The sequence below is a fragment of the Pleurodeles waltl genome, chromosome 6 (assembly GCF_031143425.1).
Source record: "Pleurodeles waltl isolate 20211129_DDA chromosome 6, aPleWal1.hap1.20221129, whole genome shotgun sequence".
NCBI lineage: Eukaryota > Metazoa > Chordata > Amphibia > Caudata > Salamandridae > Pleurodeles > Pleurodeles waltl.
In genome coordinates, this window is record NC_090445.1 from 70,051,244 (window position 1) to 70,195,422 (window position 144,179).

The 144,179-nt window shown below is 44.6% G+C and overlaps 1 protein-coding gene across 1 annotated transcript; it reads right to left on the bottom strand.

Annotated features, from left to right (window-relative positions):
* Positions 1-56,423: 56,423 nt before the first annotated feature.
* On the bottom strand, positions 56,424-113,739 carry LOC138301481 (butyrophilin subfamily 1 member A1-like). Its single transcript, XM_069241992.1, has 9 exons — positions 113,693-113,739; positions 109,751-109,827; positions 92,499-92,846; positions 91,606-91,887; positions 82,459-82,575; positions 79,396-79,416; positions 67,116-67,136; positions 62,525-62,551; positions 56,424-59,188 (listed from the first exon to the last, which is right to left on the bottom strand). Exons 1-9 carry the CDS (start codon positions 113,737-113,739, stop codon positions 58,671-58,673), a joined length of 1,458 nt encoding a protein of 485 aa, XP_069098093.1. The 3' UTR covers positions 56,424-58,670.
* Between the last annotated feature and the right edge of the window lie 30,440 nt (positions 113,740-144,179).

Sequence of the window (144,179 nt, forward strand, 5' to 3'; positions counted from 1 at the left end):
TACTTTAATGGCCGTCCTCAAAGCTCCCTGCCAGCAGCTAAGAAAGAAAAGTACCCAAAGAGAAGTCCCATAAAGCCAATTGCAGTATATTTTTAATAAAAGCCATGGAAAACCACAGCTGTTAAAAAACAATTCTCTGGACATCCACCATAAATATTTGTTGCAGTATTAACATTTATCAGCAAGCCTGGCTTCATTTGTTTTCGCCTCACCCCACACAGAGCTCATATCTAAAATAAAATATAGCTTTTTTTGTGAAGCATATGGAATATCAGCAAAGATGTTTGCAAGAGGCTGTTAAGGGCAGGTTTTAATTTCACCATCAACGTTTTCATAAAGAAATTAAATAAAATAGCAGAACTGGAAATGAAAAAAATACTTCATGATCCCATAAATTTGGGGTCAATTGGTGGCAGCACAAGAAACTGGCAATAACAAATGTGATATTAAAACTGTTCTTAATTTCAGGCTGCAAGTTTCAGAGTATAGGAGCAGTAGGATACCTCTGTTTAATGCTCTTGGAGGAGACAGGGATGCATGCAGTTTAGTCACAAAATTGTTACATGGCTATGTTATGTTATTGCCATATAATATAGATCACAAATCACCCCCCAATCAGCACCTCGCTGCTGTAGCACAGACCTAGGGAGAGAAAAAGAGAAGAGGAGGGAGACTAGAAGAAAAACAGGTCTTAAGAAGTTTCTTTATAAGTCAGGACATACACGAATATGCAGAGGAAGTTCATTCAAGAGATGTGAGCCGAGGTAAGAAAAAGATCGGTCTCCATATCTGGCTGTGCAAAAGCTCCGAGGACAGAGCAGGAGCTGATGCTTAAATCGCTGATTTCTGACAGGGCAATATGGAACAAGTTTCTGCTGGAAATATGAGGGACCTATGTCTGAATAGGTCTTGCATACCGTGCATAAAAGCTTGAAAATTGCACGTTCCCGGATGGGGAGCCAACGTAGAGATCTGAGCGTAGGTTCAGATGGGCTGCGGGAGGTGGGGTGGGAGTTTGCAGACTAAGCAGGTTGCGGTGTTCTGAATCATTTGTTAATTTGACAAAAGTGTTTTGTTTGCTGGCAAAAATAGTGAATTTCCATAATCCAAGCAGCTGACCTCAAGAGCCTGGATAAGGGGTCCTTCTAAATACCAAAGCAAGTACTGCAAGTGGAGCCGACCTGCTCTCTCATAGTCAGTTTGTCATCAATTAAAATGTCAAGGTTTTTAACCATCATTTTAGGCTGAGTTAGAGTGCCTGGTTCAGATGGCCATCAGTTGTGCGCTTTCCCAAACAGTACCATCTCCGTCTTATCACTATTGAGCTGCTGGCGGTTCTGGGACATCCATGATGCAATTCTCCTCATACATATCCTGAATTTTGGTATGGTAGAGTCAGGGTTAGGTCCGATAGAGATGATCAATTGGGTTTCATCTGCATATGAGATCACAACTAGGCTGCAGGATCTTACAACTTGAGCCTATGGGGCAACATCAATGTTGGACAGCGTAGGGCTCAATGACGAGCCCTGCAGTACTCCTTTGTCCAATGGCAATTCTCGAGAATTTTAAAGGGCCAGTGGTTGATGGTTTGCGTCTAATTGCTGAAAAAACTCTTAAACCAGTCCAGGGCTTTGCCCTTGACACCAGTCTCGGAAAGTCTTTGGACCATGATGCAATGAGAGAAGGTGTCAAAGGCAGCAGACAGATCTAGAAGCACCAGTATGGATGGAAAACCAACATCAAGGGAGAGTCAGGTGCTGTCCAGTAGTGCCAGCAATGGGGTTTCAGTGCTGTGCACAGCTATGAAGCCGGATTGCAAGGCATTCAAGATGGAATTTGTTTCCAAATAGCAGGAGAGTTGTGGATTGACTGAACATTCTAACAACTTGCTGAGGTAGGGGAGAAGAGATATACGTCTACAGTTGATGGGCTTCTGAGGGTCCGTGTTGTTTTCTTTCAGAATGGGTATAACTTGTGCTGCTTTCCATACTTGAGGGACAGCAGCCATGCTTAAGGAGATATTAAACAATGGTATGATATCTGGAAGCAAAGTGTCAGCAAGTGTCACAATGATACATGGAGAAGAAAGGTCTAAGGGAAACCCTGACTTAACTTTGTGCATTACCACAAAAGCGAGTGCCTGAGTGATGGGTTTGAGATGCTCAAGTGTACTGGAGGGCTTGTGCATAAGGGAAAGGGCATCAAAGTATGAGTGATTTCTAAGTGATTGGCAAAATTCCTATAGATAGTGTCTATTTTTGCTCTGAAACAATTCGCCAAGATGTTGCACAGCTGTTGGGAGACTGGAATGGGCAGAGTGCACGCAGGGGGCTTCATGAACTCATTTAGTACTCTAAATAGTTCTTTAGATGAGTTGCCAGCGCTGTCTATTCTGTTGGTAAGATGTAATTTCCTACAGACTAGTTTCTCCTGCCTCGGATCTTCTGAAAACCATGGGGAGTGAGGCCTTGGGGAAAAGAGGCAAATGGATTTTAAGGGTGCAAGTATATCAAAGGTGCGAGCAAAAGATTCTTAGAAATTAGAAAGTGCACTGTTAATATCTAAGGAGTTTTTGTCATGAAGGGTTAAAAACATAGGGAAAAATGTGAAATTTGAGATCTCTCTCCAGGGCCTTGTCTGGTTTTGATGGTGATTCTTCCTACTATATTGAGCTTTTTAGAGGGAGAATTGAAAGCAAAACATATAGTGGTCTGATTAGGTTAAGATAGAGGAAGCGTTAAACTGTAGGTCTACCGCATTAGTGAAAACAAGATCTAATGTGTGGCCAGCATTATGTGTAGGGCCAATTATTTTGTGGGATAGCCTAGCATCTCCAAATCTGAAAATAATGGATGAGACCCATTCTGCATTGTAATTAAAATCCCCTATTCAGAGGAATTTGTTAGAGGCAAGCACATGGGGGCAAGATGTTCTATCTGCTTCTGGCTGAAGACTTTTTTGGATCCTGGGGAACGATAGACTAAAGCACCTTTCCAGGAAACACCCGGGGAAATCTCTCAGTTGAAAATACAGAGCTATATCCAGTCCCCTGATGACTGTGACCGAATTGCTGAAGCCTATGGCAATTCCGCCTCCTTTTTTTAGTCTCCCTATCAAATCTTAACAGGTTGTAATTTAAGCGTATGGCAATAGAAATGCAAAGAGCAGACAGGGGATCAAGCCAGTTTTCAGTAAAGGAACATATGTCAGGTTGGTGAGTAGTAATGATGCCCCTCATTTCAGCTGCGTGTTTTGGAAGGGAACAAACATTATAGAACTTTTATCAAGGAAGGTGTGTTGCCAATGTCAGTGGGTTGAGTCCCCTTGGACTTTCCTGGTCCCCTGCAGCTCTGCAACACTTCATCTGTGACTCTTGCCTTAGCCAAGGCTTGTTGGTGGTTTTTCCACACCGCTGACTGACTGCAACTCTTTTTCTGACGTGGGACATCATCTGCACCACTTTTGGAACTCTTCTCCTGCTCCTGTGCTTCATAGCTGACTCCTGTCTTCACTGTCGACCTGGTCCTGGATCTCCTGAAGGGTTGGTAGTGGCTCCTGCCCCAACCGGACACTCCAACTCGAACTGGACTTGGTACCCTTAATTTGCAGGTCCTTTTCTGTCAGGATCTACATTTGGTTTCTTCCAGTCTTGCTTGGGTCTTGCACAGTCCTTTTCCAAAGTTTACCTGTGGATGTGGGGAAAACCAGGTACTCACCTCCTTTCTCCTGGTTGCTGGGAGGCACCCTGGTACTTACCTTTTGGGGTTCTTAGTTTCCCCAGCTCTCCTCTACAGATTCCACTTTCTTGGGTGGGGTACTGACTCTCGCATTCCACTTACTTAGTTTATAGTTTGGTCTCCCCTAGGGTCTCCATTATTTTCTGTTATTTCACTGTTTTCTATTGTTTTCTATGCCAGTTACTGACTTCTGTGTACATAATAGTGTGTTTACTCACCTTTCTATTAGAGTATTGCCTATACAGTATTTTTAGCATTTTTTTTACCATAATAAAGTACCTTTATTTTTGTAACACTGTGTGGTTTTATTCATGTGGTATTGCATACGTTTTGCATGTCTCCTGGATAAGTCTTGGCTGCTCATCCACAGCTACCTCTAGAGAGCACTGGCTTCCTAGACACTGCCTACACTTCTCTAATAGGGGATACCTGGACCTGCTATAAGGTGATAACACCATAGGTGCTCACCACACACCAGACTAGCTTCCTACAGAATGGCATAGAGTAGAGAGGCTTAAAGTGGCACACAGTTGAGCTGTGCATAATGAAATGGTGCAGACTGGAGTGCCATAAACTGGAGTGGCATAGAGTGACGTACAGTGAAGTGGTGTAGAGTTGAATAGCGTTGAGGGGAGTGGGGCAAAGTGGAGTAAGATAGAGTGAAATGGCATAGAGTGGAGGTGGGTAAAGAGAAGTGGCATGCATTGGAGTGCTGTAGAGTGGAATAGCGTAGAGTGAAGTGTGGTTGGGTGGAGTAGAGTTAAGTGGCGTACAGTGGAGTGGCGAAGAGTGCAATGGCATAGAGTGAAGTAGGTTTAAATGGCACAGAGTAGAGTGTAAAGCTTACAGTCAAGTAGCATGCAGTGGAATAGCACAGAGTGGAGAGGCTTAAAGTGGAGTGGTGTACAGTGGAGTGGCACAGTCTAGAGATGGCATAGAGTGCACTGGCATAGACTTGAATAGTGTAGAGTGTAGTGGCATAGTGTGTAGTGGCATATAGTGGAGAAGCATAGAGTAGTGTAGCGTAAACTTGAGTGGCGTATAGTGGAATAGCAAGTGTGTTGCATAGAGTGGAGTGGCATAGAGTTGAATGGCATAGATTGGAGAGACCTACAGTGTAGTGATTGGAGTGGCATAGCTTACAATCGAGTGGTGAAGACTGAAATGGTGTAGAGTGGAGTGGAATAGAGTTGAGTGGCATAGAGTGAAGTGGCATAGATGGAGTGCCATAGAGTGGAATAGTGTAGAATGTAGAATGGAGTGGCGTAGAGTGGAGTGGCACAGAATGGAGTGTTGTAGAGTATAATTGCGTAGAGTGGAGTGGCATAAAGTGGGGTGGCGTGTAGTGGCTTACAGTTAAGTAACGTACAGTCGAGTACCATAGAGTGGAGTATTTTAGACTGGAGTGGCATAGAGTCGAGTGGCGATGATTGAGACAGAGTTGAGTGGCACAGACTGGAGTGGTGTACAGTACAGTGGAGTACAGTGGAGTGGCATAGACTTAAATGGGTTAGAGTGTAGAGGAGTAGAGTGTAGTAGAGTACTGCGGAATAGTATAGAGTGGAGGGTGTAAAGTGGAGTGGCGTACGTGGAATAGCATAGAGTGGATTCATGTAGAGTGGAGTGACATGAAGTGGAGTGGGATAAAGTTGAGTGGCATAGAGTGGAATAGCGTAGATTGGATTGGAGTGGTGTAGAGTGGAGTGATGCAGAGTGGAAAGGCGTTGAGAGGAGTGGTGTAATGTGGAGTGGCTTAGAGTGGAGTGGGGCACAGTCAAGAAGTGTACAGTCCAGTAGGTAAAGGAACATGTGTGGTAAATTGTCCCCCGCCCTGCCCCCATTCACCTGATACCAGACTCTGCAATCCACCCCGCCCCAGCCCTTAAAACTGCCCCATCCTTGTGGTTGTCCCCCTACCCCCGCTCTGAATCCTAAAACCTACCCCACCCTGTCCTAAAAACTAACCTGACCCCCGTTCCTGCCTGAACCCTAAAACCTACCCGCCCTGTCCTAAAAACTACCCTGACCCCCGCTCCACCCTGAACCCTAAAACCTACCCCACCCTGTCCTAAAAACTACCGAACCCCCACCCCCCCCAGAACCCTAAAACCTACCCCGTCCTGTCCTAAAAATGACCCAACCCCTCCCGCCCTGAACCCTAAAACCTACCCTGCCCTGTCCTAAAACCGACCTGCCCCCCACCCCTGCCGGGAACCCTAAAACCTTCTCTGCCCTGTCCTAAAAACTACCACAACCCCCTTTCCCCAGCTGTGAACCCTAAAACCTACACTGCCCTTTCCTAAACACTACCCCCACCCCACCCCAACTCTGAATCCTAAAACCTACCATGCCCTGTCCTAAAAACTAACCTGACCCTGCCCTGTCCTAAAAGTCTCCCAATCTCCCCGTAAACCTGGCTCCAGCCCCACTTTCCTCTCTCTCCTCTGCTGTCTGCTCCTTCCTGTTCCACCTGGACAGCTAAACCGCTCTCTCTGTCTTCACCACTCATATGTGTAGTAAAGGCATGCGTTTTTAAGGCATGGGTGCTAAACCCATATGCATGGTAATGGCAGCGTGGTAAATGCATTACATTGCAATAACTGCATTGTAAGTGATGTTTCCCCACAGTATAAGATGACCTGAGCTATAACTAAATTATAGTGCCTTATATGTCGAAACGGCTGAACGTATTTTCATGAAACCCCAAAAGGGATCGTTTCCACACCATAATCTATATTCTCGCAAAGTTTCATGAAAATAAGTACACCTGTTTTGATGATACATCTGTCTAAAAAGCTTATAGAAAATGTATTGATAGGGAAAAGGGTTGTGGAAGCCCCCTTTTTTCTTTGTAACCACTCAACGAATCACTACAAAACTTTGCTTTGCCTGCCAATGTAGAAAAAAGCAATAGGTCTGCAAAGTTTCATGGAGATTCGTCAAACGGTTGCAAAGGTATTAGCGAGCAAAAATCATGGGAATTCCTATCTCTCGGAATCCTAACTATACCTACAGAGTGGCTACCACCAGTCTGTAATATATTCACTGAAAAAAACAAAGGTTCAAGTAAGGGTATAGTTAGGTTAGAATTTCAGTCACACCGTAGCATTGTAAACATACAAAACCCCTGAAATTCGCCAGTTATAGTTAGCTCTCGTAGCTATAACTCGTACCCTAAGGTAAGTATAACTTGCACCCCTGCCATGCACAGTTTTCTCATCACAAGTGAAATAAACAGAAGTGCATCTCTAGGGCGCAAGCTATAGTTATCATAAGGCACGAGTTGTAATTACCAGATATAACTATAACTGGTGAGGTTTGTACGTTCAAAACATTATCCTGTCACTGAATTTCTCACCTAACTATAACATTACTCTAACCTTTGTTTTTTTCAGGGAATTTCTAGGGTTTTTATAATGTAAAAATAATATATAGATTACCATATGCAAAGCCAACCCCGCTGCACACAGTCTTCTGCCACGTTTGGCAGGGGGTTGGCCATGGGAATTGGCCTTTGGCCAGGTCCTCTGGCCACCCCCCACAGGCAGCTAACCCCACGCTGCATCCACCCATTGGTCATCCATGGCATGGGGTTGGCTGCCAGCCATGCCCTGCATCCTACCCCCTGCAGGCCATCAACCCCCACAAGCACCCATCCCTACTCTGCACATGGGCCTCTGCCATGCTCATCAGGGTTTTGGCCACAGTGCCTGGCCTGCCGCCAGGCACCGCATCTACCCCCCCACAGGCAGCCAACCCCACATGGCCTTCGAACGTGCCGCAAGGGGTTGACCTAAGGGCCTGGTCTGTGGCCAGGCCCTGTGGTCAACCATCCCAGCAGGCACCCAACTTCTCTTAGCCAATAGTGGCCCCGGAGACCCCATCTCCTGGGGGCACATGCCTGGCCTCCCTTCCCTAGCCTTATTAGACCCCAAGGACCCCATGTCATGGGGCCAAAATCGATAATAAAAGTGGAGGGGAGCTGCTCCCTTCCTCATGCCTTATTAGGCCCTGGGATCCCCATTCCCTGGGGCTTATTGCCATTAAAAAGGGGAGGGGGCCCCTCCTCCCCTCGTCCCTGCTATGACCCCAGGAACCCCAACCCCCAGCGCCTGATTTAATTATAGGTGGGTGCCCTGGTGCCCACCCGGGGCATCCACCTAACAGCAAGCTGGGGGCTGTAGGGGGAACCCCAAGACCCCCACAGCCCCAGCCATTCCCCTGCATAATGCGAGAGCCAGCATTGCTCCCGTCTGGTGGGAGAAGTTTTTTTTTTAATGCTCCTGCTGGACTGGAGTAATATGTGTTCTGTTCATGCAGGAGTGTGGGCAGGAAAACAGAACCCAGCGAGAGTATGTTTAAATCTTCCTCCTGCTGGGAGTAAAGTTGCCTACCAGGCATGACCGAACATATGTTTCCCTGCTAGCTCTAGTGCAGGCAGGGAAGGTACTCTGTCCAGGGGGTGGGCTCCCAGGGACAGAGTAATTAAGTCATCCCTGGGGAATAAGGTCCCCATGGCCTACAGAGGCTTAGGAAGGGGAGAGAGGGGGCCACATGGGCTCCCTCCCTTGTTTTTTACCAATTGGCCCCAGGGAATGGGGTTTCCATGGCCTTTAAAGGTTGAGGACAGGAGCCGCACGGCCCCTCTTTCTTTTTTTTTTTAAAGAAATCAGCCCAAGGGATGGTGTCTCTGGGGCCTACAAAGGCCTTTTTCTCATTTGGGCCCTGGGTGATGGGGTCCTCGGGGCCTCTTAGAGGGTTAGGAAAGGAGCTTGTCAACTCATCAGCTTTTACAATGATACAACCATGAACATCATTTAAAAACTCACACCACTAACACATAAGCTCATAAGAGATAAACCTCATGCACTCTGGTACTCAAAAGAACTTGACGCCAGTAAAAGAATTACCAGAGAACTTGAAAAGATAGATGTATAAAAACAACAGAGTAGTTATATCCCTAGAAGGACAAACAAAAAAGTGCAACAATCCCTTGTTATCTGCTAGAACAATGCTTCAAAAGCAAGATTAACAAATCCACCAACTGCTATAAGGCTTGCCTCCACACCATAATGCCTTGTAGAAAACCAGTTTTCCCAAGAAAAAGTCCCAGTTCTCTAGTCATTGGCAAAAACTGAAACTGAATCACCAACCAATCCTCTTCTGCCAAAGACATCATGCTGTCCTTCCTTCAGAAAAACTGCACTCAAGATATATCTCCTATCCTCAAAATTGCTAACACCTCACTTAAGAGGGTATCTCCATCATGTCTAAAACTGGTTAAGTCATGCCCCTTCTTAACAAACCCAACCCCAGTCCTAACAACCTTTAGAATCTTAGACCAATATCTAAACATGAATTCCTAGGAGCTGCCATCAAAGCTCCCAAATCATATTTAAAGTAATATCCTCCTAATCTAATTTCTGTCAGGATTTTGTCCAAACACAGCACAGAAACCACCACAATTCAATTGCTAGATGTTGCTCTGAAAATCTTGAATGAAAAATGCATCTTTGTTTAAAAACCAGGACACTCCACTAAGATAAGAGCAACAACTGTTGAACAAATGTGAGAGGAACTATCACCATATATACAACTGAATCATTGTTCCTTAATTTAAATGGATATGCCTAAGTAATGAGGGTTCCTTAACAACACTATGAGAAGGAAAGGAACAAAACAGGATAAAGGAAAGACAAGCTAGGCAGAGATAAATCAAAACACTGTATACTCATCCTTCCAGACCTCGTGGGGGTGTTTAGCATTGTAGACCACCATTCACCTCTGGCACATTCTCTTTGAGAATGGGACTAGATCTAACTTTTTTGAACTGGTTTCAATCTTTTGCCTCCTGAGGATCTCCATTCGTAAACCCAAGACTCCTTCTAATCAGATATGTTTCTATTTTTTGTCATGTACTCCAAGGTTCCTTCCTTTTGCCGTATCTTTTCAACAGAGATGAAACCGCTGGCCATTATGCTTAGTCAGAAGTGACTGTGATGATTCTGACTAGTCTCAAACACGACCAGTATAGGAAGTCCACAAACCTTTCTCAGTAAAGAAAATGGATGGCTACACTCTTTCTGAAAATGAAACTAAGCATAATATAATTCCCTCTCTTCTCTTCTCTTCTCTTCTCTCCTCTTTTCTTCTCTTCTCTTCCCTTCCCTTTTCTTTTCTTTTTTTTTCTTCTCTTTTCTTCTCTTCTCTTCTCTTCTCCCATAATCCAAAAATGGCTTGATACCCTACACTCCCTGGGCATTAACCCATCTCAGGTTCCATAGGATTCCCTTCGTCCATGACTTATCAAAACATCAACCTAAACCAGTGGTTCTCAATCTTTTGACTTCTGTGGACCCCCACTTTACCATTACTGGAACCCGGGGCGCCCCACTAAATCTTTATTGGAATCCGGGACCACCCACTGAGTCATCTCTGCAAAAGGAAACGATTCATTGATTGTGGGTAAGCAATCACAATTGTTTTAAAAAAGAATGAGTCACCATATTTTGCAAGATGTTCTCATTTAATAAGGTCAGTTTGTATGAGTCAGGACAACACAAATAGTGAGGATTTGGATGAGGTCAACTTGCATTTTCAAAGCAACATTAGCCTTGCAGACATTCTCCTGCACAGAATATTCTGCTTCATTTGTCGAAGAGGCTGCCCTCCTGCAGCAGGATTGTGTGGTGCCTGCATACAGTTCCTGACCTGGGCAGAGTGTAAACACTACTGTGGCTGCCACCACACCTGCTCAAACATGTTAAAGACATGAGCTGCCAGAGCTCAACTGAAACACCAACCTCCCTTGGGAGAAAAGAATATACCACGAGACCCACGTTTTACTGCACAAGACAGACACAACGGCTATGCCCCCCAGAATTGCTTTTGAAAAAAACTCACAATTTATAGCACCTTTTTTTCAAATGTTTTGGCTTAAAAACCCTGGGTTTTGCAGAAATGAAAGCAGAGGAGTGAGTCGCACAATCATATATTTATGGCATGTCACAGTACCCTGGAGTCATTTTTCAGCACAGATTTAATGTAGTCTCTACAAGAATACTGTCTGCAATAACTGACTGCAAGCAATGATCATTTGTGCTTCAGAGGCAAACACTTTCATATTAAACCAATCAGTGGTGGGGAAAATACAACTACCTGGGTTATTTTTCCCTGAGGTTAGAGAAGCTATGTGCTATTTAGTTAAGAAGGACCTGCGTGACATCCCTGCGTTTCTGCTGGAGGTGTTACTTGGCCCAGGAGAGCCCGTAGTCTCCTGTGTAGTTGAGGGCTGAGGAATATCCGCATTTCACAGCCCCTTTAATAAAAGCGGGGGGGAAGACATTCTTCTGAGCTGCAAGAGGGTGAGGCATCGAGGCATGCCAGGAGGCAAATTAGGCAGCGAGATGATTTTAAGTTTAGTATGCACGTTAGCTAAAATCATGACTGGAAAACAACATTACACCAGAAGTGTATATTAACAAGAAGGTGTCTGTGTAAAATGTAAGCATGCAGGCGGGGAGCTGTGCATGCAGGAGTGTGTAGCTGAGAAGGTTTTGCCACAGGCTGATAAAATGTGCACAAAGAACATGCTAAAGAAGACAAGAAGTAACAAATCATTCCCACACAAAGGACCTCGGGTTCTGTTTAATCACATCACCCCAGACTTGCCTGCAGTCAGTTCCGCAGTATCCGATAGTAGCAGCACTGGTGTGGTGAGGTAAACAAGGTAAACAAAAGGTTTTAGCTGCTTCCTTAAGGAGTGTAATGGTCACTATGCGAACAATCATCTAATTAAGGTTGTGCAGTTACGAGCCCTTTCTTGAAAAGGCAGCAAAACTGCGCCTATACTCGGGGAGCTACGGTAATTTTAAAGTTCCTCCCCTCGGCCATGTCAACCTCGAAATCCGGGGAGGCTCCTAATAGCATTGCAGGGACTAGTCCTGAAAAGTACATTTTATTGAAATTGATGGGGTAATTCATATTTGTAGCACCATCACGTCAAGAAGTATCTCCGAATGAGGACAGATCAAGTAATGTCCCGATGCTAGCAGTGCTCGCGCACGTGTTGTGCCAGTGACACTGGACGGTTGTGATGCGTTTTTATCAGACAACATGTGGTCAGCCAGGAAACAATGTGCACTGCACTAGCAACAGTAGCGCATATAAAGACGTCTGGGCCGACTCCCGCGCTGTCTAAACTTAAGGCGATGTGCCCCCCACTAGTCACAATGTCCAGCAAACCAAACGTTGGGGTGCTTCCTTTAAGGGAGTTACAGTACGGTGGCTCATGAAAAAACATATGCATTTAATACCAACCAGAGTGGAAGAGTGGTCTCCTGGCTAATAGGTGTCAGGCAGGCACGTCTTTGAAACTATGGTCAAAGGTTTGAAACCTGCTGAGCCGCTCAGCCTTTCATCCTCCGCGGTCTTAAAATGGATAAAACTAATATCATAAAAATTTAAACATCTGTTACTTATCAAGCACACTAAAGTTTTGTCCGTCAATGGATGTGTTTAATACAAATACACCACTTACTTGTAAAAGACATAGATAAGACCAGTGGAAGAGTCATTTTCATGCTTAAGAAGTCTCTGAATATATTCTTAGAACCATTGAATAATGAAAGAAGATAGGGAGAAGGCGGCAAGAGAAAAGAAGCAGGGCCAGGACATATTTTCTGCTGTTTTAGTTTTGATAGAGGGGTCTGAGTGCGTGTGATCTGAAAACACCAGAACACACAAATCTGATGGAAATAAAGATAGCAAAACAGACAGATGTCTGCGAAGACAATCTGCCTACCTATTCAGCCCATTCCTACCATCTGTCAAGATTGCTTCTGTCAGTCAATGCCATTTTATCAATGCAGGCTCTTTATCAGGTCTTTCTTCAACGAAGCCCATGCCCCACCAATATGTCTGTCAAGACAACCTACGCCTGCAGAAATGTGGAGACTTTTATGAACAACAACATGCCCCTGGTAAATGTCCCCCTGACCCTCAACGTTAGGTCGCCAAGCCTTTGTGAAAAAATCTTGTAATGCTAATTGTAGTGGAAATATTAGCAATGCATTGCAAAAGTCCAGATACTGCTAAGACAAGCCGATTCAAAGCGCCACGGCCGCCATGAGCATGAACGTGAAATAGAGACATATAAGGAAAAAGAAGTTCACTCGCAGTCAAATATATTGGTAAAAGTGCAGTTATCCATGTAACAGGGTCGATGACCAAGGAGGTAACTAAACCACCCCAAGGAGGGACAAACGTAAACCATTTACCAATGATAACAAAGGGTTTTTGAAAGGAAAGCCCATGAACGAGTGATAGTGATGGGCGTGTGGTGGGTGTGGTTAAAAGCCCAGATACATACCAACACGTCGGAAAAACAGTGCTTGCGCGCTGCTATGCTCAACCTAAAAATGAGCCAGAAGATGAATTTAAACTGGTATCTTATACATCCTTGGCTTCAGGTGTATATAGCAAAAATGCCACCAGTGGCACTACATACAGCAGAATCCCACTCAATCATTGCCCTGTGTCATAAGAACTCTCATACAGTAATGAGACTGCTGGATTTGGGGCGGCAGCACCTCTGCGTTGGAGACGACTGAGTCACTCCTACACCAGTTGGCGTCTCGCGGCCCAACCCTCCTGGCTCACGAGCAGCACCTCACCAAAAACCCAACTGGTATATGTGATTTGTGGCAGCCTTTCATGGACGCTGAAAACCCCTCAGAGAAATTGTGCTGGAAACAAGTCTTACCCATTACTCTCCACATACAAGTCTCTTACACACACATAGGCAAGTAAAGAGATCCCGGACAGTTTACAATACATTTATTGAAAAGACTGCAATCTATTATAAAATACATGAGCTGCAATGATTATAATAATGAGGAATAACAAAATCAGGATTGTGAAAATTAGAGATGTGAATATAAACAACTCCAACATATTGTCATAACATGAGTGTACGATTCATACCTAAAAGCCTAATCTCTGGCCCATAAGTGAGAGCATGACGATGTAAGCCAAATCTGTCCGTACAGTGTCCATGAGAAGCACATCCCACTCCCTTTACCTTGGTACAAGGTCAGGCTGCCAGTCTCCTGATCAAGATCCAGGGTAACAAAAAAGGCTGAGGCCGGCTGAATACAGGCATGCAGTATGGATGGAAATTCTGTCTAGAACCCCCTTTGATGCCCTCTGTCCTACAAGATGTTTTTATAGGGGACATGTTTATGTTCATTCACAGAAGCCTGACGCAGGTATGTACTTAATCGCTGGACTGTTTACACAGGCTTGGGGCTGGCAATACAAAATATTATTCTGTGTGCCTTGCATTCTGTTCTTGTGATTCTGAGAAAAAGAACATGATGCAAAGTATGTCATCCATAGCACTGATAATGGTGCTTTCGCAGAATAGCTACTGATATTGGAATTAAAACAGAACCACTAAAAGTTTAAGGAAAATTAAATAAAAACAACAGAGCATGATAACTGGGTAAAAGGGCACACGCCGCAAGCCTAGGCTAAGCTATCACTGTGCCCAAACGACCAACTAAAATTAATCCACAACACCTGAAGAGGTATGTGACTATTGAATCAAAATTTTACCTTGGCTTGGGGCAGTGAACTTCAATTGAACTCGCCTTAATGTCCACTAACTATACAGCATACAGTAAAATTATACACTATGCGTATGGGCTCATTGCCAACCTTGAAATCCACCTTAATAATTAATTTGGAGTTTCTTATTTATGACTTTCATTAGGCTTTTACGTTTACAAAATCTTTTTTTTAACTTATCTGAGCAATTAAATCTTTTGAAAGAAGAACTTTTTCCACACAATTCGATTCAATGGCCTGTGTTTTAAGTTGAAGAAATTGATTAAATTAAACAGCTATGCAAGTAACCAAGGGGCATATTTATACTCCGTCTGCGCAGAATGTGCATCAAAAAGTTTGACTCACATTCAGCGCAAACGTTGCCCCGTATTAAACTTTGACGCCCGAGCCCGCGGATGACAAAATTCCGCTGTGTGCGTCATTTTTTGGATGCGGCAACCCGCCTTGCATTAATGATATTCAAGGTAGGCGTTCCCGTCCAAAAAATGACTTAAACCGGCGTGTGTCGTATTTAAGCTTTCGGGCAAAAATGACGCACGGCCGGGAGGCGGACCCGGAAAATGACACACAGCCCGATTTGCATCAAAATGTAACGCCTGGGTCAGGGCAGGCGTTAAAATGGGGCAAACACACCTGTATTTAATCAGAACACACAGAAGCAACAGCAGAGCAGCAGAGCAGCAAAAGGGAGACATGGAGGTGATTCTTATCCAGCGTGCACGCAGACGCAGAACCCAGCAGCTACAACAGCAGCTACAACAACACCAGCAGGGACCCCAAAGGCAACGCAGAAGGCAGAAGAGGATATTCCGCCCCAGAACAACCCTTCAGGGCCTCAGAGAACACAACATCATCCAGAGGTACAGGTTGAACTGGCAGGCCATTCAGCAGCTGCTGCGAAACATTGAACCGCAGTTGGCACCCACTTTGCTGACACCCCGCACCATCCCAACAGAAACCAAGCTGTACCATACTTCACATGCTGGCAAGTGGCTCTTTTCAAACAACTGGTGCCCTGATTGCCGGAATATCACAACCATCATTACCTGCCTTTTTGCCCAAAGTACTGGATGCCATCATTGGACTTACACCCTGCCACATCTGCTTCCCTAACACACTGCAGAAGCAGCAGGAAACAAAACAGGAGTTCTACCTCATTAGTGGCTTCCCACACGTCCTTGGTGCAATCGACTGCACACATGTATGCCTTGTGCCACCTGCTGCAACTGAACACCTCTACCGCAACAGGAAGCACACACATTCCATCAATGTGCAGGCCATAGACGATCACCAAGGATTGATCACCAACATCATGGCTAAATATCCTGGGAGTGTCCATGACTCCTTCATCTTCCGTCACTGCACCATCAATCAACACTTCCAGGATGGACGGTATGGCAAAGGACTACTTGTTGGTAAGTACAAAAACCTACTTATATACAAACCCCTCTAGGACACACAACACATACACCACAACAGCAACATGTGAACAGGAACACACTGAGGTTGTGGCATCGCTAGCCATGTTTCTTAGGTCACCATTGAACCTGTCACACATCTGAAATTACTGTACAGCCTAATGTTAAGACGTCAAAGATCACAACGTGTGGAGTGGGTTGCCTAAATGTCACCTTGCAAATTGTAAGTGTCCCAATGATGTTTACATTAATCCATTGCATAAGTCTAAAGGTATGGGATGTCCAGGGTACATTGATATGAACGTGTTAACAACACTGTCAAAATGATACTGTGTATGTGTGAGAAAGTAGCCTCTTTCTAGCCCTGTTACCCCCACTTTTGGCCTGTTTGTGAGTATATGTCAGGGTGTTTTCACTGTCTCACTGGGATCCTGCTAGCCAGGGCCCAGTGCTCATAATGAAAACCCTATGTTGCAAGTGTGGTTGTTATGTGTCACTGAGATCCTGCTAGCCAGGACCCCAGTGCTCATAAGGTTGTGGCCTATATGTATGTGTTCCCTGTGTGATGCCTAACTGTCTCACTGAGGCTCTGCTAACCAGAACCTCAGTGGTTATGCTCTCTCTGCTCTCCAAATTTGTCACTAACAGGCTAGTGACTAAATTTACCAATTCACATTGGCATACTGGTACACCCATATAATTCCCTAATATATGGTACTGAGGTACCCAGGGTATTGGGGTCCCAGGAGATCCCTATGGGCTGCAGCATTTCTTTTGCCACCCATAGGGAGCTCTGACAATTCTTACACAGGCCTGCCACTGCAGCCTGCGTGAAATAACGTCCACGTTATTTCACAGCCATTTACCACTGCACTTAAGTAACTTATAAGCCACCTATATGTCTAATCTTCACCTGGTAAAGGTTGGGTGCAAAGTTACTTAGTGTGTGGGCACCCTAGCACTAGCCAAGGTGCCCCCACATCGCTCAGGGCAAATTCCCCGGACTTTGTGAGTGCGGGGACACCATTACAAGAGTGCACTACACATAGGTCACTACCTATGTATGGCGTCACAATGGTAACTCCGAACATGGCCATGTAACATGTCTAAGATCATGGAATTGTCATCCCAATGCCATTCTGGCATTGGGGGGACAAGTCCATGATCCCCCGGGTCTCTAGCACAGAACCCGGGTACTGCCAAACTGCCTTTTCAGGGTTTTCACTGCAGCTGCTGCTGCTGCCAACCCCTCAGAAAGGTTTCTGCCCCCCTGGGGTCCAGGCAGCCCTGGCCCAGGAAGGCAGAACAAAGGATTTCCTCTGAGAGAGGGTGTCACACCCTCTCCCTTTGGAAATAGGTGTGAAGGCTGGGGAGGAGTAGCCTCCCCCAGCCTCTGGAAATGCTTTGATGGGCACAGATGGTGCCCATCTCTGCATAAGCCAGTCTACACCAGTTTAGGGATCCCCCAGCCCTGCTCTGGCACGAAACTGGACAAATGAAAGGGGAGTGACGACTCCCCTGACCTGCACCTCCCAGGGGAGGTGCCCAGAGCTCCTCCAGTGTGCCCCAGACCTCTGACATCTTGGAAACAGAGGTGTTGCTGGCACACTGGACTGCTCTGAGTGGCCAGTGCCAGCAGGTGACGTCAGAGACTCCTTCTGATAGGCTCTTACCTCTCTTAGTAGCCAATCCTCCTTCCTAGGTAGCCAAACCTCCTTTTCTGGCTATTTAGGGTCTCTGCTTTGGGGAATTCTTCAGATACCGAATGCAAGAGCTCGCCAGAGTTCCTCTGCATCTCCCTCTTCACCTTCTGCCAAAGGATCGACCGCTGACTGCTCAGGACGCCTGCAAAACCACAACAAAGTAGCCAGACGACTACTAGCAACCTTGTATCGCTTCATCCTGCCGGCTTTCTCGACTGTTTACAGGTGGTGCATGCTCTGGGGGTAGCCTGCCTCCTTTCTGCACCAGGAGCTCTGAAGAAATCTCCCGTGGGTCGACGGAATCTTCCCCCTGCAACCGCAGGCAACGAAAGACTGCATCACCGGTCCTCTGGGTCCCCTCTCAGCACGACGAGCGTGGTCCCTGGAACTCAGCAACTCTGTCCAAGTGACTCCCACAGTCCAGTGACTCTTCAGTCCAAGGTTGGTGGAGGTAAGTCCTTGCCTCCCCACGCTAGACTGCATTGCTGGGTACCGCATGATTTGCAGCTCCTCCGGCTCCTGTGCACTCTTCCAGGATTTCCTTCATGCACAGCCTAGCCTGAGTCCCCGACACTCTAACCTGCAGTGCACAACCTTCTGAGTTGTACTCCGGCGTCGTGGGACTCCCTTTTGTGACTTTGCGTGGACTCCAGTTCACTCCTCTTCTAAGTGCCTGTTCTGGTACTTCTGTGGGTGCTGCCTGCTTCTGTGAGGGCTCCCTGACTTGCTGGGCGCCCCCTCTGTCTCCTCATCCAAGTGGCGACATCCTGGTCCCTCCTGGGCCACAGCAGCATCCAAAAAAAACCTAACCGCGACCCTTGCAGCTAGCAAGGCTTTTTGCGGTCTTTCTGCATGGGAACACCTCTACAAGCTTCTTCATGATGTGGGACATCCATCCTCCAAAGGGGAAGTTCCTAGTCCTCTTCTTTCTTGCGAAACACCAAGCTTCTTCCATCCGGTGGCAGCTTCCTTGCACCCTCAGCTGGCATTTCCTGGGCTCCTGTCCACTCTCGACACTGTCGCGACTCTTGGACTTGGTCCCCTTGTCTTACAGGTACTCAGGTCCGGAAATCCACTATTGTTGCATTGCTGGTGTTGGTTTTCCTTGCAGAATCCCCCTATCACGACTTCTGTGCTCTCTGGGGGTTATAGGTGCACTTTACACCTACCTTACAGGGTCTTGGGGTGGGCTATTTTTCTAACCCTCACTGTTTTCTTACAGTCCCAGCGACCCTCTACAAGCTCACATAGGTTTGGGGTCCATTTGTGGTTAGCATTCCACATTTGGAGTATATGGTTTGTGTTGCCCCTATACCTATGTGCTCCTATTGCAATCTATTGTAACTTTACACTGCTTGCATTACTTCCTTTTGCTATTACTGCATGATATTGGTATTGTGTACATATATCTTGTGTATATTTGTCATCCTCATACTGAGGGTACTCACTGAGATACTTTTGGCATATTGTCATAAAAATAAAGTACCTTTATTTTTAGTATATCTGTGTATTGTGTTTTCTTATGATATTGTGCATATGACACCAGTGGTATAGTAGGAGCTTTACATGTCTCCTAGTTCAGCCTAAGCTGCTTTGCCATAGCTACCTTCTATCAGCCTAAGCTGCTAGAAACACCTCTTCTACACTAATAAGATATAACTGGACCTGGCACAAGGTGTAAGTACCTCTGGTACCCACTACAAGCCAGGCCAGCCTCCTACATTGGTTGTGCAGCGGTGGGATAAGTACTTGTAACTACTTACCACTTTGTCATTTTGTACTTTTCATAAGAGAAAAATATACAAAACAATTTCAGTGTATGTACACCTAACCAAAAAGCTTTTCTTTTCTTCTCTTACACTTTCTGCTAAGTGCTGAAAAGTACTCCTAAACTTTCTAAAAGTTTCAAAAAGTATGAAAACGTTTTTTTTTTCTGTTCTTTAAAAAAGTCCTGAAACTTTTTCTCTCTTCCCACTCTCTCTAAACCTTCTTCTATCATGTCTGATGTAGGAACTTCTCTTAAAATGGTCAATACTACTTATGACATTCTAAACTTTAAGAGCCTAAGGAGTCTCTGCATTGATAGAGGTTTAGTGATAGGAAAGAATACTTCAAGAGAATTTCTATTTAACCTGCTCATTGAGAATGATAAGTCCCTAGCTGGCACTTCAATTGAGAAGATGGTAGATAGCTCACACTCTGACTCAGGGGAACCCCTTGAGGGAGGTGTGGAGTGTTCTATTCCAAATCTGCCCCTTAGCAGTCCACCTAGCAATGTTGGTAGTAATAGGAGCTCCCATCATAGTAGGGATGTTTTTATTCCTGGAGGCCAGGTTGTTAGAGTCTTTACATGTCTCCTAGTTCAGCCTAAGCTGCTTTGCCATAGCTACCTTCTATCAGCCTAAGCTGCTAGAAACACCTCTTCTACACTACTAAGGGATAACTGGACCTGGCACAAGGTGTAAGTACCTCTGGTACCCACTACAAGCCAGGCCAGCCTCCTACAGTATGGAACTATCATCTCAGCCCTAGTGAAGACGAAGACACACGGACACCTGTATCACAAGTCACAGTGCTAGGGAGGGCAAACTGTACTGAAAATCCCAAAACATACTGCTGATAAACGGTCAGCAGCCAAACACTGGTTCAGCCAAGGAAACAACACGATGCAGATGGTACATCCTACAAGCCTAGGATGCGACATAATAACACAAAAGAGTCACAGACAACACAAGAAAACTACTGCCATGAAAGGTCATTTCAATGTAGCTACATCAACATGATCCCATTCATTTTCTCTTGCAGCTGATCAGGGGTGTGGCATCCAGCCATGGATAATGACACCTATTGGCAACCCTAGTACTGCAGCAGAGCGTGCCTACAACGACCACATAGGAGGACACGCACCATAGTGGAGAGGACCTTCGGCATCCTCAAGTCAAGGTTCCGGTACCTCGACATCACTGGTGGTAGCCTCCTATATTCCCCGGAGATGGTCTGTAAGATCATCCTAACATGTGCAATATTGCACAACATTTGCATCCTGGAACCAGAGCCACACATGCCTGAAGAGGAGGAAGAGGAGAATACTGGTCTTTAAATATAATCACCATAACCACTTTAATTAACTAATTTAAATAAACACCTATAATAATCACCATATCATGGTCTGGCTAATCATTTTTGCATACCTTCATCTCTAACTATCAGAATAAGAGTGTTGCCTCATGGAGCATTGCTGATATACTAATTAGGACACTGAAAATCCCAGAACTAATTTGATGTGTAACATACAATGGTCACGTACACACACACACACACTGTAAATGACATATATCATGTACATTTCTCCTTTGAAGGCCAATAGCAGAGGGCCACACCTATTTCACACATACATGTTGAAATCAAGGTCCAACGCAGCATATGGCACACAACTAAGACACCATCACTCAATAAGGGGAAAACAAGCCTCATACATGTGCTTTTGCATCAGTAACAGGAATGTCTGACCAGACCCTTGACAGCAGTAAGTCCAACTGCATCCCATTGTTGCAAGGACTATCTGTGACCAGAGTTCCATAGAAGCTGTACATAGACAGCACAAGTGCCACACATATGAGCAGCATTGCGCACATGACATTCTATGTACATGTCACACACATGCACCTGGCCACAACCCACCTGTCTGAAGAGGTCCGTGGAATACTAAGATGTGTACCCTGATATTCCCTCCTCTACACACACAGCCTGTCAATAGCAATCCAGTGTGCTACACCCTTTCCTATGGTATGCCATTGTCATAGAACATCTGACTGCATGGGCGTCAGGTCAATTAATACACTGGCTTCTAGTTTCTAAGCCCTGTTAGCACCTGTAGATAGCTTCCTGTGTGAAAATGTCTGTTGGCCATTAGAATGCAAATCTCACCTACAGGACTTGTGAGAAACAGATGCAGCCCACACCTGTTATCACCTCCATGCACACCACCCATTTCAACAAGCACTGCCTCTGGTGATGCCTGGAACAGCTTAGGAGTTGCCATTTTGTCAAATACACCGTTAAGCATTGATACTAATTAAGCCGTGTAACACAGCCCTTGGGTTCATTTGTCACCTTCAAAAACACAGGACATACACAGTTTGACATGTCAACTCTCTAGTTCGTCCTCCAAACAGTCTTAGTCAGACCACTGAATATGTAACTTGTCAAATTGATGGATCCTGATTCACCCTGCATTCTGTCAGCCTGACTGCCATCTCTCTGTGCGTTACACTAAAGTATCCCTGTGTCTACATATGTACCACACTTGTGTTAGCAAACCTCTCATTCATCAGGGGGTATTTGGGCATGGGCTTCTTCAATGCATACCCAAATACATTGTATAGCATCATCTGCCTTTTAACTGTACCATATGAGTTAAATCCTCTGTGAAAAGCAAAATTCATGGCCCATCCCTTGTCTGGGTCTCATTTATGCATGAATGACAAAGTGTGACAATGTCCCAGGGCCATATGCAGGAATTGGGTACGGTGCCTTCAGCAGAACCAGCAACCTCTGATAATGTCCATGAAGAATCCACACATGCCAGGACCCTGACAGTTCACACACAGAATCACAGTGCTCACAACATATTGATGGGCCGTGTGTGGTGAATAGCTGCGAGAATAATCAGCACAGAGGCTATGATGTTCCCAGATGCAGTGGGAATTGCAGAGGCTAACCTGTGTACAAATGTTGTAATGACACCTGCCGAAACATGACACCTGAGACATTATCTCACTCAGCACACCAAGGTTGCCCTGTTGACTGTCTCATTACACGTCTTTAGTGACAGGGTGGGACCATCCCCATGTAGGTTCTCATGTCCACATCCACTTTACTCACATTAATCAACAAAGGATACTCAGTAGATACAGGAATAGCTGCCACTGACTCATGATGAGTCCTGGACCGAACTGTGCTAAATTACACCCCCCAAAATATACAGGATCATCATTGGACCACACACATGAACAAGACACCTATGTGCAATTGATCACAGAAAATATGTGGACACGTGCGGCCTCGTCTGCTGGTCCACCACAGCCACTTGAGAGTTGTGGCTCACTTCTATGACCTCAACTGTGGTGTCATCATACATTTGTGATTCACCTTTGTCTGTCTGGGCAAACAACATGGTACCCACTTCCTCAATGCATGTGTATGACTCACTGTGGGATTCACCAACTAGTGCCTAGGAAGCTGTTACCAAAACTCTAGGACATAGGATGTCGAAAATGTGGACCATTGACATGAACAAACGTCTGCCATCTATCTGGTGCATTCTTTGTCACATGTGGTGTCTACGTTACCCTAAATCTTGGAAGTCCCCATTACGGATGTTGCTACATGTATGACTAACACATGTCCTCTCTCATTTCCACAATGGCTTGCATCTAAGGATTGGACACATGGACGTCACATTCATACAAGCATATGTGCAATAATGCATCATGTGATACACACACACTTGGTCAACAAATACATTAGTTGCCAAAGCACACACATTGAGCCAAAGGCATTTAGGTATTGTACATATGTGTGTCACATTTCTATCCTCTCCTTATGCCAAACGTGCCCATTTTGTGCAATACATATATGTAGGCCACACATATGGCCATCTAGTGCGTCAGTCAACCGTAAAATACTGTGAAGGAAGTAGCGGATCATGGCCCTCTGCAGTATGATGTCACACATGTGAACATACACCATCAACACCATAGTGGGTGCCATCAGCACATCTCTGATGTGTGCCAAATGTAACATAACATAAAAACAAAAAAAATGCCCCAAACCAGTTCATGCACTGAAATGTTGACGTTCCTAGCGTCATGCATCATTTTTTGTCCACCAATACTGTATTTGCGTCATTTTTTTTGAAGCACAGGAGTGAACATTAGGCCGCATCCAGATAATTGTACAGGCCATATACTATTATTTGGATGCTGGCTAATTTTCACTCCTGTGCGTAAAAAAAAATGACTCAAATACAGTATTGGTGGACAAAAAATGGCGCATAACGTGAAAAAGGGCTGACATTTTATACCGGAAGTTATGTAATAGGATATCCTGTTTACAGATCATGTACAGTGGGTGTACTTTCACTTTCACTTTGCAGTCTATGATTCTTCTAGACTGTGTGGCTGTGTAGAGAATGGTGTCCTTAGATTTTGTGGTTTTTTGTCCTGTGTGCTGTCTCTATTGTCAATTTGTGAAATACATTTTGTTGATATATACTGTCCTACTGTGTTTTGTGTCCATTTGTCCATTTATCTAGTGTTTTTGTTGGTTGTGGGAGTCTGTTGTGGGTAGTGGTAGTTTGGGGATAGTTGGGCTCTTTTAGTGGTTAAGTTGACTTTTCTTCTGTACTTGTACCCCTACTTTCCCCCTTTTCCCCTTTCTATTTCTTTAACCCCTATTCCCCTTCACATTTCCACAATCTCTGGTAGGCCACGTCTTGGCAGGATGGGTGAAGAGGAGTTGGGGGGCTTCATATGGCTTGTGTGCCATTTTTTGCCACTGATGATCGAGGCAGGGTGATACAGGGGTATCACACAGAGGTGCGCAGAATCCGGTGGGAAAAGGTGCTGCATCACCTGCAGCGTGTGTATGCCAGCCAGAGGAGTGACCACCAGCTGAAGCACCAGTGGGCTGACCTCATCATCAGGGAGCAGGATCTCTTGGACCACCTGGGAATCGTGATTGGTGGCCCTGTTGGTGAGTGCTAATCATGTAAATGTACCGATTAAATGTTCTGTAGTGACATCAGATGATTTGTACTATGTCAGACAGCTAACTTGCTGACTGTGTGTAATGCTGGGGAAACATACAGGGATAGTTAATGCACTATGGGAAGGATCACAGTTGCTAGCTGTCAGGTAGCACATGCTCAGCAAACTTACAGGATACTTTTCCGTGAAGTAAATTGGTGCGGCCTTTGTGTCAGACAACCAAACAAAATAGGAGCCAATCATATCTATATAGGGCACTTTTGCCAGAGAAGTAAAGATGTTCCAACATATTGGCTAACTTTGTTGACGCAATAGCTAGACTGACTTTAGAATCACTACATGATGCAGAAAATGAGTGCTGGCTTCACGTCAATTGATTATAGCAAAGTTTCTCAGACATATGTCTCATGTGAGTCTGGTGAGTGTGGAAGGAAAGCGTTCACGGAAGTACTATGAATGTTAGGGGTTATTGTGGTCCTTTATCTTTTTGGATACATGTCAGATCTGGATTCGGAAACATTGTGAAAAGGTGTAAGGTGCCCTCAGCTAACATCTTAGAATGTTTGTTGGAGTTAGTTGTGCCACATTCCAACTAGGGATGGCAGTCCAAAGGTATGCACATGGGTTCACATCTCCATGGTTAGTACAAAACACCATAGCTGGGCCACATCAAATGAATAAACTGTAACAACATGAGGGCTTACAAAAGTCCCTGTCCCTCTGTACATTGTACTTATGTGTCATAATTGTGTCATGGCCACATAGCATGTTTGACTGGTAATGCAGTCCTCAAGTAACCAGGCTTTGGATGTCTCCCTTGGATGCACATGATGAGACGATTACACTCCATATTTTTTTCAGGTCACCAATGACGGGGCATGTTTGCCACCACATGATAGTTAGGGCCAATGCATGTGTGCAGATATGTGTGTAACTGTCACAGGAGACCCATGCTATGTACAAGTTGGCCGTGATATATCAGATGCAGTATCATCATGTCTGAATGGCTGCCATTTCCTTATTCAGCCTACAGATTGTATACGTTAATGAAATTGTTGGTCTGTGCACAGATTATGAGCACATTTCTTCCTTCCATGCCTTACAGGTGGACCAGCACCCTACACTGTGGGAGAGGTGGCTACATTTGAGGACCCGACCATTCCAGTAAGTGTTGATATGTCTGTTATGTGTTGTGTTTGCTGGTTATGGACTCCTGTGTGCTGAACGCATAGCAAGGTGTGATGCGTTGGGTAATCATTTGTCTTGTTCCATGAGTGGGATTTCTGTTTCTCAAATGTTTTGAGTTGGCCAATGCGTATCCTATGGTATTATCTAGGGATTGTAGGCCATTCCTGTAGGCACCACAATGAGTACTGGGGTGAGTCATGTGGATGACACTTGTATCAACAAGAATCGCACTGGAAGTCAGCCTGTCAGACCCACATTCTCCAACATCCGTACAGCAAATTGCTTTCCAATAGACTTCTGCTTCCCTATTTACCAAGGTACTTATTAAACTGTAGGTAGAGCCTCCTATCAGCATGTACTTCCACATGTAGTGCTACAAGTATGTGGAACTTGAGTGCAATGGCCTAGGTGTGCTAATCATGATCATGGGTGTTCTTGCAACTCTGTGTCTGATGTAAGTCAGGCCTTACTGGAAGTATATGTTGTGTGCCAAGTTCTGCATTTCCTGACATGTGTGGCCCTATGATTGGTCTAGGGTTTGCTGACTCCTAATTGTTGATAGACCTTCAAGTGGTGTGTGTGTAGAGCCAAACACATGTGGAGTTTTCTATACACTCCTCGGTGTACATAGTGTTGGAAATTGATAGTTGTTTATCCACTCCTCACCCTCAAACACAGGCATGGGTTTGTGAATGGGGTACCTAGTACTGATGCTACCAGTATGTTACACATACATGTGAATAAGTGACTGTTTGGTTGGAACCTAGTATACACACTCAGGTTTGGCACTTGGTACTATACAGGCAAGTCCTGTTACAACTTGCAGACCATGTGGGTTTAGTTTTGCATTCCGTACACTGACATTTGTAGTCCAGGTCTTGGCGGAGGATATGCAGCATGATTGTTAGCTGATAACTGGCAGAGCTCGGATGGCAAGTCAAAGCCAGTTGTTACCCATCTTGTAGGTTATGGATGTGCTATGTGTGATGTGACCTTTGTAGGCTGGCCTGCCATGTACTTCCTCAGGGACATTCAATGATCTGTATTGTGATATGAGCTGTTACAAGTACAGTAGATGTATTGTCTGATTAACTTAATGTGCCATTTCACACAATGCAGTTACTAATGTAGAATATTTGCATTTGTCTTCACAGCTGCAAACATGACTCCAGACCAGGTCCGTGAGTTCCAGCGGCGGGCCATGAGATACCAGTACATCCTGCTGGTGGAGTCAGGGTTCAGGAGGATGGCCCGTCGATATCGCCATGAATGGGCCTCCGGGGCATGGAGGGCCTTCCACAGGGTGGCCCTACTTTGCCCACCACAGCCACAACCAGCACAACCACCACTTCAAGCCAGGTGGCCCCACCCACAGCTGGGACTGTTGTGTCTACATCTGCCAGACTTCCAGGCCCCAGCATTGCTACAGGTGCAGGACAGCCCACTGGCCTTGGCTCCACATAGACACAGACCTCCTCCACCGGAACCCAGACTGCCCCAGCTCCATCTGTTGACCCCTCAGCCTTCCACAACATGGAACGGAAGATGGACCATGTGCTGCGCAAGTTAAGCCACCTGAGCCGGGATGTGCGCCACATTAACCAGCATGTGAAGTCGATCAAGAGGACCCTCCGCAGGGCCAACCCCTAGACTGTTTTTGATATGGACATGATTCCCTCCCCTCCCTCCTCTTTCCTTGTTCTTATACTTAGTGGGCTTAGGGGGCTTAGGGCCCTATTTATACTTTTTGACGCACAACTGAGCCAACGCAGTTGTGCGTCAAAAGTTTTAATGCCGGCTAACGCCATTCCAAAGCGCCATGCGGGTGCCTTATTTATTGAATGACGTAAGCCGGCGCAGCTGACTGGTGTGCGTAAAAAAAAAAGACTCACACCAGGCAGCGCCGGCATAGGGGAAAATGGAGGTTGGGCGTCAAAAAATGGGGCAAGTCAGGTCTAAGGCAAAATTCTTGCCTCAACCCGATTTGCGCCATTTTTTTTTTACACCCAACCCCCATTGAAATGACTCCTGTCTTAGCAAAGACAGGAGTCATGCCCCCTTGCCCAATGGCCATGCCCAGGGGACTTATGTCCCCTGGGCATGGTCATTGGGCATAGTGGCATGTAGGGGGGCACAAATCAGGCCCACCTATGCAACAAAAAAATTACGAAAAAAATACTTACCTGAACTTACCTTAAGTTCCCTGGGATGGGTCCCTCCATCCTTGGGAGTCCTCCTGGGGTGGGCAAGGGTGGCAGGGGGTGTCCCTGGGGGCATGGGGGGGCACCTCTGGGCTCCTTCCGAACCCACAGGTCCCTTAACGACTGCCCTGACCAGGCGTTAAAAAATGACGCAAAAGCGGCTGGACGTCATTTTTTAAGGCCCGCCCACTCCTGTGCGTCATATTTGCACGGGAGTTTAAATAAGGCGCACATGCCTTAGAGTCATTTTTTAGAAGGGAACGCCTACCTTGCATATAATTAACGCAAGGTAGGTGTCCACGCAAAAAAATGACGCAAACTCCAAGATCTTTGGCGCTAGATGGGTCTAACGCCAAAGTATAAATATGGAGTTAGCTTTGCGTCGGATTTGCGTAGCAAAAAACCTCGCAAATCCGGCGCAAACAGAGTATAAATATGCCCCTTAGTGTTAGGTTAGTATAGGCTGTTAGTTTAGTTAGTGTTAGTGGGTGGGGGTGGGGGGGTCATGATTGTTTCTATTCTTTCTTATTACATGTGTGGGTGGGTGGGTGGGGGGCTATGTTGGGGTTCTTGTGTGTTTAATAAAAAATAAAAATAAAAAAATAAATAAAAAAATACAAAAAATATATACTTGTTTAGGATAGTATAGTATGTGTTTAGTGTATGTGTTGTCCTCCATGTGTCCCGTCTCATAAGGTGGGTGGGGAGTGGATGTTTAGAAAGTTTTGTGACATGTGATAAGTAAGTGTAGCTTAGGTTAGTTAGGGACAGTTGTGGGTAATGAGTAGTCAGGGTAGATTAGGATAGGATTTTTCCCTCAGTTTCCTCTTCTGTGATTAGCATTTAATAAATATTTGGTTAACCCTTAACAGTATGTGTTAAATGGTACTTGATCCTGGGCTTGCAATCAGTGTACATGAATTTTGTACTATTACATTTGTGTCCTATGCTACAAACAAATCCCAAATGAGCTGTAAGATTGGCAGCTACCCCAAAGCTACCTTGCAAAGTTTCCACCCTTCGTTGCAACCACCAATCACAGTTAATATGGATGACAATGTGTTTCTGTTGATAAGTGTGTTTTCTATGTCACAAACAGTGCTTCCAGACTTGGTATTGGGGGAACAGTTTTAGGTCTGACTGCAGTGTGATGATCAAGGACACCCTTATAAGATGAGTTCTCGTAGGTACTCTAGTTTTCTTGTCTTCATGACTCACATACGTCATTTGTGACACAGTTCAGCATGATTACCTATTTGTATATAAACTCAGACACCTTCATTCATGCAGTTTTTGTAGTGTTTGCTTAGATTAGTGTGCACTGTTATATGTGTTAGTATTGCATGGTGACAACATTTTGCGGCCACTATTTGATGACTTAGATATGCCTTGAGGAAGCATTATTCTGTCCAACACAGTATGATGGTGTATGGTTTCTCACTTCATCAGATATGTCCCTCAGGATGGGCAGAGTATGATGCAATCATGGTCACTGTGCAGATTTCTCTGACTACATAATATCAGGAGAGTTGTATTGACAAGCTACGTAATTTGACAGTAGGCACATTTCAGTTATCTACTGCACAGTTGATATGTCACATTACCCAAAGACAGATTTGTTGTGTAAGTGCTATTTATTGAAAAGTGCTGTAGTGCTATCTGTACATTGTCCATGATTGTGAGTCCATTAGAGTGACATCTTACATTGTGATCCTACACAAGGGGTTACGGAAATGCTTTTGACATGCTGGGGTGATGTTTCAGACAGTGCAGAGGGACAGGATTTGCTAATGAGTAGGAGAGAGACAATCACTGGGCAGGCAGATAATATATACAGTGTAAGCAGAACAGTCATTAAGTAGAGTTATTGCAAGACTGGCATGTTACAAAGCGCAGGACCTTGGTAATAGTTGGCCATGTGGCAGGGACTAGTGCTTCCGGGTACTTTTCCTTGTGAAGGTGATCTGTTCCATGTCTTCTTCTTCTGATGTGTGTGTTGCCTCCTCTGTTCTTGGTGGTGGTGGTTGTGAAGGGGCAACACACACCTCAGTATTAGAAGACGTGGAGTCAGACATCCCGGTCGCTGCTCCCTGTGAAGGTCTTAAGGGCAGTACTGCAGCAAGGAGGATCTGCTGGTTCTTGAGAATAGCAGCCACATCACAATGGTAGGCAGCCAGGTCGGCCCTGAGGGGTTCAATGTTGCATTCGTGCACGCGTTGACAGGATTGCTGTTGTAGGCGTTGGGTCAACTGTATTACAGCTGTGCTGATTTCCTTCTGGGTTTTTTGCTGTTCCTGCAAGATAGATGTTAGGGCTTGCATAGCTGCTGCCTGATCTGCAGATGACATCATGCACAAACGCACCCCCTCTAGGCTGGCTGCCATAGTTTGCATCCCCACCCGCACCTCCTTGGCCAGCTCCCGCTGTACCCCAACTACAGTTCTCTCAAAGCTGGTGCCTGTGTCGTCTGAGTCCTCAGCTGTATTGGAGCTGGTAGGTCTTACAATTGGGGTGGTGGATGGATCCTCTGCAATGGCTGCTTGTTCTGTGCTCCTCCTTGTGACTGAAGGTGGGGTCTGGAGGGTTTCAAGGACCTTTTGGATAGTCTCCTGGGGAATGTTTATCAGCTCGTCATCCATGTCATCAGGTTAATCTGGGACAGGCATATCCGCAGGAGATCCATCTTCCTCTGCAATGAAACAGGGTACAATTAGTGTGTATGTGTTGTGGCATGAGTGATGTGACATGCCTGCCTTGTGATGAATTCATATTGTGATCTTGTTTCGTGTTCACTGCTCCAGTCCTTCAGGTGGGCATTCTCCCAGGCCTATGGCCCCCCTGCATGTCACATGTATGTTATTAAGTTATTAGACTTGTCGGCATCATCTCATCTAGGTGTTGGTTTTGGCCAAATAGTGAATTGCCACCTTCTTGTCCTACTCAACCCTCCGTCTATATCCATTCTCATGGTGAGACCTTTCACTGGCTGTGGGTGTTCTGATGGCACTGGCAGCACACTTAACAATCTGGACCTGCCCCAATCTCTGATCTTTCACATCCACTTAAATGTATTTGACATGTAGCATATCCTATGCATAGCAACGTTATGACACAATATGGATGTTGGCATCGGAAATGTGTACTGCTGATGTTGGGGAATGTGTGGTACATTGGATTGCCCTGATTGTCGTAGCAGTACCCTATTTCCTCCTCTGACTGTGCAGGTGTATGTCAGTGACCAGTTACATGTGCCCTCCCCCCCAATGCTGTTGTCTGAGCAGTATGACATTTGGGATGTTACATTGTGACCCAGGCACAGGATGGACCCTGACATATGCAGCATGGGTATGTCCTTAGTGCTGTGTAGCTCCTATTGTTGTTGAAATTGGCTGATGTTTGCAACAACTATGGGCATTGACATTTGACAGTACTGGGGCCTTTGTCTTTTTTCAGGGGATTGTTGAAGTTGTCACCTTCAACCCCATAATTTAGGTGTGTATGATCCATGGGGAGGTTACTGCCATTGGCTACTTGAGCTGCACACAGAGCAGAAGTGGTAGTGGCAACTGTTGTCGCAGTTACATTACAGTTGTCGTTATGGCTAGAGGTTGTTAAGAGGACCCTAGTAAATGTGGGGGGTATGGTGGCTGACGTGTGCCGGGATGTCAGTTTGACGTTGTGGCCTTCCCTCCTGGCGTGGATTTCGCTTTGCTCCATTGTTGGCATGACAGCATGCTCCCATGGGACTGTTGTTGGTGTAGTGTAATGGTGTGCCCCAGCTTCTGTCTGTGCAGACCATGCCCCCATGCCTTGCCCCTTTACCCATGCCACTCCATGTATATGATGACTTACATGCAACCCCCTGGTTGCAGTTGACATTAGTGCATTTCAATTCAACATGCGACTTACCCTGCATGTGCGTTGTCTCCTGGTAGTCTGCGCTGTCCTGTCCTTGAATCCCTGTGACAATCTCCTCAGGGATGATGGCTGCGACCATCACCTCCATGTGGTCCAGGGCCTCCTGGTGTGCTGGACTCCCACCTCCAGTCTGCAGTGCTGCCTTCCTGTTCCTAAACCATCTTTTCCATGGTCCTGCGCTTGCAGTCATGCCAGCGTTTCTTGCACTCGATGACTGTTTTGCGTACTTCTGCCACACTGTTAATCTTGTCAACAATTTGTTGCCATATAGCTTCTCTCCTACTGATTGGCAGCTTTGAGGTGACAAACAGTTGGTGCTGGTGTTCCGTCACCTCTTTAACCAGAATTTCCTGCTCCTCTGCACTGAAGCGACTCTTATATTTCTTCTTATAAGTGTCCTGGTTCTTGTGTGGGTCCTCCTAGCTGGTTCCTGGTCTGTTGTCATCTTCCTGGGGTCTGTAGTGGCATCTGGGATCCATTTTGGCTCTCCTCTGGTGAAATGGCAGTGTTCGCAGGGGTTTTTGATGCTATTGCGTAAAAAAAGGTGCATATCCGGTTTGCGGTGTCGTAAATCGACCCACAGTCATTTCCAGCGCGTTAACATCGTTTTGCTTTACGACTTGACGCTGCAGTGTGCGTCAAAATAAATGACTCCCACCTGTGGTTTGCGCCGCCGTGCGTCAAAGTATAAATTTGACGCCCGCATGACGCACCAAAATGGCGTTAGCCAGTGGTAATATTTAGTTTTGCGTCAAAAAGTATAAATATGGCCCCAAGTGTATTGTAGGCAAATTGCAAAACTGCAAATTCATTATTTATTCTCTAGATGTAGTTTAATGCAATTTTGTTTTAAAAGCAAATCTGGAACCGCATGTTTGCAAATTTTTTCAAGTTTAAATTTGAACAGCTTCTAAAAGGATTTAGGTCATGAGTAAAAAGGTGTAGGCTCACAAGATCCTCAGAGTTATCAGTTTTGAAACACCATGGTACGATATATCATGCATGTACTGTTTTTTTGTGCAATTTTAGGGAACAAGAGAAGTAAATATACTATCCTCAATATTGGATTAAACATGACTGTGAAATGTGTAAGGTGGCTCTATTTCTTACAACGAACATCCATGTTCTATGTGTAAATGTATGTTAAATACATGTTGAAGAGTTTCTTTTTGGTATACTTAAAACTGCAAATAAGGAAACTGGTGGAATATTTGAAATTGACACAGGGATGTATATTGACATTCTCAAAAATGTAAGGTGAAATCAGTGGATGCTATATTGTTCAATGTTTGTTTGTACTTTTAAAATATTGTGAATTAATAACAATTGATAAGTTGTTTTATGTTGAAATTTTATTGGCTGAAAGTTTATATGTTGGTGTGTATTGGAATTTTATTTGGATGAAGGCTTATTTACACTTTTTTTAAAACATGATGTAACTAGCTTGATATACGGTTTTCTGATGAAATCTTGCATGCCAAGATTTGTACAATTGCGCTTTGTGTTATTTATTGGTAATATTACTTTGATTTATTTATGGAATGTTTGATCAATCTTTATGATGATAAAGCAGTGTTTCTGTGGAACCAGTATTGTGTGTTAAATAAATAAAACAACAGATCACGCAGAGACAACTTTAGAACATGGAATGCTATGAGAGTGCCAGGGTGTCAACCCAGAGATATCCTGGATAAATTAGTGGCAAAGAAAGTGAAAGTCTTTAATTTAACTCGGTGACCTTTTCAGGACATTCTGCAGCACACTTAAAGGAGAAGATCACTGATCCCCTTTTCATCATAGCTCTAAAAAAGCCAAATCTGATTTAGGCAGACATTGCATTTCGACTGTGGTTTCAACCAGACTAAAAAATCCATGTGGTATCTAGACTGCAAAAAGGTCTACATCTATTGGTATTGCGGATGATACTGAACCAAAACATCAAGCATCCACCAAGAACCAAGATGGAGCCCAAAAGAAAATAGGGCAGTAAATTGTCTGTCTTAAATAAACTGCATAACCTAATGCAAGAAGTCACCAAAAGACTGCGCATGAGAACGTTAATCTAGAGAAAGGAAGTACTAGATTTTTACAATAAAAATACATCATTGGCTTTCAATGTACAGCATGAGCTACATGATGCAGCACAAATGAGCCCTTGAACAGTTGTCACCGTTGAAAATCAAGTAATCAAACAGGACTTAGTGTTTGTAAAAAGCTGGCATAAATATAGCTGGCTATTCATATTTTTCACTTGTTTTACAAGTTCCCCTGTGAATGTTTATCTGCATATGTTCTTTGAAGAGAAAATAATGAGGCTTGCACCTGCAAGTGGGAGCAAGCTGACCAAATTGTAACATCACACAGCTGATTTTCAACTGAAGATCATGCAACAGAAATTCTATTGTGTGTGTTGGAAGGCGGTCATCATAGGGATAAGTACACACCTACCATTAGCAATAAGGCCACCAACCCAATGTTAGGTCCAGTCAAGGTCTCAAAACATCAACCCCTGGCTTAAACTCTGGTAGCTTGGTAACAAGCAGGCATGCTTAACTTAGGAGACAGGTATGTAAAGCATGTAAACACACTTTACAGTAAATAAGTAAGACACAACACACAATAAAAATCCCACACCAATTTATAAAAATAGAAAATATTTTTATTTTTAGAATGACACCCAAACAAACAAAAATCCGATATATGGAAACGGATATTTTAATTTCTAAAGATTAAATTTAAAAAAGTGCTTTCTAGTGCTTAGAAATCAATAGCGCCAACCAGGGACATCTGGTTGCACTAGGCCAGGAAAAAGTCACAATATGAGGCCGAGCTTTCAGCAGGACTAACCTGGAATTCAGGCCGGGGCACTGTTGAAGGTAGTCAGCTTGACTCACGTCATCAGACCCGGTCCACTTATCGAGCTTTTTTCAGAAGTTGCTCCACAATTCTCCAAAGGTCTGGAACCTCTTCCTGAAGTTCCTCATGAGGGTTCAAAGTGCCCAAAACACAAATCAAAGGACCTAGAAGCTCTGGGATGGTCTTGGGAAGTTTGGACCACAATTCCCACAATGCGCCTGGCAAAATCCTTATAAGTCCACTGGACGCACTCCAGGCTGGGGACGTGTGTGACAGATAGTGCAGACAAGCTTTGTTAACCTGTTGCTTTCAGGGAGTCCACTCCTTAATCCTTTTTGAAGCAAGGCAAAGCCCTTAGGGCTGTTGTTCCAGTGTGCATCAGGAGCAGTATTTCAGAGTGCAGTCCTTTGGATTGCAGACCAAGGTTCCAACAGGACAGTCCTTCTTCTTCTTGTGGTTTCAGGCAGCAGGTCTGCCATATTTATTCAATCATCTTGGGGCAAAAGCAGGGTGCCAACCAAAAACTCAACTGCTTCCTCCACAGTGTGGCATTTTCTTGTCCCACAAAGCATTGTACTTTAAAATCAAAGATCGACGATTTCTCTCCAGCGGAGCCAGACCGGGATAAACCAACCTGCTGGTGTGGCTCATTTCCATTAACACTCTCCCTCCAAACCTTCTGCAAATTTGTTTCCTGGGCCCGCAAGGCTGAGTGGGCAGGCCTGGCTGGCATTCCTTTATGTCCTGCTTCCTAACACACTGACTGGCCTGACTTCTGCAGCTGCAGAACTCCTCCCATCAGAGAACCGCTGCTCAGTGCAGGCCACTTTCCACTTTATCCAAGCAGCCTGGCTAATCCTGTTAAGGCTGACCGGTCAGGAGAGAGAGAAAGTCTATAACTTCTTTTCTGTATTAGGTATGATACATTCAACAATGGCTTGGTGTTGGATTTACCATTACCAATCTTTTGTGTCCTTTCATGAAAAACTTTGCTCCTTCCTAGCAATATTTCTGCTGATATGAAATATTTTCATGTTATCCTATGGAGCTAAGTATCTACAACGGGGAAAGATGAAAATGGCAGTTTGTCCCTCACCAGGGCATAAAAACATATTTTATATTGTCCATGCTTATAGTTGCATGGCACCCCACCGCTGGGGCACCTACAGGAGGCCATAGGGGTGTCTTATATGTACAAAATGTGGTAGATTATCACTTTGGAAGTACCTTTAATTCCAAAGTTAAATTTGCACCATTTTACTTTTTAAAAACAGTCTGCAAGACAGGGCTGCCTTTCAAAATGACAGCAAACCACACAGCAGTGCACACTCCAGTGCAGGAAATCTACTGGGCCTCTAAACTTCCCGGACCTATCATATACTAGGGACTTATAGGTAGTTTGAATTCTCCTTACCCTGTTATATTCTAGGGACTTAGAGGAGTCTGTCATTGCCAATTTCAATCGTACCACATTGCCATAAACCTTTTGATCAAAGCACTGGCCCTGGGCCTGGTTAGCAGAGCCCGGGGCAAAGTCAGCATCAGTTACCACCAGTATCAGTCAGGAAAAATGAGGGTCAACATGCCATAAAGATGACTTTCTCACAGTGTGGCAAATGGGAAAAAGACTGAAACTTTCACTATCATAATATATTTGATCCTGATTGGTTCCCTTAATTGGAATTGTAGGGAGCTGAAACCTGTGTAGAAGACATGATTTAGCTACGCATTGCTGCGTTAGTTAGCTCCTGTGCCCATTCCACTCTTATCAGAGTAGACGTTTTCTTTGTCCTTGCCCAAAGAGTTATACTACGGGGCAGATTCCCTTCTCACTTACCTGACTCAGGGCCTGATTTAGAGTATGGCCAGTGGATTAATCCATCACAAATGTCTGACATATTACGATGTCCATAGGATATAATGGCATCGTAATACAGCAGAGATGATATCCATCACATCAGTGATGGAGTAACCCCATCCACCAAACTCCCAATCAGATCCTGAATCTTTATTTGATTCTGCCTTTAGAGGCTTTACCTGCTGACATCTCCGGCCTGACTTTTCCCCAATTTAACCTGACTTCTCTAGCTAGCATATTAGGGAACTTCCCTAATATGTGCCTGCTTTGATTCACTTTATGAAAACTTTAAATAGTTTGTCTTTGTGATTTTACATTGATTTGATTCATATTGACTAATACATTCATGCATTAATTATTGTTTTGCGACTAATTTGAATAATTTGAATTTGTAACTTTACTAATCTGTTATTTAACCTTCATGGTTTGCAGTTCTAACATTCCCGTCTTCATTTTTGTGGGGCCAAATTTGATTCCCGATATCTAATTTTATTTGATTTGTTGTATCAATCTTCAGTTCAAGACTCAAGATCCATCCTTTTCAGTGCAGCTGGTATTTAAGTTTGAACCAGAAATCTGCGTGGTGCTAATCCAATACAACACCCTCCTTACCCCTTCATCTCATTTGTCTCGAACAATAAGAAGTTTAAGTTAGTCCAGGACAGAGCTGTCTCATTGCCAAATGCTGTGAAAGGTAATTTGGGTTGACATTTCCTACCATTAAAGCTAGCAAGTAATATGAAAAGCCCTTTCAGCCAACGGCCAGATGGCAAAAAGGTGACACAGCAAATTTTCTGCCATTGCATCTGACATGTCCCAGCCTTTTGCATTATTGTCTACCTTTGTAACATGGCTGATTTTTTCAGCTCCCTTCAGGTTTCAAAGCTTCACCGCCTGGTGCCAGGAGAAGCCTCCGAAGCAGACTGAGGCAGGCTGAGGAGGAGCAACCTAATCTGCAGTGCGCTCATAGACAAGCTGAAGTACGAATTACTCAACGTATGCGCAGTTGCGCTCTCAAGTATGTTGCTGCCTTTTGTATGACATCTATAATAGTGGGGACTGCCAATGAACAGGGGTGGCTGGGGGCAGGATATAAAATAATAAATAAAATTAAAAAAACACTTACCTGTTTCCTTTGGAGAAGGGTTTGTCTCCTCCATCCTCCTCGTCCGGGAAGTGCACAGGCTCCCAGACTCCCCTCATACAATTACAACGTTGCTATAACCAGCATGATATGCTGCATTGTGATATGTGTGAGCGGCCTGCTTCAGTGCTCACAGAGGGAGTGAAGGCCTGTGCACTTTCTTCTCCCGCCTCCGGAGAAATTCGAAGTGTGAATGTGTGTTTGGCCGGTCCAACATGGCCGGCCAAATACCCATGCACAATTTTGGTGCACTAACCACTTCTCCCTCCAACCCCCTCAGCCCTGCCCCGCCCTAACCTAGCTCAACTGAAAAATAAAATGATAACGCTCTGTTATTATCATTTTATGTTTCCTTCTGCTAAAAGCAGTCGGGTGATGCTCTTTCGCCTTAGCAGAGGAGCCACCCCTGATCTATTAATGGAAGTGGGGCTCACTTGGTCAGCTCCCTCCAAATTTCAAAGTTTTACTGCCTTTCGTCAGCCATATCATTTTCTATGCATATGCTGATGGCACCAAGCTAATTTTCAACCTCCAGCAGTCACAACTCTCTGTCTACGTCGCCCTGAGCCGATCTGACCTCAGCACTTACGGTATTATGCAGCTGGATGGCTGCAAAATATCAGAATTTTAAGTCTTTTAAAAGAAAATGAATTATTACAACAAAGGAGATTCACAAAGTAACTTTCATTGCCTGGCCTGCAGAATTTAGGCATTCACATGGATTCCGACCACTCCCTGGAACATCTGGAACATGCTGAAAGGGCGCACTTTCCCTCTTTGCACATCGGTGCACTTCTAAGCAGGTGCAAACAGAGAAGGTGCACCCTATTCTGAAGAATGCTCTGCCCTCAAGGCAGCCATGACTTTGCACAGCCACAAGGGAATTGCATTCAAGAGAAATACAAAGCAGCTTTTTATTAGCTGCTCGGGGGTTCTCTATGCAGCCGGAAATCCTCCTGCACTTTCACAAGGAAATAGAGACCACTTTCTTTCTTTCTGTCTTACTTTTTTGTTCTCTTTTTCGTTTCTCCTCTTTCCCGTTTTAGATTTTTTCTCATCTTTCTCTTTCTTTCATTTCTTTCTATCCTGTATGTCTTTTTTCTCCTCTGTTTGTTCCTTTGTCTCGTCCTTTCCTTCTTTCTTTCATCCTTTCATTATTGCTTTCCATTTCATTTTCTTTCTTCATTCCTCTCCTCCTTTCTTATTTCCTTTTTCTATTCTTTAAGTTTTTCTTTCTTGCTTCCTTCGTTCCTCTTTTCTTTCTTCCTTTCTTTATCCTTTTTTCCTTTTTCACCACATTTTCGCTCCTTTCACTTTCACTGTCTCATTTTCTCTTCGTGCTGTTTTTTTCTTTCAGCTTCTATCTTTCCTTTTTTGCCTCTCCTCTTTTCCTGATCTCCTTTATGCCTTTTAGTTACCTCACATATCCCTGTTTGTTTCTTTCTCACATTCAAACCTTTTCTTTCTTTGTTTCTTTTTACTTCTCTCCTGCATTCTTTATTTCCTTTCTTTTCCCCCATCTACTTCTTCCTTTCCTTGCATTGCCTCCATATTGCCTATGTTCATTCTCTTCTTTGCTCCCTCCGCCCTTTCCTCCTTCTCTTCTTTGTACCTTCTTTCCTTTGTGCCTTCTTTCCCTTTCTTCTCCTTTATTCCTTATTTCCTATTTGTTCTTGCCATACGTTTTTCTCTCCTTTCTCTCTCTTCATTGATTCTTGTCTTTCTCTCCCTTCCTTCCTTCCTTTTCACTTTTTTGTCTTCCTTTCCTCTTCTGCTTTTTTATTTCTTACTCTCTTTGCATTCTTCAAGGTTGCTTATGTTAGTATTGGGCAGTAGCTTCTGGATGGATTGCATCGATCAGAAGTAACTCTCCCTGTTAAAAAGGTTGGAGACCCCCAGTCCAGTTTCTTGCTTTAAATCCTCAACACCTAACGTAAATGTTTCTCTGACCATCTCCCCAGAGTCTCTTCCACTTAATTCACTGATCTTGAATGAGTGCTATCCTTATGCATGCTACAGTCAATGAACCTGACGATAAAAGTAGCACAAGGGTCTTCATGCTGCAATTAGTTGCATCCAGTTTGATGGCTTGAATGTCTCTGCTGTGGTCTATTCGGTCAGCACTGATTGACAGTCTGGAGCTGCTTCCAGTTCAATTGAACTAGCATTAGTTGTTAGTATTTTCAGTGGATCTGGATGCTCCTTCACTTCTTTTGAGAGGTTCTCAAGAATGAATCAATATTGAATTTGAGTCAATCTCCTACGCCACGAGTTCCCTAATGGCATTTGTCATCTCCCTTACGTGTTCTGCTGCAGCTTGCTGTCCCTCATGCAGCTTGCACATGTTGTTATTGAGAGACTCCAACTGCCTGTGCTTTGATCCCATGTTGTCATTGATAGACCCTAACTGTCTGTGCATTGATCCCATGTCGTGATCAATTGACACCAACTGCCTGTGCATTGATCTCATGTGTTTACATTGCAAGTGCTGCACTTTCAGCATGGATGCCTCAAGGCCACCAATCAGTGATGGGCCCTCCCCTGCCTCTGTGTACTGTCTGCCTTCTTTGCAACGTCTCCTGAGGGGACTGCACTGACGCTGGGACATAGACTGCTGTCTGTCGGTGCTTCTAACCTCTGGAGGTGGTGTGGGTAGTTCTTCCAGCAATTCATCGGAGTCCAGGTTAAACTCAGGGAGGGGTAGCACTCTTGTCCTGCGTCTAGTTGGTGGTTGTATGATGGACTCACTGGTGTTTGAATCGGAATGTGGCTGACTTTCGTCATTCCCCCCATTTCCACTTTCTGCTGCGTTAGGACCTGGAACATCTGCAACAACAATGCGCAGCATGTCATTCTTGGATATGCACTCTCACAGTTACTTAAATGATACAAATTTACCCTGGCATAGTATCTCTAATAGTCTGTTGTGTTATTGTTCTGTTTGGTTTAACACTATCTTTCTATTTATGTAGTAGATTCAATTTTAGGAGAATGGACTACCACTCCCATAAAGCATTGTTGTGTTGTGTGTAATATGTGGCATGGACTATTTATCACTGTGCATAATGACATTGCTATTTTCTAAGGGGCCTTTGTACATTCACATATGGTGATTCAATAATTACTGCCTTTACCTTTGCTGGTGCCGGGAGTGCCTGAGGTGTCAATGTCAGTGACACCACTAACAGCTTCAGGCAGCAGGGTTGGCTCCACCATGTCTTCCATGGGGGGTGGATGGTGTCTGGGTGGGTGGTCCTCCTCCAGTGGCCCTTGCCTCCTTCAGCCTGCTTGCTACCCTCTCTTTGGCACGTGAACGCAAGTTGTACCAGCGCTTGCGTATCTCCTCGATGGAACGCTGCGCAACACCCACCGCGCATATTTTGGTCTGGATGTCAGTCCACATTTTTCTCTTCTCACTTTCTGGTACCTATAATGAGTGTTTTCCAAATAACTGGCCATGGTTCTTGACCACCTCTTCTGTGAGCACCTCCAATTCCTGCTCACTGAATTTGAGTTTCCGCTTCCTTTCTCTTTTGTCCTTCCCATTCCCATCAGTAGCAATAGTTTTTTTTGTTCTTGGCTGACTCTCCTGAGTGCCTCCCTGGTGCTGTACGGCTCTCTCTGCCTGCTCCTGTGGCTGAGGCTTCTGGAAACAGCATGCGCTGACTCACTTCCTGGTTGTGATGTCATCAAGCTGCTCCAGAATACAAAAATCGCAATTTAGCAATTTCCAAATACCGATTAGCTATTTTACCGAATCGCAATTTGGTAATCGCTATTTGCGATTGCGAATTTTAAGAAATCGCAAAAAATGTTGTGATGGTGTTGCTACATCGCATTTTGCGCATCCCGGTTTGCGATTTGCTAAAAATCGCTATTTGGTATTTGCTAATGTGAACTCTGATACATCTAGCCCTTGGTACAGACTGGTAAATTAGGATTTATAACAAGATCTCTAACAAAGATTGACATAGATATACTAGCAGTGATACAAGCAGCAGTAAAGAGTGAAACACCTCCAGTCGGCATTCCTCATTGATCGTCTTACAACCTCAATTTGGATACCACTCCAGTGGCTTCCATACTTGGGGAAGGAGACAGGACAATACCTAATAAGCTGTTCAGATTAGACTTAATTAAAGCAGCTCATGAAGGGTTAGCGTCTGCTCTTGCTGGGATGAGTGTCACAGTTGTAATACTACAGTAATGTTACTGGTGAGTTTCCGCTTCCTTTCTCTTTTGTCCTTCCCATTCCCATCAGTAGCAATAGTTTTTTTTGTTCTTGGCTGACTCTCCTGAGTGCCTCCCTGGTGCTGTACGGGTCTCTCTGCCTGCTCCTGTGGCTGAGGCTTCTGGAAACAGCATGCGCTGACTCACTTCCTGGTTGTGATGTCATCAAGCTGCTCCAGAATACAAAAATCGCAATTTAGCAATTTCCAAATACCGATTAGCTATTTTACCGAATCGCAATTTGGTAATCGCTATTTGCGATTGCGAATTTTAAGAAATCGCAAAAAATGTTGTGATGGTGTTGCTACATCGCATTTTGCGCATCCCGGTTTGCGATTTGCTAAAAATCGCTATTTGGTATTTGCTAATGTGAACTCTGATACATCTAGCCCTTGGTACAGACTGGTAAATTAGGATTTATAACAAGATCTCTAACAAAGATTGACATAGATATACTAGCAGTGATACAAGCAGCAGTAAAGAGTGAAACACCTCCAGTCGGCATTCCTCATTGATCGTCTTACAACCTCAATTTGGATACCACTCCAGTGGCTTCCATACTTGGGGAAGGAGACAGGACAATACCTAATAAGCTGTTCAGATTAGACTTAATTAAAGCAGCTCATGAAGGGTTAGTGTCTGCTCTTGCTGGGATGAGTGTCACAGTTGTAATACTACAGTAATGTTACTGGTGACTCGGTTTACATAAGCAAACTAAAGATTATGTACGACAATATATTATTTGTCAACAGATTAAACCTTCTACTGTTAAAATACCAGAGCAGTCTCCAAATAACCCTTTAGAATTTTATTTTTGGACCATACAGGGCCACTAAACTCTATTATATAAATACATATTTACAGAAGTTATTTCATGTTCTCAATTCTTGTGGATTTGGCCACAAGGAAATGCTGATGGTCGAGCGGTCATAAAGGACTTGCAGTGCCTTATGGCCACAGGGGCAGTTTACACATTTTATTCAGACAAAGGTCATACATTTACCTCAAAGGCTTATGGCGAAGTTTTGTCTGCTCTCGGAGTATGTCTGCAATTCAGCAACCCATTTCGAGCAGAGAGTAATAGGTTAATTGAGCAAGCATTAGCCATGATTAAACAAGCCCTGCACGCTAGAGTGCTCAATTCAGGAAACAGGCAGTACCATCTCCTGTATGGGGTTCAAACACCATTATTTAACTTGCCTAGAAGAGTATTGGGTGGCTCCACCCCATTTGAGATGCTCATCAGAGTACTTATGTATCTACCAAACCTAGATAATCCTGGGAAGGTGGCGGAAGAAAAGGAACTTGACCTGGACCAACATTTAGGTAATATACAGAATGTCCAAGAGGTCATAGTAAATTATGTTGTTATGTTAAGTGCTATTTCTAAAATGCAACATTCACATAGGAGTATCTTGGCCATGGTGGTATCATAAGCAGAGCAAGTAGGAAATAGTAAATGTAGAAACAGTTTACTCAAATGATGATAGGCCATTAATTGTGTTTGACCAATGACTTTGTGTTTCACCACTGCGCATATTAGTTGCTCAATGTTCATCAGGAGAACATTACATTCCGTATTCAGTTTAGCTGCCTATTGGCTTTAACATGGCATTATATATTACATTCTGTGTTCAGTTTAGGTGCCTATTGGCTTTAAAATGGCATTAGACATTCCATTTGGTATTTAGGTTAGCTGCCTATTGGCTTTAACATGGCATTAGACATTCCATTTGGTATTCAGTTTAGCTGCCTATTGGCTTTAAGGGGAGTTAGACATTGCAGTTGAGACATTGCAGATGAGCTGTGTTTTTCCACATGGTAGACCAAGCTGTGTTTTTTTCGTATTGAATTCACACAAAACCCTAGCTGATAACAGAGCGTAGATTTTGTGTTTACCTCTCAATCCAGCCTGGGAACGAGTGAAGTTTGGAGACTTGGCCCCTCTCCAAACTTGTTCGGTTCCCACACCGAGCCAGCATTTTTGCTGTTGACGGTGGCCCTGGGCAGCAGCAAGGGGAGATTCTCCAGGACTTCAGTCAGGAGCGGACGTCAGCTGCCTGGCTCCCGTTTGGGAGGAAAGTCTCTTTCTCGCAGTTGAACAGGAGTCATCAACTTGAAGATAGGAGAAAGAAGACATGCAGTGATAGGCCCTACGGTGATGCAATTTTGACCTTTATTCTTTGCTTTGAAGTTATGCTATAATATAATCACATGTATTTGCTGTGTACATTGCAACTGAGAAGTACTTTGATGTATTTTGCTTTCATTGCTGCGACTACTTTTAAACTTGTGCTTCCAACCTACTAATCTCGTCTTTCAGGAACCTCGTGGTGATGTAATAATAAGAAAATGTCTTCTTTAAACTAGAAGTGCATTCCAGAGAAGTTTTGTCAGCTTGGTCATAAGATAAGATAAGGAAAGCAAAACAAATGCCTACTTAAATAGCCATGTCTTTAATGCTCTCCTGAAGGGAGCCAGTTCAGTGATGGAACCAATTCTTATAGGGAGAGCATTCCACTCCTTAGGAGCAAGTACTGAAAAAACTCACCCTTCCACCCTATCTATCTTGAATATATGCACCACCAATATGTTAGCTGATACAAAATGAAGAGTCATTTTTAAGAGAGTATATTAACAACTGATCTTGTAAGAACTTTGGAACCACTTCTTTAAGAGATGTAAAGACTAAACAGTAGACTTTGAATGTAATACACTGTTTGATAGGGGGTAGTGTGTGTCCTAAGAGATAGCCTAAAGATCAATCTGGCCACATTCTGAATCAGCTGCAATCTCTTTAATTCACTGTCAGGGAGCACAAGATATATGCTGTTTGCATGGTTTAATCTAAAATCAGAGACACACTATTGAATTTGAAGCATTCTGAACCCACTACTGCCAAAGAAAAGGTATTGCCAGCTGCTGGCAGATGGGTTCTTTAAGTAGGTGATCTAGTTAAAGAAAAGACCACAGATAAACAACTGTTTGGACCATACTATAGGCTACCTGTTCCAGTTCCTGGGTTAAAAGGCAGAAAAAAAGCAGAGTGGTGTTCATTGACCTCATTAAGAAGCACCATATGTGTAATCCTTTACAGCAGACCCCGCTGGACACCAAGGAGACTTCTGAGTAGTGCCTTTCCCTACTCTGAATGAGATGCCCCTTGAAGAGTGCAGTAACAGTGAAAGTTTGACACCTCAGCTGGGGCCTACTGTGTCTCCTTCTTTATGCCAAACATCAGATTAAATGGAGGGATCTGGTAATGCAATTCCTACAAATGCAAATGTACCAGTCAACACTGTGGCTTATTATGAAACCCCACGAGTTAACATCAATTGAAATGAAATAATGCTTATATTGTAGTGGGGCTAAACTCTACACAAATTACTTTTCAGCACACTCCTCAGTTACTCTGCACCATCAATTTATTTTTGCTTATCATTGGTTTCGTGACACATAACTGATACCACCTTTGCCCTACGTTTGCTACAGGAGTATTCCTTTTCATTATGTGGCTTATGAGGGTTGCTAGTGTTCTGCTCCTACTGAATAGACAAAATATTCTTGTAAAAACTGCACCACAACCTGTGGGTCAAGAACTACAACCGCATCTTTCTTTCCAAAAAGCTTGATGAGATCAATACACTGCAAACATTACAGTTTATCCTGTACCTTAGTGTATAGTTGGGTAAGAATTCCTTATAAGGGTATGTGAGCTACAGGGATATTGCAATCACCACATGCATTGAAAGTTTCAGTGAATTATCTAATTATTACTGGTTCCATTCAAGAAGACTGGGACAGAAGAGACTGTGAAACAGATATATACAATGAGAATCCCCATTTAAATGTACTTAACTGTAAAGAAATGCATTGTATTCATCACTATGCACACCATTACATACATCAAATTAGCTATCTATGAGAGATGTACAACTACACACAGTGGGAGAATTGTGAGGTTCTGTCCCCTAATAGTCATCCAAACGTTCTGTAGAAGTTTCCTTTTTTTGCAGTGAGGAAAGATCACATCCTTCAGCTTTCTGTTTTTCCTAACATCCAGAACTTGATTAGTGCTAACAAGCTAATATTTTCAGTAGAGTTCCATCTGAATGTTGCCATGAAATGATATGAGTATTGGAAAGAAAATATTGGTGACAATATGTTTGGGGAGCCAAATATTGACAAGGTCAAGTTAAAAAAGTTCTACTCTGAGTATGCATTATACCAAGAGAAAGTATTTTTCTGAATAAAACAATCCAGCAGACTACCGGCCTGCGATGTGGAAGTAAGAAAGATCTTTCAAACCCTCTATATTAAAGTTTGACTCAATGCCATTCACCAGCTGGCAATTGAAAATAAACATATCAGATAGTGAGTTAATTAATACGATCCAAAATGGTAACTACAGTTCTTCATTACTGTCTCTTGAAAATGTAGCCCTATGGCCTACTGACTCTAATACATGCATGCTCCATTTTGTTTCCATCACTCCAAGTCCTAACCCTAATCACCTTGACCCCTGAAATAACAGATGCATACATGTAGTTTTTACCACATATAGGCGGTCATTCTGACCCTGGCGGTCTTTGACCGCCAGGGCGGAGGACCGCGGGAGCACCGCCGACAGGCCGGCGGTGCTCCAATGGGGATTCCGACCGCGGCGGTAAAGCCGCGGTCGGACCGGCACCACTGGCGGGCTCCCGCCAGTGTACCGCCGCCCCATTGAATCCTCCACGGCGGCGCAGCTTGCTGCACCGCCGCGGGGATTCCGACCCCCCCTACCGCCATCCAGATCCCGGCGGTCCGACCGCCGGGATCCGGATGGCGGTAGGGGGGGGTCGCGGGGCCCCTGGGGGCCCCTGCAGTGCCCATGCCACTGGCATGGGCATTGCAGGGGCCCCCGTAAGAGGGCCCCTACATGTATTTCACTGTCTGCTGCGCAGACAGTGAAATACGCGACGGGTGCAACTGCACCCGTCGCACAGCTTCCACTCCGCCGGCTCGATTCCGATTCATCGTGGAAGCCTCTTTCCCGCTGGGCTGGCGGGCGGTCTGAAGGCGACCGCCCGCCAGCCCAGCGGGAAAGTCAGAATTACCGCCGCGGTCTGACGGCGGGACTTTGGCGGGCGGCCTCCGCCGCCCGCCAAGGTCAGAATGAGGGCCATAGTGTGGGTAAGCTGTGCCAATATTGGTTAGCACATACCAGTCTCCCAACTGTGAAGGATCATGGGTCCCTAATTAAAGGAAATATGGTTCTAACAATGTCCTCCTGAGAGCGCACCACGCTAGATGTAAATGATTTTTAGCAACAGAAAAATATGTTGTGTACTATACATGGACCAAATATTAGAAAACAATGAGCTGTTGAATACATTTGACAGATGGATAGAGAAAATATGCAGGGCCTCTTCAAAGTTATGAACAATGGCAGGCACACACTCTCTAGAAGAGTGTATTCAATAAATAATATGAAGTCCTCGGTGTTAGTTCTCCTTATAGAAGAATTAGGTATTTTAAGCCATGGCCAGGCTCAATAAAGACCCACAATACTGTTATAATGAGCTTTACAAACCGTTCACGCAGGTCACATGGTTTGGCATCTCCCGGCTGTTTTCAAGCCCTATATTTTGACACTAATGCAAAAAACAATGGCTATAAAAGGAATCCACCTACATTTTTATTGAGAATCAATCAAATGGAAGTACCCCTATCTTATGCTGCCCAAAATTCACCTGCCACATGGCTTATACATAGATTCATTTCCCTTCTCACCAGAACCTTTCACTTTTAAAAGTGCCAGAAGTATTAGTCAGTATGCTGGTATGAGAAAATTCACAAAACACCTCTGCATCATATGTGGAACCTTCCTTACACCCATATGTATGTAAATGAAGACAACCTTGTATTTATAAGTGTTTCTAGCTGCAGAACTCCTCAAGGTCACTCATTACTGTGTGATTTTATTTTTTTGCATGGAATGTGTAACCCTTTGAAGCAAGGATTAAGTTGCACCTTATCAGTTACCCCCATTTCATTTACTCGGGCACATCACATACTTTTGAATAATGGTTTGTATTTAATGTTAACTAATACCAGCTGCTGTGGGTTGGATCTAGGCCAATCATATGTGATTACAGTTTCTAAATCAATACTGTGTTGTGGAATGACCTTGTATTCTCCTCCCCAATGTGTAATCAAAGGTGTCTCCTGGCCTAAAATTGATACAAAGGACATGCACTGTGACACAATTAGTAAACTTGTTGCAATCTTGTTGCAAAAAAAGGTGTCTTTAATCTATGCTCCAGAGACGTATGACTTGCAAACAACCTAATCTGCCTCACTAATACAAAGTACCCTACTAGTCTTGCAGACAACTGGTATTGTGCATTTTTTTAGGGACATTGCATCTGGCATGGTGACTGGATTTAAAGCTGTGTTTGGACTGGCCCTCTTGATTTTCTACTCTTTGTTCTCAAGGCTCTTCTGAGAAATTATTTGCATCCTTCTAATCCTCTGCTGTGTTGCTGCTATCTGTGTTATAATCTGGCAAGGTAATGAATCCTCCAAATAGCAGACACATATTCAGCTGAGCAAATGTGCAGAGAACCATTAGCACATTGTTTGGAACATAATTGGCTGGCTGAAATAAGTGAGAACTGGATCTTGTCTGTTCACAAAAGGGATGCTCTGCAAGTAAGACCAGGCTTTTGGTGTGCAAACTACACTTTTGAAATCATCTTGGATTTATACTTGGAGCAACCCAATGGCTTTTCTTGATATGAAACAGCCCCTGAAACAGCTGCATTCACACCATACGCATTGCTATGTAAATCAAGTGCCTTTGCTGCAAGATGCTCATTATGATATACCAGTTTCCCCATCTGAATCACTACCAGATGCTTTGCTTGTACCTCTGATGTCATTAGAGCCACCGATCAAGGCATTTTCTGAATGCCCAAGAACCACGAAATTTGTTCCAGTGTTCTTCTCTATCAGCTTCATTAACAGCTGGTGCCATGCCTACACCACTGACTCATCTCATCTAACATTCATATGCTGCCTGTGATTCTCTTGTTGCTGAAACAAGCTACTAATGACACCTAAAGTTGATAAACCTACAATGTGACTGAGAAAATTGATAAAATCCAATGTTAATTGAAAAAGACTGTTTTTGGTTTTCATTGACCTGTTTTTTTAAATATACTTCAATAACATACCTCTTCATTCGTTTTATGATTGTTCTGTTGTTAGGACAATGTTTTTTCATTGAAACTAGTATTAATGCTTGAAGCATACAAGGCTAAAAAAAAAAAGTATTCATGCAATGCTTAATGCATCACTTTATGCTGTTTTTATTTACACAAGGCTTAAACATATATTAATTTTAGCCTTTTTATGTGAGCTATAAATGTGTTTTATCTTTAGAATGATGTCACCTACGGATAATCAATTACATCACCTCTGCTGTATAAGCTGGGGATGTCATGAACTCCCAGGTCGGACTCTATTTTAAAATGTTAAGTTAGCCTGTTTGCATTTCATCACCAGTCAGCATATCTTTATTGTTAGCAGAACTTGTGAAAGTGTTATTTGCATCCTAACACTTGTTAGGTGGCAGAAGTCAGGCACAAAGTTCTTAATAGCTACAATTCAAGTTTTAATATTAGATATGGAAGATAAACATGGAGTCCGAGTTGACACATTTTTATCACCCTGGTTTAGACCAGTTGCATCTCAGATAATGGAAAATCCCCATTTGATTCTGCAGTGCAGGCTAAAAGTGGTCAATATCATTTATGAACCCATGGGATTGACCACTGAGTGAGAGGCCTGTGCAAAAGATTAACTGAAAGGTCATGCCAGACTGCAGGAACATCCAATCTTAGGCTAGGAGCTAATCTAGAGATGAGAGGAGCTGAGTGAGTTTTCCTTTTGAGGTCACACTCACTTGCCGGGTGAAGTTTGATGAATGCAGTTGATCCGCCGTGAACAGGTATGCAATCCATAGGGCCCCTGGAAACTCTGGAGGCAAGTTAGCTATTTCATTCTCGCGTATTGTAGTGCACAATGAATGCAATCAAGGTTAAATTACCATTAGGTCCCTGAATCCTTTTTGGAACTGTTTGTAACTCAGAAAACACAAACACCACCCTTGAAGGAATGGTCAGTGAATTACGTGGGCTGAAGGTAAACTGAAATTCCTTTCTCAGTGATCTGGCACTTGACTCAGTGGTTGAACCTGTAGCTTAGGACTCAAACCCTTCAGACTTGGGAAGAGCACTTAGGATTCCCAACAATATGTTGGAGAACAAAGAAAATATTTTTACTAAAAGTAGGCCACTACCTCCCTAATCTAAGAATTGTTATTGTGCTATACAACTGAAACTAGAAGAGTCATTCTACAATCTCAGCTTTTATGTCATCAATTTATAATGTTCGAACACGCATTAAAGAAGTATGTGTATGATTTTTTAGATTAAAAAACTAATGCCTCTCAATGCAATTTCATATGTGAAATGAACCAGGCATGTCAGATGTCTAAGTGTACAGCCCGTTTTGTAGAGGTTCAGAGAGGAACATTAATTAACAAGTTTGAAGGATGCCACCAATACTAATTTAGGTAGGTTAAGATAACTCAAACTTTGGAGCATCGTTCCCATAGCTGCTTCAAAATATGAGAGGCATGACCTGTGGTGGGTCATGCAGTCTCTCATCCATAGCCTGCAGCTCTGCTATTGGGGCGAGTCCTGCAGGCAAGTTTGCTGCTCTTGGTTACAGCCACCTGGCAGTGCCAAATGGTGTGAGTGGGGATGTGGCAAAGAGGTCATGGCAGGCTGACACATAGAGCTGGAGATCCGGCGGAGAATAATTGGCACTGCCGGATATCAGAACTCTCCTCATACCAGGATGGCAGCACCTGGTGGCAGAAGGTCAGGAGACCACCCGGGCAATACGACTGCCACAGGGAGAGTGCAGCAGCACGTGACACAGTCCGATCCTGTGTGACTTAATCCTTCTGCCCTTCCCCTGTCCGGCGGGCCCTGAAGAGACTTGGTGCTGGGCCCAACCTGCAGCACCTGGGCAGAGGACTCCTTCCTTTCCTCAGTCCCCTGAGACTATTGCTGAAGGGGTTCGGTGGAGGCCCGCCCCAAGATGCAGACAGCTGGGGGACCCCCTGGTGGCACAGTCCAACATCGCTGAGAGAAGAGACTGGTGAGGTGGAGGGCTCCCAATGACAACCGGACAGAGACCAGAGCATCAGGGGTCCCCTCTCCAGATGATGCCCCGGCCAGAATCATCCTTTGTGGACCTGTGGCTGGTACACTGATGGAGGCTTGAGGGCGATAAGGAAGCCCTTGGGTGTGCGAAGGCTGGACCCAGTGACAGTGTATGGCTGACCACCATTGAGACATAACTTCCGACCTAGCAGGAGCACATCAGGGGGGCACGTGTGAGCTTCCTCTCCCACATATCCCAGCAAGATAGTTTGCAAATATACCGTTAAGGCCCCATGTGTAAACAAACTGGACAGGTCTGGCTTTCCAAGTGGGGGAACAGCGGAGTCAGAGGGTTCGCAACAAGAACCAGGGCATGAGTGGAATGGAGAAAGAGGGACCACTCCCTGAGAGAACTGCTGCTGGCCATCCAAAACACCCATTCAGCAATAGAACATAAAATTGGACAGTGCTCATGGATGTCACAATAATTCAAGCAGATATGGGGGAGATTTCTGAAAGGGTACGTACAGTAGAGGCCACCCTCAATCCCACATGGAGGTAATCTGTACGCTACAAGCCGAAGGCTGCTCCGGGTGAAACAGCATACGCCTGGTAGGAACACCTGAAAAAGTGGAGGGTGCGGAGATGGTGCGCTTTGTGGAAGGCTTGGTGCTTTGCTAGTTGAAACCAGAGAACGTATCCGCTCCATTTGTAGGAAAAAGACAGCACCGAGTGCCAGGGACCTGGCCAAAACCTCTCCTGGCCTGCATCTTGAACTTCAGAGATCAGGACGCAGTTCTCAGGGCGGCTCGAGTCCCCTACACATCGAAAATCACAAAATCTGGATCTTTCTAGACTACACCTAGGAAGTACAGCCATGGCATAGCTCCTTCGATAAAGTGAGGGGGGCTCCAGAGTCACATCCTGCAGTGCATGATGATCTTCCCGGCATGCCTGAAGGTCATGGCAGAGGGATGCTCCTGGTTCTTTGGTATCCCAGATGAAGCTTGTGATTGGCTAAACAGCTGGCAGCCAATGGAGAACGGATGATGGGGAAGGGAATGCACATCACCAATGCGGGTGGATATTAAGGAATGACAAGTGGAGGACGAGAAGATGTTGAGACCAGGGACACAGCGGCCAGACATCGAGAAGCAAAGGACGGATGGGGGACGCCAAGCCCAGGAACACCTGAACAGGCAAAAAAAATTCACTGCCTCCTTAATGGGACATTGGACTTGTGGCTCAGGAGGAAAATGTCGGAATGACTCTGACGGTGCATGCACCACCTGCCATTTCACACGTGCTCCATTCACCATGCGAAGGACACCTGCAAACCAAAAGTTCAAGTTAAGGTTTGGTAACAGGAATGGGGGTGACAGCCACCTCAAGTCCTCGGGAAGTGGTCCACTTTAAACCCACAGCTTCAGGATTTAGGGAATGGGGAGTTTGTAATGGGGTATGGGGACACAGACACATACAAATGCATGGTCCACGGAGACCCACAGACATGTCCACACCAAGAGATACCGATGGCTGCCCAGTGACAGGGTGAAGGACACAGGGGTGGACTCACCATACTTTCACGGGGAATAAGCTGAAGATGGGTGGTGGTCTTTATCTATTTCTGTAGGCATAAACCCAACACAGTCATGCTTCAGGAGACACAATTAGTGGGGAACCTCTGTGGATTTCTGGGAAAAAGCCGTTACACACTGCTGGCACACTCTGGTTTCACTATGGGATCACTAGGGGTTGACATCCTAGCACATAGGTCACTACCATTATGGAACACACAAACTTGGACAGACCTGGGGGAATGCTTTGCATCAATTAGTGGAAGTTATGAGGGAAATATCCTAGTATTGGCTTCCTTGTATCTGTAGCTACAGCCATATTAACTGAGGCAGATGGGAGACAGGATAGTCCGGTGTCCACGTTATTGATCAGTGGGGACTTCAACCTTACAATGTGGGGTGACTGGGACAGCATCATCCAAGGCAGGAGGGCACCGGAGGTGGACACCTTATTACACACCTGGGTGGAGGCACTGGGATTAGTTGACTTTTGACAGGAGGAAAATCCCACGAGTAGGCAATATTCCTACACAGGAGACTCGGCTGGGTCCATGTCCCGCATCGACTACTTGTTCACACCTGAGCAGCAGAGAGGGCAGTTTGAGCCCAAGAACTGGTGCAAGGTATCGCAACCACTCTACCATGGTCAAGCAAAGGTTGGCCTCGAGTCGGCAGACTCTGCAGGGATGGAGGCTTAACTCCTGGGATCAAACTGACTGGCACACCAGGGAGTCTCTGAAGATGGCAAAAGACCACTATTTGTTGGAAACGCCCCTTTCGTGCAATCCAGAACTGAGGGAATCTTACACGGCTGTAATTAGGGGCACCTCATTGCCCACATCGTGGGGGAAAAAGAAGAAACAGGAAAGGGAAGTCACAGCACTACAGGAAAACCAGTGTCAATGGGAGGCAGATGAGCACTCACACACAAAATTCCCCTTGATAGGGAGGAATATAGACGGTTGGTAGAACAAGAAACAAGGTCACAATTTAGGGCTAAGCAGCAAGTGGGAAACAAGGCGGGTAAATTTCTGACCTGGCTGGCACTCAGGGAGGACTACACAAGATGAATACCCCAGTTAGAGAATAAGGTGGTAGAAAAGGTATGGACAGGAGAAGATATGGCTGGGGCCTTTGCGGCACACCTCTGAGTCTGTATGAGTTCATAGCAGGGACAGAGTGGAGGCAGTGCCAAGAGTTCTTCTGAGGCATCCCTTGACTTTGAGGCCGATTACTGTGAGATGCTAGATGGTAGTGTGGAAGACAGAAGCTTAGGGAGGTGATAGGTCAGCTTAAGAGCACGAAGGCCCCAACCACAAACAAAGTTTTACAAACGCTTGGGGAGTAGGTTGATTGGTCCCCTCCGGGAAATGTTCTATGAGGAAAAGAAGAAAGGATCCGTCCCACAGGACCTCTTTACCACAACAATAGTACTGATCCACAAGGAGGGAAAACTGGTGTACCAGTGTGCCTCTTATAGGCTTATTGCCTTGCTGAACTTGGAAGTAAAAATTCTGGCCAAAGAGCTGGTAAACCAATTGCTCTAGATCATCCATAATTTAATACACCTGGACTAGTCACACTTTCGGCCCGCAGGTCCATGAGACACAACTTCCAATGGCTGTTTGGGAGTAAAAATTCCAGCCACGGAGTTGGTAAACCAATTGCTCTAGGTCATCCATAAATTAACACACCCGGACCAGTTGGGCTTTATGACCGAAGATCCATAAGACACATCCTCCAATGGCTGTTTAGGAGTCTAGCAAAGAGGGCGTTGGGAGCTGGCGGTCCACCTTGCACTTGATGATGAGAAGGTTTTTGACTCAATAGAATGAGGATACCTGATTATGGTGTTCAGCAAGATGGGAATTGGGCCAGAATTCCTGGCCTGGGTCCAGCTCCTATACAACAAACCACAGGTTGGACTAATGGGACAATGTTTTGGGAGTTTGCCCTTGCTAGAGGGACTAGGCAGGTGTGCCCCTTCTTGCTACTGCTCATTGTGTTGGCAGTGGAGCTCCTGGCCATCCGGGCGATGGTAGATGCCCAAATTAGAGGTTTTAGGTGGACCCTGGTGTGGGAAGATGTGATCTTCCTTCATGAGGATAACATCATGCTCTACTTAGCAGACCAGGTCCAGTCCATACCCCCTATCTTAGACATCTTCAATATATTTGAGAAATACTCAGGGGTGCGTATAAATTGGACCAAGTTAGTGCCAATCCCACTTGCTCCGTGACAGCCCGTCGGGGTGGGAGTGTAGGCTACGATGGTCACCAGAGGGGTTCCGATACCTGGGCATCTATGTAATGCAGGATCGGGTGAGCTTTTACAATCGTAACTTGAGGAGAGTCATTCAGGCTTATGTAAAAATCATAAAGCAGACATGGGACACTGGCAGAACTTCCACTTTCACCAATGAGCAGAGCTGCCCTATACAAAATGGTTACTCTACCTAAACTCTACATGAGGTGCTGGAGAGTTTCTTCCAGGAGCTGGACACGGCAACTAGGCTCCTTCTTTGGGATGGAGGGGTGCCACGCATTGCCCTGTCAGCACTCACCAGAGGCCCCTACAAGGGAGACACAGAAACGGAGACTAACCTCCCCAGGTGCGGGAGGATCGGAAAGAGGTGTGAGCCCGAGGAAAATACACTGAGAACTATCTCCAGGATATTGAAGGGACATATGGCGGGACTGGACACTTGTCTGTGTATCCAACAAGGGGGGGAAAGGGGTGTGAAGTAGCTCCAAGGCACCTACTCTGCGTTCAGTCACTTTGCAGTCTCAATAAGAAGATTGTGCACCTAACAGCAGAAAATTAGCTCTTTCTACGCAGTGAGCTTTCACTTACCTCGCCTCATTTTGTTACATGAAGGATGTCAGCACTCACTAGCAAGCCTGCTCATCATCCTTCCCAATTTAACTACCCTGCTTTAACTGCCTGACCTGGTTCATCCTGCCTGGCCATTTCCAGTGCTTAATTTGTAAATAAAAACGTGTCGGTGCAGAAAGCCCTCCTCTTAAACACGCGACTGCTGCAATTAAATGTGCTAGCACAGAATACTGAGGCAGCGTAATCCTGGAGCAACCCTGGGGCCCTTTAATTCATTTACAGCCACTCCCTGCCCCTTCAGATCACTCTTGCAGCTTTATGCTTTCTCTGTCTGACGCTTTTCCGTCTTTCTTGTCTCCGTATTTCCCACACCTGTCTTAAGCTCGCAGTGAATGCTAGAGACAGAAAAATAAGTGCCGGCCCTCAAAAATAAGTGCAGTGGCCCCAAACCGAAAGACACCAGCTCTAATTAAGCACTGACCCCACACTACCTGTTGCATCAGCCTTCCTTTCTCTCCAGCTTCATATCCAGCTTAGCCTGTCCACTCATTCTCTACCGTATTGCCTGAGCTATTCTGTGGTGATCTTTTGAGTGCAGACTTTAGTTCCTTGTTTTATGATTGTGTGTGAGGCTTAGCCTCTATGGTTACTTAGCAAGTAAGAATTAGGGTGTTAGTGAGAGAGTTGTCACTCTTGGCCTTCTCGAAGGCGCTCTCCCTTGATTTCTTTGGTTGTTCATTTTCATTTCTTGTTCAATGTCTTCCAAACCCTGCCAAGTACTCTGGGGTTGCAGGGTATTTGTTTCTATGTATGTAGCTACGGTTTGGACAAAGTTCATCGCTTGTTTCATTTTAGCCTCGAGATGTCCATTGAAGGACTCAAGCTCTGGGTGTATTCGCTACTCCGCACTAGGAGCAGTATTATTTGGCACCTTCCCCTTTAGTTCATATGTCCTCCCTGTTCTTCAGAGAGTGTGCGTGAGAAGACATTAGGGTGTCATACAGTGTTGTAACCACTTAACCTTCGTCTTCCTGGAACCCTGTGGTATTGCTCAGAATCGGGACATAGAGCTTCTTTAAAATATTACCTCATCTGAGGTAACACAAGGAAATAAGACAAAAGTCCACAATAGCATGTGAAATAATATAATGTAAAAGCAGAATTTCAGAGGATGCAATTCCTACAGTAACAATTTCTTGAAATGTACAGCGTGCCCGGAAACATAGAAATACAGAAATATGTAAACATCTTTGATTGCACAGATTTTTTTTAAACCGGAGAATTTGATGAAACAGCATTTGTCTGTGTATCTACCTGTGAACAAAGCACTCACACTTAATCCAGTAACAAGCAGCATCATCGCGGGAGTACAACACAGGAAGTGCAGGTAGAAGACCAGAGGACTGGCCTTTTAATGCCATTCCACTGGATGTATAACACTGTCAGAGTAGGAATCCAAAGCTCCAGGTGTAGTCTTCAAGCAATGCCTTGTTGTAATATCACCTCCAACTACCACACAATTGGATGAGAGCCAGTCTTGAATGTGACGAACCAATACCATTGCCCCTTCCTCTCCAGCTCTGGCAGCTCTACCCACTCCCTTTCTTCTTTAACTGCTCTCTCCTCCATATTGCACAGTTCCTACTATGTCCAACCCTCAATATCTTTCCCCTAGCACTTTTGACCTCCACCGTGAACAGCACTCCAATGCTTGCTAGCTAAGTCTGTGCTATATAAATGTAATTACATACATATTTAGAAGCCCGTACATTAAATCATATGTTCATGATCAGTGGTGGAGGAGACTGGCAAAGAACTGAACAACATAATGATAGTAAATTACCCTTAATGTACATAGCACAATTTTATGGCACAGAAAAATGAGGTAGTTTGTCAGAGTCACATAATGCTTAGTCAGGAGTCCTACATAGCCAGTAGGTCACATTTGTTCTGCTTTTTATACATAAAAAAAATAAAAACAAACGTGCTTTCATAATTTGGAAAAAATGTGAAATACTTTACAGGTTTGTAATGAGACGGGATATTTTGTGCTTTAGTCAGTAAATTGAAAAAAGTCTTCAGTGTACACAAACTACCATAGGTTTTGGTGCTCATCATAGCTGGTTGGAACCCCAGCCTCCTGAGCGTGATCGGCATACAGTCTGCAGCTCAGACTGCCACGTACCACTGACTGCTGCTAAATCTCTATACACCTGAGAAGAATAAAGAAGCTGTCTTGCTAGAGATTAGGGGTAGGCGGAATGTTTCATTCTACCCGTGGAATTGGCAGAATTTGGTGACTCACCGTTACTCTTGTAACATGGAGTTCTGGGGAAATTTGCTGTGTGGTGACATTTTTTTCTCCGCAAGGCTCCAGAAATACAAGTGAGATTTGGCACCCCCACAGCACCATTTTCTGACATGGGCAGTCGCAGTCAGAGGGCTGCTTCTTGAGGCGATCTGCAGCTGCTCAAGTACATTTTCTACTCAAGCAGCAGGGAAATCAACTTGATTGGCTGCATGCTCTTGTGCACCACATTGTGCCGTTTGTCCTGTTTTTTCAAGGCTGCATGCGGTACTGGTGCTAAATTCCGGCGCGAGCAGTGCAACATGCATATTTTCTGCCTGTTGGCGGAACTCCGCAGAAACTCCCAGAGTTTTTGTGTAACTCTGTGAAATTCCACAGAGTGAAACTCGAGTTCAGCCCACTCCTACTAGAGATATCACAGCATGTGTCTGTGTCTCATGATTGGCCAGTATTTTCACTGAGACCAGACTGACATGCGCAGTTCAGGCTTCTTCAATCAACAGCTGAAAGCTAGCTGGGAAGCAGAAGCACAGTGCCGTAGGTGACCGATGGAACGCTGTGTTTGTCTGCTCCAGTCATTCCCAGCACTGCTGTTATGCTGTTTAGTATTGCAAGCAGCAAGACAAGACAGCAGTACTTGGAATGGCTCGATGCTAGTCTAGCAAGCAGCGCGAGGCAGGAGGAACTTAGGGTGTGTTTGCAGCTGAACATGTGCTGCAGAAGATCTTCAAGACAAGTACATATTTTTTAATTTTAAGGGGTTGTAAGTAATTATGTGCCCCCCCAATTTCTAAAGGGGACACCCACCACTGCATTTCCTTCACCATTTGGAATGGTACTCTTGTATGCCAACATTGTGTACTAGAAGACAATGAACACATGGCTGTTTCAACAACTATGCTAAGTGCTTCTGGGTTTGTTTGATGTGGTTGATTGAGTTGTTCGGTAGCCTGAGGTAACTTAAGTGGCGTGTCAAGGATATATCAATCCATCATCACTCACGGATACAGGGCCACTGTTCATTGGCAAAACTGTGACTTATGTGAGTTTTGATAACAGTGAGATGCCCGACGGTCAGTGGCACATTGATATTTCTATCCCTGTATTTCCAAGCCAGAAAAAGGGCCTAATTGTCTCTCCATTGAAGAAGCACTTGGAAAATGTGTGAACAAGTTCCATGCTGTCTGCGTTGTAGAAGGACAGCTCTCCAGCTTCACACTGGAGGTACACCCCTATCTGTCGAAGTTCACCAGGCTGGGACAGAGTAATCTCTTTAGAGTCTAGAACCACATAACTATCCACAAATAGTGCCAATGACCAGATTCCCTCCTGGGGGGAGAACTGGTAGGCTCCACTCTTTCGTACAGAGTCTTTGCAAACACCCACGGCCCATTCGCGACCATCGCCCACGTCAACCTTCCAGTAGTGCCTCCCTTGAGTGAATCTCTGCACCCCCAACACACAGGTCTCGGTGTCAAAGCGCGCTGAGCTGTCCTCTAGTCTTTGCTGGCCATCTGCATGCCTCACACATCTTCTGTCCGGCGTGATGCTGAGGCTGGGGTTCGCTGTCCTTTCATCTAGCAATACATAGTCTAAAAAAGAAAGGGATCCAAGAGAAGAGTAAGGTTTTTTTTTTTTTTCTTGCAGACCCTAATTTTTCAATATTCAAATTGCTAAGTGTCCAAGACTTTTGCAGTGCATGCAATTATTTTTTGTAACTATGTCTTCAGCAACATTTTAATCAAAATCTTTTCATCCGGCATTCACATGGGCCAACAGGCACAGAAGATTCTGTGTCTTCTTACTAACCAAAAATCATTGTCATTCCATTTCTGTTTATGGTATTGTTGAGTTCAGGATGTCCACACAGATAAAGTGCAGTTACATAGGGTTATTTTAGGAATCCCAAACACGACCCAAAACCCAACATGAGCAGAGTTGACCCACCTTCACCCAAACTCCTACCAAGATAAAAACTGTCACTGGTGGAATTATCTGAAAATAGCATTTTCTTACACCTTTCATGCCAAAGGACAATGACTTCACAGCACTAACTGGAGACAGAACACACCCTCCGTTTACAAAGCAAGAAAGGGAACAACAAATGCCAGCCACAAAATCACTCAAAATCATCACAAACACTCAACCTCAGCTAAAGCAGTCATCACTAGCATCATCTCTATCAACGCCAATTGTAACACAAATCCAACAAGCATCGACCAGGACACGAGCAAGCCCCCACCACACAAGGTTTATCCAAGAGTACTCATTAGATCGAACGGACACACAACAGAAAAACATGTCAGTGGGTACGTGCGGAACAACAGCCAACACAAGAGTAGGAGCTACACAAGGCTAAGTACAGCAAACTTTGTCAAAGTCAATAGATCTGGCTTTCATGAGCCAATGCTTGTAAATGGTATGTGTTGATATTCAAATATATTCCTAAAGTAATGTTACCTTCAGTGATGCGAAGTGAGGGCAATCCCTGTTTTGATGTACTTTCCCCAAAGTAATGACTTCGATGTTAAGCCATGCAAAGTAACAAGCTATATTCTTTACAAATACAGGTAGTCATAAATGCTGTTTATTCGAGTTGCATAAAACAAATGCTGTTTAACAAGCCTTCCCTTTGACCTTGCCAGAGCTGGGGAGCAAAGCAGTAAAAAGTACTTCTTTCTGTGTAGAGCGCTTATAGCGGATTAAAACATTGAACATGACAAACAGCGTGGCTAATGAATATAATTTTCAGATGTAAAATGGTGTCTTGTGCATTCCATTGATAGCACTTCCTAGAAGGTAGAATGATACACCAAATAATCAACAGCATGAAGTGAGAGAACAATTCTACTCTGTAGGGAGTCAAATCTCACTCCATATATATTTCAAAGAAATTGTAACAATACATCAAGCAGGCACCCTCAAGTCAGTCCTAAAAAGATATGTCACTATGCAGGGAATGAACAAACACTACAAGGAAACAGTCATGGTTGCAGGATGGATAGTCCTGAGAAACCACTGTTGACTGGATCCCCAAGAAGGCATCAAAACACAGAAATGGAAGCCATTGCCACCCTAAGTAGCATGTGGTCTGCGATCACCTGCACGTGGCATCTAACCGCATTCATTCCACTTTGTTACGTATCTTGTGATTCCAATACAGCCATGCCACTGTGTGTTGAATCTTGGAGTCACAACAGTAGACGTCCATATCAGCTACTACCAAACGCACGTGACCATAGGATCTAATCAGCAAATAAAATCTATTGTGCACCACAATAGTGGGAAACAAAATGTACTAGGGCATCTGAGAGTGTGCCACATTGCCTAAAGATTGGTCAAATGGATCAAATTTTAAAATAAGAGTCCCACGTAATTTTCACACATGTTAATAAAATGGAAATTCCCATAGGACATTTTTCTGAGCATATAAATCCATAACCCCTGAACAAATGTTCATTAAATGTTCACGGCATGATAGCCTTTTCGTCACTGGGTGCCTTTTCTTGGTTTGCTAAAGCTCAAGGAGATGGACGTACAAAGTAGCTATGTGCAGAGGGAGAAAAAATAGGAAGAAGCACAGAGGCAAGTTATGTCAACAGTCATTCAGCCAAGCCAGTATGCACGATTAAGAAGTATTTTTTATCAGTGCTGCATGAAGCTGTTGAGTTTGAAGACACCTCTGCAAGGCATGGGTAACTTATTCAAGAACACTATTTGCTGCTAACAGAATTTGTTTTGTACCAAGTTTGTTTCAGTGTCATTTGGAGATGGTGAGCATCTGGTCATTGGCGGAGCAATGGTTTGTGTGAGATTTAAAGAATAGAAAGAGGTTGAGTAAGTAGTTAGGTGCTTGGTGGTGTATTCAAACTGGCTTTTAAAGTGTTCATTTTGACTTTATCAATTCAGGGAGGGAGGAATGTGCTTTGGAGTGATGCTCATATTTCTTAAAATTAAAGATGATCCTACTGGCTATGTTCTGTCCAGCCTGTAGCTTGGACATGAGCTGCTGGAGTGCCCTGAGGTAGACTGTATAGTCAGGAGAATAAGATGATATGGATAAACAGGATACAGTGGAAGATGCCCAATAAGGGAGGTACTAGGGATAGGCTGTATGGTTGAACGGGCTCACTTTCCATTACCGTTTGCACTTGTTGGGCAAAGGAGAGTTTTGACTCAAATAAAACTCCAAGTTTGGGGTTCCCGCACCTCAGACTGGCAACCATTTTTCCCTGGGAGGTGAGGAGTAGAACATGCGTGGTGAATCACCATCATGGTGGAGTAAGTCCGGGGTCATCACAAGAGGACACCCTTATGTGAAATGAACAGCTTATGCTATCCCATAGTATCTGTGGACCATTCAGTGCAGCACTCTGATCAACTATTACAGTATATTTACTACAGCAGTCAATATCTGGGAACCTCTTACCTTCTTCCATGTGCAGGATGGGGATTCCATGGTAAAGCAATTTCCTAGACATTGGACATGTCTTACATGCTGGTCCTAAATAGTAATAAGTGCATGCATGCTGGTGCATCACTAAGTACTTGTACCAAGAATGTAATCACAGTCAACCCAAGAAAACTTTGCCACATAAGAAAAACAAACAATATTATTGAATTTAAGGAGGTGTTGGGCTCTGGAGAAAACATTATTGATCAGTAACACCATTCTGTTCAAGCCCTGCCCAGTGGCCGGAAGGTGACAAACTGGCACTATATAAAACATGGGACATAAAAGATACCTACAAATATTTTTGGATAAGAAACATAATCTGATCCCTGATAAGTGAAAAACTGAATGTTAACATCACAGCAAGAATGTAGCAAAAACGTATTTTAGTTCTGAAGCTCTATGCTGCGATGGAGGTGGAATTCATTTGAACACAATGACATACATTTTATATTTGATAATGGGTGTTATTTACCAGGGTTCATAATAGTTCTTCTGAGATCTGAAAATAAAGCAAACAAGTAGAGAAATTAGTAGATTTGATGAAGTACCTTTTCTTTTATTAGAGAAGGTTTCATATTCACATAGTGATTTCAATTGATTTATATCTGTTCTTTAACCACTATTGTGGTTTCTGTAAGTAGACTTCTGCCTAGAGTGGTCCTGCCAACACACTGGCCCTTATCAGAGGTTTTCCTGTAGATAGAAGCCAGACTACAACGTTTGCTGCATACAAAACCCCATCACCCACAAAAGAATTTCCCTCTAAGATCGAATCCGCCCCCCTACCTTCCCCCTCCCCCCACACACACAAAGAATATCGCGGGTATTCGTACAGACTTCTCTATACACTACAGGTGATCTGCAGACAAATGCCCCACTGTGGTAGTTTCACAGTATCAGTCACTGATGGGTAAATGTACCAACGTGCGGTGTAGGTACTTTCCCTGGCAAAGCCTCTTCTATACCGTACCCTCCACTTACCATCCCTCTCTTTACAATGCCCCTCCCCCGCTGACAGTTCCCTTTTTGGAGAGGTAAAACGCCACCCAAAGAGGCCATTGGTTGAGAAAATATTAACCAAAATACACCATTTTGCGAGCAGCCCAGACTTCACCCAATGCTGCCACCATGTGAATGATTTTGTTTGGTCTTTTATCACCTGGATACCTTTTTCAGAAAGCACCAGAGGCTGCATGAGGAGGGATTGTGTCTCACACTTCTATTTTAGCATTTCTGGTAATGAGACTGTAGCAAATCCAGACAGTACTGTGAAGCTGGCGCTTGCACAAACCTGCATTTCCAAACGTTTTATCAAATATATTCATGCTGGAAATATATATTACTAAACAGAGGCCAAATGTCTCCCATGACTAAACACAGATGCATATTTAGAAGTGCCCATAGGCAGCATTTTCACCCATGCCTAATCCTCACCCCACTAATAGGCTTCGGCTGCGGGTAGCCCTAATTTTCAAAGGCAGGGGATCCTGGGCCGAACAATGAAGGTTGGTTGCGAATTTCATCATGGCAGTACAAGTAATAGCTTGCTGACGTGCCTGTTTCACCCAGAGAGGTGCTGCCATCAGCCAGGCTTAAAAGCAAGTCTCCAGATAATTCTGATGTCCACCTACAATAACAGGTGACAACAGGGAGGTAGTGAGAGATGTACAGTGCAATCAAATTAAAGTAAATGTTTCTTTAAGAGAATGATATGAAAAATTCAATAACCCCTGTCATATCAACTTCCCTGCAGTTAGACCTGATAGCCCTAGGGTGGTCATCCCCCAACTTTTTGCCTGCCTCCCTCCCTCCCTCCACTTTTATGACACTATTTTCGGTGGTGTTAGGACTTTGCACACTTTACCACTGCTAACCAGTGCTAAAGTGCATATGCTCTCTCCCTTAAACATGGTAACATTGGTTCATTCCCAATTGGCTTATTTAATTTACTTGTAAGTCCCTAGTAAAGTGCACTACATGTACCCAGGATCTTTAGATTGAATGCTACTAGAAGGCCTGCAGCACTGGTTGTGCCACCCACATAAGTAGCCCCTCAACCATGTCTCAGGCCTGCATTTGCAGGGCCTGTGTGTGCAGTTTCATTGCCACTTCGACTTGGCATTTAACAGTACTTGGCAAGCCTTGAACTCCCCTTTTTTACATATAGGTAACCCCTAAGGTAGGCCCTAGGTAACCCATATGGCAGGGTGCTATGAAGATACAAAGCAGGGCATGTAGATGCGTGTTTTATATGTCCTGGTAGTGGAAAACTCCTAAAATCGTTTTCTACTACTATGAGGCCTGCTCTTTTCATAGGACAGCATTAGGGCTACCCTCATATACTGTTTGAGTGGTAGATTCTGATCAGAAATGGGTAACCAGGTCATATTTAGTAAAGCCAGAATGGTAATAGAAAATCCTGCTTATTGGTGAGGTTGGATTTTATATTACTATTTTATAACTGCCACTTTTAGAACGTGAGCATTTCTCTGCACTTAAAATCCATTTGTGCCTTAAAGCCTGTCTCCAATCAATGTCTGGGCTGCGCTGGTTGACAGCTCCCTTGTGCATTTCACCCAGACAACCACAAACACAGGCTACTCAGTCACACCAGCACTCGTTTGCATACCGAATGGGTCTTCCTGGGCTGGAAGGGTGGAGGGCCTGACAATTACAGTTCAAAGGCTAGTGGCCTGCCCTCACACAATGGATTGCCAAACCCCCTACTGGGACCCTGGCAGACAGGCCTGTACTGAAAGGGGACCTTGTGCACTTCAAAACCTCTCTTTGAAGTCTCCCCTACTTCAAAGGCATTTTTGGGTATATAAAATGGGTCACGGACCCTACCAACTCAGACACATCTGGACCTGAACCTGCAACCCTATCAAGAGGAACTGCCTAGCTGCCCAAAGGACTCATCTGGACTGCTTTGCTGACAAGGACTGCTGCCCTGCTGTTGCCTTGCTGCCCTCTGACTTTGCTGAGAAGTGCTCTCCAAGGGCTTGGATTGAGCTGGCCACCTGTTTTCTGAAGTCTCAGGGCCAAAAAGACTTAATCTCTTCAAGAAACTCTTGTGCGCCGAAAACTGACGCACAGCCTGCCAGAAATGAGGCACAGCCATTTTACGACAGAGAAATCGCTGCACAGCCGAGCCGGAACAACGCAGCCTGACTTTCTGAGTGAAGAATATATGCAGCGCCTGCCTTGTGGCCGGAAATTTGATGCACAGCCTACCGGATTGACGCACAGCCGAACAGGAACAACGCAGCCTAACTTCCTGAGTGAAGAATCAACACAGCACCTGCTATGCAACAGAAAATTTGAGGCATCGCCTACCGGATCGACGCAACACCTGTTACTTCTTCCCGCACCCCCAGGATTTTCCCCACATCGTCCCTGGGTGTCAAAAAGATCCCCGTAACGCAGTGAGAAACTAAGACTGCATGCCGGAAACTGATGCAAAGCCCCTTGCAGAGTGGAAAGAAATGACGCATCATCGGTGCCACGTCAGAAATTCCGACACACACCCTATTTCTCCACGCATCTCCTCCTCTGCAGTCTCCGTGCATGTTATTTTTGACACAAACCAGGTACTTTGTGCAAACAAGAGACAAATGTTGATTTCTAAGATTTAAGACTCTTTTTAACCTTGCAAAAGTGATACCTCAACTTGTGCTTATTGAATCTTTAGCGTTTTGACCTTAATTTAACAAGACAAATATCATGTATTTTTCTAAACCTGTGTGGTGTATTTCTGTGGTGTTTTCCCTGTGTTACTGTATGATTTATTGCACAAATACTATACACATTGCCTTCTAAGTTAAGCCTAACTGCTCCGTGCCAAGCTGCGAGAGGGTGGGAACAGGATATTTTGGATTGTGTGTGACTTACCATGTCTAGGATTGTGGTCCCTACTTGGACATGGTGTATACCTCTGCCAACTAGAGACCCCATTTCTAACTCCTACCGACTAACTATATGGCCTCTGATCAAATCTGCAATTGTGCACAGCTCCCAGAAATACAATTTATAGCAAAAAAGAGTTACTGTCTGTGAGAATAATCACCTGAGATCAATCTCGGAAAAGGGAGTCAATGGACTGTTGGCAACTCCCTTACTTCAGAACATTAAACCTCACCCACTTGTAGGTGGCAGGTTTCATCATCAGGTTTGTCCTCACACCAGGACCAATGGTTCCTGTTGTGGGCTACAACACCCTTGAGTAAGGGATGAGCTCTTTCAAGTGTTTTTGGTGATAGATGATATATGAGAGTCAATGGTATGGACGAGGTATGTAGCATGCAAGGTGAGTGTAAGGGAAAGATAAAACTACCTGTTGATGGGAGGAACACCTACTTTTATTCTGGTGCCCCAGGAGTATAGATTAAAATTGAGAGGGGAGTGAGCTTCAGCCTATTAGAGAAGGGTAAACATGTTTCTGCCTGGCTTGTGACCTTACAAAGAATTCTTCAGGACCAATATCAGAAAGTCATCACTCTGCCAAGTATTAGAGCTCACGTATGTATATGTGATAAATTTGATACTGTCAGTGACCCACAGTAGCTATGATAGAAGTCATACTCACCATGAGAAATATAACAGTACAGAAATATGTAGTTCAAAAAAAGTAAAAATTCACTCTGGTGTACTGGTGTGCCTGCAGTGTAAATGTACTAGCTTCACCCTGTGGGTAAGGCTACTTCAATGAGTACGGTAGCTTATAACATGTTATGTAAAGTACAAATAAGTCATTACAGAAGGTAACATGTTTTGATGTCTGCTAACATATTTTAGTATCTGCAAAAATTATTTCTGTTAGTTGGTAATATGCCAAGCTGACAGACGAGATGCTATACTACCTAGTAAAAGTGTACTATTCGTATTTACACAGTCAGCTCCTAATGGATTAGTTTGTCCGCTGTTGTCCATTTTTCTCTATGCAGGATACTTTAAAGAAATAATGGAACTCTTTAACATTTTTTAAAAAGAATATGTCCCGAGTTACTGCAACAGTTTTTATGAGCAGTACATTTACTAATTTATTAATATTTTTAAAAACTCACCGACTTCTGCCGTAAGTACTCCTGAAAACAGAAAAATGTAATATGTGTCATTGAGTTTTGCATTTTCTATATATATAAGAGAAACAGGGCAGAAGTAAAAAAATATTGTGTTGCCAATTCACAAATTGTGTTTCATAGTACCTAGGTCAGTACTACTGAGGTACTAATTATGCACTACCAAATACAGTTCCCACACCTATGGCCAAATATCCGCCTCTGTCTCTCCTATCTTGTCTGTGTACAGTTTTATGCACATGTAGTTATATTTATTAATATGTTTTAATAGTAACTGTGGGAGAAGGAGGGGAAGTGAGGGGGTGTGGGGATTAGCTTTTACTAAATGGGAGAGGTTTAAGGACATTTAAAGAATAATTTAGGGAGAGACATGGCAATAGGAACACACACCCACAAAACAGTAAGGTCATTGCTATTCTAAAACGACACTTCTAAAGTTGCTATAATCCTAAACGTGTCAAAACAGGCTCCAAAGTACTCCTGCCCAGCCTTAGAATAATCCAAACATTACATATCCAGTGGGACTGCAACACACTCTCATTAGAAATCATGGTAAATAAATGTAATTAGTTTGACATTTACTAGCTGTCTATCTATCTATCTATCTATCTATCTATCTATCTATCTATCTATCTATCTATCTATCTATCTATCTATCTATCTATCTATCTATCTATCTATATAGCTATCTATCTATCTATCTATCTATCTATCTATCTATCTATCTATCTATCTATCTATCTATCTATCTATCTATCTATCTATCTATCTATGTTTATGATCAACCAACCCACCTACCAGAGTTACCGGCCCAGGGTCCCTAGTTCAGAGGGCAAAAATATATTGTTTGCCTATCTAAAATATAAGTAAGTTTATAGTTGCAGGGATATTATCATTATTTCAAGCAAGCATGTGGCATGTGGCACAAGAAGAAAAGGAGCCTGAATACAAGAGACAAAATGGCTTTCCACCTCCAATATGTAAGCTTGTGTCCCAGGGAGATGTGAGAATGGAATTCTGATAAGACATTAAAGATGAATGGGTGTGACCCAACCATGTCACACTCTTGCCTTTACCCTATGTAGGAGGGGTATTGGCAGATGACACTGAGTAGGGAATTATCCAAACCAGTGCCTTTAAGGATGAATGAAAGTGGAGTTTGTTATTGTAGGAAGTTGGCTCTGTATGTGCTATTTCAAAGTAAGGAATAGCATGCACAGAGTCCAAGGGTTCCCCTTAGAGGTAAAATAGTGGTAAAAAGAGATAATACTAATGCTCTATTTTGTGGTAGTGTGGTCGAGCAGTAGGCTTATCCAAGGAGTAGTGTTAAGCATTTGTTGTACATACACATAGACAATAAATGAGGTACACACACTCAGAGACAAATCCAGCCAATAGGTTTTGTATAGAAAAATATCTTTTCTTAGTTTATTTTAAGAACCACAGGTTCAAATTCTACATGTAATATCTCATTTGAAAGGTATTGCAGGTAAGTACTTTAGGAACTTTAAATCATAAAAATTGCATGTATACTTTTCAAGTTATTGACAAATAGCTGTTTTAAAAGTGGACACTTAGTGCAATTTTCACAGTTCCTGGGGGAGGTAAGTTTTTGTTAGGTTAACCAGGTAAGTAAGACACTTACAGGGCTTAGTTCTTGGTCCAAGGTAGCCCACCGTTGGGGGTTCAGAGCAACCCCAAAGTCACCACACCAGCAGCTCAGGGCCGGTCAGGTGCAGAGTTCAAAGTGGTGCCCAAAACGCATAGGCTAGAATGGAGAGAAGGGGGTGCCCCGGTTCCGGTCTGCTTGCAGGTAAGTACCCGCGTCTTCGGAGGGCAGACCAGGGGGGTTTTGTAGGACACCGGGGGGGACACAAGTCCACACAGAAATTTCACCCTCAGCGGCGCGGGGGCGGCCGGGTGCAGTGTAGAAACAAGCGTCGGGTTTGTAATGGAAGTCAATGGGAGATCTAGGGATCTCTTCAGCGCTGCAGGCAGGCAAGGGGGGGGTTCCTCGGGGAAACCTCCACTTGGTCAAGGGAGAGGGACTCCTGGGGGTCACTCCTCCAGTGAAAGTCCGGTCCTTCAGGTCCTGGGGGCTGCGGGTGCAGGGTCTCTCCCAGGTGTCGGGACTTAGGATTCAAAGAGTCGCGGTCAGGGGAAGCCTCGGGATTCCCTCTGCAGGCGGCGCTGTGGGGGCTCAGGGGGGACAGGTTTTTGTACTCACAGTCTTAGAGTAGTCCTGGGGTCCCTCCTGAGGTGTTGGATCGCCACCAGCCGAGTCGGGGTCGCCGGGTGCAGTGTTGCAAGTCTCACGCTTCTTGCGGGGAGCTTGCAGGGTTCTTTAGAGCTGCTGGAAACAAAGTTGCAGCTTTTCTTGGAGCAGGTCCGCTGTCCTCGGGAGTTTCTTGTCTTTTCGAAGCAGGGGCAGTCCTCAGAGGATGTCGAGGTCGCTGGTCCCTTTGGAAGGCGTCGCTGGAGCAGAGTTCTTTGGAAGGCAGGAGACAGGCCGGTGAGTTTCTGGAGCCAAGGCAGTTGGTGTCTTCTGGTCTTCCTCTGCAGGGGTTTTCAGCTAGGCAGTCCTTCTTCTTGTAGTTGCAGGAATCTACTTTTCTAGGGTTCAGGGTAGCCCTTAAATACTAAATTTAAGGGCGTGTTTAGGTCTGGGGGGTTAGTAGCCAATGGCTACTAGCCCTGAGGGTGGGTACACCCTCTTTGTGCCTCCTCCCAAGGGGATGGGGTCACAATCCTAACCCTATTGGGGGAATCCTCCATTTGCAAGATGGAGGATTTCTAAAAGTTAGAGTCACTTCAGCTCAGGACACCTTAGGGGCTGTCCTGACTGGCCAGTGACTCCTCCTTGTTGCTTTCTTTGTTCCCTCCAGCCTTGCCGCCAAAAGTGGGGGCCGTGGCCGGAGGGGGCGGGCAACTCCACTAAGCTGGAGTGCCCTGCTGGGCTGTGACAAAGGGGTGAGCCTTTGAGGCTCACCGCCAGGTGTTACAGCTCCTGCCTGGGGGAGGTGTTAGCATCTCCACCCAGTGCAGGCTTTGTTACTGGCCTCAGAGTGACAAAGGCACTCTCCCCATGGGGCCAGCAACATGTCTCTAGTGTGGCAGGCTGCTGGAACCAGTCAGCTTACACAGATAGTTGGTTAAGTTTCAGGGGGCACCTCTAAGGTGCCCTCTGTGGTGTATTTTACAATAAAATGTACACTGGCATCAGTGTGCATTTATTGTGCTGAGAAGTTTGATACCAAACTTCCCAGTTTTCAGTGTAGCCATTATGGTGCTGTGGAGTTCGTGTTTGACAGACTCCCAGACCATATACTCTTATGGCTACCCTGCACTTACAATGTCTAAGGTTTTGTTTAGACACTGTAGGGGTACCATGCTCATGCACTGGTACCCTCACCTATGGTATAGTGCACCCTGCCTTAGGGCTGTAAGGCCTGCTAGAGGGGTGTCTTACCTATACTGCATAGGCAGTGAGAGGCTGGCATGGCACCCTGAGGGGAGTGCCATGTCGACTTACTCGTTTTGTTCTCACTAGCACACACAAGCTGGTAAGCAGTGTGTCTGTGCTGAGTGAGAGGTCTCCAGGGTGGCATAAGACATGCTGCAGCCCTTAGAGACCTTCCTTGGCATCAGGGCCCTTGGTACTAGAAGTACCAGTTACAAGGGACTTATCTGGATGCCAGGGTCTGCCAATTGTGGATACAAAAGTACAGGTTAGGGAAAGAACACTGGTGCTGGGGCCTGGTTAGCAGGCCTCAGCACACTTTCAATTGTAAACATAGCATCAGCAAAGGCAAAAAGTCAGGGGGCAACCATGCCAAGGAGGCATTTCCTTACACAACCCCCCCCCAAACGAAAGAGGATGAGACTAACCTTTCCCAAGAGAGTCTTCATTTTCTAAGTGGAAGAACCTGGAAAGGCCATCTGCATTGGCATGGGCAGTCCCAGGTCTGTGTTCCACTATAAAGTCCATTCCCTGTAGGGAGATGGACCACCTCAACAGTTTAGGATTTTCACCTTTCATTTGCATCAGCCATTTGAGAGGTCTGTGGTCAGTTTGAACTAGGAAGTGAGTCCCAAAGAGGTATGGTCTCAGCTTCTTCAGGGACCAAACCACAGCAAAGGCCTCCCTCTCAATGGCACTCCAACGCTGCTCCCTGGGGAGTAACCTCCTGCTAATGAAAGCAACAGGCTGGTCAAGGCCATCATCATTTGTTTGGGACAAAACTGCCCCTATCCCATGTTCAGAGGCATCAGTCTGCACAATGAACTGCTTAGAATAATCTGGAGCTTTTAGAACTGGTGCTGAGCACATTGCCTGTTTCAGGGTGTCAAAGGCCTGTTGGCATTCCACAGTCCAGTTTACTTTCTTGGGCATTTTCTTGGAGGTGAGTTCAGTGAGGGCTGTCACAATGGATCCATATCCCTTCACAAACCTCCTGTAATACCCAGTCAAGCCAAGGAATGCCCTGACTTGAGTCTGGGTTTTTGGAGCTACCCAGTCCAGAATAGTCTGGATCTTGGGTTGGAGTGGCTGAACTTGGCCTCCACCTACAAGGTGGCCCAAGTAAACCACAGTTCCCTGCCCTATCTGGCATTTGGATGCCTTGATAGAGAGACCTGCAGATTGCAGAGCCTTCAAAACCTTCCTCAGGTGGACCAGGTGATCCTGCCAGGTGGAGCTAAAGACAGCAATATCATCAAGATAAGCTGTGCTAAAGGACTCCAAGCCAGCAAGGACTTGATTCACCAACCTTTGGAAGGTGGCAGGGGCATTCTTTAAACCAAAGGGCATAACAGTAAACTGATAATGCCCATCAGGTGTGGAGAATGCTGTCTTTTCTTTTGCTCCAGGTGCCATTTTTATTTGCCAGTACCCTGCTGTCAAGTCAAAGGTACTGAGAAATTTGGCAGCACCTAATTTATCAATGAGCTCATCAGCTCTTGGAATTGGATGGGCATCTGTCTTGGTGACAGAATTGAGCCCTCTGTAGTCCACACAAAACCTCATCTCTTTCTTTCCATCTTTGGTGTGAGGTTTGGGGACTAAGACCACTGGGCTAGCCCAGGGGCTGTCAGAGCGCTCAATTACTCCCAATTCCAGCATCTTGTGGACTTCCACCTTGATGCTTTCCTTAACATGGTCAGATTGTCTAAAGATTTTGTTCTTGACAGGCATGCTGTCTCCTGTGTCCACATCATGGGTACACAGGTGTGTCTGACCAGGGGTTAAGGAGAAGAGTTCAGGAAACTGTTGTAGGACTCTCCTACAATCAGCTTGCTGTTGGCCAGAGAGGGTGTCTGAGTAGATCACTCCATCTACTGTGCCATCTTTTGGGTCTGATGACAGAAGATCAGGGAGAGGTTCACTCTCTGCCTCCTGATCCTCATCTGTTACCATCAACAGATTGACATCAGCCCTGTCGTGGAAGAGCTTAAGGCGGTTTACATGGATCACCCTCTTGGGGCTCCTGCTTGTGCCCAGGTCCACCAAGTAGGTGACCTGACTCTTCCTCTCTAGTACTGGGTAAGGGCCACTCCATTTGTCCTGGAGTGCCCTGGGAGCCACAGGCTCCAGAACCCAGACTTTCTGCCCTGGTTGGAACTCAACCAGTGCAGCCTTTTGGTCATACCAAAACTTCTGGAGTTGTTGGCTGGCCTCAAGGTTTTTGGTTGCCTTTTCCATGTACTCTGCCATTCTAGAGCGAAGGCCAAGTACATAGTCCACTATGTCCTGTTTAGGCTCATGGAGAGGTCTCTCCCAGCCTTCTTTAACAAGGGCAAGTGGTCCCCTTACAGGATGACCAAACAGAAGTTCAAAGGGTGAGAATCCTACTCCCTTCTGTGGTACCTCCCTGTAAGCGAAAAGCAGACATGGCAGGAGGACATCCCATCTCCTTTTGAGTTTTTCTGGGAGCCCCATGATCATGCCTTTTAATGTCTTGTTGAATCTCTCAACTAAGCCATTAGTTTGTGGATGGTAGGGTGTAGTGAATTTATAAGTCACTCCACACTCATTCCACATGTGCTTTAGGTATGCTGACATGAAGTTGGTACCTCTGTCAGACACCACCTCCTTAGGGAAACCCACTCTGGTAAAGATACCAATGAGGGCCTTGGCTACTGCAGGGGCAGTAGTCGACCTAAGGGGAATAGCTTCAGGATACCTGGTAGCATGATCCACTACTACCAGGATGTACATATTTCCTGAGGCTGTGGGAGGTTCTAGTGGACCAACTATGTCCACACCCACTCTTTCAAAGGGCACCCCCACCACAGGAAGTGGAATGAGGGGGGCCTTTGGATGCCCACCTGTCTTACCACTGGCTTGACAGGTGGGGCAGGAGAGGCAAAACTCCTTAACCATGTTGGACATATTGGGCCAGTAGAAGTGGTTGACTAACCTCTCCCACGTCTTGGTTTGTCCCAAATGTCCAGCAAGGGGAATGTCATGGGCCAATGTTAGGATGAACTCTCTGAACAGCTGAGGCACTACCACTCTCCTAGTGGCACCAGGTTTGGGGTCTCTGGCCTCAGTGTACAGGAGCCCATCTTCCCAATAGACCCTATGTGTTCCATTTTTCTTGCCTTTGGACTCTTCAGCAGCTTGCTGCCTAAGGCCTTCAAGAGAGGGACAGGTTTCTTGTCCCTTACACAGCTCTTCCCTTGAGGGTCCCCCTGGGCCCAAGAGCTCAACCTGATAAGGTTCAAGCTCCAAAGGCTCAGTTCCCTCAGAGGGCAGAACTTCTTCCTGAGAAGAGAGGTTCCCTTTCTTTTGCTGTGTTGCAGTTGGTTTCCCAACTGACTTTCCTTTTCTCTTGGTAGGCTGGGCCATTCTTCCAGACTCCAGCTCTACTTGTTCACCCTGTGCCTTGCACTGTGCTCTGGTTTTCACACACACCAGTTCAGGGATACCCAGCATTGCTGCATGGGTTTTTAGTTCTACCTCAGCCCATGCTGAGGACTCCAGGTCATTTCCAAGCAGACAGTCCACTGGGATATTTGAGGAGACCACCACCTGTTTCAGGCCATTGACCCCTCCCCATTCTAAAGTAACCATTGCCATGGGATGTACTTTTCTCTGATTGTCAGCGTTGGTGACTGTGTAAGTTTTTCCAGTCAGGTATTGGCCAGGGGAAACCAGTTTCTCTGTCACCATGGTGACACTGGCACCTGTATCCCTCAGGCCCTCTATTCTAGTCCCATTAATTAAGAGTTGCTGTCTGTATTTTTGCATGTTAGGCGGCCAGACAGCAAGTGTGGCTAAATCCACCCCACCCTCAGAAACTAGAGTAGCTTCAGTGTGGACCCTGATTTGCTCTGGGCACACTGTTGATCCCACTTGGAGACTAGCCATACCAGTGTTACCTGGATGGGAGTTTGGAGTGGAACCTTTCTTGGGACAGGCCTTGTCTCCAGTTTGGTGTCCATGCTGTTTACAGCTATGACACCAGGCCTTTTTGGGATCAAAGTTTTTACCCTTGTACCCATTGTTTTGTGAAGAGGCTCTGGGCCCACCCTCCTGTGCAGGTTTTTGGGGGCCTGTAGAAGACTCTTTACTATTTTTAGTTTTGGTTGTCTCATCACCCTTCTGCTGGGGAGTCTTTGTGACCCCTTTCTTTTGGTCACCCCCTGTTGAAGTCTTGGACACCCTTGTCTTGACCCAATGGTCCGCCTTCTTTCCCAATTCTTGGGGAGAAATTGGTCCTAGGTCTACCAGATGCTGATGCAGTTTATCATTGAAACAATTACTTAACAGGTGTTCTTTCACAAATAAATTGTACAGCCCATCATAATTACTTACACCACTGCCTTGAATCCAACCATCTAGTGTTTTCACTGAGTAGTCAACAAAGTCAACCCAGGTCTGGCTCGAGGATTTTTGAGCCCCCCTGAACCTAATCCTGTACTCCTCAGTGGAGAATCCAAAGCCCTCAATCAGGGTACCCTTCATGAGGTCATAGGATTCTGCATCTTGTCCAGAGAGTGTGAGGAGTCTATCCCTACACTTTCCTGTGAACATTTCCCAAAGGAGAGCACCCCAGTGAGATCTGTTCACTTTTCTGGTTACAAAAGCCCTCTCAAAAGCTGTGAACCATTTGGTGATGTCATCACCATCTTCATATTTAGTTACAATCCCTTTAGGGATTTTCAACATGTCAGGAGAATCTCTGACCCTATTTATGTTGCTGCCACCATTGATGGGTCCTAGGCCCATCTCTTGTCTTTCCCTCTCTATGGCTAGGATCTGTCTTTCCAAAGCCAATCTTTTGGCCATCCTGGCTAACTGGATGTCCTCTTCACTGGGGCTATCCTCAGTGATTTCAGAGGTGTTGGTCTCTCCTGTGAGGGAACCAGCATCTCTGACTATTATTTTTGGAGTCAGGGTTTGAGGGACCCTGTTCTCCCTAGATAGGACTGGTAGGGGGGAATTGTCCTCCAAGTCACTATCCTCTTCCTCTGAGTTGCCACCCTCAGAGGGGTTGGCCTTTTCAAACTCTGCCAAAAGCTCCTGGAGCTGTATTTTGGTAGGTTTGGGGCCCATTGTTATTTTCTTTATTTTACAGAGTGACCTTAGCTCCCTCATCTTAAGATGGAGGTAAGGTGTGGTGTCGAGTTCCACCACAGTCACATCTGTGCTAGACATTTTGCTTCTAAAAGTTGGAATACTTTTTAAGAATCTACAACTAGTTCTAGGTTCTAATTCAAACTTTTACACTCTAAAAGAAATGCTAAACAGGATCTAACACAAGGCCCTAGCAGGTCTTTTAAGAATTTAGAAAACTTTTCAAATTGCAAAAATCAATTTCTAATGACAATTTTGGAATTTGTCGTGTGATCAGGTATTGGCTGAGTAGTCCAGCAAATGCAAAGTCTTGTACCCCACCGCTGATCCACCAATGTAGGAAGTTGGCTCTGTATGTGCTATTTCAAAGTAAGGAATAGCATGCACAGAGTCCAAGGGTTCCCCTTAGAGGTAAAATAGTGGTAAAAAGAGATAATACTAATGCTCTATTTTGTGGTAGTGTGGTCGAGCAGTAGGCTTATCCAAGGAGTAGTGTTAAGCATTTGTTGTACATACACATAGACAATAAATGAGGTACACACACTCAGAGACAAATCCAGCCAATAGGTTTTGTATAGAAAAATATCTTTTCTTAGTTTATTTTAAGAACCACAGGTTCAAATTCTACATGTAATATCTCATTTGAAAGGTATTGCAGGTAAGTACTTTAGGAACTTTAAATCATAAAAATTGCATGTATACTTTTCAAGTTATTGACAAATAGCTGTTTTAAAAGTGGACACTTAGTGCAATTTTCACAGTTCCTGGGGGAGGTAAGTTTTTGTTAGGTTAACCAGGTAAGTAAGACACTTACAGGGCTTAGTTCTTGGTCCAAGGTAGCCCACCGTTGGGGGTTCAGAGCAACCCCAAAGTCACCACACCAGCAGCTCAGGGCCGGTCAGGTGCAGAGTTCAAAGTGGTGCCCAAAACGCATAGGCTAGAATGGAGAGAAGGGGGTGCCCCGGTTCCGGTCTGCTTGCAGGTAAGTACCCGCGTCTTCGGAGGGCAGACCAGGGGGGTTTTGTAGGACACCGGGGGGGACACAAGTCCACACAGAAATTTCACCCTCAGCGGCGCGGGGGCGGCCGGGTGCAGTGTAGAAACAAGCGTTGGGTTTGTAATGGAAGTCAATGGGAGATCTAGGGATCTCTTCAGCGCTGCAGGCAGGCAAGGGGGGGGTTCCTCGGGGAAACCTCCACTTGGTCAAGGGAGAGGGACTCCTGGGGGTCACTCCTCCAGTGAAAGTCCGGTCCTTCAGGTCCTGGGGGCTGCGGGTGCAGGGTCTCTCCCAGGTGTCGGGACTTAGGATTCAAAGAGTCGCGGTCAGGGGAAGCCTCGGGATTCCCTCTGCAGGCGGCGCTGTGGGGGCTCAGGGGGGACAGGTTTTTGTACTCACAGTCTTAGAGTAGTCCTGGGGTCCCTCCTGAGGTGTTGGATCGCCACCAGCCGAGTCGGGGTCGCCGGGTGCAGTGTTGCAAGTCTCACGCTTCTTGCGGGGAGCTTGCAGGGTTCTTTAGAGCTGCTGGAAACAAAGTTGCAGCTTTTCTTGGAGCAGGTCCGCTGTCCTCGGGAGTTTCTTGTCTTTTCGAAGCAGGGGCAGTCCTCAGAGGATGTCGAGGTCGCTGGTCCCTTTGGAAGGCGTCGCTGGAGCAGAGTTCTTTGGAAGGCAGGAGACAGGCCGGTGAGTTTCTGGAGCCAAGGCAGTTGGTGTCTTCTGGTCTTCCTCTGCAGGGGTTTTCAGCTAGGCAGTCCTTCTTCTTGTAGTTGCAGGAATCTACTTTTCTAGGGTTCAGGGTAGCCCTTAAATACTAAATTTAAGGGCGTGTTTAGGTCTGGGGGGTTAGTAGCCAATGGCTACTAGCCCTGAGGGTGGGTACACCCTCTTTGTGCCTCCTCCCAAGGGGATGGGGTCACAATCCTAACCCTATTGGGGGAATCCTCCATCTGCAAGATGGAGGATTTCTAAAAGTTAGAGTCACTTCAGCTCAGGACACCTTAGGGGCTGTCCTGACTGGCCAGTGACTCCTCCTTGTTGCTTTCTTTGTTCCCTCCAGCCTTGCCGCCAAAAGTGGGGGCCGTGGCCGGAGGGGGCGGGCAACTCCACTAAGCTGGAGTGCCCTGCTGGGCTGTGACAAAGGGGTGAGCCTTTGAGGCTCACCGCCAGGTGTTACAGCTCCTGCCTGGGGGAGGTGTTAGCATCTCCACCCAGTGCAGGCTTTGTTACTGGCCTCAGAGTGACAAAGGCACTCTCCCCATGGGGCCAGCAACATGTCTCTAGTGTGGCAGGCTGCTGGAACCAGTCAGCTTACACAGATAGTTGGTTAAGTTTCAGGGGGCACCTCTAAGGTGCCCTCTGTGGTGTATTTTACAATAAAATGTACACTGGCATCAGTGTGCATTTATTGTGCTGAGAAGTTTGATACCAAACTTCCCAGTTTTCAGTGTAGCCATTATGGTGCTGTGGAGTTCGTGTTTGACAGACTCCCAGACCATATACTCTTATGGCTACCCTGCACTTACAATGTCTAAGGTTTTGTTTAGACACTGTAGGGGTACCATGCTCATGCACTGGTACCCTCACCTATGGTATAGTGCACCCTGCCTTAGGGCTGTAAGGCCTGCTAGAGGGGTGTCTTACCTATACTGCATAGGCAGTGAGAGGCTGGCATGGCACCCTGAGGGGAGTGCCATGTCGACTTACTCGTTTTGTTCTCACTAGCACACACAAGCTGGTAAGCAGTGTGTCTGTGCTGAGTGAGAGGTCTCCAGGGTGGCATAAGACATGCTGCAGCCCTTAGAGACCTTCCTTGGCATCAGGGCCCTTGGTACTAGAAGTACCAGTTACAAGGGACTTATCTGGATGCCAGGGTCTGCCAATTGTGGATACAAAAGTACAGGTTAGGGAAAGAACACTGGTGCTGGGGCCTGGTTAGCAGGCCTCAGCACACTTTCAATTGTAAACATAGCATCAGCAAAGGCAAAAAGTCAGGGGGCAACCATGCCAAGGAGGCATTTCCTTACAGTTATATAATTAATCCAAGTTCATTAACCATGCAGACATGGTCCTTATTACAGAAATTAGATTTTGTATTATGCAAATAAAGAAGAGAGTCCAATACTGAACTGTTATTTACCTAGATATTTCGTGCACTCATAAACCAACAATGGTTCAATACATTTTTCAATAATGATTAATAAAATTGTTTACACAAAGGTAATATACTGTAATTTCTTTAAATATGTCTATTTTGTTAAAGTAAGTCCTGACCTAAAATACCAGGGGTTGGGTCCCTCACCACCAACCACCTCTGCTCTGCACCTTGTCTGGTATTCACTGTGCTCCAGCTCCTCCCTTGAGCCATCAAATTTAAATGATCATCCCAACACCAGAATGGGTAGCAGTTTGCACCCATCCTCATCTCTACACTGATTCAGTCACTAGCGTTCATGCATAGTAACATGTACCCCCCGAAATGACCATGCTTCAGTTTTACAACCTTGCACCGTGCCCAGTTTTCAACAAGCAGACATTATCAGGCCAATTCTCATGACATCAAGCTCAATCCTGCACTCCCCATCTACAGTATGAGTTTTGCTACCTCACCTCAATCTGCAGGAAGTGAGCAGCTTTCCACATTCATCATGTCCCCCCCTCCTTAAGCATTTTCTGAAGGAGGGACTTACCAAGTTGCGAGGAAAGAACATCTGCAAAACAATATGAATAACTGAAGGTTATCCTCAAACTACTTATAAGTATGCAGAACACATTTCATTCTCCTGTGGCCCATGACGTGACAACAGTGTAGTTTAGAGGTGAGGAGTTAAATACGCAGTAGTAGTCATAACTTTCTGAACAAACAACAATGATATGATGGAAAACACAGCCTCCCGTGACCACTTTATATTTAACCTGAAGCTGGTGAAATTCTAGTTTCTTCCATTATTTTATTCGTGCCAAAGTGCTGTTTGTTGCCTAACCCATTTTTCAGTCATTGACGATAGGTTCAATAAGATAAGTTACAAGATATTTTTTGATTTAAAGTGAGATAAGGATCAATCTTCAAATTTTGTTTACATTAAAGGATATTGGCAATGTGAGGATGGGCACCAAGATTAGGGTTCTGCAAAAAGTCAGGGTGACAGTTATAAGCAAATTTAGGGATAAGGGATATAAGAAAAGGTTGGTTTGATTGAAAAGCAAAACACTTATTTCATCCAAAATGTTTTATTAAAACCCCCAACAACCCAATACATAGTAAAATGTGGATGTTTTGTTGAAGTGATTTTTAATTGAAATCTTTCTCTGAAATGTATTAAGATGGGTATGATGAAATAACTTATTTCTGACCATAAGTCCTTACTGTACAACCAATACTTTAACAGGATTCCATGTCAGTTTTCTATAAAGTGGCTGACTTATGAAAAAGACCATTAGTAGGACAGTAGTAGTCTATTTGGCAACCTATGAATGTTACCATGAGGTAAAAAGTGAATAATTGAAGAAACCTGCTTCTTAGATTAAAGTTTAGTTTTGTGCTTCTGGAGCCAGCCAGCTTCAAAAACTTAATTACCTACACCCATTGGTATTATACAGTCTTACAAGTTAAGACTGCAGAACGTTCCCAAAGGGAGTACCAATGCTGTGAGAAGAGCTATCCAACTGGTTCAAAGAATCTGAGATCTACAGTAGTTTCACTCATGACACTTTAAGCGGGCCAGTCGGATTTCTATCACAACTGTAATCAGAATGGTCCTCTAATTCTAGGCAAGAAATACTTGAATACAGTTGTAAATATGCAAAAGAAAAGTTAACCTTGAAAACCACTGTGAATTTGTTGCCACAGAGCTCTGCGTGTAACCTAAAACATGCCTATGTTCCGGGATTACTGACTCCGCCTTTCATTCTACGGAAGCCGAAACATTGGCTTCTATTGAGTAGAATATAATTGCACCCAGACTAGCAGTGTTATATTGCATGCTATGTACAATATTCTTACCAGACTTCCCTAGAGAGACAGTTGGGGCTTAGACTGACTAACTAATTCTGAAATGTTCAGCCTTTGATTTCAACTCTTCTTGCAGAAGTAGCTCAGATGAATGAAATGACCTAGATGGTGTATGAGGGTCATTAAAACTGAATTGGGGCATTGTACTTGAGGTTTTTGAGTTTATCTGGACCATGACTTGGCACTAGGGTTATTCAATACCTTTGGAGTGATAGGTAAGACGTAGGGAGACGTTATCTTCTACCCTCATAAAATCTCTCTCTCCCCTCTTGGAGGACATTATAATATTATGGGGCTTTAGTGCATCTCTGGATAACATACTATGTGCAACAGTCAGGATGGAAAAACAAGGAGCAAATGAGAACAGAAAGGAGTAAATAATTTCTCATTTAGAAGACACATACACGTGGAGCAAGGAAACAAAAAGTTAATAGAGATAAATTGATCTCAGGGTTGTGTTACAACAATGGGACTAGTCAAACCATTTTTGTTTCTGAAGACCATAGTGTGCAATACTTTAAAAAGGAAATTCAGAAGTAAAGCAAAATCATTCACAGAAAAGGCTTTGTGAAATGGTCAGTATGACACTAAAGGTATGAGCATAGAGATATGATTTGGGCTGAAGTTGTGACACAAGGCCTCCATGGAATGGATCATATGATACCAGAGGTAGGAGGACGCTGCTGCCCTGTGTCCAATTTTTTTCCAGTTAACTGGCAACGTTGGAATCCTGTGTAGCCCAGAACAAAGCTGCATGACGGTTGGACTAGCTTGGAATCTAAAACTTGGAGCTCTTCTGACCAGATGTTTGAGACCGACCGTCAGCTCCGAGAAGATTAACCTGACTTCTATCTCATTCTCCTTGACTTCATGTCAGACACATACCCCAGGTTGGCCCTTCGTGTCATTTTATCCCAACCTAACATTTCCTACCCTAATTTATATTCAAATGGATGTGCTTGTAGGTTAGTCAATAGATGTGTCTAGGTTCCAGAAATCTCTCTGAAGTAAAGTATTAACTCTTTTTGATTTTCCATTGATTTGCAATACAATGCTTTTCGCCAGTGATTAATAGTGGTGCAATGTTTTTATTTCTTTTGTTTTTAATTAATTTTGAACATTTTCTTCATTTTTATATATGGGTGATATTATGGTGGCATTTTCCTTTTTCTATAATGTGTTCTAACATCTTAAACAATTTTCTTAAACCTTCAACGTTTATATATGTGAGGATAAAATTAATGTCTCAATACAATTACACTACGTTCAACTAGGCTTGCGAAAACTAATTAAGGTTGTATCTTAACTACTTTATTATATTGTAACTCCATAAAAATAAGGGGTTAGCATAAGGGTCTAGTATAGTAAATAAGCTCATCAAATACCTACCATTGTGTCATAACAAAACATTGAAACCTTTATAAGTTTTCATTTTAAAATTACTTTTCCCATACAATGATGTCACATAAACTTGTTTTTAAATAATAGTTTCTTATTGGACTATTTTATTGATTGATTTGTTGTATAAGACTGCATCTTATAGCTCTGATGAGTCACTTTTCACAGTCACCAACGTACCAAGGTTGTATTGAAGGTCTGTTTAGCTCTGTGGATGGAATGCTGGGCATGCGCCACAAGGCTGGCTTTGCTTAGTAAGTACATATGCAGATTAATATATTTTTCAGTGACATTCAACACCCAAACTCACTTAATCACACAATAACTTCCCCAATGATCTTACCTTTTTCTCTGTGTTGCTTCCTAATGTACCACCATACACCAAATGTGAATAATACGAATATGGTTAATAAGAATGCAAAAGCCACCATCCACTGAGAGGCTTTTGGGAAGAAGGCATCTAGAAGGAAAGGAGTGTTATAATTACTAAGATGCAGGAAGAACCATGGGTACCACTTCCACGATTGCACTACCACATCCAAACATCAGCACATTTAAATCACCCCATTACACTACTCCCTCAAATCATAAAACCACCTCCCAGGACCACATTACCATGCACAGCACTACACTGTGACTATCATATATTGAATAACTACTCTTAGCAATGTATTATGAGCTACAGCACTGAACTATCTCTCCGGACACTTCACTCGTACTCCACTTTAACTCCATACACTTGTACAATCACCTCCAGTTATATTCCAGTCAGTCATAAATAATTTATTCAACTCATTTAAGCGATTAAAGTTAGCATCAAATAAAATACAGTGCATTACATAATTACTCCACATAGCATTAAGAAATATAAATAAACGCATTCGTTAAAAACCTCTATTCTCAGTAGTTGCTACAAGTCAAAAGAACACTCAAAATAAAATTCAGCACTGTATTGATAACCTCTTTATTTCCCAGGCTCTGCAAATAAGCAAAGGCCAGTTCAGTAGATCTAATTTCTACCAATATTAACAATGGGCAGAGAAACTGCCGACATATAAGGTACAAAATAAAATAAAGTGCTTTGTGCAGGGACTAGAAGGTAGGACGGGAAAGGATGCTATGTGAAATTATATACAGGTTCAGCGCAGGATATACTTTGGCATGAGAGGGTTCCTGCGAATCCTCTGCCACCCCAACTCCCCTATCCGCCATGCGAGTAGCATGGGTCTATTTATAAAAGAGCTATTTTACTCTGCATGCTGCTCCGGCAGTGAGGGCATCTGAGGGGGAAAATTCTGGGATGTCTAAAGTTGTCAAAGTAATTCTGCTATGTACTTAGGCCATGGTATATCTAATGCCCTATCCAGGCCTATGTAGTCAGCCAACACTAGTCTGCAGAAATCGGCTTTTGGATTCTTTCAAACTCTAAGCCAAAGTAGCATAGGCTGCAGTTTAATGTAGTCTTCTATGAACTCAAGTCTGGCTTCTTTGTGGCAAAACGATGTAGGAGTTGACTGCGGAGCTGCCAGCAGCCTTCTCAGAATTTGTTTTCAGCAATTTGGAGACAATTACTATTGGCATAGCCCCAAACACCAGCACCAAAAGAGGCAATATATAGACACTTGCTCCTAAGAACTCAAAGCAATTCTTTCACAGGTTCATACCCCAGCCTTTTAGAGAATCTAAAAACAGCGTCAATAGGAATTGTAAAACTCTTATACTCCTTAAAAGGTTCCAATTAAAATCAGCATCAACAGGCACAACTAGATAGGTAAAATGGGGGATGTTTTGATCTCTGAGCCACCAAGCAAAAATTTCCTAGTTTTAGCTAATTTTGGACCACATTTAATTTTAAACAATTTAGTTATATTTGTTTTAAGGCCCAGGTAAGTCTTAAACCTATTGAAAGCATTAAAAAAAGATTGTAGGTCACTGACTGTTCTCGCTATTAGGACCGCATCATTTGTGTAAAGTAGTACAGGAACTTCACACGAATACACAGATAGTTGTCAAGGCGATTAATATATAGAAGAAAAGGGCCTAAACACAACCTTGCCTTACCCCCATTGCAGATGGAAACTCCGGTTATAATCTTCACACTATGAGCTTCGACTGCATATTCTGTGTTCAATCACACAGGGAGTGACCAACATCGCCGAGCACACCTAGAGTGTTAGGAACAGGCTTCACCCAGAGTCTGCTTACTAGCATTCTGCTGATTGGCCAAAATAGTAGAAGGTCATGCACAGCGTGGATTGGCAGGAGAGCACTGCTTGACCAGGACCTGCCCAACCACTGAGACTAGAAGGACGGTCACCCACGCTCTGGTCAGCAGCAAATTGGACTAAGGCAGTACACTCTACACCGGCATCACAAAGAAGCTACAAGCAATGCTACAGAGAATCCAGAATGCAGCAGCCAGACTCACCCTGGACATCCCCAGCCACAGCCACATCTCTGCCTACCTCAAAGACCTCCACTGGCTCCCAGTTGACAAACACATCACCTTCAAGCTATTGACTCACACTTCCAAAGCACTTCACAACATCAAACCAGACTACCTCAACTGCAGCTTGACCTTCTACACTCCCACCAGGCAACTCCGATCTGCCCATCTCGCCCTCGCCCCCATCCTCAAAATCCGGAAAAGCACAACTGGTGGTAAATCCTTCTCCTATCTCGCAGCCCGGACATGGAATACTCTCCCACTCAACCTCAGACAGACCAAATCACTGAAGCAATTCAGGAAGCACTTCAAGACCCGGCTCTTCGAGTGATCAACACGCCCACAACAGCGCCTTGAGACCAGACAGGTGATATGCCACGCTCTACAAGTATTAATTGATTGGATTTGTGTGGAAGATTGAACTGTAGAATAATATTGGTGTAGGTCAAGAGATCACGTGATAGTTGCACTCAAGCCAGACATAAACATCCATGTAGTGCCATCTGTGCTGCGGACAGAGAAAACACCATAAACTATCTACTTATCTAAGACACTTTAATAGCTCTATAATGTCATGTGTCTGTCCCTGAAAAATCAAGGTCATGGAGCTTTTTTATTTAAGCATGCAACTTCTACACATTGAAAACATGTACCCCTGGCTCCCAACATGGGTGTGGAGCTAAAGCCCCTCTCTAGCGATGCTCACATTATTGTTTTGTGACACCTGAGCTGTCAAGCAGGACCATATAAACTAAGGACCCTCACACCATGGTAGCTTTACACCATGGTGTGGTAATAATTTTGAATTTTTTGCTTGCCATTACTGCCAGACATTACCTGGCGGTAACGAGCAGTATCTGATATCCCCTCGGTGGTGCGAGGGAGGCCCTTGATGTCAGGAAGGTACAAATAGAGCACCAGTGCTTAATCTGTTAATCCTAATTTCATCTCATGCCTCTTCCTTCCTCCACCCTACACTTCCTGGCTCTCAGTCTCACGTTGGGGTTTCTTTTTCATTTCTTAGCAGTGTTTTTTTCTCTCCTCCCTTTTCTTTGTCCCTTTTCTGACTTTCTCTCCATTGCTACAGCTGAAAGTCTGATGATGAAAAATGGGCCCTGGAACTCAAAAATAACTAGCGCTACCCACCACCTACAACCAGTGGAATAAGAAAAACTGTGCCCCTGCAAGGTGCAGTGAAGCCACCACCCACTATAGGCCAGGTCTCGCTGAGCTATGCCACTCAATATGCAGAATCCCATGAACCTGTCTTTTTCTCTCTTCTTTCTTTCTCTCTAACCCAGTCTTCCATTTTTCTCTTGATCATGTCTTTATCCCATCTTTCCCCTTCTCTTGGTCCTCTGTCTCCTTCTCTATCCCTCTCTCCCTTCTCTTTCCATCTCTGTCTTACCCCCCTCTCTCTAGCTCTCTCTCCCACACCTGCGCGCTCACGCACACACGCACACACATATACCTTTTTGTAACCTCTCTCTTCCTATATCTCAATCTCTGTCGTTCTCACACTTCTCCCTCTCTCCCATCTCTTTTCTTGGACTTAAACTCTATTTTGCTCCATCATTCTTTCAGGAAAAAGCTTAAAGTTTAGCTTTACATGATACATTCTTCTTCCTAACAAATATTCTTCTTAAATATAGTGCCATGAAAACTTTGGCTTTATAAATACCAGTTTTTATTCCATTGTCAACAAAGGTTTACGTAGATGGAAGAACATCAATTGCCGTCAGTGCACATACTGAATAGAGTACATCTTTCAAAGTCACAATAGGAAGAGCTTATTTTCAATCTTAAGGAAAGAAAATTAATACAAAACGTAGAAACGCGATATGGTGGACAACCGGATTCCCCCCAAGCACATGTGGATAGATAATGGATGGAGGTGCCGGGAACCACTGTACTAAACTGCACCCAAACTGAGGCCACCAGCCAACAAGGAGAGGTTCAGCCGACTCCTTCACAAAGAACATAACCAACTGGGCTCTTTAGGGGGACAGATTAGTACCATGTGTGCTGTCTCATCCAGGTTAGTAATCAGCACTAGATGTGTGAAAGGGATTCTGGTGAATTGTCAGAAATGTATCTCAACTCCTGAACATTAGGGTAATGCATGAACACATATTTGTGCCTTGCCAAAACACAGCATCAAACATTTTGGAGGATACAGAAAAATTCAATCATGTTATTCCCATGTTGAAACCATTCCGTGGCTCTGGGCTGAACTCACGAGATTTTGCACAATGCACAAATTGTTCCAGCGCGAAAGACGTAGCTACCTCACTACCCTGGTTCCACAATTAATCTAATCCTGAAAATTTAGCTCCTCTCATTATTTTTTTTTCATCAACCTTCTAAAACAATGATGCAAATCCATAAGGATGCAAATCTTATGACTCAGGAATTTTCTCTATCAATTTTTGAGAGCCAAACTGCATTGTGTAATTGTCAGATCCCACTGAGGAGGCCACAGGTCAGACATGGGCTACTGGCAGTACTTAATTTGTAAAAATAAATAATAAAAAGTGCTCTTGTCAGGAGGCCACTGCAGCTTGCTCCACCCATTGCCTACACTAGAGCTGCCAATGACACCACAGTCACAACTAACCATCACATTCATACAAGAGTGAGAAGTCAGACTTTAACTATACATTTAAAATGACTAATACATGCAGCCCAAGCTATTCTTGTAGCTTTGGGTGGCAGGTATTAGCGCCACCCAAAGCTTAATTATTAAACATCTGTTATTGTGCTCCTCACAAAATTAGATAAACATCGACGCCATGTGGCAGGCTGTTATAAGAGCCAGCGTTGAAATAAAATGCCAGTAGCAGGCACTGGAAACCACCGGCTCAAATTAAGCACTGGCTCCTGGACCCCAACCGTTGAATTTGTTTGTGACTGTTACCCAAGAGTCCATTCCACATTGGCTCTGTAAAGTGGGCCAAGTACACACTTTCTATACTTGACTCACAGGGAGGTGAGGGTGACCAGGCAAACGCTTCTTAGGAAGGTAGTGCATGGGGCAAGAGTTCGGAACTCAACAATCAACAAACAGCAACAATAATTTCATTGTCCAGTGCTTATCTTAGTAAAAAGAAAGACTGCAATTGCATCTACGATGTCTAGTGAGTGATCTACCCGCTCTGGAGCCATCTTCCCATTCTAGGAGTTGGTATAAAGTCTATAGCTGGTTGATTCTAGATCAGGCATAGGTGAGGTTCACTAGGTCTCCACTCACTCAGAGCAGTTTTCTGTTTAGTACAAAGATTCATAGGCAAATTAAAGGGCTCACTTAGGCAACATTCAATGTTTCGGCTACAGAACACAGTCTAAACCATCTACTTTAGTTTCTCATGTGAGGCACCGTTACCTGCTTACATTGTCCTGGTTGGTCGGTGTAGGTGGGCGTTCCACTGGGTGACACAGGATTGTGGAAACTGTTTCACTTCGAACTGGAGCCCCAGTGATGGAGTAGCACTGCAGGATTGCTTGGTGGGCACCCACTCAGGCAGGTGTGGCCCCTAGACCAAGATCCCATTAGTGTGCATTCTGCAGCTGCAGCCTCCATGCTAGATGCTTGTTCAGGTAATAACACCTGTAGGGCAGCTTCACACAGGAATTGTGCTATTATAATCTCTAGGCTGGGATCAGCTTTTGCTCTGGTAGCAACATCATCTGAGGGTAATCGGGCAGATGCACCAGGACTTCAAGTACTATAGGGGTGCTGGGGAGTATGGAATTACTTCTTGGTTTGATTTCTGTCAGTCCACTGAGAAGGCTGCAATGGGAGACCCCTCATGACACAAACCACCTATGTGTGTGCTTCCAAGTGCAGTAAGCAAATTCTGGGTGATCCTCATGCCAGGAACCCAGTGGTCTTTGTCTCTCTTGGGCAATTTCTCCTTTTGTAGGAGCAGGCATCTCGCCTTCTAGACTGCTATGTGTTAAGCAGATCTTCAGTGTCTCCATCTGGTTGTTTAGACATCAGCTTCTTCCCCTCACCTCTGGTAGACTGGATGTCAAACAGACGCCAGTCATAGTCACACAACAGTTCTTTGAGTACTCTGCTCGCATAACTAGAACTAGAACAAAGTGGGAAAGTGTCAATCCCATTTTTATTTGCAATTTCCAGACAGAGGGTGTGGTTCCTCTGTCTAAGGTTTGAAATCTGGTTTGGGGTAGTTCTCATTTAATTTAATTTTCGGGCTATGCCTCTGACACAGCCGTTTTGCAAAGCAAGTGGTGATGCTGGCTCCAAGCAGGAGCATTTAAAACATTGGCACAATGAAGTGTGAGATCTTTGCACCTCCCTACCATCAGCCTTTCTAAGTCAGTAGTCCGAGACAAGCAAAAGAGCAGGACCTGTCTAGAAATTTCGGAACCCTGAACAACAGAAACTGCAGTCTCATCCTTAGGCCCTACCATCTGCCAAAGGACAGTGCTAGGGAAGAACTGATCAACAGCTTTCTGCTAACAAAAACCTTACTGAATTTTGAAGGGCACCCTCTGTCGTCCTCAGTTAAGTGTTTGGATCTCCACCCTCCAGGCACATGAATGCAGGCAATACACTTCCACTATTTGAGGATGCTGACCTCTTCCTCCACCTCATGCTATGCTCAACCAGACGTCCACAGAATCCTACTACCAGACATTGTTTACACAAGGTTCAAATATCATTAAAACTTTACACAAAACATGTAATTAGATTTCATTCTCTGGCACAGAGAACAAGCATTTGCAATGCAACGGGTCTCGCATTTCTCCGAGTTAGCGCTATTAGCAGTTGTAAACTCCTAACCGGACTTTTCTTGCCTCATTAAATGGGAGAAAAAAAATGAGCGCGATCGTGAGGAGGGCTAACCACCAGAAAAGGCATGACATATGCATGCCTTCCACTAGTGAAAGCAAGCAGATTATAAAAGGCAAGCCCACGAACCAATGAAAGATACTGACGTGACATGGACGGGGCTCCGAGCCCTTTTCTAACTACTATAGCATCTCACAAGCGATACGCATGCGTAAGTGCATGCTACGTAGACTCAACCCTAAAAAAGACTAGTCACTCTAAATATTTGTAAAATAAAGTGTGCCTATACCATCACTTCATTCAATGCACCCAGTGCACAGACAATCATCCTATACCCACACTGAGGGCATGCTTGTTGTGCCCCACCAGGTCGCTGAACAGGTTCCTGATCTCACATTACCCAGGACAAGGCTAGGCCTAGGTGTACACTAGATTAGTGTGATACCATAGTCCACTCAGAGCAGGGATACACATCCATTTACCATGCATGGGACATTCTTGCTCCTCCTTCAGGACCGGTCTCAATATTACACTGCTATCATTCTGAGATGTTCATAATTATTGGTTTAGCTGCTAACATGATTTACTGGTTACCCGTTTAAACCACAGTCATATTTCTTTTTCCAAGAACACATTTCAGCAGCTTTCAGCTGCTGAAATGTGAGTGGCGGGGAAAAGGCTTGAAATGGATTAAACACAAGTGGGAATCAGTGAGAGTTTCCCCATTCTTAACTCAAATGCTAGTAATTCCTTAGGAATTTTGCCCTTTGGGTAATATTGATCCGAGCAGTATGGAAAGTACCCTTGCAGTTTTCACAACTCTTAATAAGTGCAAAATTGGGATCAACCACTTGATTCTGGGATTAGGTCTTCCCTACAAAGCAGACTCATAGACAAATCACATCATGCCACAATCTACCTTTACAGCTCACTGAAAACAATCATTCTTTGCAGACGTCAAGAAATATCACTTTACTACAATGAAACAACCAGGGTTGCTATAGCACTATGAAGAGTCATCTAGCAACATGACACGTAAAATTGTCAACAAAACAAATATATGCTAAACAACTTAGTCAGTAATCTTAAGTATTGTGAATAATGTAGCAGATAAAAGTCTTGATGCATGATATATATTTTTAGTGAAAAAGAAGACAAGAAGTATAATCTATAGACTAAATTGAAAAGATGATACAATCCAATGTACCAGTGAGTTTGACTAATTAGTTCTATATTGTCCTCATGAATTACTGGGTTTGGCAAAAAGGTGAAAGAGTTTGATGTAAATTATCAATGTGCCTCAACGGAGGTGGTCAGTTCCAAACTGCAAGATGCATTTGACCCAAAGCTAAATTTGTTGGTGAATGTTACACTTTTGAAGTTATCCAAAATAATCATGTTAACAAATAATTCATTTAAGACACTCTCTCTACCAGAAATCAACATACTCATTGTTAACCACAGGTGAAAGGAAATTAAGAGTAAAATCAATGCAAATCTGGACCCAGATTTACTAAGGGCTGGCACTGCCCTTTAGTCACGCAAAGTGACACAAGGCAACACAAGCCCTTATGTCAGATTTACTAACCCACGCTACCTTGCATGGCTCTGCATGGCTTAGTAAATCTAGATTAACTCAATGTAGCACAAGTTACTGCCTTGCATTACTCTGTATTCAGAAGTTGCAAACCCGTGAATGCGTCAAAATGCTACGCCATTCTAACAGAGCCGTAATGAGGAGAAATATGTCTATTTCTCCTCCTTATTTCCTCTTTCAGCATGTGCAGCACACGTAGAAAGAGGAAAATGCCTCTGAAAATTGTTTTTAAGCAGGAAGGTGTTCCTGCATAAATGGTGCACAGGTGACTGCGTTGGTGCTAGGCAGCACTCAGTGTGCCAGCAGAGGAAGGGAGCAGAAATGCATCATATCGTGGTAGATATGCCACATACCTGCTCCTTCCTTGTCATCAGTATAGCAAGTTGTTAGGGTGGCAGGTCTCTTAAGAAACAAAATTATTGAATGTCTTTGACCAAGCACTGTCAATTTTGAATATAAAATAGGGAAATACCATCTGTTATTTAAAACACTTAGAGATTGCGAAACCCTCAGTATTACGAACTACATAAAACAAGTTTTCATCTTCATCTTCATCTTCAGTCTACCTCTAGGGAAGACAAAGGGTAATTCGTCAAACGATAGGTGGTGTGCGCCATTTTGGAGTTACCTCCTATTGACAGAGTTGCCACCTTGGGTTGGTCCAGAAGTGAGGTATGTATACTGCAGTCTATCTTCCTCCCTGCTGGCTGCATGATGATTACAACATCTTCCACGCTGTACAGCCCACTGTTCTCCCTCTTCTGAACTCTGAAAGCAGATGAGATATTCTGACCTTCCTCCCCACTCCAGAAAACCTTAGGCTCTGGGTACAAGCCTGTTGATAGACACACGACTCGTACACCTCCATCCTGCTGCTGGTCAAGGTGGAAGTGAACCGGGGAGCCGGACCCTAGATGAAGAAATTAGATTAGCTTTATAAGGCATTGTAGGGCGGTTGAGGAACAAACATGTATATATCAGTAGAAATGGACAGAAAGATACAATGAAGGTGGCACAGAATCTAAATAATAGAGTAGAGAGAAAACATTAGCAAGGAAATTGTGACTTAAATAACAGAAAAGGGACAGAAGAAGTGAAATCCTAATATAATACCGATAGCAAGGTGTGGGTGGCTCATAATGACAGCAAGCCCAGCCCCTTACTATGTGTTGTCTGCAGCTGTTTGAGCAGGTATTTACAAAGCTAAGAAAGGGCAACACTGTAGTATGAAATTATATATTAGAAAACAGGTTACTCTTATTTCACATTCTATATACAAGGATATGTATGAATTGATGTTAGATAAGGTTCATTTTTTCCTGTGATTCAACATAAGCTCTCCTGGACCAGAGATCCATGACAGAGTTCCAGAAAAACTACTATTGAGGAGAGTTTCACTGGGATTCATATTATGTAAATTTACTTTATATGGATACCCTAAAAACTGCATCTTTGTTGACACTTCTGATAACCCATTTTTCTGCCTGCCTTTTTCATCTCCAGCGCTTTCTTGGCTCTCACCTATGACGTTCATATCCAGGATGGCTTCATCATAATAGGGTTTGTCTTCAAAAAAGCACTTGTACTGCCCCTCATCAGATAGGCGTACACTGGATATCCTCAAACTCACGCTTCCATTCTGGATGCCGTCTTTGATGAGCTCTGTTCTGCCTTGGTATTCCAAGAGCTGCTGGTCGTTTTCATCTTTGCCCTCACGGTACAGGTGCACTGGCGAGTAGTACTGAGATCGGAACCAGCGGATCTCCATATGAGAGGCGTCCATAGCAGGCGAGAGCATGCACCACAGCATGATGTCTGCTCCAAAAGGTGCTCTGATTGGTTGGTCTGGACCAATGACTGAAAATTTAGCTGTAAAAGAAGATAGTTCAGTTCGAACAAAGTTAGAAAGTCCCTTTTTGCTACGAGAATGACATATATGAGTCAGAGATAATCAATTTGCAACAGAACATGTCCACCATGGTTTTGCCCCTGTCATTACATGCAAAACTGCAGTGGACCACTGCAAATCAAAGAGATTTGTAGCCAACTGCAATGACCTTGATGGACATCCCAGATATATGTAATCTGTTTCAAGGAACATTTTAAAGCACTGAACCAATACACAATAATTAATTTGCCTCATTTGTCTGAAGATGGCAACTGAGTTTCATAAAGTTGTGACTTTGGGAGTAAGAAGATCAGTGAAGGGAGAGTGAAGCGGTCATGGGATCCCTTGGAACATGCCCAGTGAGATGTGGTATCTGTACCAATCTAAGTAGAAGGACAAAAAATGGCATTTAGGAGCATACATGGGACCTCGGCACAAGAAAGATTGTTTGGAAGTGACGTCTTCTTGGCAAGAAGAAAGTAAAATGTAGATGTGAGGAGGAGCAGTAAGTAAAAGGTGCTGGGCTGCTGCAAAAAATTCAAAATGGTTATAACTCAAAGAACACAGCAAGAGCTAAAGGACATCGAGGCTAAACCTGGAGGCTAAAGATGGTCTTATGTAATGCAATGGGAATGGACATGTGCGCCCTAAAAGGGCTTAGGGGACTTTCACAACATCTTTTTAATGGCTAATGACAATATGGCAGAATTAAAGTGAAATAGTGTGAGCGACTGCGGCTTTAGAGAGGATAAGATAAGAGACACAACACGTGGGTTCTAGGTGGGCCTAATCTAATCTCAGATTTGAAGTCACAACCAAAAGCATCATCCCCTCTGCAGCTTGGGAAAAGGTATCCGGTTCAGTGAGGTGTGGTGAAGGTTCAGTATGGTGAGCAACATGATGGGGAAAGACAGGAAGAACTACTGTTCCTGCAGCATCCCCTATTCCTTGTCCTCCCCTTCCAAAGAATTCCACAGGATCATCTCTGAATTTAGAAACCCTGCAGGCCCTTCCTAAAAGCTCTCTGTTTCACTAGACCTACACATGCGACAAGGGACTTCATCTGAAAACCCTCTGAGCTCTTGACTGGCAGCCAGGCAAACTGAGTAGTTTCAACTAATTTCCCCAGCATTGCTGTTTCCCAAGGGACCGGGCCAATGTTCATACAATGGACGGTGTACTCCGACCCACTTAGGTGAAGTCTTCCCCCCAAAACCCAGCTTTGGATTTAGATCCTTCAAATCTAAAAACCACAGCTGGGAGATACATTTTGTCTGGGCCAGCCTGCAAAGGTGTTGATCCTGTTACCGGTCTACGAGTCTGCATCAAGAACAATCTAAGATCTCTCCTTCCAGTGGCCACCGAGAAAATGTACTTGCCTCTATCTTTAACCCTGTGGTTTCTATCTCTCATTCCTAGCTGCTGTCTCAAGGTTGCAACAACATGTTCAGAGGATGTGTCTGACCCTCACACACCCCAACTAATTGTTCCTACACAGTGGCAGTCTTCACACAACCCCCAACTCCCATTAATGCAGGCTCTGGCTTGCAATAGATTGAACACAGTAGCAGAACTTGGACTTTACACTTGTTTCAGCTGCACATTTCCATCAGTAGAGTGTTTACAATTCAAAACATATGAAAAATAATCATCATACAAGCATGTGCACATTTGTACTGTCTGCTGGTTAGTAGGTAGCCCAGGTACTTGTGTTTGGCAGCGCTGGTAGTGGTAGTGGGTGATGCAAGCTGCGGTGGCCTCCTGAGACATATCTTGGCACTAGAGCCAAATCTTTACTTGCTATCGGTAAATACATTTTTGCCTCAGAACTTCTTCTTTTTTTTACCCTCTAGACTTTCCAGGTATATCTTTGTTTCTTGTCTGATCTCTCCTGCCTCAAGGTTTCTCACTTCAGGAAATCCTCTTCGTGGAATTTGATTTTCAGTTCTTATGCCTCAACTATGGAATGACTTTACACTATTTTTAAAACTCACTACTTCTCGATTAGATTTCAGAACAAAAAGCTTAACTTCTACTTATATTCCAGTTAACTCATGATTTAAATAGTATCATGAGATGTGTGAACGAGGATTGTTTATAATTCAATGCTTGAGGTGTAAAAATTCAGGGTTTGGTTAAACTAAGGATAACTTAGTCCTTGTTGCCCATTTTCACTTCGAAATTGCATTCTAACATGTGACCCGTGCTGCTGATTTATTCTTTGCTATAATGAAGAACTCATAGGCTTCACTGGGCCGGAGAGTGATCTTCTGTAGCTATGTAAACAGAGTGTACTTTCCAAAGCACAGAGCGATTGTCCCAGACTGAACAAGATACTATGTAAAATTTCATGTGTTAAAAACAGATGTTGTGTGCACCAGAACTTCATGCATTCCATGTAGTAGAATAGTGAGAAAATCTTTGAATGTATTCCTTTGCAACAGTTTTTAGTGAAACAGCCATGCGTGTGCCTCTCTGGTCGCGTGGATAGCATCAACATACTAGATCCCGACCTCAATTGCGTGCCCTTGCCGCGTCTCGCTGGCCCTGCGGTCCTTGCCCCACTCCTCCTCTGGGCCCCGTCTCTATGCTTCTCTGCCTGCCTAACTCCCTGGTCTGCCAACTCTCATTCTTGTGCCCGTGTGCCTGTGTCCGCGCCCAGCAGTACACTAGTCATTTCAAAGGCCTTGCCAAACTTCTGCCGCTTTTGCCAGCACCTACTGGCAAATACTGCTGAACACCAGCATTGTTCTTGGCGTGGAGGGGCACAGTGGAGGTGGGTCGTGTGTCCGGCATTTGTCCTCTTGCTTGGGCTCAGCTTTCCTCCACATGTGTGGCAAGACCAGCCCTGCGACCAGCCTTTGGAGTCCCCCTTGGAAGATAGCATCCGGGGACTCCTTGTATACTTGTAAGACACTGGTTCAGGCTTACAGGGGCATGTGGATGTGAGGCGTGAGGCAAGCGGTGTAGCGGAGATACCCCCCACTTGGTGGCACTCCAGGATCCCACAAACTCAAACCTCACTGGTTAATCTTTATGGAAGAATTGTGGCAGCATGTCAATTTAGGCAATTTCCAACTTACAAGCAATCCTTACACACCATTTCTTTTCTTCAATCACTGAGCCTATGCCTTCCTTAACATACCTACGAGCACTGTGTCCTACATTCAGTTCTCCTAACCATATACACGAGCACTGTGCCCTACATTCAGTGCTCCTAACAATACCCATAAGCACTGTGCCCTACATTCAGTGTTCTGTAATTGCCTCAGCTCTCTTGTCATGGGCAAGCATATCATTTGCTTCCAGCCCAGCCATGTGACCTTTTGCTTCCAGTTTAACCATTTTTACCTTTTACTTCTGGGCATTCGTACTAATTTTGACATACTCTGAAACATGTGCACAGTTCATTTTTTTGTTGTGTGCTAAAAAAAAACAGGCTTCACCCCTCCTCTTACATGGCAAGGCTATCATATAAATTCTCTCACTTTGAAGTCACAAAGAGAAAAATAAACACCAAGCTTCATGAAAGAGACACCCTGACATTTCACCTCTGTCTTTGAATGCACAGCAAATGTGAAATGTTGAGAACAAGATTTCAAGCACTGTTTACAGAAACCGAGTTTGTGGTAGAATACAGTAAACATGTTTTAGGCAACAGGAGGGCCAAACTCACACTGGACTGCCTAAAGCAAATAGAGCCAGCAAATAGAAATCCAGAAAATGTGAGTTACAAACCAGAAAGAAATTAGTAATCAACAGGGTGAATGCATTCCTAGGTCAAGTTTATGAAAGTACCCAAGATGTCTTTAGCAAACCGGTAGGTTGTGACTTACAAACAACATAATATATTAACTCTACCAAATTTACTTGCTGCAAAGGATTCTACTAAAACTGACAACTTAATTCTGGCATAAACTACAGCAGATAGTTTTCCTTGCTTCTGAACAAACTTACTAAGCAGAAGGATCCAACCACGGTAGCAATTCCTATGTAGCCAAACTGCCCTTCACAACAAATATTACTGATGCACTTGACTGCGGCTCCTTCAATTATATCATCTAATAATTCCTGCATCCCAACAGTGGCAGAGTTGAAACAAGACAAGTCAAATGCAACAAAACTGTCATTTCATGAAATTCTCCGTTGGTGATGGAACTCAGACAGAATATTCTTGATCTCACCCTGACTATGTTTCACAAGGCCCTCATGACATCATAACACATCCAAAGTTTTTTAAATTATTAATTTATTTTCCCAAATTGCAAACATCAACTCATCAGATTTACACAGATTAAAGAAGAGGTGGGGGAAATGGGGATCACTAGACCCATCTGGGTCTCTGACTGTGTAGTACCAGCAATTCTCTCCAAGAAGGACGAACTAGCTGATTGAGCACTTGCCGTTTCAACACCATTCAAACCACAATATCTGAATGTATTCCAAAAACAAAACGGGAGCCAGGTGCAATTGCAAGATTGTACAGATAACTTGACCAACTGTGTGAGTCCAGATAATTTCCTAAGGAACAGGATTATAAATATACACATTTTAAAAAACCTTACTACACGCTCTCACAAGAATCCAGCAGCTTTAATAGCAATTTGCTCTAGGTCAGTCTCACAAATGTACTCTGAACACCTAATCAGCCATCAACTATTGCTGAACCAGTTTATTCTAATTCAGTAATCTGCTACTGAACATTATCTTAATGGAACGTCATATTAGCGTCTAATGGAACAAGTCATGTCTCGTTTCTTTCAAATCATCACATTGCTTGTCTGCAGGTTTCACGGTACACCACTCCCTTCACATTCCCGACTTTCAAAGTGGAAAAATACAGATAATTTGGCTTCTTTTTGAGTGACTCCCATGCTAAGATTAATGGCTTTCAGGCCAATAGCTGTACATATTGGCAGCATGGGGGAGTTACTAAGTTCAATGAAATTTGCTTAAATTGCTGCATATCACAACATGAGTATGTGCTAGTATGCTATTTTTGTTTTAATATGGGGTTATTATTTTATTAAGGAGGTGTGATGTGGTAAAACCTGACAGGCATCAAACTATGATTGCACATTTATCTATTAAATAAATAAAAGCAAAAATATATGAAGTATCCCCTCATCTGCTCACAAAGCACAAAATAAATATGGACACATATCAATAGGATGACCTAAAAATGAATATGGATAAATGCAGACAGGAATGTTAAAAAAATAAATACCATAAAACCGAAGGCCCTAGTTATGATTAATATTGGATTAGCCTTAAATTAAATAAAAATTGACTTGTGTGCTCTCAGAACATCTGGGTAACAAAGGCCAGAAACAACTGTTGATGCTAGATGTGTGCTTTCACCCATCTTCAGTAAAGAATAAAGTGCAAATTCTGAATGCCCTCCTGGAAATCAAGGATATTTTAGACCATACTACACTAACCATTGTAATGATTACTGGTAACTATGGGACATATTTACAAGCCCCTTGCGCATCTTTGCGCCACACCAGCATCATTTATTTAACGCTACTGTGGCGTTTAGGAGGCAATTTCCCAGCACCATATTTACGAAGTGGCACAATGCATGCATTGCACCACTTTGTAAAGCCTTGCGCCACACTATGCCTGCACCAGGCATAATGTGTGCAAGGGGGAGTTTCCACGCAGGGAGGCCCCAAAAAATGGCACAGTGAAATTAACTAGATTTCACTGCGCCATTTGTGACATAATTTTTAATGCCTACTCATGGCAGGCATTAAAATGACACAACCATAATCTTCTATGGGCCTCCCTGTGCTTTGCTGGGCTAGCGTCAACATTTTTGCCACTAGTGCAGCAAAGAGCCACAATAGCGCCTACATCTTTGACGCTATTGTGGTACTGTGCACCATGGTGTGCCATACTGTAAATACGGCGCACCCATGGTGTTGTTATGGGGCACAGGGTGGCACAAGAAAAATGGTGCATCAATGCGGATGCCCCACTTTCTTGTAAATATGCCCCTTTGTTTTTTAATTTTTTCAACAAATGGGGTAAGATACAGTCAGAGAATCTTGCTGACACATTATTTGGCGTTCCTTCGGTCATAATAGACAACTGGTGTATTAATAAGCGCCCATAAACTAAGCACATGCCCAACTTACTTTTCAATGTAGGCTTTTGGACGCTAAATGGGCGATTGACAATTGACTCCCAGCCCTCCTGACATGTCTCATACACTTGCCTTACTACACTTTTCTACTTTTTCAGCCTGTACCAGTTACAAGATCACCTCATGACCGGACAGTGATCATAATGCACAAATAACCACTTTACATTTCGAGCACAGACTTTGGACTATTGGACACTCACACACAAGGGTCCTTGATTTCAGAAAATCAAAGAACAATCAGATGGAATGATGCTACTAAGGTTAAGATATTTCAGCTTGGTAGACAGGATTCCATATATACAAGTGTTGAGATAATAAAAGAGTCAATGAGCAAATCAGCTAGATGGATGATTGGGAGCAATTGTTACATCAAACTTTCCACTTTATTGTTTCTATCTCAGTACCCAACTTGCGGAATCAATTAGAATCTAGTAATCATAAGATTGTAATTGCAAGAAGAGAGTATTGGAAGCAATTACGGCAACTCCTACAGGGTCAACGTTCACTAACCTGGAGCCTGATCCCCAATGTATTATAAGAAGGAATTATCAAAGCTTTCCCATATACACCAGGATGAGGTTTGGAGCAATTACTTCTTGCAAGCAAACATAGTAACCCTAAGCGATTCTGTTCTGTGGTCAGAAATGGACTTGGATCATACGGACCAGAAAATGACCATTTTATCCTGTTTGAAAAATTGGAAGCGTTCATTAAAGATATTTATGCAGGTAACTCCTTAGTCACAAATTATTTACCTGTTTACTCTAAAATGGAATTAAACATCACTTCCAAAGTGAATACAGCTTTGATTTTAAAAATCACATCTATCAAAAGCTGCAGGGCCGAATGGGATTTCCATTGATGTTTTAAAAGAAGATATTCTTTGAACTGCATTATTGCTCTTTTTGTTTTCACATGCCCTTCAAATAGGTCAAATTCCCTTGTCCCGAAAAGGTGCTTTAATGCATCCCATCTACAAACAAGCACTGGCAAAGCTAATAGGTTTCACCTATGCAAGAGTTATTGGCGAGCTGTTGGCTTTCACAATGCCTTTTAACCAAGTTGTACAACAGCATGGCTGAAAGTGAAGAAAACAGTGGTATGACATGTCATAGCTCTTTTTTTGTTACTTTCCACCATGCTTCACAGCAGCCGTGGTGTGTAAAACATGACTAAACAAAACATAGACAAAGCTGAAAGACCTTGCATAGGCAACACACACTGGCTTTGCCAATGTTATTTATGACAGCTCTTCACATAACAGGATGTCCTGTCCAGCCTGTGACAACGCTTACTCACACTAAAATAATAAAGGCTGATTGTGTTAGGAGGACAGGCACCTCATAGCAAAATTATTCTTTATTATTTTTAGTGGGTAAGAGAAGCCCTGTACTTTAATAAACTTTGCTGGAAGCCCAGATGAACTGCAGAAGACATGCTGGTAATTGGCTTTCCACGTTGATCAATGTTTTTAACTGAAATTGATTTGTAAGGCTTTAATCCTTTGTCCTGTCACTCTGAGGCATGTCAGCAGATACTGACTTGCATTGTGGTGGATACTGTAGTGACAGGTCAAGCCCACATGTCCAATGTGAATGGAGCCCATTGAGCAGCTGTGGTGAGCCAACTCCAGCAGAGTGCTTGATGCCAACATATATTTCACCTTTGCAAATTAATGGGCAATAACAGAGCCCTACATGCAGTCATTTTAAAACAAGCATTTGCAATGCAATAGGTCACACTTTAGTGAGAGTTAGAGCTGTTGGCATTAAAAATGGTAATGACAATCTCGCCTTTGGGAATTTATAAATATTTAGCCATGCAGCACATTAAACCTTTATCGGAAAAAATGTATTTGTGCATTCCTTCATACACTTGGCATTAGACTGTAATGGTCTGAACAACCCCAAGAGAGCACCACATTAAAAATGGCATTTGGAGGAAACATTGTCATGTAGCCATATAGTCAGCCCCTAGAGGGCATAATCACATGAAAAAAGAATGACAAAGAACATTGCAGTGGAACCATATCCAGCCCCTTGATGGCATAGTGTATTATACATTTTCGGGCCTAGCTGGCTGAACATTTAACTGTGGAGTCACCAGTACAAGGGTGCAGTGCCACAGGCCGTTATTAGATGTCCCTGTAAAATCAACGGCAGAAGGTGCAGTACCACTGGTCATGGCTAGACGTCCCTGTAGAGTCAACAGCAGAAGGTACAGTACCACTGGTCATGGCTCGATGTTCCTGTAAAGTCAACAGCAGAAGGTGCAGTACCATTGGCTGTGGCTAGATGTCCCTGTAGCGTCAACAGCAGAAGATGCAATACCACTGGTCATGGCTAGATGTCCCTGTGGAGCCAAAAGCACTCAGAGTACAGTGTCAAAGAATGCTGCCAGAAGTTCTTCCGGTGACAGCACATGCATTTTGTCAACTGATTTAGTTATACATAAAAGAAGAATGACAAAGAACATTGCAGTGGAACCATATATCCAGCCCTTTGAAGGCATAGGTGGTCATTACGACCCTGGCGGTCAGAGACCGCCAGGGGTAATGTGGCGTCCGTACCGCCAACAGGCTGGCGGTACGGAGGCCCTTATTCTGACTGCGGCGGTAGAGCCGCGGTCGCACCGCCGGGGCCGGCGGTTTCCCGCCGTTTTAGCCCCGGCAGTGATAATCCGCTAGGGCAGCGCTGCAGCGCTGCCCTGGGGATTATGACCCCCCTACCGCCAGCCAGTTTCTGGCGGTTTGCACCGCCAGGAAGAGGCTGGCGGTAAGGGGTGTCCTGGGGCCCCTGGGGGCCCCTGTACTGCCCATGCCACTGGCATGGGCAGTGCAGGGGCCCCCTAACAGGGCCCCGGCCAGCTTTTCACTGTCTGCATAGCAGACAGTGAAAAGCGCGACGGGTGCAACTGCACCCGTCGCACGGCCGCAACACCGCCGGCTCCTATGTTGTGGCCTCATTCCCGCTGGGCCAGCGGGCGCAAACTTGGTTTGCGCCTGCCGGGCCAGCGGGAATGTCATAATGGGGGCCGCGTGAGTGCGGCCACATTGGCGGCCGCACAGCGGTTACCGCAGCCATAATGACCCCCATAGTGTGTTACACAATTTTAGGCCTAGCTGGCTTTTTAAATAACATTTAGCTGTGGAGTCAGCAGCACAAGGGTGCAGTGCCGCAGGTCGTTACTAGACGTACAATCAACAGCAGAAGGTGCAGTACCACTGGTCGTGGCTAGATGTCCCTGTAGAATCAACAGCAGAAGGTACAGTACCACTGGTTGTGGCTCAATGTCCCTGTAGAGTCAACAGCAGAAGGTGCAGTACCACTGGTCATGGCTAGATGTTCCTATGGAGCCAAAAGCACTCAGAGTACAGTGTCACAGAATGCTGCCAGAAGTTCCTTTGCTGACAGCACATGCATCCTTCCACCCCTGGAAAGCATAGTGCATTATACATTTGCAGGCCTAGTAAGGCTGTCAAAATATTATTACAAACAAGGCCCATATAACACCTCTGAGCTGTAAAAAGAAAAGGTCCAGCCATATGATAAATTAAATATACATTGAATGGTGGTAAAGGTTATGCTTTTGGGTCTCCCTCTAACCTAGCGTGACCCAGAAGATGACCTGGACAGAATGAGCACATTGTTCTGAATGTTTTGGTGGTCCGCAACAGGTTGAGATGCGGGCAAACATTTTTTTAAAAGGAATGGCTGCAAAGCATTATGGGGTGAGTTTCCCCGAGTGCAGTGAATATTGTAGTATCAGCTCTCCCACTCTGCAGGGAGAGCCGCTGCTGAGGATTCAACACCTGTTTCGATTTAATGCTAAATAAAGTCACAAAAAATGTACAAAGTACACACACACACACACACACACAACTACATGTATTTACTGATTATGTCAAGTAAGGAACAAGTGAAGTGCAAACGCAGAAAACAAACCGCAAGTGTGAACATGACTGACAGGAAACAATAAAAAAATAGTCCATCCAAACAAGAGAAAAACAATCTAGGTGTAATTAAATTGTACTCGGCTGGTGCTCCTCAGCCAAGAACAGGAAGTGATGTATTGGCTGCCAAACCAGTTAGGAGGCAGCAAAGAAAAGCAACCTATGGTAAGGGGCAGGCAGCAGTAGGCGGGAGCAAAGTCCTTTACTCATTCCAACAGGTCTTGCAGACAGCGCATGCGTGCTGTCTAGGCTCGACCTAAAAACAATGGCTTTAGAGTCCCACTGAAAAGGAAATGGTCCCTACATTATGAGCATTCCTCACCGCTTCACCTCCTGGGATTTAGGTTTCGTGTGAACGTTCTTCAAATATGTCCCTGGTTTATGTATCTTTGATTCCAGAACTGTGATAAATTGAAAAGGCTGTTGATGTACGAGTAAAATTAAACTTGACCTGGTCTTCAAAGCCTCTGCACAATGCAATGTTTATTTATTTATTTTTTATTGAAAATCCTGCCTCACACGTGATAGCTAAACATTGGCTATTACCAATAGTGATGCCTAACATCTGTTGTGTTGCACTGTGAAAAATATCTTAGTCCTGCTTAATGGATCAGATTTGATATCCCTTTGAAAGACAAACGGCTGAGTTGACCCTTGCCAGGGTCTTAAAAAAAGGCTACGTTTACATTTTCAACCATGAAGTTTCAAAGTACTATCACCTAGTAGGTGAGTGAGTAGCCCCAGCCCCCAGAGCTGTGTTTCAATGTGCGATGTCCATCACTGTTGGTGGGAGGGAGGGCAGCAGGCAACAGGGACGGTGGGAAGTGACGGTGGTGGCAAATGTAAATGCTTTGAAGCAAGAATATAGGTTAGGCTGGGGGAAGGAGCTGGATGGGAGAGGGGGCATGCCGCCTTCAAACACAAGAACTCTTAAGAAGTGCTGCAACGTAAACAGCTTCACCCCCCTCCCAATCGATTCCGGGAGGAGTTTCAGTGAAGAACTGTCTATCAATTCCTTTACACTGCAGCTGCGACTCTCGGGCATTCTCATCCAGGAGACAGCGGAAGTGTATGACAGTGTCTTGATAAAAAAAAAGGTTAAAAGCTTTTAAATCTTATTATTTTACTGCGTTAAAAAAAATACATTTATTAAAGGCTTTATCATACCCTGCATTTGTATATGTGAATCATGATTTACTGGTGAAATATACTAAACACAAATGTACCTTGTCAACTCTGTGCTTTAGAAAAACATGTTATAAGAGTGCCAAAAAATGTCTGGGGATGGTTTGAAGGGGAGGGAGTGTATTGTTTGTTATTTTTGCATTATTTTGGTGCTTTAACAATATGCTACTATGTAATGCTTAATTGGATATGCTATGCACCTGTTGAAAACAAAATAAAAAGACTTTAAAAAAAAAGAGTGCCAAAAAAACAGCCACTTGCAAAGGTAAAGGAAAGATTGGCAGGGTAAAAGGAAGATCTGAAGTCCGTAAAAGAAAAAAATAGTAAATTAGGCATGGGGCGTCTGGTGCCTGCGCAAGAATAGAATTCAATATTTAAATGGAACAGTATTGTATGTTGAGGGCAGGGCGAGAAAAAAGATAGTCAGAACATGGTACACTAGCGTCTCGACCACTGACAGCCCCTGCAAACTCTGACACATCACTGTGTCGACTGTGAAAATTTAAAGCACTGTCTCTATGCTTTTGGAAATAACTGAAGAAGTTGGGACCGGGATGCAGAAGACAAAAAGAGGGTGGCGGGCAGGGGGAATAGAGTGTTGAGAGACATCAGTCTGGTATGTAAATGGAAACAAGCAAATACAACAGGGGAAGCAATGATGAATAAGAGAAACAAGCAATGAGGAAGGAAGGAAAAAGCAATAAGGGCACAATAGCGGGTGGGGCAGAGTGCTACGAACGATGAGGGAAGAGTACAGGGGAGTTGAGGAGGTAGCCTGCAAATGCACTCATATGGAGTTCTAGATAGGAAATAAAAAATAGCACCTTCTGAAGTGCGTAGCCACTTGCCAGTGACTAGAAGCTGTACTTGGACCATGCTTCACGGCATGGATAGGCAAAGCAGAAAGAGCAGGAAGACATGCAAAGTGAAAGTAGATGAGATGCTGGTCAATCAGAAGCCTGGAAATTAGACAAACGTTGATTCCAACGAATGGTACGTAAAATAAGTAATGGGCAGGTTCTAAGCCCCTTTTCAGACTTTTTTTAATACAAGAGATTTCACAAGCATAGGCAAAACCTAAAAAGAACAGAAAGATAATCCAAAAAAATACTGTCTTATTCCTCTCTTGGGTTCGGAAGGGAAGCATTTTTCCCAATTTTTATTAACCTATTTGCAGGATTGGACTGTTGATATTAAATTAATACATTTAATCAAACAAGATTCAGAGCCAGCTGCTCTATTACATCACTGCCCTCAAACTTTTGGTAAACACATCCTTATAAAAGGTGACTATCACTAAACGTGTGCTTTGAACTACTCACAGGTCTTTCATAAAGTAAACTGGAGAAAACTGTGGGGCAAATTAACCGATTGGTGCATCGATCAAACACTGCTCTTTTTCCTGATGCTGTTGCATGACAATGCATGGCTGCTAATAAAGGTAGCAGGGGGTCTCTTATCACCTAGAGTTTATACTGCACACAGACTAAAACAGGGATGAGTTGAGTTGTCACCTTTATTATTTTGCAGATACATAGCTGCTTTTATTTTTGGCATTGTACCATCTGGATGGTTTAACACCCAAATTAGGCTATACAGGAATTAGCCAGCTTGCTTATGTGGAGGATATAGGGCCAGATGTAGGAAAAAAGCAATTTGCGACTTGCAAATTGCGAGTCCCTGCGACTCGCAATTTGCAAGTCGCAAATTGCTATGCAGTACGGTGTCTCAGACACCGACTGCAACTCGCAATGGGGTCGCAATGACCCACCTCATGAATATTCATGAGGTGGGTCGCAAATTGCGGCCCCATTGCGAGTATAGGCACTCGCTAACATGGAGGCCTGCTGACGTCAGCAGACCTCCATGTTAGCGACCTGCTTTTAAATAAAGCAGTTTTTTTTTTTTAAGTGTAGCCCGTTTTCCCTGAGGGAAAACGAGCTGCACTTAAAAAAAAACCGAAACCTTTAGAGGGACCACTCCCTGCCCTGAAAAAATATTTTGGGGTCCAGTCACAAACTGGAAGGGGTCCCATGGGGACCCCTTCCAATTTGCGATTGGGTTACCATCCACTTGAAGTGGATGGTAACTGCGATGCCATTTGCGACCGCATATGCGGTCGCAAATGGTATTGCATCCCAATGCGACTCGCAAATAGGAAGGGAACACCCCTTCCTATTTGCGAGTCTGAAATGCATTTTGTGAGTCGGTAACGACTCGCAAAATGCATTTCTGCATTAGGATACGCGTTTTGCGACTCGCAAACGGCAAATTTGGCCGTTTGCGAGTTGCAAAACGTTTGCTACATCTGGCCCATAGTTCTCTTTTCATTATCCCCAAAGGGCCTCCAAGACCAACTGGAGAGGTTATGCGACTTCAACAAGCAGAATGACCTACACGTTAATTGAGACAAGACCAAAGTTGTGTCCTGTGGTGGTGCTAGAATGTGCACAGACTGATACTTGATTACAATTGCCTTGATGAAGTTGACTTTGTGGTAATATTACTGAATCAATAGAACGTATTGTCTGCATTTGCCCTACGCTACTGTGCTTAAGGGAAAATTACCTATAGTGGTTTGGTTTTATTAAAGCTCACTGTCGAACAGTTCACAATGCAACGAGATACTGTTTCTCCTCGAATGACACCCGGTTCATAGGGAAGCTCACTAGATTTTCTGACTGCGAATATCGCTGCCTTTGATTTGGCTGCTCTGTTGTAATGTATGTATAAAATTACATATTTTTATATTTTAACATTTTGTACTAATTTATTTGATCTTATGATTGTAACTGATATTTTTCTGGCTATACTTAACTGTAGCCCCTTTGCCTGATTTCTATTGGCTAGGAGCATGTGAACCATGTACCGATGTAGTAAATGTATAAAGCTTTTGTCTAAAGCACCATAAAAGATTGTGATTTCTCCATGCAAGAGGGAGACTTCCTGGATTTACACTAGAATTCTACTGACTACTTTGCTGCATTCTTTATTGATTTGTATTCCTTACAAGATTGTATCATTTGATGGTCCAGCTTAGGCATTTCTGTGCTTGAATTGTTGAAACCAAGATGCGTCTTATTCATTCTTGAACAAAAAAAAGGTATTCTTATGGGCAGGGCAGTGGTCAGGACAAGCGGCAGGAAAGACAAAGGTGAGGGCAGGCAAAAGAGAGGGGCAGGATAATGGGCTCGAGAATAGGAGAGAAAGGGACGTATGACAAGAAGAGCAAGGATAAAACAGGAAATGCTATAGATAGGGGGTGGCTAGAGGGCAAGACTACAGGTAATGGATATGTAGAATGTGTAGAGTGAGGGACAGGACGATGGGTAAGGTGTGGAATGGGACAGTGTCATGGGCAGGAGCACGGCGAACGTTGTGGGCAGTGGGGGAGGTGATGCAGGGGATGAGATGGGGTGGCTAGCCTGGAAACAGGCTTGAGACAGGGAGAAGGCTAGTGGGAAAAAGGGCTGATGGATACCATGGCTGTCCTGTGATGGTGGGCTGAGCGACAGGTTGACTGCATGGGTCTCTAGGAATTCCTTTCTGCCCCCTAATTCTCCCCATGAGTTATGAAACACCAATATCAAACCACGGAGAAGGTTCAGTACCAAGGAACAACATCAGGGGTGCAGCAATCAATAGTGCAGGAGATGCAGTAGTGTTTGCTCTCATTAGAGCCCATGTGGCCTTTGCTACATCACTGCAAAACAAGACAAATGGGCTGGTCAATGATAGCTGAAGGCTGGCTCAGACTTGGTTCTGGTTGTAAGGCAGTCCAGGGCCTTCAGTAAGTAATGCCATGAAAGCTACTTAGAGGGGTTATCCGGTGGATGATGTCACAGTAGATCTCAGCATACGTCAAACACAGGAACCTTCTAAAATGCTTATTGTTGGTGATCATTAGTGATGCAAGAGTGGACAAGGAGAATGTTTTTTTTACTTCACAGAGATTTGCCACTTAAGAAGAACCAGTTTCTAGGGTATGAACCGTATCTAGGGTACCACAATTTTCTGTATGCTTGAATGGCTGAATACATCGCTTTTTAAATTGTCTAAGTTAAATGTTTGATCTATTTCGGCTCCATCTTTAGCTCTTGAAGGAAAATCAAACACTGTCTTTATTGGGCCCTTATTTTTCAGTAGAAAACACATACATTTGTGATTTTTAACAATGATATTGGAACCTGCCCAATTAAAGCCATGGCACAGATTATCTCATAAACAAGTACACACTCCAGTCAAAAAGGCATATTTTATTATAGAAATGCAATGATCTTTCACAAAAGACCACGGAAAGGTTTGCGCAGCTGGCATCATTTTTACTAGCACCCAGTGCCACTAGAGAATGTTGCAGTCAAACCACTGTCTGAGCAGTTTCAAAGAGGTTTCCATCAGTAGAAGCTGTTGTATTTTAAATTCCACGGTGGACCTGGTGCCTTATGGACAGGAAATCACCTAGGACCATCAAGTTGCACACTGAGGGTTCCCTAGAAGATACATGGATTTTAAATTGTTTTATCTGTAGTGAAATCATTCAAGGCATTGGGGGTTGTACTGCACTAGAATTTGCCTTGGAACAAACAAAATCCATGATGGCCTGTGTCATCAGGCATTGATTTGCATAAGTGGAGTAGAATTAAGATAATCTAGATTCACAAAAGTTTCCTTTTGGTCTCCAATCACATCCTCTTACGAGTGATATTTATTGGTTGACAGAATACAACACTATCTGGTCACAGAAATGCTCCTGGGTGTGCCACGTGCAAATAAGGTCTGCCCGCTTCCCCCGCTGGTGGTGGGATAAACTTATGATGTCAGAATGCTGGGAGTGGAAAGCGGTAAGAGCCTCTTGCTAAAGGGATGCAGTGGGGATTTTCTAGGCACTTTCAGGATGTGTTTGGATGTGTTATCTGTAACAACAGCCCTCTTCTGGGAAGTGTGATAGCCTTGGAGGTTCCCTAACACTATCCCCTTGAAATTGTTGCATTAGCGGTACACTCGGCCATTTTTCTAGCCACCAAAGTGTTGAGGAATACTGGGAATAACTTTATGCGCATACCATTTGAGTGTGGCAGTTTTACGATAATTTCATGATGTTTGTTGTTTTTGTGGCATTGCATTGTTTTTAATTCTTGTAACTTGCACCCATTTTGGCGCATATGTTTTATGACGCTTTCATTATATTTTGATGATGCTTCTTGTTTTTGTGGCACTGCAATGTTTTTAACATTTGAGTTTCCTCTTACCTCTGTGCTAATGCTTGTATGGTCTTTGGCCGAATAAAGTTTATTTTGACTGACTGACTAACAGTTCGGTAGACTCATTTAACACCTACCTCGGCCAGTACTAAATGTTATGTAGTGACAGCCACATTTCCAAGGTGAGGTTTGGTATGCAACAGAACCTAAAATGGGCATGTACTTGTTGGCTGTTGACGTATTTTTCAAATACAATACACATACCTCTGGTATCGGGACTACCTACACTATTATATATCTTTTTCAAGCACTAGTGTGAAGGTTATTTTCCCATCGGTGAAACCAAGAGACAATGTTGTATGAAAAGCCAGTCAACAATGAGTGTAGACTCCATACCTGAGAAAGCGACCTGGAAGTAGAAGAGGAGAAGGATAAAGGCTTCAGATCCAATCAGAGGCAAGGAGGCCATTATTCTATTGAAGACAAAGAGAAAACAGTCATGAGCAAAGGCAATGGGAAACAAAGATATCCAAAATCTAAAACAATCTTGACCCCAGATGTACTAATGCTTTGCACTGTTGTTGTTTATCCAACACAAAAGAAGCTTTGAACTTGAAAAGTACATTTTTCACAGTACAAAATACAACGTTTTGACACAAAGGTCCAGATTTACAAGAATCTTGCGCATCAGTACTGATGTGCCAGATTTCTTGTGTCCCCCCCACCGCCACCTAACGACACCATGAGTGCGCTGTATTTACAATACGATGCACCATGGTGCACATTAGGCCTATAGCGTCAAAAATTTTTATACTATTGTGGTGCTTTGCTCCAGTAGCTCCAAAAATGTTGACGCTAGTAGAGCAAAGTGCAAGGAGGCCCATTGATTTCAATAGGTGTGTCCTTTAAACGCCTGCTTTGAGCAGATGTTAAAAATGAAGCCAAATCTTGTAGATTTCATTGCGCCCTTTTTGCGGGCCTCCTAACGGCAGAACGCCCCCTTGCATACATTATGCCTGGCACAGACATAATGTGGCGCAAGGAGTCGCAAAGTGGTGCAATGCATGCATTGGGCCATTTTGTTAATATGCTACGGTGATTTTTGCCTCGTTGTGTAAAGAAAAAATACACTATTGTGGCGCAAAAAGCCGCTTGAGCCTTGTAAATATGGTCCAAAGTCTGAACTGCTAAGATAACCAGACCATGCCTAAAGCCACCTAATGCAGGCACAAAGGCAACTGTGTTAATTTCTCAAAATACAATGCATTGGATGTGTGTGGTATGGCACGCTACCAGCATGAGAATCTTTTGTGTTTGTCTGTGCATCGGAGTTCGTACTGAAAGGGTACACCTCCAGCACTAATCCTATAAAGTAGACACCCCCCTCTGCTCCATGGTGAAAGGCTGTGTGTCGCGCAAGGTAGCACTGCCTGCTCTTAAAAAAATGAAAAGAAAACTTTTTTTTTTTAAACGCATCTCGTTTTCCTTTTTCCTTTTAAAAAAAAATAGTTTGCTTTATTTAAAAGCAATCACAGACATGGTGGTCTGCTGAGCCCATCAGGCCACCATCCCTGTGATTGTAGCCATTCACAATGGGGCGTGAATTACGATCTACCTCATGAATATTAATGAGGTAGGTCAATTTGCAAGCCATTGGGAATCGCTAGATGAAAGTCTTGGAGTTTCATACATTCAAATAGTGATTACCTAGTTGTGATTCGCAGAAAATTGCAATTAGGTATTTGCTATCCAGATAAATGATACATCTGGCCCTTATAAGTCTCAATACTGTGTATAACTCTCTCACTTCTCCACACATTTATCAATGGATTGGGTGGAACTAGCAATGGACGACTGCGTCATGATCTTCAATGGCCTATCTTGATCGCTTATATGCAAATTACAAAGATTGCATAACCAGCCAGCCAGAATATACTGTATCCATACACGGGCCACATCAAGCCTGCTCTGAAATCTTTTCACTGGCCTAATGCAGAAGCCATGATCAAATGGCAGGTTCTCTGTACCTTAGTAACAGCATTATGGGAAAAGACCAATAGTTGCAAGCTACATAGCAACTAGAAAGATCTGCTCATCAGATGCTAACTTGATTTATCACTGCTCATCCAAGCAGATAAAACAAGATCTCTTGGGTGTGCAAGGCCCAAGACTGTGGAATAACACCATCATACATTGAGATCTGAAGCTAAACACATGTGTTTCAGGAAGCTGATGAAAACTGTGCAATGGCTGTCCTGTGCTCTGTAGTAGTGGAACAGTTACACACAGTGAAATGTAAATTCAATACATAATAAATAAATACATTTGGAAAATCCTCCTTGGAAAGAACATGTGCATGCACAAATTAAGTGTGATTAACAATGCTCAAGCACTTTTCATATTGAAATGGGTTTTAGAAGTCAGCATTCCCAGCATTGCATGCACACTTACAAGGAAGTTAGAGAAAAACAACACCTAACTGTTCCAAAAATCGTTTGGGTTAATGCAGATACTTTCCAGGTCCATCAACTATAGAGTAAAAGCAACTCCTGGTGTATGTTTAGCTGTTTTTAGAACTCATAAAAAGTATTCTTTTTGAACAGACATTTGTGACACAGTTAGTTAAATCTTCGAGGAAAAGGGCATCTTTTTTCATTTTGGGGCGCAACACTGTTTTAATTAAGCCTCGGTGAGGCAGTCATTTTTGAAGTCACGGGCATATTGGAGGCTTAAGTCGCCCCCTCATGACTGGAAATGTGCGCTTTTAAAACCGTAAGGGAAATCCCCCATTGGCATCGCTCCTTAGAGGTGGGTGGATTCAAGCTGTTTGCGACAGCCCGACCGCACAGGCCCCGCAGGTGTTTCTGCTGCGTTTTGTGCCTGCAATTCAACATCCAGGTGTGGGAGAAGCACGGGTGACGCGGAGCAGGTTGGTGGGGGAGGGGGCTGCTACTGTACCCCCTCTGGTGCTCGTCATCAAAACAGCGACACCACTCCCGTGGTGGAAAGATACTTCAGATGGAGTTCTGGAGTAGCCAGCATCCAGTCAGGAGAAGGTAGTCCAGCGGACCTAGTCAGCCCTGGTGCAGGTTGAGGCCCTGTCAAGGATGTGGTGACTTCTCTCAGTACATCCGGTGCAAGGCCTCTTGTAGGGATCCCCATTGGGTGAAGAGGCCTAGGGAGCCTAGTGCGATGGGTGCACCAGTGACAGGGTACAGACGGTAGTCGAAGTCAACATGGAATTCCACTCTGGTGGACCTAAGAGGTGCGGGTGCTGATGGGTCCGACCCCTCCGAGGGCTGGGAACTGTGACCAAAATGACTCTCAGGGGAGTGTCTTTCTGCTGGAAGAGTAAGGCAAACTGCTCACCTGGTTGGGGGAAAGATGGGATGTGTAAGAACAAGCAAAGAACAATGAAGCCAAGATTTAGGGAAAGGATAAGGGACTGGTCCAAGAACAGCGGGCTTGGCAAGATGGTTAATGTTGGTTCCGGCACAATGACCACAAGGACAAATGGTAGTCCAAAGGCTGGGTGCAGTCCAGAAGTGTCTGGGGAAATAGGATGTCAGAGGATTGGGGGAATGGGATTTTAGAGGTAGGAGTTACTTGGGAGGCGGGTTGGTTTACAGCATTTTGCTAGCCCAGTTGACAGGGTACCTTGTGCGGCTCAGCCAAAGGGATGGGACTCTGCTTGCCAGTTGTACATAAAGCAGCAATTTGCACTCAAAGCAAGCGGAGTGGTCAGATAATTTCCTCCCAATCAGGGCCCGGGTGTGGGCAGTGCAGCGCACAGTGCTCGGGGGGATTAGGAGGAAGAAGTGGCAGCTCATGTAGCATCATTGTGTATGGCACCGAGGGCACATTCCTCTGCACCCACCGGAGCGCTGAAGCCCACCCCCAACCCGGATACATGTGGTACCGGCAAGGGTTGTTGTATTATTATGGTGCTGTTATTGTGTATTGCTGTCGCTGAAGGGCAAGCAGAGACAGGAAAACTGTTTAGGTGATTCGGCAAAAGATTAGGGAAATAAAAACAAGCAAAGAACAACGGGTCCAAGATTTGGGGCAAGGATGAAGGCCTGGTCCAAGAGCGGGCAGGCTCAACAAGATGGTTAATGGGTGAAAGGCCTCAAATAGGCCTGCATCCAAGATGGCCTCCGCCGCCTGTCATAAACTGGTGCTACTGCTCCCCTGAAAAGGGATATAGCTGTGAGTGGAAGGGCTAAAACATACCACCACAAAAGCACAACCACCAGTGGTGGTGCCCAGTTAGGTGTGTGCAGACCCAGCAAGTGCCTACTGGACAGTTCATCGATGCTTCATCCAGCTCCACATTACCTTGGCTGCCGCGCAATCAGTAACAGTGTGCACTTTAACTTGCACATCGTGGCTTCCTTTCCTCCACACACATTTTAGAATCTTTTGTAGTGAGTCTAGAACTGGCACGTGCACATTTCACATTTCACTTTGCATTTTAATATCAATACTACACAAGCGATATGCGGACTTTATTTTGGATTTTACGGGTTCTAGAACGATGCCACTTGCTTTACACCTTCTTGCTTCCGAGTGTGTGGGAAAGTTTTCAGATGTTTGCAAACTTTGGCACTGTCTCGCATTTTCAGGAGCTTTGAATTTACAGGAAATTAATTTGAATCCAAAAACTGGTCTGGCAAGTGGTTTGGGAGTTCCCCTGTAGGCCGCTGGAATGCTGGCTGTTTACTACTTCACTTCAGGTGCATACCTGTGTAGGCTTACCTCAGTATCCTGGGAGTGACGCACAGTAAAGCTGCAGGTGTAGTGACACTGGGGCCAGGCAGTACGAGGGCCCTTCTAGAGCCCAATTGTGACAGTGTTTTTCTACCAACCATTGGGTAGGAGGCCATTTTCTTGGCTTGTACTAGTGCATTGCTACACCGCTGGGCGACACTGCCCTCTGGTGTATGACTGATACATAACAGCGCTTTCACCTTAATGCAAACCAGTTATCATTAACAAACAACATCAACTAAGGGTCATTGCTTCATCTATTCCACCCATTCTCTGTTGCCAATTCTGTTTAACGTTTACATCCAGTCTCTCCAAAAAATAATGCATTAGCATTAGATTTCCCTTTACCTGTGGGAACTCCAAACCCCATGCACTAAACCTGCACCATTTCTTTGCACCAGTAGGTCCGAGCTTTAGAATATCAGGTCTGTTGATGACCTGGAATTCAGTGCGTTACTTCACATAACAGGGAAGGCCACAAAGAGCTCAGAGGAGGCGGAGCAGGCGGTGCCTGACTGCGACATGGAGCTAGGTTTGCCTGGCTTTGAAGCCCTGAGCCAGTCTCCTTTGTCTAGAAGGTGTGACGTGTGGGACACACTAAGCTAGAAAGGCGGAAATTAGTGGATCTACAACTGCAAGCACTCCTGGTTTGTTCCGCTTCAACATCGAGTGCACAGGTGGGAGAGTGTAGCTTATATTAATATGAAATGTTTATGAACTAATGTGTAATAATGCTGCATAGAAAAATGTATTAATGTAATTTGCTAAAACGTGCGTTTGAAATGTGCCCATGGGCAGTGGCCGCCAACTTATACAATGACTAATGAAACTGACTAATAATGTTGAAATATTATGAGAGAATATGATTTTGCACTAATAATAATAGGTTATATGTAAAAGTTCTGCTAATAAATCATTAGGCCTTAGTTAGCATGAGTCGAGGCCTAGCTGCCTGGCTTTCATATTAAATGTGTTTTTCCAACGTGCAGTGTGCTGACTTGCTGAAGGACATGAACTCTTGTTTTTCTCCAAACTAGAAGATGAATGCAACTGTAGTAGATCCGTTCCCATGAAATTCGACTTGCTTAGTGAAACATTCTTGCTGAACGCAACAGTGTAGACTACTTGCAGGTACAAGGTCGCCTGAACCGGTACAGACAATGGAGCCACTGACTAAAGATGCAAAGAAGACCACGAGAGTATGAAATCATACCGGACATTTTACCCACTGAAGACGTCAATCATAAGAACCAACAAACTACGTGAGAACAGTTATGGGGGGACAAATTCAATGAAGTAATTGAAAATCTATTGGAGGGAGATAGTGGGGTACTGACCCCAACCAATTAGCTTTTAGGGGATTGTACAACAGAAAAGGGATAAAAACCCTTGACACAAGGAAGTAAATCAGAACAGGAGAGAATAGGAGAGAGTTAGAGAGATGCTGATGCGATTTGCTATGACCCAGACACTTTGTCACTTTGCATGGAGACTTTGCTTTTTGATTCTTAAACCCATCCTTGCCTTATATTGCCCGTTTACACTTTACCTCCTTATGAGGGAAGTGCCCCTTTTGCCCGATTACTGAATTCCTGATGACGAATCAACTGATGTCCTGAGGACGAAAACCGAACCTGAGTGCTGACCCATTACGAAGGGTAACTATTTGACAATGACATTGTAATTGTGTTTGCTTTTCCTTTCTAGGTACCAACTGCTTCTTTTGACAGAGACCAATGTTTTCCAAATTAATGTTTCTAAATTGTTTTGCATGAAGCCCAACATGGCAATGCTAATTTGAGGTTAGGTGAGGGGTTCACTAAACTGACGCAAATAGACAAATTACCAAATCTATGCTTTGTTGAATAACGGGATGATGATACTTTGCTAAGGATAACCTATGCTGACGCCGTGTTATATTCTAATGCTTGGATCCTTGCTTTGATGAAATCTTATCAGAGTTGCCATATTGTGACTATGCTAATGTGTTTCTTGGTTTTAAGACTAATAAACTTGTTAATAGAATTGTAATCAATAGGGAATAAACTTCATATAATAGTACTAAACTGGTGTGGTTTTTCATGACTGCAAGGTCATGGTGGTTTCTGAGTTTTTACTAAATGTCTTTGACTAAATTGAATTGTCGTATTACTGTGAACCTTGATGACATTATTGACATATTGATTGACATGCTGATTAGTTATCTCGTCCTAAGGTGTCTTCAATCAGGGTCAAAAGATTAATTGGCCTAAAACGAGTCCCAAAGTGACTAAATCAGTCATAAAGGGATGCATTAACACAGGTAACTATTGTTGAGGAAGGGAACCGACATCTGGGGAGTAGTGTTCAGCCAGCTACCACTCAAGTTCAGTACTTCAACCCTGGCAGATCTGGGGAATTCCACCCACTTGTGCTAAAGACTTCACCTGCCTACCTCAATGAGGTCCAGATTTCAGCCCACACACACCACACTCTAGCACCGAACATGCTACGGAAGCTGCATCACAATATGGTAAAAACCCTGGTCACCCTCCTGGGATGAACGCGACTGCCTTGAGGACACTCCAATCTCAGCCTTGTACTGGGACCTCCAACCTAGATCACATGTGATAAGTGGAAGGTGACAGAGTCTTGGGCCCACGTTGATTCCCCTTAGCAGATGGTTCTTTTGATGACTTTTGGGACACCATCATCACACTGATTGAAGGTCCTTGTAGATTCACCCTGGGCTTCTTCAATCAATAGCTCTTTTGACAGTCCATTCAGCAGGGGATGAAGGAGCCTGGTGACAGCTGCATTGTAAATATATGGGTTTAGTGTTAAATTTGCCTCCTCTGGTCCTGGTCTCTACCCTCACTCTGCAGCCACGAGCATGAACATGAATGACTGAGGATGAACATGATGCCCTCTTGCTTGCATGCTGTCATCTTACTGCTCCTGCACCCCCTTCAGTCTGGCGGCTGAAGACCCTCTAACTTCACACCGAGTGTGTGATGCTTAAACATGCTCCCTCCACCCTGAAGCTGTTTTCAGAGTATCCACAGTGTGATTATAGATTTACCTATATGAAAACTAGAAAACTGTTGGTGATAAGTAGGCTGGGCTCTAATCTTCTAACAGAGCCCAGCGGTCAACCCTGTGTGTACCACATCATTTCGTTGGACAAACCTAAGATTAGACTATACTGTGATGCCTTGAGAAAGCCCCAGACTCACCAGGCAAAAAATATGACAGCAGGGATCTTAGTGTTATCTAAATATGGACTGCTTCTTATAAACTGTACAAAGCAGTGTGATAAAACAGGGCTGATTGCAGAGGTCCCCTAACTTTTTGCCCCCATTTTTCACTTTTTGCTGGTGTTTTCCTGACTCTGATGTTGCCCTGGATACTGCTAACCAGTCCCAGGGCCTGTGCTCTGTGTAAAATCAGTATGCAAATTAGGCTAATTATAATTGGCCAAATCAACCTACCTATAAGTCCCTGTTATATGGTAGGGCATGTAGGTTTAGGGACCCTAGCATAGGTAGTGCCCCCATAGGTGCACTGCTGAGTTGCCCAGTGTAATTTTAAAGGCATACCTGCCTTGCTGGCAGCTTTTAAATTAAAGTTAGATGCAAATTCGACTTTTGGAATTAAATGTAGTTCCAAAGTCTTAAACTACCTTATTTGTACATATAAGTCACCCCTAAGGTGTGCCCTATGTGCCCCTAGGGCTGGGTGCCATGTAACTATAAGCAGGGACCTTATAAAATTGTTTTATAAGCCCTGGTGAGATAAAACAGCCAAATTAGTTTTTTCCTCATTGTAGTGAATGGCCTCCATAGGCTAGAATGGCGAGACTTTATTTTAATTTTAAAAATTCCCTTAATTTTAAAAACCCACACCTCAGTTCCCTACCGGATCCCTACCAGGAAGAACTACGGAAGAAGAAGGACTGCCCTGCTGGACCCCTGACCTGCACCTGGACAGTGCACTCTGGAGGACTGCACCAGCTGCACACTTGGGCTTCCCCACAAGAAGGACTTTGCCTGACTTCAACTGGTTCAAGGAGGAACTCCCTGTTAGCTACAGGTGAAAAATTGCTAACCAGAGTCCCCTGCACCAACTCCTGAAGAAACCAACCAGCTGACCACTGTCCAGTGGCCAAAAAGGAGTTTGCGCCAGGTGCATTCTGGGTCGTTTTAGTCTGCACCCTCAAGGAGCATCTCAGAGCTTCTGGAACCTAGGGGTGAGCTGTGGACCTCAAAAGAATCTTAAAAGAACATCTGGAAAAAGATCTAGAAGTTTGGAGAAGTTTGGAGAACTCTTGGAAAAAAGCTCCATAGAGGGACTGACCCACCACGGCAACTCTAGCCGGCTTGCCTCAAGCGCGACACGGCCTGACTTGCAGGCTCGTCCCGGTGAAGAAAATCTCCAAAAAAGTGACTACATCCGAACGTAGGAAGTTGACCAGGACCTCCCAGGCAGTGTATCCGAAGAGGGCTCCAGAGATGTCAGATCAAGATTCAGGTTTGCCCCGGTCGAAGGATTTTCACCTCGAAAAAACAAATAAGTCCAAAGGTAAAAATCTCAACCGAGGGCTCCCGCGACGTGTATACAAGGAAGAGTCCCAGTAGGTCAGATTGGACTGGCAGGTTTGTCCCACTGAAGACAATCTCTAGAAAAAACGACTAAGTCCTAAGGTAAACGTTTGACCGAGGCCTCCTGCGGGCTGTAGCCGAGCTAGGCTCCATCGTGGTCGGCCTTAAACTTTGACTTTGCCCCGGTCGAGGTGCGACCAGATGACCAGATTGGCGCTTTTTGTTTCAATACGCTAGAAAGCAATAATTCTTTAAAAATTAATATCTCCGGTTCACCTTATCCGACTTCATTTGTTTTGGTGTCATTTTAAAGCTCAAAATATTTCCTATTTTTATAAATTGATTTTGGATTTTTAAACTGTTTCCTGTGTTTTATTTGATTACTGTTTTGTGATATTTGAATGCTTTACTCTTTGTCTCCTAAGTTAAGCCTTGTCGCTCGCTGCCAAGCGGCCAAGGGTTGAGCTAGGTTTAATATACTGAGACCTAACTGGACGGAAGTGAAGGTTAGTGGCCTATTGCTAAGTATAGGTACTTACCTGCCCTTACCAATAACCCATTTTCCAACAAGCAGAATATTGGTTACTGAAAAAAACGTATGCATCACTCATCACTCATTACTCATTATAAAGAGCAAATTGTTCGATAAACACATAAGTAACACTTTTCAATTTCAAATGCAATTTTTCATAGGAGTCAATAGAGTCCTGGGGGGGGAGTGTTAGCAGAGAAAACAGGTAGGTACACAACTTAGGATTCCAGTCTTCAGGGGTTAGGATGTCCACAAGTCAAAGTTCAAGTTGACTGCAAAAGTGCACTACCAACAACCCAGGGCTGGCCGGGTGGAGAGGTCAAAGTTGGTGTCAGGTTTGCCATGGAATCCTATGAGGACTTGGGGGGACTTAGTAGAAAAGAAATTGCAGGTAAGTACCCGTGGCTTCAGGACACAGGCCTGGGGAGTTTAGGTCAGCACCGGGGAGGGCCACAGGTCAGCACCAAACACACACCCTCAGCAGCACAGGGGCGGCCGCGTGCAAACACAGTGTCGGATGCCCAATGCTTTTTAATGACAGAACCCTGGGGGTCACAAAGATGCTGCAGGCTGGGTCCAGGGGGTCAGTTTAAAAAAAAACTAAAAGCAGGACAGGAAGCAGAGGTGCCCGTTGGACATTGCTGGACCATTAGTCTGATTCCCCAAGCCCGGGGGCTGCGGATGCAGGGACACCTTTAGGTGTCAGGAATCTTCGTCAGATCTGGTTGCAGTCAAGTGAGCCTCCGGATTCAGGCTGCAGGTGTCGTCGTGTTGACCAGGAGGGATAAACCCAGGATGGACTCAAGGTCGGAATCACATGGGGACCTTCATTGGACTGGTGAGCCACCTGGACTCCGGATGTGGGTGTCGGGTGCAGAGTGGGCAGGGCTCGCAGATCCAGGGCGGTTCTGGAGTCCTTTTGGTGATTTCTTTCTGAACAGGGCCACTGTCCTCAGAAGTTCTTGGTCCTCTGCTGGTCAGGCAGTCCTCTGGTGCAGAGTAGAGAACTGACATAGATTACAATGGTGCAGAGTAGAATAAAGTGGTGTAGAGTGCAGTGATGTAAAGTGCACTAATGTAGAGTGCAATGGTGTAGAGTAACGTAGTGTGCAGTGGCGTAGAGTGCAGTGGCATAGAGTAGAATGTTGTACAGTACAGTTGTGTAAAGTGCAGTGGTGCAAAGTAGTTGGCATAGGTGCAGTGCGTAGGGTGCATTGGTGTTGAGTAAAGTAGTGTAGAGTGCATTGGCATAGAGTGCAGTGGTTTAGAGTACAGTGGCATAGCGTAAACTGCAGAGGCATAGTGTAGAGTTGAGTAGAGTGGCATAAAGTGCAGTAGCACAGAGTCGTAGAGTAGATTGTTTCAGAGTAGAGTGAAGTGGTGTACAGCAGCTCTTAAAAATGAAAATGGGGGTACCATCAACAATTTTGAACAGGATTAGTACCAGTATCACACATGCATCCTACCAACATATATTATGAGTTGATGGTGGCCAGTGTGCCCTGCTGCCACTTATTTATGGGGATCAGGACACTTTAAGTTTGTTCTGCAGGTAGTGGTTCTGATAGTTAAAGATTAAAAATATTTAGCTAGTTGGTCAAGTACTAAAATTCTGAGAGCTGCCATTCAGTCTGCATTGAGTCTAAGTGCATGTATGCATTCCGCTGTGAAAAAAGACCTTGAACCATTCTGCACTGCTGTCTTATTTTTCTCTCAGAGACCCAGCCCGTGACCCCCCCCATATGGAAACAGGAAAGTGCCCTTTAAAGTGATCTTTGTGAGCATAAAGTTTTTGGGTAAAAATGTGTCAAAATTGGGTCTAAGATGCACTATTGCACACTATGTTTTCAAAATTTGCTTCGACCAAACCTTTTGTTAAGGAACACAGGCTCACTGGCTTTGTTCACCGAAATCCAGCTTTGTTTCTAAAGAAACAAGGGTCGCTTAGGGCATATTCACAGGTTAAGTACACCATAGAAATGCAATGAAATCTAGACATAGACCTCATTGCATTCTATAGTGTATTTAACTTGTGAATTTTCCCTAAGAGACCCTTGTTCCTTTAGAAATAACTATATCCCTGGTCCCTTAGTACCTGTGGGTCTCCCTTGTTTGTTGTAAATATGATATCCAGCTTTGGTCATTGTCCATGGCGGTAGCAAACAGTGCCAGTGGGATAAGTGGTCTGTGTCAGTGGGAGAAGCAGTCGGGGTACCCTAAAGAAACAGGGGCACGCACACACACACACACACACACACACACACATTAAAAATAAAGAAGGCATCTAAGGTTGAGTTGGGACCCTGAAGATGCTGCTCACGACACTTGGTTGGTAGACGGTGTAGAGGATTATTCAGAATCTGAGCCTGTGCCCTTCGGATGTCAGCAGAAAGAAACCTGCTGGGCAGAGGAACAAGCTGCAGTGAATTACGAAAGGAGCATGTTAAAATTAACAAAACTCTTCTTTGGTTCTTCTGTTGGACTAACAAGATTGGTGCTGCGCCACAACCTCTCCAAACTTTCACTACTACCTATTTGCCTTTAGACAATAGAGATTGAATAATAGCATTTAAAAATATAATGTACCATTTAATTTGTGTAAAAAAAATTAAAATGCTTTTTCATCCGCTCATCCAAGAGGTAGTAGGCTCACTTGCATAATGGCTCATGGTAAGTTCCATTTGCACACCCATCTTAGAATAGTGTGCACAGAGACACTGCAATGCTGCTCACCAAACAAAATCATTAGAGGGAACATTGATGCAGAGTACAGTAGAGAGTCATAGAGTGAAGCGGCGTAAAGTGCAGTAGTGCACAGTAGGTTAGAGTGGCGTACAGTGTGTTGGCTTAGAGTGCAAAAGAGTGTCATAGAGTGGTGCAGAGTAGACTGCAGTGGCATGGAATAAAGTGGCACAGAACAGACTTGCATTGAGTTGAGTGGCAGACAGTGCAGTGGTGTACAGTGGTGCAGAGTAAAATGACATACAGGGCAATGGTATATAATAGAGTGCAGTGGCACAGAGTAAAGTATAGTGCTGTACAGTGCAGTGCACTAGTGTAGGACAGCTAGGCAAAGAGTGCAGTGGTATAGAGTGTATTGGTTTTGTGTAAAGTAGTGTAAAGTGCATTGGTGCCAAGTGCAGTGACATAGAGTGCAGTGGCATAGAGTGGTGTGGTATGGTGTAGATGGGAATGGCACAGAGTGGAATAGAGTGGCATAGACTGCAGTGACATAGAGTAAATTGTTTCAGAGTAGAGTAGAGTGTTGTAGAGTATAGTAGAGTGCAGTGATGCAGAATAGAATAGAGCGACTTACAGTGGATTGCCATGAGTCCAGTGGTTTATAGCTGGGTAGCGTGGAGTGCACTGGCATATAGTGCAGTGGTGTAGGGTGCAGTGGTGCAGAGTAGTGGTGTACAATGCAGTGGCACAGAGTAGAATGGTAGTGGTATATAGCAGAGTGGTGTGGAGTTCATTGGCACAGAATGCAGGCATGTAGAGTGCAGTGGCGCAGAGTAGAGTGCTGTAAGGCAGGTGTTTGTTATTGATGTTGCCAAGGTCAACACTGGTGCAATGGCTCACAGTAAAGTGGTGTAGAGTATAGTGGTGCTGAGTTGTAGGAGGCTGGCCTGGCTTATAGTGGGTACCAGCTTAGGCTGATAGAGGTAGCTATAGCACAGCAGCCAAGGCTGAACTAGGAGACATGCAAAGCTCATGCAATACCACTTATATCATATAGGTACTATATCATAAGAAAGATAATACTCGTAGGGCCAGATGTACGAACACATTTTCCCATTGACACAGAATGGGAAAAAACGTTTGCTACATCTGCCCCATAGTAACTAAAAATAAAGGCACTTTATTTTAGTGACAATGTGCCACAAATATCTCAGAGGATATACTCCCATAAGAGGTAAGTAACATACACAAAATATACACAACAAACCAAATCAGGTAAGTAAAACAGTAAGAAAATAATGCAAACACTGTAGAATACAATAGGATGCAATAGGCCTAGGGGCAACACAAACCATATACTAAGAAAGTGGAATGCAAACCACGAATGGACCCCTACGCTAGTGTAGTGTTTAGAAGGTTGCTAGGAGTGTAAGAAAACACTAAGGGTGTCCAAGATATCCCACCCCTAGACCCTGGAGTAAAGTACTACTATTTCCCCAGAAACACACTAAAGTCGTGATAAACAGACTACAAAGCACTGAAGACAGATTCCTGGACCTGAAGACCTGCAAAGGAAGGGGGCCAAGTCCAAGAGTCGCTAAAGTGTCCGGGGGGGCAGGGGCCCACTAAACCCTGGATGAAGGTGCAAAATGGCTGCCTCCGGTTGGAAGAAGCTGCAGGTTTTGCAACAACGAAAGGAGGTAGGAAGTTCTTCTTTGTACAGAAGATGTCCCACAGTGTGCCAGAGGATGCAGAGTTGTTTCCTGGGCAAAATACTGCAGACAAGCCTTGCTAGCTGCAAGAGTTGCGGTTAGAGAAAAAGGAAGCTGCCCGGGCCCAGGAAGGACCAGGATGTCGCTACTTGGGAGAGGAGACAGAAGGGGCCCTCAGCAACGTAGAGAGCCCTTGGACAGGAAGGAAGCACCCACAGAAGTCCTTGAAAAAGGGTTCAAGAAGTCTGAATGTGGCAGTCATCTCAACACTGCAAAGAGAGGTCCCACGACACCAGAGATCAACTCAGGGAGCTGAGCATCGCAGGACGGAGTGCAGAGGACCTAGGCTCAGCTGTGCATGCAGGATTTCTAGGAAATGTGCACAGAAGCCCTTGTATCTGCAGATCAAGCGGTGCACAGGATTACTGTCTGGGCAGGGGAGGCAAGGACTTACATCCTTCAAATTTGGACAGTTGGACCACTGGACAGTCTGGGTCCTTTGGGTCCACCACCTGTGTTCCAGGGACCACACTTGTTAGGATGAGAGGGGACCAAGAGTACCGGTGAAGCTGAAGTTTGGTGCCTGCTGGAGCAGGGGGAAGATTCCGTCGAACCACTGAAGATTTCTTCATGGCTTCCAGTGCAGGGTGAAGGCAGGTAGAACCCAGAGCATGCACCACCAGTAAACAGTGGAGAAATCTGGCAGAATTAGGCACTACAGTGTCGCTGGTAGTCTTCTGGTTACTTTGTTGCAGTTTTGCAGGCGTCCTGGAGCAGAAGTCAAAGAGAGAAGTGCAGAGGAGTCCTGCTGGATTCTTGCAAGTCGTAATCTGAGGAAAAGCCCAACGGAGAGACTCTAAATAGCCCTCAAAGGAGGACTGGCCACCCAGTCAGGTAAGCACCTATCAGGAGGGGTCTCTGACGTCACCTGCTGGCACTGGCCACTCAGAGGCCTCCAGAGTGCCCTCACACCTCTGGAAACAAGATTGCAGAGGTCTGGGACACACTGGAGGAGCTCTGGGCACCACCCCTGGGGTGGTTATGAACAGGGTAGTAGTCACTCCCCTTTCCTTTGTCCAGTTGTGCACCAGAGCAGGGACTGGGGGTTCCCTAAACCTGTGTAGGCTGGCTTATGCAAGGAGGGCACCATCTGTGCCCTTCAAAGCATTTCCAGAGGCTGGGAGAGGCTACCCTTCCCCAGCCTTTAACACCTACTTCCAAAGAGAGAGGGTGTAACACCCTGCTCTCAGAGGAAATGCTTTGTTCTGCCTTCCTGGGACTGGGCTGCCCAGACCCAAGGAGGGCAGAACCGTGTCTGTGGGGTGGCAGCAGCGGTAGCAGCAGAGAAAACCCCACAGAGCTGGTTTGGCAGTACTGGGGGTCCATAGTGGAGCCCCCAGGATGCATGGAATTGGCTCCCCAACACCAGATTTGGAATGGGGGGACAATTCCATGATCTTAGACATTTTACCTGGCCATATTCAGAGTTACCATTGTGAAGCTACATATAGGTATTGACCTATATGTAGTGCACGCGTGTCATGGTGTCCCCGTACTCACAAAGTCTGGGGAAATGGCCCTGAACTCTGTGGGGGCACCTTTGCTAGTGCAAGGATGCCCTCACACTTAGTAACTTTGCACCTAACCTTCAGCAAGTGAAGGTTAAACATATAGGTGACTTATAAGTTACTTAAGTGCAGTGAAAATGGCTGTGAAATAACGTGTGCGTTATTTCACTCAGGCTGCAATGGCAGTCCTGTGTAAAGGTTTGTCTGAGCTCCCTATTGGTGGCAAAAGAAATGTTGCAGCCCATAGGGATCTCCTGGAACCCCAATACCCTTGGTACCTAGGTACCATATACTAGGGAATTATAAGGGTGTGCCAGTATGCCAATTGAAATTGGTAAAAGTGGTCACTAGCCTATAGTGACAAATGTAAAGGCAGAGAGAGCATGATCACTGAGGTTCTGATTAGCAGAGCCTCAGTGACACAGTTAGGCACTACACATGTATACACATTCAGGCCACAAACTATGAGCATTGGGGTCCTGGCTAGCAGGATCCCAGTGAGATAGGCAAAAACATACTGACATACATGTACAATTGGGGGTAACATGCCAAGAAATATTATACTTTCCTACAAGAGTACAGTGATGCAGAGTAGAATGGTTTAGAGTGCAATGGCGCAGAGTATAGTGGCTGAGAGTGCAGTGGGGCAGAGTAAATTGGCATAGAGTGCAGTAGTGCAGAGTAGATTGGTGTAGAGTGCATTGGTCTTGAGTAAAGTGGTGTAGAGTGCATTGGCATAGAGTGCAGTGGCGTAGATTGGTGCAGAGTAGAGTGAAGTGGCACTGAGCGAAGTGGTGCCAAGTGAAGTAGAGAAGAGTAGATTGGTTCACAGTCGAGCGCAGTGGTGCAGAGTAGATTAGAGTGGCGTAGCGAGGATGGGCATGGAGTGCACTGGCGGAGAGTGGCATGGTACAGAGTAGAGTGCATTGGCATAGAGTGCAGTAGCGCACAGTAAAGTGGCATACAGTACACAGGTGTAGAGTACTACTGGCAGCTGGCAGTTTTAGGAGGGAGGGGGCGGGCGGGAAGCACAATCACACTTTCACACACACACACGCATGCACACACATCCATTAACAACACTCATCAACATACATACACGCACCAAATATTCATTAAAAAAGATCTCACACACACACTCACCTCCAGCCTCGGAGGTCCCAGGAGGGTTGGGATTGCTGCCTTCCCTCACTGGCTCACCTTAGGTCAGCCAGTGAGGGAAGGCAGCAGTCCCAGCCTCGTCACAGAGTGGGATGGGGTCAGTGAGATTGCTGACCCCACCCCACTCTGTTACGAAGTGTCACTGATTGACACTCGTCCTGGGTGCTTCAGGGCTTAAACCTGAAGCACCCAGGTCGAAGTCAATGGGTGACGCTTTCCTCGTCACCCAGGAGAGGGCCTTGAGGCACCTTTGCTGAGCCGAGGAGGTCACGCCCATAGGAGCTGTGACCTCTTCAGCCCAGCAAAGTTCAGCTCAGGCAGCCAGGGGTCTGCGCAAATCGCACATGTCTGCTCCTGGCTGCCTGACCCGAACATGAAGAGTCTGTCAAGCTGACCTTTGCTCAGCCTGACAGACACTCTTCGTGAGGGGCAAAAGGTGGGGGGCGTGGCCCCTCCACCCTGAAGGACAGGCCATGCCTGTAGAGTACAGTGGCGCAGAGTAAAATAGAGTGGCACAGAGTGCAGTGATGCAGAGTAAAATAGAGTGGTGTAGAGTGCAGTGACGCAGAGTTCAATGGCGTAGAGTGCAATGGCACAGAGTATAGTGGCAGAGAGTGCAGTGGTGCAGAGTAGACTGGTATAGAGTGTAGCAGTGCTGAGTAGATTGATGTACAGTGCATTGGTTTTGAGTAAAGTGGTGTACAGTGCATTGGCATAGAGTGCAGTGGCGTAGAGTGGTGCTGAGGTGAGTGAAGTGGCACTGAGCACAGTGGTGCTGAGTGAGGTAGTGTAGAGTAGATTGTTTCACAGTAGAGTGCAGTGGGGGAGAGTAGATTAGAGTGGCGTAGATTGGATGGACATAGAGTGCACTGGCGTAGAGTGGCGTGGTACAGAGTAGAGTGCACTGGCATTGAGTGCAGTGGCACACAGTAAAGTGGCGTAGAGTACACGGGCATAGAGTACAGTGGTGCAGAGTAGAATAGCGTGGCATAGAGTGCAGTGATGCAGAGTAAAATAGAGAGGTGTAGAGTGCAGTGACGCAGAGTACAATGGTGTAGAGTGCAATGCTGCAGAGTATAGTGGCAGAGTGCAGTGTTGCAGAGTGAATTGGCATAGAGTGCAGTAGCGAGGAGTAGATTGGTGCAGAGTGTATTAGTTTTGAGTAAAGTGCTGTAGAGTGCATTGGCATAGCGTGCAGTAGCGTAGAGTGGTGCAGAAAAGAGTGAAGTGGCACTGAGCACAGTGGTGCTGAGTGAGGTAGTGTAGAGTAGATTGTTTCACAGTAGAGTGCAGTGGTGCAGAGTAGATTAGAGTGGCGTAGAGGGGATGGGCATAGAGTGCATTGGCGTAGAGTGGAGTGGTACAGAGTAGAGTGCATTGGCATAGAGTGCAGTGGATTAGAGTGCAGGGTTGCAGAGAGGAGTGTCATAGAGTGGAGTGGCGCGGAGTGTTGTAGAGTGCAGAGGCGAAGAGTACAGTTGTGCATAGTAGAGTAGTGTGGGGTAGAGTGCAAAGGCATAGAGTGGAGTGGTATAGAGTAGAGAGGTGTAGAGTGGAGTGATGAAAAGAAGAGTGCAGTGACCTAGTGTGGAGTGGAGTGGAGTAATGTGGAGTGGTGCACCGTAGAATGCAGTGGAGTGGAGCGGTGTGGAGTAGGTGTGTATTGGGGTAACTTGGGGTATGCATAGTATGGTAGCATACTGCCATGACAGACAACACATTTCAACTGAAATGACTATTATATTTGCACTCACATAGAGTTTTACTGCTAAAAATATAAAGCACACAAACAATAATGTGTGGAAATGTCAACACCCAATATATTGATTTGATCATCAGCACAGTTCATTTACAGACATTTAAATGTTGTGTTGTGCTAGGAAAAAATAAACATTGTACAGTCTTCCTTAAGCAGACCCACAGCAGCCAGCATGATTGTCACATAAATCCTCTCACTTTGAAGTCGGAGAAAGAAAAGTAAACACAAAGCTCCCTTGGAAGAGAGAGATTGACAACTGGCCTCTGTCTTTGAATGCACAGCAAATGTGACAAGATGAGAACAGGATTAAAAATGCCTATTTATAAAAAGGGAGTTTGAAGAAGAATACAGTAAACAATGTTTGGGCAACAGGAGGGACAAACACGAGCTGGACAGCCTAAATAAAATAAAGCCAGCAAATAGAAAGCCAGAAAATGTGAATTACAAGCCACAAAGCCAATGGTAAGTAACAGGCAGAAGGCATTCCTAGCTCAATTTTTTTAATGCCCCCAAGATTTCTTTAGCAAACCAGACAGTTGGGCAAAGTCGTCCGAGGCAGCCCTATCAAGCACCCCCTTTACTTTACATAAGTTTTACTGCATCACTGCAAGCACCTTAGACTGTCACAAAATTAAGCTGACTTTTGTGTTTGGTGTGCTTATGTTAATAGGAATCTGGGCGGTTTGTTTTCCAACTGTGTGGGTCTGATATTGAGAGCTGACTGCTGCTTGGTGTTATTGCCTAGTCAACAGGTCTCATAGTTAGGTGGCTCAGGCAGAGGTTTATTTCCGCCCCGGAATCTCTCTGTCTGTCCTCTGGCTGACACTGATAATGGAAAGGCTGCTTGAACCTGGCATACTTTGTGCAGCACAGCGTGCCCTGCTGGTTTTGTGAGTCCCAATTAAACGGAAACAGAGCAGCCATGCACACCTGGGTCTTAGGAAAATTTGATATGAACCTTTGCAGGACTGCCAGACTCTCATCATTCCCTTTCCTAGCTGCATATAGAAAGTAAGGGGAAAATAAACCTGAAGGCCGAGGGATGCCCCAGGCCTTCCATGGCGCCGCAGCCAATGCCAGCCGTACTAGAGGTCGCAGTGAGCAGCAGCACTGACTGCCCCTGGACACTCACTCGTGAGGTTCTCAGCCTTCCACCCAAGCTCTTCGCTAAATCTTGTCAGAAGAACTGCAGGCGGAATACAAAAAGGAAACATAATTGTTTGCGCTGCTGTCGTCGACATTAACAGTTCTTTACAAACCTCAGTCGTGGCTGGCACTGATGCAACAGAGGCTGGCAGTGGCTACGGAACCCAGAGGATTGAGAGATCCATTGAACCCCGATGTTTCTGTATTTTGCAACCTAGTCAGCAATCAGGTTCCTCCTGTCCTTGCCTGCTCGAACCCCAAACTGCCAACCGGCCCAGTGTTATTACATAGAAAATTAAATACATGTATAGTTGTCAAGTTTGCAAACTGAGCTCCCTTCTGAGAACTGTAAACCTCCCTTCCTTCTGGAGTCGTGTGTCGCGGGCCTCTCCACAGTCCCCGTTACTCATAACTAAAGCCAAGTTTCAGCCCTGGAGTTCCCACTGACCGCTCTTCAGTTACAGCCTTCGTGGCACAGATGATAAATGCAGCTGCCTGTAAAAAGAGACATTCATTTGCCGGTTCTGATTTTAGTTCAAGTGGAAATGTGATTTTATAGCCTCCGTCTGCGTTTGACAGATGTGCGATACTGGATCAGTGTTTAGTGGGCCTGGGCTGCGTATGTTTTTGAAGCAGCTTCTAAGACATGGGCGGCGCCAGAGCTTAACATTTGGCGGGATCCTGGCTTGGTTTTGCCCACCTCTGTCTACTGATATGGGCGCTTCTGAAACTCGTTACAGACATCCCGCTCTGTTCAACTCATGATAAAGTGTCTGTCAGAGCGTCACGCACGATGCACTGAAATACCACACGTAAACTCACTAAAACCTGAAAATGTAATACCTAAACAAACAGAAAACTTGCAGTTATGCGAGGGACATTAAGTCAAATTGCTGCCGAGTTTATTAAAGTATCTGCTTACGTCTAAACTCGGGTGCCCCTCCCCCAAGGAATCCACTAAGCCGTTTAGGAGAAAGCGAGTCATTTCTTATAAACGCCCTGAGCGCATGTGTAGAAAGAAAGTGAAACTGAAAGCACATCACATTTCCGGAAACTGCAGTGTAAGTTTCAGGAAACAAGAGAACCTTCTCAAGGGATGCCTGGTCTCTGCACGAGCTCATTCGTTGACGAGGATAAACAACAGCTCTGTGACCTGGTCAGCACTGGGCGCCGACATAGGGCTTCAGGATTACCTGTGACATAAAATCTCTGACATTAAATGGAAAACAACAGCTTTTGTGTTGTTTTGCAGCAACGTTTTCGCTCGACCGGCACAACTATTATTTTAGTTACAAAATACGCATTTTCAGCTCTGTACTGCTGAGATACTAAATTAACAATTAACTCATCTAGTCCAATGTATTGAAACGAATAGAAGGTGTCCTGACTTTTTAATAAATATATACATACATATATATGTACACACATATATATATATATATAGAGAGAGAGAGAGTCACTGAAAAAAACAAAGGTTACAGGGGCATTATATTTAGGCTCACATTTTAAATGTACAAAACCAAAGAAATTAAACTGTTAGAGTTTTCTTAAGTAATTATCACCCCTCCCCTAAGGTAACTATAACTCACGCCCCTGCCATGCATATTTTTTCATCAAAACTTTTACTGCAAATATTACATTGATATTATCAATGATGTTATCAACAATGCCATGAGTGTCATAATTTGTGGGGAAATAGCAGTGCATGACAAGGATGCGAGTTATAGTTAACTCAGGGCAGTGGCTCCCAACCTTTTGACTTCTGTGGACCCCTCCTTTATCAATGCTGGAATCCGAGGACCCCCACTTATCATTATTGGAATCCAGGTACTTCCCCACTGAGTCATTACTGAATGCTGGGGACCTAATCTGTTAATAATACTGAATTTTCTAAGCAGTCGTGGACACCCTGAGGAAGCTTCATGGACCCCCAGTGGTCCCTGTACCACACATTGGGAACTAGTGCCTTAGGGCGTGCGCTACAGCCCTGAAGAGATGGTGATCCCCAGGGCTCAGGGGTCCAAAACGGACCCCCTTCACTTTTTCATTGTAGCCCTAGGGAGGTGGCAGTCCCCAGGGCTATGGGGGCCGCGTGCCCCCCCATATCAGTTTACATATTGTGCCCCGGGGAGGTGGCAGTCCCCAGGGCTGCAGGGGGGCCAGACAGCCATTCACATTTCTTTACATATTGTGCCTCAGGGAGGTGGTGGTCCCTGGGGCTGTGGGGGGGTCCACGCAGCCCCCCACGTCAGTTTACATATTGTGCCCCGGGGAGGTGGCGGTCCTCCATCTCTTGACATATTGTGCCCTGGGGAGGTGGCGTTCCCTGGGGTAGCGGGGGGCCAGGAGGCACTCCTGTATTATTTTGATGAACTGCCCTGGGGAGGTGGTGGTTCCCGGGGCTGCGGGGGGACTGGGCGCCCCTCCCCCACATGGCAATTGTGAATGCCCCTGGGACCTGGCCCACATGGGAGCCTGCACTTGTTTATTTTAAAAAAAATCCTCAAATTTGCAAAGTCGCCACAAAATTGCAGCAACATTTAAAAAAAAAAAAAACATTTTTTAGCCCTGGGGTTTCTCTCTAGGACCCCAGCACCAGAGCTAAGGGGTCAGGATGACTCTACCCTGGCTGCTTGTCTTTTTTTTCACTTTTTTTGTGGGACTCGGCTGAAGCCAAGGCCCAAGATGGCTGCCAACACTTCCTGGTTTGAAGAGTTGGCAGCCAATCAGAGCTGTGCATTTCCCTTTACAAGCTTGTCATTATTTGCAAATACATCATGAGGGATCAGCGTCCCTAAATATACAAACTTATTCCCCCTTTATTATCTCAAAAGCTACTGGACGGATTTTCACCAAAAAAGCGAAAGAATAATCTAAGAACTGAAAGCTAGCTTTCTGCCACATTTGGTGTAATCCTATGCAGTGGTTCAAGCGGTAGTTGTGTCTAAAGGTCCTGTGGGAATTAATATGGGAAACGCTACTTTTTTGCCCCCCCCCTCCTTTTTCTCGGCCCACACTTGACGGATCACGTCCAACGGTGGCAAAGATATAGGCATGTCAAAAAACACTTTTTCTATGGAAACATCATCCTAACTATAACTAGGTTTTATATATATATATATATAGATATATATATATAGATATATATAGATACATATATATAATTATCTACTGACAGTCGCCAGTAGTTAGTTACAGTTAGGACCTAGTTTCCATAGAAAAAGCATTTTTTGTCTCGTCAATAACTTTGGCGCCGTTTGATGAACGTCACAACATTTTCAAAACAAACACAACAGTTGATTAAGCGGCTGCCTTGAAAGTTTCGGAGTGATCCGTCAAGCGGGGGCCGAGAAAAAGGAAGGGGTCAAAATCACATTTCCCTATTAATTTTACATAGGGATTTTGAACACAACTACAGCCAGAACAGCTGGACAAAATTACGCCAAATTTGGCAGAAAGCTAGGTCTTGGCCCAGAAAGTGTGCTTTTTGTGATTTGGTGTAAATTTGTTCAGTAGTTTTAGAGCTATGAAAGGAAAAAGAAATATAGGAACTAAGAAGCGACGGCATCCATTTTATGACTCGGCTAAACAAAGAAAAAAAAGAAAAGAGGGCAGGGTAGGAATACCCTAACTCCTAGCCTTCGTGCTGGGCTCCCTTGGGACCCAGCCATGCAAAAAATCATTTTGTAAAGTTTTTCGGCAGAATCATCTGCCGAAAACTAAACGTAACATAGCCACTTAGAGGGCCAGGTCCCGGGGGTATGAATTTTAAAAAAAGAAATGGAGGGGGGCACACAGGGACCCCCTATAAGGGCTTTCTTAAGCCCTGGGGACCACCATCTCACTGGGGCTACATTACTAAAAACATATATGGGGCTGTGTGGACCCTCCCCCCCAGGACCTGGGGAGCACCACCTCCTGGGGGGTTTTTCAAAGTAAGGAGGAAAGCCACATGGACACTCCTCCTGGGACTTCTAAAAGGCCCGGGAACCACCACCTACCCGGGCTAAAATGAAAGTAAATGAAGGGGTCTACGCTGACCCCAAGCCCCACGGGCCGCCTCCTCCCAGGGCCAATTACTAATTTTTAAACTGGGGACCACCACCTCCCGGGGGGGTTTTTCAAAGTAATGAGGAAAGCCATATGGACACTCCTCCTGGGACTTCTAAAAGGCCCGGGAAACCACACCTACCCAGGGCTAAAATGAAAGTAAATGAAGGGGTCCACGCTCCCCCCAAGCCCCAGGGGGTGCCTCCTCCCCAGGGCCAATTACTAATTTTGAAACAGGGAGGGGGGTGGCGCAGCCCCCTTCCTGGTCCACATACAGCCCTGGGGACCACCACCTCCCCGGGGCTGGCCGATGCAAAAAAAAGGAGGGGGGCCGCTGGGTCCCCCTCCTGAAGCCATTTATGACCCTGGGGACCATCACTCCCCAGGGCCAGCTCCTGTTATCTCCCGAGGTGCCCACCCTTGGAAGATAGCTGTTCACTTCTGCTTTGCAAGCGCTGTGACAGCTCCTGCAAAGCAAAAGCAAAAAACGAACTCCGCTTCCAGCAAATGAGAGCTGCCAAAATGCTCCCGCTTGCTGGAAGCTGAGTTTTCATCTGTTTCCCTGCTCGCAGACATGATGAAAGTATTGTTCTGGCCTGCACAGAGGTGCATTGACAGCAGCTCCCTGCATCCAGGAGAAATACTGCCTCCTGCACGAGGTGGGGAGCCAGCTGTGGCAGCGGGGGCTATAAGACTACCCCCACAGTGCCCAACAAACTTTAAAAACAACAGTGGCCTCATCTTGGATAAGTACGCAGGGCAGGATTCATTTTGGCAGGATGCTCCTTTGAAAGAAATTAAACCTCAATGGGAAGCCCCTTAGTGATATAAACAAAACAGGTGCCCAAGTTGAAGATCCACTTTTGTAAAGTACCTATCATCCTAACTTCTTGCACATGGTCAAGATAAAGCAAGTGCTTTTTCTCTCCATTTCACCTTGAAAAGTTATTTATAATCCTTAATGGAGGTTATTGCATCTTTGCTTTTTTGGAGCACAATATCTCATGTAGTGACAGTGACGAGTGGGTTCTTTCTTGTCAGGTGCTGCTGAGACCACAGATCGTGTTCTTCCTTTTAAAAACTACAAGAATGTAAATGGCCTACAGGCCCTGCCCTTTTGGCCCCACCCGTATGCATTAGTGGTATACAACAGCTTCCTGACATTTTCACAGGATGATGGATAGCTTACTAAAAGGACCACCTGAGCATGTTTCCCACTGACTTTGGAGATGTGTTCTTGGTGCACAGGAATAGGATCACATCTCCATCAAACAAAGAAGCACTTCATAAGTGGCGTGGGTTTGGGTGGTTATATGGAGTAGGTTGCCAGTGTGGTGCAGGGTTGGGTGGTTAAAGGGGGTTGACCACAGGGCCATTCCACAGGCTAAGCCCTGTGGCCAAACCCCGGCAGCACAGCGCTGCACACAGCCTTCGGCGGTGGTTGGATTAACATAAAGTAACTAAAATTACTTTCCGTTAAAAAAAGAAAACATAGAAATTCACTGAAAAAACAAAGGTTACAGGAATGTTATAGTTAGGAAATAGATTATTGCCTTTATCTTTGGTGCCGGTTGATGAATTTTTATGAAAGTTTCCAAAAAACTTTGAAGCTCATGTCAGCTGCTGTCTGGAAAGTTTTCGGGTGATCCATCTACCGGGGGCCGAGAAAAAGGGGGGTCCTAAAATGTGTTTTTCCATGTTATTTCCCACAGGGATTTTGAACAGGAATAGAGCCCGAACCACTAGACAGAATTACACCAAATTTGGCAGAAAGGAGGCTCTTGGTCCAGAAAGTGGCCTTTTTGTTATTTGGTTTAAATCTGTTCAGTAGTTTATGAGAAAAAAAGAAAAAACTAATTTGTGTATATAGGGACACGAAGGCTCCGCAAACCCTCCCAATCGCCACGCCCCAGGGCTGGCTCCTGCTATGTCCTGGGGTGCCCACCTCTAGGACATAGCTGTTTGCTGTGACTTGGACAGTTCCCGACATGTCACAGCAAACACTCTGTCAAGCAGCCCGTGCTTGTTTTTAAGATAGCGGAGACATTGACATTTTGACTGTGGGGGCCACCTAGCCCACCAGCAGCCCTGGGGATCACCACTTCCCCAGGGCTTAAAAAAAAATGATTTTGGGGGGCCACCTGACCACCCCGCCCCCGCAGCCCCAGGGACCACCACCTCCCAGGGGCTTTAAATAAATAGAATGTTGGGGGGGGCACGCAGCCTCCCGCAGCCACGGGGACTGCCACTTCTGTGGGGCTTTCAACAAATATAATGCAGGGGGCTGTGCACTCCCCACCCCCTGCAGCCCTGGGGACTGCCACCTCCCCAGGGCTTTCAACAAATACTTTGCGGGGGTAATGCACCCCCCCACAGACTCAGGGATGGCCACCTCCCTGCGACTACAATAAAATAACGAAGGGAATCTATTGTTGATGCCCGGGCCTTGAGGACCACCACCTCCCCAGGGCTAGATTACGTTGGAGGGAGACTGCGCAGCTCCCCCTTGTGGAGCCAGTAATGGCCCTGGGGCCCTCACAACCCAAGGCCAGCTCCTGCTAGGTCCCTGGATGGCCAGCCCTGGAACATAGCTGTTTGCTTTTGCTTGGTGGGAGCTATCAAACAGCTCACGCTGGCAGAAAGCAGAACAGATTAATACAGTGCACCCGCTAGCATGGAGCTGCTGTTTAAAGCAGCTCCTTGGATGTGGGAACAATGCTGGCTCCCACAGAATGTGGGAAGCTGGCTAGGACCATGTGGGCCTTGAGCCCCCCCCAGTTCAGTCTCTATCTCGCAAACCTTCCATCCCATAATGACAATGACTCAGGTGTTAATGCCAACTCTGCTTCAACTGGAATGAGTCTCAGCCTAAATGCTTTAATCACAGTCACTGATAATTACTCTGGGCACAGCCTAGGCCATCATTATTTTGCACACCATGCCACCTCCGTTTGGACCCAGCCATATGCATATCAGTCTTGATACTGAACCAGTGGGGAAAGTCCAGCTGAACTGCCAGTCCAGATCCTCTTTGAACTGTAACACAATCAACCCAAGACTGATTCCGCACTTATTAGGGCTCATCAATGGGTATAGCTTGCTTCCAGTACCACAGTGTGTAGAGGACCCACATCTGGGCATACCTATCCCACTTAAGGTGTCACCCTTAAGCACATAACAAAGTGATGGATGGAATGCTTTAATTAATCTCAGCCATTGGTATTTACTCATGCCGCATCCCAGGCCATCATTATTTTGCACACCATGGTAGCTTAGTGTGGACTCAATTATATGGAAATCAGTCCTTGGCCCCACTCTAATGGGAACAATCCAGCCTGAACTGCCAGGCAAGGTCCTCCCTGAACTAGAACATAAGCAAGCCAAGGCCAATGTTGTCTTAATAAGGACTCATCAGTCAGGGTTAGCATGGTTCAAGTGAGACTGTGTGCATATTCACTCATCCCTTTACTTCTCTATTTTTGTTTACAAGTTACACTTCTCATTTGAGTCCATCACATGTTTGTACACTCTTTGGTTCTCCTTGTATCAGTCTGAGAACTCCGGACGTCTCATGATTCTGAGCAATTGCAAAATACATTTAGGGTAGCTTCAGAAGTGACTTTTGGGGCATCATCCACATGCAGAGAGTAAGACAGGCCAAATGAACACATGAATCTGGGAGGTGCTACCTAGATATTAGGTGAACATGGAGACAGTGGAAAACCCTGAGGGACACCATGAAGCATTTTCAATGGAAAAGATCTGAAAGGGCATTTCAGATGCGACAAGACAAAAAGGCAGCACAGAATTTGAAGATATGGCCAACCACACCTGTTTCTCACAGTCTGTCGAGGAGGATAGCTTGTTGGATGGTGTCAGTTCCTACTGACACATATGAAAGATCAGAGCACCAATATTACCATTGTCTGAGACCAAACACAGCACCCACAAAGATTCCATCCAATGGTCTGTCTTAATGAAATATTCAGAAACATCCCACCACCATGGCTGGACGGACCCATCAAGTGAAAGTAGACAAAGCAGCTTCTGTAAGGGCTGGGTGAGGTGGCCATTGAGAATGGGCACTACCGCCTCTGCCAGGATCCTGTCACTGTGACCAGTAGTAGCTTCAGACCTGGATAGGAACAGCTGTGTGGCTACTATTTGTACAGCAGATGCAGTGGCACCGGGCCTAGAGCCCTCAGCGGCAATTAAACCTTGATAACTTCAGTACTTTAGTACCCCAGCAGCAGTCACATTGGCTATTTCCCTGCTTGCACCAGGGCCCATGGCATCCTTGTTACACTAATATATGGGCAGCCTCCGTAAAACACAACTTCACTTTGCTGCTGTAAACGGATTCTGTCTGTAGCACCACCCAGAACTCTGATTACGAACGAGAAAGATATATTTTACACCCTCGCATGATTTTCAGCTGATCTGAGCTTGTAAAGTAACAGTGCAATCGGAGTCACGAAGTGAATAACTAGTTTCTTTCCATTTGAAGTTCAACAGTGTAACATTAGGGTCTGATGAGAGGCTCAAGGTAATTCCTGGGATTCTGTGTGGCACGGCTATAGTGTTCCTCTGTTCCCACATCCTGCATAGGACTGGCTACGTGTATCTATCTATGTAGCCGTACTTGTAGTACGCGAACCCTGCTGAGGGGCGATGGAGCACTGAGCTCACCACACAGAGTGATACATAAACCAACAACTATGCGTGACTGTCTACCTGGTGTAGCTATCAGTGGAACAGGTGCAGTGACACCGGGGCCAGGAGTATGGGGGGCCCAAAACACCTCAGATATGGCTGTTCCTGTATGGCACATTCTGCTTGCTTGTTCTAGGGCCCATGGCAGCCTTGTTACACCACGGTCTGTCTTGAAAGGTCAGGGAGGGCCATATCCAGTTGAAACACTTTATGATACTGTCAGCATCACACTGTGGCTGCAGGTCACGAGCCTCATGTCAGGCCCTGGCAAAGAGGTTGCCGGTTGTATTGTGAAGGATATGTTGGGGTCCCGGTTCTGGAATGGTAAAAGACCAGGTGATTAGCTATCAAGGCTATGGGTCTGTCCTGGGGACATCCCATACTGGGGCTGGCAGTCTCCCGGAGTACAAACAATATAGTATGCACCATTATGAGCCCTACTCCACTGGGACCGGGACCTATGCCCTTCCATACTCCCTCATCAACTTACGGGGCCAGAAGGTTGCGCGGGCTGCGTCCGGCACCTGTTGTGCATGTGAGGGAAGTTTGCAATGCTCTGCTGCCTGTAACACACTGGTTCTTTGTGTAAGTTTCGGTTTCAGTGCAGCTGCCTGGGTGGTTGCTGTTGTGACTGTAGTGTACACCAGTGAACACAGCTGTAGCCGCAGCTGTCTAAGATGTGCCTGTGCCATACGGCTCAGACTGAAGCTTCATTCACTGCGCTGTGCACGTACTCAGTGCCTGCGAGTGAAGCCCCGTAGGGTGCGCTCGCACCTTCCTTGGTCGGGAGACAGCCGAGGGTGGGCCGCGTCCGTGTGAGAGGGACTTAGGAAGTGAAACAGCCCGAGGAAGAGGCTGGAGACAAAACCAGCACAGTCAGTCAGAGAGGGAGAGAGCGGGGGAAAGAAAACAGAAAGAGGGAAGGAAAGTGATGAGTCAGAGGGCAGAGTGGACGAATATGTGACAGAACAACTAGGTCCTAAACAACTATAGCCTAAACCACTACTGCTAAACTACTAAAAAGTCTCTACAAATAAGTACTGAACAACTACTGTCTGAACAATTACTGTGTCTGAATAACAATTGCCTGAACAACTAATATATATATATATATTGTAAACAACTAATAAACCATAAAAACCAAAAGGAAAACCTTACCTTAAAATTAGTTGTTCAGGCAATTGTTATTCAGACACAGTAGTTGTTCAGACAGTAGTTGTTCAGTACTTAGTTGTAGAGACTTTTTAGTTGTTTAGCAGTAGTGGTTCAGGGAAGTAGTGGTTTAGACCTAGTTGTTCAGGATGTTTCCCAGAGTGGACATGTGCTATGTACTGAGGCATGGGTGGTATGACAAATATGTAGAGGACAGGAAGTTGGCCAGCGGCAATTGAAGAGGCGCCAATGTTTGATAATTATTCTCCCTTTCAGACAAAAACTTTTAATTTTGAGTAAAGAAAGTCATTTTAACTGCAAATATTACTTTGTTGTTTTCTGATAAGAGATTTATTTTATCTTGACATATCAGCTTTTCATTTTTTGAGAAATAACTTTTTAGCAAATTATCTGCTCATTGTACCATATGCCAGGGGTGGGCGCCTTATGCCAGACAGAAGAGCATCTCATTTTGGCACATGACGTAGTGTTAATGCAGAAGATGTTTCCTGTGACCTTGCATTCCTCACATACCTATGTTATTCATCATGTCCTCCTTCACCCCGTCTCCATCCCAATATCTGCTGGCCTATGGCAGGCCAAGTAGTAGGGCTTTAAAGCACACAGTAGACCCACAAGTGTGACAATGACAATTTGGAGCAAAAAATATAATTATGTGTCGTATTTTGGGAAACAATTTTTTAAGCTAAGTTGATGACATTGCACCTTACCCTGGGTGCCACCTCCCAAGGCTGTTGTAAGAGTTTTCTGGTTTCTTGCGGGCACAGAAGCCACACTTCCTCTTCCTCTACACCTGTTGGTGTGTGTGTTCTTTTGCACCTGGCATGTACTGTGCTGAAACCTGGAATTGATTCACATGGAACCAGCTTTAGTACATACGAAAGTGTCTACAATGTCAGCTGCCGCCACAGCTCGGTTTAGAAAAGAATGATAGCCGGTGCCCAAAGTTCTACTTAGAATCCCACGGCCAGCGCTATCAAATGTTGGCACGCCGAATCCCAAGGCTGTCTAGTACTAAATCTACTGCGTGCCTCTTTAGTCCACTACCAAACCCTGCTGCCCCTTTATCTCATTCTTGCAGGTTCTTGCTTTCTCCCTCTGTTACCCTTTTCCTGTCTTTCTTTTTCTCCTTCTTTCCAGTTTGTGAGTTTTGATCTCTCTTGGTCTGAGGAAATGTCCGATCAGGAAAAATAAGTGCTGGTACTCCCAACAGCTCAAATTAAGCACCGGACGGCACCACTGAACAGGGCTTGTGCTGGGCAGGTCAGGGTTTTTCCATTGAAACTGGAATTATTTGGGACGAGGAAAAGGAGGTGGCAGTGAGAAGGTATATCTTGTTGCATCGCTGATACCAAAAACAAACAATATGGCGGGTCATAAAAGCAGCTGGATTCCTGAACTCCAATAGCAGAATCACATGCTCTCAGATCAGCCTCTAGCTGAAGATGGTGGCAAAGGTGTCTTATTTAATAGGATGCTGAATCCTCTCCCACCAAGGTGGCATGCTTTTTTATTGTGCATTTCCTCACCCTGGTCTAAGAAGGTCAGGGTACCGCATGGTTGTTGAATCATGTCTCCTGTGTAAGACTCTGGTCTTTTCCTAGAAGGTGTACAATAGAATCCTAGAGTATCTCTGACAATAAAGGAGCAGAAGGACCATACGTCACTGCTAAAATTGTTTCATGGATAGACGGGAACACTTTATCCAAGAACTGCAGATGGGAAAATTCAAACAAGCACTGGCCATAGAAATAGGTCTAGCCTTTTGCCAATGCATTTCATCTATGCTGTGAATCAGAAAAACAAAAAAATAGCAAAATGACGTGCATGAACACACGCATTTACACAGCATAACACTATGGCGGCCTAGTGTGATGTGCATGCAGGTGCTGCCATACATGTGAGCGCAGACACAGCGAATAGGGAAGTCCATCACGATTATGCTAGGGCTAACTAGAATAGAATAAGGTCAAGAACGCCCACAGTATTACAAGGATGGGGCAATTATAACAGAGCCCCTGTTATATCTTTAATAAATGCTCAATGTATATGATGAATGGGCACAATTATGTCACAGATATGTCAATGTGTGATCACAATATGTCAATGAGGGCATCATTATACTATGGCTACTAGCACAGCAGGGATAACCACAGCTATTTCCTCAGTAAGTCAGAGGTGATCCCCATTAGGCAATTACTACATTTTTGTGCTGCAGATAATGACAAATATGACAAGTGCTCCCATGATAATATGGCAGGATGGAATCAGTTCTTTGGGAAAAACTTCTCACATGAGGATTAGGAACCATCACAAGTGGAGGAAGTGGATGACGGGGGAATGGAAACTCCAGTAAAGGAGGACAGATGCTTCTAAGGTTAGATCAAAAACACATTACCTCTGCCACAATAGAGCCAATATTTTACTGGCAGTGTAAAGGTTCCTTTCAGCTATTGATCTGAGTGTTCAACCAAACTAATTTTTCCAAAATATCCATTGACAAAATATTGTGTCAAAATATTGTGATGTCCCAAAAATTGTGGGACAGAATATTGCAGGTGTTTATTGTTAAAAACATTGCTGTGTTTAATATCAATGTAATGTACTTTGCTGTTTTATGTATATTTGGTAAATGTTTTATTGTTTTAAAATATTGTTTACAATTTTGCAATGTACGTTATATTTAGTAATATACTTTTAGAAGCGGGGTTTATAGGAGAATAGGGTGGGGTCTCATTTTCAATTATTTTTATTTAATTTTCTGGGAGATACAAATTTAGCATTTTTGTACTTTTTGAAAACATTTAGGGCCTCATTACAAGGCTGGTGGTCTTCAGACTGCCAGCTCCGGGGTGGCGGTCAGGATCGCCGATGTTGTGGTTCCGCCATGACCACCAGGATCCATGATCGGTGGCGGAGATCATAATCCGCCAGGGCAGTGCTGCCCTGCGTATTACGACCTCGTTCTGGTGGAGAACAGGTGCAGTGGGACACAGGGGGCCCACTCACTGCTCATGCACTTGGCATGGGCAGTGCAGGGTTTATCCTGCCCAGCACCGTCGCAATGTTCACTGTCTGCTAAGCAAACAGTGAACATTGCGAAGGGGCTGGTGCTCCCTGCGGTGGCAGCATTGCCGCCGGCTCAAATATGAGCTGGAGACAATGTTGCTGCCTGTTTCCCGCTAGGTTGGCTGGCAGAAACCTCAGTTTGTGCCCGCCAGGCCAGCAGGAAACTCTTAATGGGTCCGGCAGGGAGGAAGCCAGTGTGGCGGCAACCTCCCCGTGCACCATTCGAAAAACTCCTAATCAGACCCTTAATATTTTGAAAAGTTTTATATGCCTATATCTATATGTGTGTGCGTGTGTGTGTGTGTGTGTTTGTGTATAAACATGCATACTCTTTATCTTTCCTATTTTTTTATCTTTTTAGAATGGTAATCAAAATTGTATTATTTTTTCAATTGTTTAATTTGAAAGTCCTTTTTATACATTTGTTTTTTAAATTTTATACTTTTTATTTGGAAATTGTTTTTGTGGGATCATTTTAATTGTTACATTTTATTTTGTTATATCCTATTATATTTATTGTTAAATATAGAGCACTATGTATCTTTGTATTTATGTTGCATGTGTGATTTTTGATTTTTATTTGGTTAGCATTTTTGGGATTCATTTAGTTTTTTTTGTTTATTGTTAATGTTATTTACTTTTGATTTACTCTTGATTGAGTTAGTTTAATTGATGGTGTGGATAATTGTTCTGATTCACCCCCAAACTCCCACCCACAATTTTAATACTATAGTTTTTAAGTGGGAATAGAAAATCAGACCTCCCCACCCCACCAAGTTAAACACTTTCCCCAATGAGACAAGGGGCCCTATTTTGAGTTTGGCATAGGGGAAATCCCATCTGCCAAACTCCGACAGGGTGGCCGGTGCCTACGCACCGGAGTTCAGAGATTCCAGCTAGGTTGGTGGGCGGAAACATGAGTTTCTGCCTGCTGGCCTAGTGAGAAACAGGCTACAATATTGTCTCCAGCTTGCAATCGAGTCAACTGCAATGCTGTAGCGAGCAGGGTGCACCAGCACCCTTGCAATATATACTGTCTACAAAGCAGACATTGAATATTGTGGCAGTGCTGGCCGGGGCATGGGAAGTGCATGGGTTCCCCCAGGGCCCCCTGCACCTGTTCTCTGCCAGTCTTTTCATAGCAGTGCTACCGTCGTGAAATCGCTGGTGGAGAAGGGGGGTCGTAATCCCCAGGGCAGCGCTGCCCTGGCGGATTAGGACCACTACCATCTTCCAGACCACCGGGATCTGAGATCCAGACCACCACACTCGTAATCAGGCCCTAGGTTTGGAATAGGACTAGTAAATCTGACCCTCCCAAATTCCAACACTTTCCCCAATTATGGTTACATTTGGAGTGGATAGTAAATCTTACCTCTCATCACCCAATTCTAATACTTCCAACAATATGGTTAATTTTTGAATGGGAATAGTAAATCTGACCACCCCAAAGTCAAACATTTTCCCCAGTGTGTTGTGTTTTGAATGGGTATAGTAAATTGACACCCCGCTCGAAGTCAAAACATTACCTAATGTGGTTAGCTTTGGAGTGTGAATAGTAAATATGACTTACCATTTGTTAATATTTTTAATTTTGTAATTTACATATATTTATTGGTTTTATTACAAAGTACATTTTTATTTACTATAATTCCTTACATTCCTTAGATGTACATATTTTAAAACACATTTTAGTATATATCATGTTAGTAGCATAATTTCTAATAAATACTACTTTATTGTAAAACACATAAGAATACCTTTGCTTTTAGTGCAAATCAACATTTTACATACAATATCGTTTTAGTGTACATGTAATTTTATTTCTAGTTATATATTTTCTTAAGTTTTCGTTAGCTACTGTTTTTTAGTATGTTGTTTGTTAGTATAGTATGTATTAGCTATTTTAG

Excerpts from the sequence above, each read along its gene's own strand:
- LOC138301481 (XM_069241992.1), bottom strand. The coding sequence starts at position 113,739 with ATGTGCAAGTTAAAGTGCACACTGTTACTGATTGCGCGGCAGCCAAG. Across the intron at positions 109,828-113,692 it reads CTGATTGCGCGGCAGCCAAG|AATAATGGCCTCCTTGCCTC; the intron begins GTAATGTGGAGC and ends TGTCTTCAATAG. Across the intron at positions 67,137-79,395 it reads TGTTCTTTCCTCGCAACTTG|GAGTACTTACGGCAGAAGTC; the intron begins GTAAGTCCCTCC and ends TTCTGTTTTCAG.